This window comes from Polypterus senegalus, chromosome 17, assembly GCF_016835505.1.
Source record: "Polypterus senegalus isolate Bchr_013 chromosome 17, ASM1683550v1, whole genome shotgun sequence".
In the NCBI taxonomy this organism is placed as follows: domain Eukaryota; kingdom Metazoa; phylum Chordata; class Cladistia; order Polypteriformes; family Polypteridae; genus Polypterus; species Polypterus senegalus.
In genome coordinates, this window is record NC_053170.1 from 78,626,729 (window position 1) to 78,769,200 (window position 142,472).

The 142,472-nt window shown below is 38.2% G+C and overlaps 2 protein-coding genes and 1 long non-coding RNA gene across 5 annotated transcripts in view; 2 read left to right on the forward strand and 1 right to left on the reverse strand.

The window, feature by feature from the left end:
• Positions 1 to 12,708: 12,708 nt before the first annotated feature.
• cant1b (calcium activated nucleotidase 1b) lies at positions 12,709 to 79,702 on the forward strand. Of its 3 annotated transcripts, none has more exons than XM_039740855.1 (4): positions 12,709 to 12,879; positions 52,255 to 52,923; positions 70,739 to 70,942; positions 79,249 to 79,702. In XM_039740855.1, the coding sequence occupies exons 2-4, from the start codon at positions 52,326 to 52,328 to the stop codon at positions 79,617 to 79,619; spliced, it is 1,173 nt and encodes a 390-aa protein (XP_039596789.1). In that variant the 5' UTR covers positions 12,709 to 12,879; positions 52,255 to 52,325; the 3' UTR covers positions 79,620 to 79,702. The 3 variants fall into 3 exon arrangements, with proteins under 3 accessions (XP_039596789.1, XP_039596790.1, XP_039596791.1); XM_039740856.1 differs by lacking the exon at positions 12,709 to 12,879 and adding an exon at positions 38,500 to 38,602; XM_039740857.1 differs by lacking the exon at positions 12,709 to 12,879 and adding an exon at positions 38,506 to 38,606.
• An 11,460-nt stretch (positions 79,703 to 91,162) lies between these two features.
• On the reverse strand, positions 91,163 to 101,343 carry LOC120518203. Its single transcript, XR_005631198.1, has 3 exons — positions 101,268 to 101,343; positions 99,920 to 100,058; positions 91,163 to 91,425 (listed from the first exon to the last, which is right to left on the reverse strand). It is a non-coding gene; the product is annotated as an uncharacterized LOC120518203 (long non-coding RNA).
• Positions 101,344 to 103,985: 2,642 nt separating this feature from the next.
• The window catches only part of mrpl58 (mitochondrial ribosomal protein L58), a 51,148-nt gene continuing 12,661 nt past the window's right edge, over positions 103,986 to 142,472 (forward strand). Inside the window, exons 1-4 of the mRNA XM_039740423.1 lie at positions 103,986 to 104,269; positions 114,865 to 114,901; positions 130,582 to 130,641; positions 137,658 to 137,740. Of these exons, the coding sequence (XP_039596357.1) occupies positions 104,069 to 104,269; positions 114,865 to 114,901; positions 130,582 to 130,641; positions 137,658 to 137,740 (381 nt within the window). The 5' untranslated portion in view covers positions 103,986 to 104,068. The remainder of the gene's footprint in view (positions 104,270 to 114,864; positions 114,902 to 130,581; positions 130,642 to 137,657; positions 137,741 to 142,472) is intronic.

Here is a 142,472-nt window from a genome sequence, read left to right on the forward strand (position 1 = left end):
GAATCAGGATAAGGGCTGCCTGTGACACTGTTTGATCTTATGCATGGAAAATGTAGGTATAAACTGAAAAGCCTGTTGGAGGTGCCCCAAGCACCTAGGGACGTGGGTTGTCCTGGTCGACACAGGGACTCCATGGTCACAACATCACATGTGACAGTTCTTTTACTTTGCAAACGTTGGGAGAGAACTCTTAAAGAGGAAGCTGACAATGTCAGGAACAATAAGAAAAACAAGCCGGAACTTCCACCTCAGCTGATGAGTACAAAGAACAGGCCTGTCATTTCCAGTAAGTTTCTATTTACTGTACAGCTGACATATCCCTGTTAGTTATATGAGAAGCTGGACACATAGGAAGGAGAAAAGCACTTGTACTGATTGGACAGACAGGAGACAAAAAGGGGAAGGACATGTTGCAGGTCAGGGTGATAAAGGATGCAGATGGAAATTTGCTGATTAACAGGGAGAGTGTGTTGAAAAGGTGGAAGGAGTACTTTGAAGGACTAATAAATATAGAAAATGAGAGCACAGGTTGGATGAAGTGGAGATAGTAAATTAAGAAGTACTGGGGAGCAGAAAGGTTGAAGTGAGGGAAGCTGTGAAGAGGATGAAAAGTGGAAAAGCAATTGGACCAGACAATATACCAGCGAAGGCAACAGAGATGTTTAGGTGAGATGGCAACAGAGTTTCTAAATAGATTATTTAACAAACTCTTGAAGATAAATGAATCCTGAGGAGTGGAGAAGTACATCAGTAACAATTTTCAAGAATAGTTTAGATGTGCACAGCTGCAGTAATGTCAGGGGTATAAAGTTGATCAGCCACATCCTGAAGATATGGAAAAGAGTGATTGATGCTAGGCTGAGAGGAGAGGTAGCGATCTGCAAGCAGCAATATGATTTCATGCCAGGAAAGAATACTATTGATGCAATGTTTGCTTTTAGAGTGTTGATGGAAAAGTACAGAGAAGGTCAGAAGGAATTGCATTGTGTGTTTGTGGACTTAGAGAAAGTGTTTGACAAGATGCCAAGTGAGGAGTTATGATATTGCATGAGGAAGTCCAGAGTAGCATAAAAGTATGTGTGGGTAGTACAGAATATGTATGAGGACACCGTAACTGCTGTGGGTTATGCAGTTAGAATGACAGCCTGGTTCAAGGTGAGAGCGGGATTACATCAATGATCGGCTCTAAGACCTTTCCTGCTTGCAATAATTATAGACAGGTTGACAGATTAGGTCAGGAAGGAGTCTCCATGGACTATGATGTGTGCAGATGACATTATGATCTGTAGTTAGAGTAGACAGCAGGTTCAGACGAACCTAAAGAAGTGGTGGTATGCACTAGAGAGAAGGGGAATGAGAGTCAGTAGGAGTAAAGTGGAGTACATGTGTATAAATGAGAGGGATGGTGAAGATAGACAAATTTAAATACTTGGGTTCAACTGTCCAAAACAACGGAGAGTGCAGCAGAGAGGTGAAGAAGAGAGTGCAGGCAGGATGGACAGGGTGGAGAAGAGTGACTGGAGTGATTCGGGATAGAAAAATAATTGAAAGAGTGAAAGGGAAGGTATATAAAACAGTAATGAGGCCAGCTATACTGTATGGTTTGGAGGTGGTGAAACTGATAAAAAGACAGGAGGCAGATCTGGAAGTGGCAAAGTTGAAGATGCTATGATTTTCACTCAGAATAACAAGGGTAGAAAGGATTAGAAATAAAAATTTTAGAGGGACAACACAGGTACAGCAGTTTGGTGTACATGTGAGAGAGGCTAGATTGAAATGGTTTGGACAGAGGAGGGATGAGGGGTACACTGGGAAAAAAATGTTGAAGATGGAACCGCCAGAGGAAGGCTAAATATTAGGTTTATGGATGTGGTGAAAGGGGACATGAAGGCAGTCAGTGTGGCAGAAAATTATGTAAAAGACAGGGATAGATGGAGATGGATGATCTGCTGTGGCAACCCCTAAATGGAAGAATTTGAAAAATGAAGAAGAAGAAGAAGAAGAACTGCAGTCCAAAAAATAAATTGTTTGTCCAAACAATTTATGTTGATGTTTGTGATGATTGGGCTAAAAGTGGTTTTCAATGCAACCACTCTTTAGAGGAATACTCCACCAAAAAATATTTTTTTTATATATGCAACTTATTCCATGTTGTTTGTAGTGGTGGGTGAGAAAAAAAATTTAAGATCATGTTTTCATGCAGAATGGAGAGAAAAGAGTGTAGCTATACTAATAAAAGGCAAAGCCCTCACTGACTCACTGACTCACTCACCACTAATTCTTCAACTTCCCATGTAGGTAGAAGGCTGAAATTTGGCAGGCTCATTCCTTACAGCTTACTTACAGAAGTTAAGCAGGTTTCATTTCGAAATTCTACGCGTATCGGTCATAAGGGTTGACAACGTCCGCCATGTTAAAATTTCTTATTAATGGCCCCATCTTCACGAAATTTGGTAGGCGGCTTCCCTGCGCTAACCGAAACCAATGTACCTACTTATTTTGGAGGTATGACGCCACTGTCGGCCGCTATATTGATCTTTCCAACAGTCTTTGTTACTTATGGGCCTATCTTCAAGAAATTTGGTACACGGGTTCACAACGCTAACTGAAACATACTTACGTACATATATACGTCCATAGCCTGCAGCTCGGTCGCCGTGTGAGGTGGCGTTGGGTCCCCCATCCCCATGCCTCCCACGTTGTTGGCTGCCTGCCTGTATAAAGCCGTCCGTCGCTCCGGTCATTGTGTCTTATGTATTGAATGACTGGGACAGGTTCAAGGTGTGGACTGATGATAATACAGGAGATAATTATTCTACACAGAAGCACTATAAGAGTGAAATGCTTAAGCCCTTCACCTATGGTTCTGCATGTCAGTTGATGGCTGCCTCTGAATTGTTTGGTTGTCGCTTTCAAGTGTACCGAAATGGCCAAATATTTTACACCTTTGGACACCCGCCAATGCCTCATAAACATCTTAGATTCACAGGTGATGATTTGAGTAGTGGACACTTTGATGTTTATGAATGTTTAAACTCTCAAAAGCTGGATGCGAAGTTATCGATGAAACCAGTTGTATGCTTACAACGCTTGACAGATGCCGAATGTCACTTCAACACAACAAGTCCTGCAAATACTAATGTAATTGAAACAAACCATGAAACTCGAACTGATTATGACAGCAGCAATCCAAGATGTGAGATTTGAGGCAAGATTGCTTTTCACATGGCCAACTGTACGTTGCATGCTCAAGAGTAAGCTCAGCGCACAGCTTGGTCATATTACAACCGGAGGGCCGAACTGACAACGTGGTATACAAAGAGATCCTTAACAAATAATTATTGGTATTTTTTCCCTCAGTTTAAAAAGGTTTACTTTTCTTCTTAATAAAAATTTTAAGGCAGTACTTCGCCGCTGCGAAGCACAGGTATTTTGCTAGTGATATAATAAAAGCCAAATAGTGTCCAATGTTGTACAATGGCAAGCATGAAAAATGTCCATGGAAAAAAGAAAAAAAAACTCACATTACTCATGTTGCATAATCCACATGTCAGTTATCTAGTCATATGCTCAACATGTGCAAAATGCTACATTTTTGCTAAAACAATGTTAAATATGTACTTCCATTACATCATAAACAGGAAACTAAATTCTCATAGGAATGACTTATTGAACTGAAGAGAGGACTCATGACCAATGAGTGAGGGGGGAGGCATTAAATGTATGTGACAGTAAAGATCTAATCTAATCTAATCTAATCTAATATAATATAATATAATATAATATAATATAATATAATATAATATAATATAATGAAGAAGACACTTTAAGTAGCAATAGATTTGTCTTCAGTTAAACTTTATAAAGCCAGGCATTCTTTTTTTAAAATTCTATAAAATGTCTTTATTTTTAAAGACTCAGTATTATTTATATCTCTGGAGTTACATCTCTGGAGTTAGAAGAAAAGAGAGACTTTTGGATAACACTTGTATCTCATGATTTGAAAGAGCCCTCCCCATTAGAAATGTTAATTACTGAAACCTTGCCCATCTGGACATTCTTGGAAGTATTGGGGAGGTTTGATTTTGGATGCAAAACAATTTGGAAGATGTTGCTGCTGAAGTTGAAACAACTGATTCTGAGGAAGATGTTTTAGAATAAGAAGAGACGCGATAGCTATGATACTGTATTTGTTATGCAGTAATCTAAATTCTTATCATGGCGAGGTCTTAGTCAAATAGGATTGTAACCTAAACAGTTGTTATTGTACAGTATTCACTGGTTTAATCCCTTTGATATCTCAAGTACTTTTTCATTTAAACATAGACCATTTTTGTTCAACTTCACTAATTTGGGTCTTTCCTTCTTTTATGTTTTATATAAGTATACTATTAGCAATTTTTCTGTATCCTCTTCTATCGAGTATAATTCTTGTAATAAATTATCTATATTTGCTTTCCAGTTTCAATAATCAGAAGCATTAATTTCAAAGAGTACTTATTTAAAACCATTTTAAAACAGTCTTAATTATTTTTAAATAAACAAGGGAGTTTTGATATAAAAGCCTCCAGGTATGCATTGTTGTTTACAATAAGAGGCTTAACATGAAAATCTAATCTCATTCTTTAAATATTCAAATCATTAAATTATTTAGAGAATGTATTAATCTCACTGGACAACCTTTGGTTGTAGGATCCAAGAAGTCTTTTAATTTTTTCATAGGAATAACTGAAAATATTATTTCAATTAAAAGCCATAACTTATGTGGAAACAACAAGAATACTGAATACACAATTTATATTAGAGAAAGGTTCAGGCAGTCATGGAGCATTACCATTTTTAACTTGTCAAAACAACTCAGTTTCAAACATCTTTAAATCGCCAAACAGTACACATGGTGCCAACCACTAAGGACACATTTTAAAAAAATGTCATTGGAGGCTGGAGCTGTCACATATACCGCTGCAACACCATGTAATCACTTGTTACATTACTGGGTTCAGTCTAATACTGATGAACATGGGACTTAAAGCTTGCTTGGATTGACTCCAACTTGAGCTTTCAGAGAAGATGGGAGTCTTCCATTGTATAAAGATTCATGGGACCCAGTAAAACAGAAAGTATGTTGCTGTGCCACAAATGAGTTCCAACAGTTGTAAAAGTGTCAGGGCCTATATTTTACAAGACTGGTAATGGCTGGATCATTCAAAGAACAGCTAAACAGAGAACAGAGACCAGCTTAAGAAGGCACATAAAGGACACTATCCAACATAAAACGGAGAATAACCTGGAAATGTCTAAGGAGTACAATACTTCACAGCTACAGTATTTATGCAACAACAAGTTGACACAGATGATCTTATGACACCTAAATAAACTTATGACGAGCCCCTGATCATCATAGTTACAGTATATCTAATGAGGGGTTAGTTGGATTTAAAGTTTGCTATTTAAGCTAGACATATGTAGAGAGCAAGCTCAAATGGAGAGTGGAAAAGGGGGAGAGGAGTCAGTTGGCCTAGGTCAACATAGTCAATTTGCCTGCTATAAACAACCAGGGACTACCCCATCATAGGTTTGTTATTTTCTAGGAATGCTGTACATTGGAATATACGTTTTCTTCTATATTTAAATTAGCATACATGTTTTTATATTTCTTCTTTCTTGTTTCTTACATCGATCTGCATGTTTATATGTACTGTGGATTCAGAAAGTATTCAGAGCACTCAGTTTTTTTTCAGAATTTTGCTGTGGCAGACTTGTCCTAAAATCATTTAAATTAATTTTTGCCTACTTCAACCAACACTCAATACCCCAGAATGCCAAAGCAATAACAGGATTTCAAAGGTTTTCACAAATATATTAAGAATGAAAAACTGAAATATCATATTGGCACAAGTATTCAGACCCTTTGCTATGACACATGAAATTTTGCTCATCATTGATCTGTTTCTACACCTTGTTTGAAGTCACCCTATAGTTAATTCAATTGATTGGACATAATTAGAAAAGTCTATATAAGGTCCCATAGTTGACTATGTGATTCAGAGCAAACATAATCCACAAAGTCAAAGAAATTGCCTGCAGAGCTTAGAGATAGGATGTGTCAAGGCACAGATCTGGGGAAGGCTACAGAAAATATTCTGCAGCATTAAACATTTGCAAGAGCACAAAACCCTTAATAATTCATAAATAGAATACATCTGGAACAACCATGACTCTTCCTAGAGGTGGCAAACCCTCCAAATTGAACAAATGTGAAAGAAGGGCTATGGTAGGAGAGGTGACTGAGAACTAAATAGTCACCCTGGCTGAGCTCCAGATAATCTGCGTAGAGGTGGAAAAACCTCCAGAAGGACAAACACTACTGCAACACTCCACTAATCTGAGCTCAATGGCAGAGTGGCAAGATGACACATGAAAACCCACCTCGACTTTGTTGAAAAGAACTTACAGGACTTTCAGACTCTGAAAAACAATATCTTTATTCTGAAGAATCAAAGATTGAACTGTATGGCTTCAATTTTATATGTGATATCTGTATCAAACCAGGTATCTCTCATCACCTGCACAATACCAGTCCAGTGGTGATACATGGTGGTGGCAACATCCTGCTATGGGGTTGTGTGTCAATTGGACAGGGTCTGGCAGACTAGACAGGGTTGAGGGAAAGCAGAATGGAGAAAAGTAGAGAGGTATCCTTAGAGAAAATCTGCTCCAGAATGCCCAGAACCTCAGCTTGGGCCAAAGGTTCACCTTCCAACAGGACAATGGCCCTAAGCACAAAGCAAAGACAACACAGCAATGGCATTGGGTCAACTCTACAAATGTTCTATAGTGGCCAAGCCATAGCCTAAACTTGAACTTAATTAAATATCTCTGGGGAGATCTGAAAATAGCTGTCCAGTGACAGTCTCCACATTACAGATCTTGAAAGGATCTGCAGAGAAGAATACCATAACATTTTCAAAACCAGGTGTGCAAAGCTTGTCATGGTAAACCCAAGAAGACTCCATGCAGTAACTGTTGCCAAAGGTGCTTCAACAAGGTACTGAGTAAAGGAGCTGAATACTTGTGAAAATGTGATATTTCAGTTTTTCTTATGTTTGATTAATTTGCTGTGAACGGTACCCGGGCACAGACAGGCGGACATGTTGTTATGACACCACCACACGTTTATTTACAAATTATTTACAATATTGGGTCACCAAGACCCCCAAACAATGGTCACAAAGACCCAGTCACGTGCACAAACCCCAAACACTCAAAAGTCCTGGCCACAATGCCTTTCTTCGGGCCGCCTCCACTCTCCACTGCTTCGTCCTCCTTCCACCCGACTCCAGCCCTGAATGGCGGAGGCGGCCCCTTTGATGGAGGAGCCGGATGAGCCCCAGGTGTTCCCGGCAATCTTCTGGCCACGCCCCAGCGTGGCGGAAGTGTCGGCTGTCCTCCCGGCTGCTCCCCGGGCACCGTCCCAAGTCTTCCCCCCAGCACTTCCTGGTGTGGCAGGAGTGCTGGGGAAACAAATCCCAAGGCATTGGGGGCCTCCTGGCGGTGGCCACGGGCCCCTACAGGGAAGAGCTTCCAAGCCCTTGACCCGTGGCTCCCAAAACAACCGGAAGGCACACCCCGTGATCCAGGCGGGCTCTGACCCTCTTCCGGTCCCTCCTGGCGTCCCGGCGGGTCATAGCCCCTGGCATCCCTGACAGTGCCCCACAGCCAGCGAAGACCACACGTGGCTAAGAGCGACCCGTCCCGCGAGGGCAGCAGAGCTCCGAAACGGGCCCCACTCGAGGACAGCCGGGGTCCGGCCCGCACTCCTAGCAGGGACAGGGCGGAGACACAATCCAGACACCAACCCATGGTGCATCCCTGTGCCTCGCACAGGTTGTGCTCCCCTTTACCGGCACCCGGGGCCTCCCTGGTGGGCACCCCTCCGGGACCTCCACGCCCCTTTGTTCTGAGCCACTCGTTCCCCGTTGGCTCCTCCAGCTGCTGGCGCACCTGCGCACCGACAGAGATCCTTCTGCAGGCGGCCCGACATCAGAGGGCTGTTCCGCCCGAAGGGTTCCTTCAACTTCGCCGGGGTCCGTCCCTACAAAGAGAACACAGGGGCAGAACCGCTGCCAAAGCACCCAGCTCGTGCCGCACGGGCAGCGTTCCCCTCCAACGGCACCCGGCACTTGCCTGATCGGCACCCTCTCCGCGGCTTCCGTGTCCCTCTCGGCGATGGAGTCGTCGGCACCGCCCGCTCTCTCTCCGCCCGGCCTCAGGGATTCCCTCTGCTCTCCCAGAGGGCAGCCAGCCACTGCGCGTGCACCCAGCAGCGCGTCTCACCTTATCGGAGGAATCGGCACCCAGCCCTTTATTCCTCCCTTCACTCTGGGGCGCCCTGGCGGTTTGAGACTCCTTATGGAATAAAAGGCGCCTCTGTCCCGTCTGCGTCCCTATAGTCGGCGCAAGACCGCAGCCAACTTCGGGCGGAGGCGCTAGGACCGGGCACTTAGCAGCCCGTGTCCCTTCAGCGTCCTCACGGACTCCCCTCGCCAGCGCATGCAGTCAGCGGCGCCGCACCTCCTGTCGGAGGGCTGCTTACTCGGAACTGATCATTGTCTTCACAGCCTTTTTCAGCAGACCCTCCCATATGCTTTACGGAGTCGGCTGTACTCACCGTCTCCGCTGTACCTCTCCGGCTGGAGATTCCAGCGTCGCGCCGTCCCGTTGTCGATAGTACCGTTCTCAGCGCCCCGCGCCTTCTTCTCCAGTACCAGCACCTCAGCCGGAGGGCACATAGCACCTGTAACACCGCTGCCCGGCGGGCTGAAGGGCGCCTCCAGCTCCGCCAAAGCAGCCGGCAAAGACAGGAAGTTAACCGGCCGCGAGCCTACCTGACTGTCGGCCTCCGGCGCCGCCACTTCCTGTGGGCCTTCTCCTCCGGCCCAATCGGGTCTCCCCTGCTCGTGATGGACATTCCCTGGTCCGCCTCTCTACAGTCATCGGCGGGCACGCAAGACACACCGTCCAATGGCGTGCCTGTCAGGGGAGGACTTCGGTCGCGGCCATCTTGGCTCCCTTTCTGCGGCGGCGGCGTGCTTGCCGGCAGCCTTGCTGTTGCCAGCGCCTCTCGAGCTGCAGCGTCTCCTCGCCGCAGCCCTCGCGGCTGCGCTGTGCTGCGGAGCCCGCAAACCAGCATCGCCCGCCACTGGCGCGGATCCTGGAGGTCCCTGCCTGGAAAACAAAACACGCCCGGCCCCAAGGGCGGCTGCCGATAGGCAGGGAACTCACCTCCCAGGTCCCGTCATACCGAGGAAACGTCCTCGGTGTGGCCTCTCCGGACGCCATGCCGTCCCGGGCGCCTCCAGCAACGGCGCGCTCGTCGGAGACCGCTGCACTCTTCAATGCACGCCGCCCGCCCGCTTCAGGGAATAACGGCCCTCCTGCGGACCCCTGGCGGTCCGTGGGGTTCCTTTACCCCGCGGGGCTGTGTGCACGCAGCACCAGCGATGCGTGGGTGGGGTCCCCTGCTGCACGGGGCCGTCCACAACAATATTTTTTTGTACAGGTCTCCGCCTTGTAACAGGCGGAGCATCCTGCCGACTTCGCCAGATGTGAGCGGTACCGGGCACAGACAAGCGGACATGTTGTTATGACACCACCACACGTTTATTTACAAATTATTTACAATATTGGGTCACCAAGACCCCCAAACAATGGTCACAAAGACCCAGCCACGTGCACAAACCCCAAACACTCAAAAGTCCTGGCCACAATGCCTTTCTTCGGCCGCCTCCACTCTCCACTGCTTCGTCCTCCTTCCACCCGACTCCAGCCCTGAATGGCGGAGCGGCCCTTTATGGAGGACCGGATGAGCCCAGGTGTTCCGGCAATCTTCTGGCCACGCCCCAGCGTGGCGGAAGTGTCGGCTGTCCTCCCGGCTGCTCCCCGGGCACCGTCCCAAGTCTTCCCCCCAGCACTTCCTGGTGTGGCAGGAGTGCTGGGGAAGCAAATCCCAAGGCATTGGGCCTCCTGGCGGTGGCCACGGGCCCCTACAGGGAAGAGCTTCCAAGCCCTTGACCCGTGGCTCCCAAAACAACCCGGAAGGCACACCCCGTGATCAGGCGGGCTCTGACCCTCTTCCGGTCCCTCCTGGCGTCCCGGCCGGGTCATAGCCCCTGGCATCCCTGACATTGCATAAACTAATAAAATCCTGTTACTGCTTTGTCATTCTGGGGTACTGACTGTTGTTTGATGAGGGAAAAGATTAATTAAAATGATTTTAGCATAAAGCTGAAACATAACAACATGTGTAAAAAGTGAAAGGATCTGAATACTTTCTGAAGGCACTGTGCAAACATAAGTTTTTGTACTTTACTGTTACTGTAATAATACATATGTATTGGGCACTCTGAGCCTGTACAGAGTAGTGAGCACTATACAAGATGGATTGAATTAAATGGGTTTCGAGTTTAAAGAAAGGTTTTGATCATAGGCTCACTAATGGGAAGAAGAAACACAGGAAGGTAAGAGGATGACAGGAACTGAGAGAGACAGACAGACAGAGAGAGAGAGAGAGAAAGAGGGAGGTAATAATATAGTTAGAAAGCATAATAAAGAAAACACAGATCAGTTGGAAAATACCCAATGAGTACATCAAATAAGCTGATTTGTGCAGATGAAGTTGATGGCTTTTACTAAGATCCAGGACACCCAGTGATTTTCAATGCAGTTAGGCCAAGGCCACACCTGCACTCCAGCATTCATTCCTGAGGACAGATGTGACCATAGCAACTGCCTGTGGTCTGACATTGTCCTGCTGTTGGATCAGATCAAGATCAGCTAAATGAAGATTGTCTCTCACTGCCCTGTCACTGATTTAGGCTTTGAGTCTACTAGCTCTTTCAGCAGCAGTACAGATAGATGCTCTGAAATGATCTTTCAGATGGCCCAATATGATGTGCTCCATTGTGGACATTATAGGTGACCAGATCTTGTACAGCTATTTGTCCTGCTGGTCTATCAAAACCTTACTTGCAATTAGGACACAGTAGATTGTCTTAATTCACAGTATCTGACAACACACATTTGACATACCTGCCTAAAGCATGCCAGTGGCCCTTTCTTTTGCATCTGGTGATATTCAGGGAATTATGTAATGCACCAAAAATTAAATGTAGTCTTTTTCTTGCTGTGACCTAAGCTTTGAATGTATGCCTTTTTAAAAGGCAGATCCATTTATTCTCAGATAAATGGTGTAATAACAACATTCTATTGATTTTCCAGTTAATTGACAAGAATCATTATATGATTGCCTATTCTGATTTTTGCTCAAATCTGAAAGTTATCTTTTCAGTAAGATAATACAAAATTACATGTGACACCCCGATTTTTTTTAAATTAGAAGCAGTCACAGCACTGCAAATACTTTTTGATTAGACAGATTTTTTAAATCTCAATCTTTAAATGGAGTTACCTGTGATAGACTGGAACACTGTCCAGGTGTTGTTCCTGCCTTGTGTCCAATGATTGCAGAGATGGACTCCGGCTCTCCTGCCATCTTGCCCTGGATAAACAATTGAGAAAATGAATAGATGTATGGACTGAGTAAAAATATTTGATAAGAGAAGTAATAGTAATTCTATAAGACATTTATTAATTCATAAAACTAAAAGTACAATTACATGTAAATGGTAAACCCAACAAAGGAGAAACTGTCATTCAGACCTTTTCTTATAGGTTTTTATCAATAACAAAATCAGAGAATTGCTAAAATACTACTCTCAGATACTGCCAATTTGTTAACACAATACGTAAGTTCTTTGAGCAATGGCTGTACATTCTGTAAAAAGGCTACATAATTTATTTTTTCACTGTATTATTTGTCAATTCTTTTTGGTTTGATCTTCTCTTAGACTTTAAGAAAAGAACTGATGGGGATGGAGAGATCCTGAAAGTCGCTGTATACTGATAAATTTTAAAAATGCCACCTCAGATTAAAGCTATATTTACTTAGTTTTATATTCTTAAGATGATGTTCCCTAGAGGGATACAATCATTTATACTGTAGAGTCGGGTGAATTTCACATCCCATGTTGCTAAGCGGTGCTGCATTAAAAAAACGTTTTTATGTTTTATGTTCAGTTAGAACTGCTTGTAGTGCCTGTTTTATCTCTTTTTTTGTTTCAGTGATTCTTTGGGCTAGATGCATATTGATTGCTACAGTTAAAAAGAAAATAATTAAATATGCATTTCTTGATAAGGGCGGTTAGCCTACTTTGTCACAGTATCGTTTGTACGCATTTACTTATTAAATTATGTACCAATACGTTTTCGATCTTAGCAAAACAAAAACAAATAATAAAGCTATTGCTTTATTAAGGATTTTCAACATAATTTAATGAAAATATTTTTGTACTCAATATTCTGTCTTTATATCGTTCTATGTTTTTCTGCATATGAAATTGCAATAACCTTAGACCTTGGGTGATATGTTATACTGTACACAGCACTAAATAAACATTATAAACATAGGTGAGCGCACATCACACGAAGTATATACCACAGCGAGTCCATAGTAAAAAAATAACACGGAACATTGAACTTAACTGAGAGCGAGCAATAAAAAAAGTCCCGTTCTACGCATGCTCTAAATTTGGTGGGTGTCTAAATTCCGGGTGGTGTCGATATTAATTCAGTACTTTAAACTGCGGTCAGTCCTGACGCTACGCACTGTGGTGTGACGCACGTTAAAGATTACGCAGCGCAAAAGTGGGCGTGGCCGAATGGCTCTTTTTCTCCGGAAGAAGTGCCTCGGAAAAGTGAATGGTCTTATGTTTTGACTTTGCAACCTTCGACTCCGTTTTTTGGAGCTCCCCTAATCATGTAAGTAGTTATAGCAAGCGATTCTTTCGATTGTCTACACATTATTCAAGCGACGGGGGTGGTGAAGCGAAGTCATATATGAGAGGTTGATTGCCATGGGTATTGAGGCAATTGACAGTACAGACACTGAAAAATGTGAAGGGTAGAAGTAAAAATGGTGTTTAGTTTGGCTGGAGCAGGTCACTGCAAGGAATCGAATATTTATGTAAGTGTACAGTGTATATATTTGCTAATAAATGCCAGGAGGTATTTTTGTTGGCATGTTACAATGAAGGACACAATTTCCTTGAAGATTAGCGCAGTTATTTTAACTGCCAATGAAATTTATTTCTTAGTATGTACACATGTATTCGTGTTTCTCTAGTGCTTAATTTTTCAATAAGCCTAGATAGTGGAATGAGTATTTCTGCTGCAGATGTATTGGTTTACACAGTTGCCTACTGGCGGCTTGTGAAAGACAGTGTCACAAAAATTGACAACCTGATTACTGACCGACTTTGTTGTTTTACATTCTCGCATCTCACGTATTATTTGTAGTCTGTCACTGGGTTTATTTTCAAAGTATTAACGTTCAGTAATGTATGTAGGGCATGTTTCTGCTCTCATATTTATATTTATGTATTTCCACTGCAAAAAGTGAAATGGTGATTAATCCCATGCAGGTGTGTGTGTGAGAGTGAATGAGTGAATGAATGAATGAGCCCTATACCCTGCAGTGGAATGGCAAACCTGAAAGCACGATTTTTGCATTAGACGTTATGTTACCGGGATAGTATAAAGTATCAGAACGTGATGTTTTGCATTAACTCATCTGAGAAGGGTTTAATGAAATCTTTACACTAACTACTCAAATTCTGTATGCTATGCATTATTAAGTCGGAAGTCATAGTAGAGCAGGGCATACATATTTTTTTGTGCTGAACAGCTTCATAAAAAATGTTATTTCCCATTTTTTTTTTGTTTTGTTCTTTGAAAACAGGTATGGGGAAGATGTAGTTATTTCACTTCACTGGAAATCCAAAAATGTTATAAACTGTAATTTTCTAACCCATTTTGTCCTGAACAGGGTTGCAAGGTCTGCTGGGGCCTATCCCAGCTAGCATACAGTGCAAGGCAGGGAACAAACCCTGGACAGAGTGCCAGTCCATTGCAGGGCACACACTAGAGTTGCCAGTTCACCTAACCTGCATGTTTTTGGACTGTGGAAGGAAACCCATGCAGACACAGGTAGAACATGCAAACTCCATGTACGGAGGACCCGGGACGCAAACCCTGGTCTCCTTACTGTGAGGCGACAGCACTACCACCACTCTACTGTGCCACACAGTGTTATAAAAAAATTTGTTTGTATATTTATAGCCCACCAAGTTAATTTTAACATGTCCGCATATTACATTTATTTGATGAATTTACAGTAATTGAAATTTAACCAGTAGTTACAAAATAATAATCCAAAAATTATACAGCATGAACCAATAACAACATAGATTATTCAGGATGCTTTAATTTACATTTTATTTACAATAGCTTTAAACCTGCCTTTGTAACAAAACCTTTCAAATAAATTTTGTCCACAAGTAATTTTTAAGGTATCTGATATTTACTACTTAGAGATTATTTGTTTGTTTCTGTAAACGTTTACGGGCAGTGGGGGTAAAATGCCAGAGGATTACTGTTAGGCAAAATAAATGCTGGAAAATGCAGGCACAATGGTCTAGGCAGGAAAACAGTCAGGGACAGTCAAAGCTCAATGTCAGAAAGTAAATAACTGATGCATCAGTTATCTTTAACAGTTTGAGCAGTAAAGAGATGAAAACTACAGCAAAATTAATGCCGTCTAAATTCTTTAAAGTAAAGGGATTTAGGCCTGTCTTGTTTGGGTCTTTGATCCGCCAAGGGATATCTGATTGAGCCACGTGCATCCAGTAAAGGTGAATGGTCTGCCGATTTCAGATTGTCATGGGGGAGAGGAGTGTTCAATTACTCATGTCATCTTCTTTCTGTAAGACTCCCTTTGAAAGAATACCTGCTTGAGGTGTGACATTTCTGTTGGAAAACAAGAGGCAATTGGGCTATATTAGCTGGAGACAGTTAACCATATGTTTATTACGTCCATCACTTCCTTTTCTTTCCATTGGCATTCTGATTCAGTACTGTCATTCATCTCAATTTTCAAGGCACAGATACACTGGGTTGCCAGAATTTTACCGTAAAAAAAAAAAAAAAAAAATAGTGACAATATATTTAAGTCTATAAAAATGTTATTTTTACGATGAAAAACTGACAGCTGGGTTGCCAGAAGTTTACCATAATGAATAAGGTGACAGTATTTTTAGGTCTACGGTATAACATTGTAGTAAATTGTTTTTTCTTTATAACACATTCCAGCAGAAAGGAATGTTTAACCAATACTCCATGCACTGTAATAAATATGCCAATCAATAAACCATTAAAAAGTATTGTGAGGATCAAACCCCAGTATGCAGTTTGTGTCAGTAACGTAACAACAATCGATAGCAAATATGTATCATTTAATTATACACATTGAAAACAATTTAATGTTTAAGGAAGTTAGGGCACATGTCTGGTGGAGAAGTGGACTTTGCTTTTGTGGTGTTTGGTGTGCTAGAGGTGTGCCAGCTTATCAAATACAACCCACCATTAATCAGCTTCCATAACCTCAAAAAAATCTTCAGCATGCAGGAAAAAAATAAGTCTGCTAAAAGTTTTTTTTTTCCTTTCTGTTCAAAAGTATGTGGTTCATCAGGAACAATATGGTAAAAGGTGGCGTTTCCTTATGCAAATATCATAACTTCAGTGTTACTGAAAGAGCACTTTACTGATTTACATTTTACTGTTGTTTACTTTCGCTATTTAACAGTTTTACACTATGAAATGAACAGAGATTTCTTTCAGATGTAACAAAGGCGCTATATAGGCGCCTGACCCGACACAGATGGACACGGAGGCACGTATAAAAATAAACAAACTTTTATTTTTCTTAACCCGTGGGCGCACGTCTTCCCTGTGACCCACAGGCAATACTCAGTCCCCAAAGCACAACTGCAATTCAACACACTCTTTTTCTCTCCTCTACCACCACTCCTTCTGAAGCTTAGTCCTCCTCCTCCCGACTCTGGCCATTGAGTGGTGGTGGCTGGCCCTTTTTAAAGCCCACCCAGAAGCGTTTCAGGTGCTTGACCACCTGGTCCTAATTGCACTTCCGGGTGGGGCTGAAGATTCGTCCAGCCGTCCTGCTGATTCCATGCAGCTCCCCCTAGTGGCCATCCGAGCCCCCAACCAGGCTGTGGAGGACTCCATCTCCTATGGAGCCATGCGGCAGGCTGGGGGATGACCGTCCACCAGGGAGGCTGCCACCAAGCGCCCCGAGGGAGGTATTGAGCTGCCCACGGTTGCTCCCCTGGAACAAATGAAGCAGGGGCGTCCCTGCCGGGCGTGGGACCTGGCTGTCCACCATACAGTGTAATTGTAATGTATCAGTAAATGGTATGTAGCATATTTTGAAGGTAGAAAAATATTGATTTTAAAGAACTTGGCTGTAAAAAAAATAATGAAATGTATTGTTTAAGATATACAGATAATTTTCAGTAGAACATAAGGTAACTTTTCTTTTTTTCAGAAAAGGTATTTTACTTCAACTATTTACAGTATTTTTACTGTTAAATATACTGACATTTTTTACAGTTACAACAAAAGTCACATGAACAATAAAGTAAAATTTTGTAATGCTGTCTAAATCCATTGTGAGAACTTCTAATTTCATGTGTTGTTTTATGAGTGAAAAAAATGCACTGTTTACACTGAGCTACCTGAACATAGCATACATATATCCGATTACTGAACAAATTTTATCAGTTTCAGAGGTACTGGTGGAAGCATTTGGAACCATCTAGCCATTAAACCAGAGTGAAATCAGTAGTCCACAAAAGGGAACACACATACACAACAACATTTATTTATATAGCACATTTTCATACAAATAATGTAGCTCAAAACACTTTACATGATGAAGTAAAAGAGAAAAAAAGACAAAGTAAGAATTAAAATAAGAGAACACTCATTAACATAGAATAGAAGAAACATAGAAGGTCTGATGGCCAGGGAGGACAGAAAAAACAAAAACTCCAGACGGCTGGAGAAAAAATAAAATCTGCAGGGGTTCCAGGCCATGAGACCGCCCAGCCCCCTCTAGGCATCCTACCTAACATACATGATCAGTCCTCATTGCATTCAGGGTTTTCATGGAAGGACTTGATGATGACGGTCACATGGACTTCTGGCCTTTAATCCATCAATGTAGGGACATCATGGTGCTTTGATTAGGTGGTGGTGGAGCAGGTCGCCACCACAGAAAACCGGAAAAAGAACAGAAGAGAAAGTAAGGGTTAGTATGGATTTTGGAGCAAACACCATGAATAGTAATAATAATTAATTGAATATGCAGAGCATCAGGATTAAATTAAAATGAAGTTATGAGAAAGCCATGTTAAAGTAATGTGTTTTTAGCAGTTTTTTTTAAAGTGCTCCACTGTATCAGCCTGGCGAATTCCTATTGGCAGGCTATTCCAGATTTTAGGTGCATAACAGCAGAAGGCCGCTTCACCAGTTCTTTTAAGTTTAGCTCTTGGAATTCTAAGCAGACACTCATTTGAAGATCTAAGGTTACGATTTGGAATATAAGATGTCAGACATTCCGATATATAAGATGGGGCGAGATTATTTAAGGCTTTGTAAACCATAAGCAGAATTTTAAAGTCAATCATGAATGACACAGGTAACCAGTGTAGTGACATCAAAACTGGAGAGATGTGCTCAGATTTTCTTTTCCTAGTTAGAATTCTAGCAGCTGGATTCTGCACTGGTTGCAATCGATTTATGTCTTTTTTGGGTAGTCCTGAGAGGAGTGTGTTACAGTAATCTAGTCGACTGAAAACAAAAGCGTGAACTCATTTCTCAGCATCTTCCAATGTTATAAGAGATCTACCTTTTGCTATATTTCTTAAGTGAAAAAATGCTGTCCTAGTGATGTGATTAATATGCGATTTAAAATTCAGGTCACAGTCAACAGTTACCCCTAAATTCTTTACGTCCGTCTTGACTTTTAATCCTAATGCATCAAGTTTATTTCTAATAACCTCATTATATCCATTATTGCCAATCACTAAAATTTCAGTTTTCTCTTTATTTAGCTTGAGAAAATTACTACTCATCCAATCAGAAACACAAGTAAGACATTGTGTTAGTGAAACAACAGAGTCGGGGTCATCAGGTGCTATTGATAAATACAGCTGTGTGTCATCAGCATAGCTGTGGTAGCTCACGTTTGCCCAGATAATCTGACCTAACGGAAGCATGTAGATCAAAAGAGCAGTGGACCCAGGATAGAGCCTTGTGGAACACCATATAAATATCATGTGTCTTTGAGTATAATTACCACAACTAACAAAGAATTTTCTATCTGCCAGGTAGGATTCAAACCAGTTTAAGACACTGCCAGAGAGGCCCACCCATTGACTAAGGCGATTTCTAAGAATATTGTGATCAATGGTATCAAATGCGGCATTCAGATCTAAGAGGATGAGAACAGATAAATGGTCTCTGTCTGCATTTACCCACAAGTCATTTACTACTTTAACAAGTGCAGTTTCTGTGCTGTGATTTGTTCTAAAACCCGACTGAAACTTATCAAGAATAGCATGTTTATTGAGGTGGTCATTAAGCCACATAATGACTGCCTTCTCTAGAATTTTACTTAAGAAAGGCAGGTTAGAAATAGGTCTAAAATTTTCAAAAGCAGAGGAGTCGAGATTACTTTTCTTGAGCAGGGGTTTAACTACAGCAGTCTTAAGACAGTCTGGGAAGAACCCCTTATCTAATGACGAATTTACTATGTCAAGAATACTATCAGTTAGCATGCCCGATACTTCTTTGAAAAAATTTGTTGGTATTGGGTCAAGGACGCAGGTGGAGGGTCTCAGTTGAGAAATTATTTTATATAAATCAGGTAAATCTATCTTGGTGAAATAATTCAATTTGTTTATAATGGAGTACTGGGGCTTAAGAGGATGTGCAGTGTTGGGGAGATATACTATATTATTTCTAATATCATTAATTTTTGATTGAAAAATACAGCAATAGCCTCACAAGTTTTACTGGAAGTATTCTGGAGGCATTCCATTGAGTTACCTGGGTTTAGCAGACGATCAGTTGTAGAGAATAAGACTCTGGGATTACTAGTATTGTTATTTATAATTCTAGAGAAATAGCAGCACCTCTCAAAATGGACTGTGTTATTACATTTGGTTATTTTAACCTTCAAAATCTCATAATGGATAGTTAGTTTAGTTTTTCTCCATTTACGCTGAGCTCTCCGGCATGTTCTCTTTAAATCAGACACTCTTTGGGTCTTCCATGGTATAACAATGCTAGAAGATTTTTTAACTGTCTTTTCAGGTGCGACTATGTCAGCAGCAGCTCTCACGTTTAGTATTAAATTCTACTACCTTACTATTTACATTATCCTCGCTATTGTAGTTAGCACTACAAACGGACTGGTTGCTTAGAATGTTTGTAAATTTTGAAGCTGCTGATGAATCAAAGAAGCATTTTTTTAACAATATGCTTCTCGTGAATGATTTCTATCATTATTTCTATATTACATAGTAGAAGTAAATGGTCTGATAGACCAGTATCAGTGATCTGCTTCACATCAACTTTCAGTCCTTTAATAATTACTAAGTCTAACGTATGACTTGCTTTATGTGTAGGCTGATTAACGAGCTGTCTCAAATCAAGAGTCCAGGAGTTTCATGAATTCTTTTACTTTTGGGTCACACTGTTTATCGATATGAAAATTAAAGTCAACAACTATTAGGAGCGTGTCATAGTTCGTAATTTTAAGTGACACCAAGTTTGAAAATTCCTGAAAGAAAGATGCATTGTATTTAGGAGGTCTATACACGGATAATACTAGAACTTACACTTGTACTAACTGATCATGAGAGGCAGAATATTACTTTAAATAGAGATTTCTGACAATAGTGTTTTGACTCTTTTTTTTAAATATGGATGTGCTATGTAATTTTTTTAAGTGAAATTCAAACAAATTGCTTTGTTTCTAGGATGATAAGGGCTTAAAGGGGCAGTGCTGAACACGTTTTTTAAATAAGAAAAGTATGTAGCAAACCTGAGAATTGAGCAGCTTTATCAAACTTCAGTTGTCTGGAAAATTTGTCTAAAGACAAACTTCTTTAGTTTTACATTTGCCAAGCCTCCACTTTCAATCAGCACTATTTATTGACTGGATGTATGAACTGAACTGAAGTGTTAAATTAGAACATTAGAACAATCTGTACAAAAACAGGCCATTTAGCACAACAAAGCTTGCCAGTTTTAGCTACTTAATTTTTCCAAAATTCTGGACATCCCTACGAGTCTAATGTCTACTACTGTACTTAGTAACTTATTCCATGTGTCTGTGGTTCTCTGTTTAAACAAAAACTTCCTAAAGTTTGTGTGAAACTTATCCCAACAAGTTTCCAACTGTTTTCCTGTGTTCTTGCTGAACTCATTTTAAAGTAACGATCTTGATCAACTGTATTAATTTCCTTCATGATTTTTAACACTTCAGTCATGTCTCCTCCTCTTAGTCTCCTTTTTGTTAAAATGAAAAGGCACATCTGTTTTATTCTTTCTTCATAACTCATTCGCTGCAGTCCTGGAATCAGTCTAGGTGTTTATCTCTGGACTTTTTCTTGTACTGCTTTGTTATATATGTAGCCTGGAGACTACTGTACACAGTACTCCAGATGAGTTCTAACTATTGCATTATAACATTTTAGCGTAACCTCTCTTGAGGTTTACTCCACACATCAGGGTGCTATACAATCTAACATTCTGTTAGCCTTCTCAATGGTGTCTGAACACTGTCTGGAAGTTGATAGTGGCAAGTCTTATATGACTACTAAATCCTTCTCATAAGGTGTACTTTCAATTTTCATAACTCCCATTGTGTATTCAAACCTCTCATTTTTACTTCCTATGTGTATTACTTTACATTTACTCACCTTAAATTTCATCTGCCACAAATCTGCCCAAGCCTTTATGCTGTCCAAGTCCTTCTAATATTGTGCAATAAAAATGTTCCGCTTGTCTCTTTCTTTGGCATTGATTTAAATACACAACGCAAAAAAATGAAGTGAACAGTTAAATCACACATTGGATCTCAATGAACAAAATATTCAAGTGGAAAATCTTTACTGAGTAAAATACTGTGTAATTCTTTGAGAACCAAGTGATGTAAGTCAAAAATTGAAATCACAGCCTGATTCAACTTTCATGAAATTTAATCACGGCAACTCATAATGTAACTCAGGAGTGTGCATGGTCTCCATGTATGCACTCTTGACAATGCCTGGGCATACTTCTGATGAGACGGTGGATGGTTGCCTGGGGGATCTTCTCCCAGACTTGGATCAGGGCATCAGTGAGCTACTGGACACTCTGTGGCGCTACTTGGCAGCATCGGATGTAGCGATATATACGGCAGTGTGTCAGAGGTTCTCATTTGGATTAAGATCTGAGGAACATGCGGGCCAGTCAGTGGCATTAATGCCTTTTTTATCCACTACCATCCATGGTATGGTATTTATCCAATACCATACCACTTCTTCCACATGAGACCGGGCATTGTCCTGCACCAGGAGGATCTAAGGGCCCATTGCACCAGTGTATGCTCTGGCAGTGGCTCTGAGGATTTCATCCCAGTACCTAACAGCAATTGGGGTACTGTTGTCTAGCACATGGAGGTCTGTGTGACCCTCCAAAGTATTCCTTCCCAGACCATCCCTGAAATACTGCCAAACCGATCATGCTGGGTGATGTTGCAGGCTATATAATGTTCACCACGATGTCTCCAGACTCTTTCACGGCTGTCACATGTGCTCAGTGTGTATCTGTTCTCATCTGTGAAGAGAACGAGGAGTCAATAGTGGAACTAGCAATTGTGTATGCTCTGGCGAATTCCAGTCCCATTAGAGAATGTCAAACTGTCATGCCGCCCGCATGGAATTTGTTTGTGATAGTTTGTTCAGAAGCATGCACACCAGTAGCCAGCTGGTGGTCATTTTGTAGAGCTTTGGCAGTGTTCCTCCTGTTCGTCTTTGCACAAAGGAGCAGATACTGGTCCTGCTGCTTGGCTGATGCCCTTCTCCTGGTATCTCCTCCATGCTGTTAAGACAGTGCTGGGAGATACAGGAAACCTTGTTACCTGTGCAACCTGAATGGGCTGCAGGTACTGCCTCATGCAACCAGTAGTGAGAAGGACACTAGAAAAATGTAAAACTTGAGAAGAATCAGTCAGTGAGGATAAGGAGAGAGAAATTGGCTTTGGCCACCACCTGTAAAACCATTCCCATTTTGGGTATTGTCTTGCTGTTGCCACTTCAGCACTCCTGTTGTCGCTTTCATTTGTACCCAAGCAGGTAATGTTGATTTACAATTGCTTATGCTTCCTAACTAGACAGATTCATATCCCTGAAGTTTAATTGACTTGGTATTAGAATGTGATGATTAAGTGTTCCCTTAATGTTTGAGCAGTATATATTTGACTAGCCATGTGCGCCCAACTACGTTGCGCGTGTTAAAGTTGTCTGTGAAGGGCTCCCTGTTTAAACGCGGCTGCCAGTCGTGAACTGGGCCCTTTGTCGCACAGCATTATGATTTTTTATAAGGGAAACAAAATTACAAAAGAAAACCCTTGGACATTGATTCGATAGGAACGGCCTACTCGGAATCACTGTCCGAATAGTAATTATGTGGTGGTGTAGGAGCATTTCTGCTTCTGTCCGTTCACAGTCCATTTCGTTTTCACGACGCTATAGTTTCCTCTCACGATGTCTTCTCAACCTTTCTCCAATCTCGCAAGTTGCTTTGTGGCAATCCAAAGAGTAAGGCAATATACACGGAGCAATGGTTGTAAAAGGGGGACACATGGGTATCCAGGGTCTTTTAAAGCATAAATAGGGATCACTTCACTGACATGTGATCAAGCCACGGTACAATTGTGAGACGCGCAGCACTCGCCAGCTACAACGTAACAATAATAATTTCCGGAACGTGCTGCTATGTTGTCATTCATTTTACCCACTGTCTTTCTTTCATTCATATGTTACGTAGGCACGTACCTTTTATCTTTCGCAATCTCAGTCTCTAAGCAGGCCTCAGGAGCTAACCAGTGTAACACTGTCCACCACCTCTTTCGTTATTCTGGCACATTGTTGACATCCGTGAGTAACAACGACGGACTAAACTGGAAGGTGGTCTACGCATGCGTGGAATTCGCGGACAAACAAAGATCAAGATCTAAATGAAGATCTCTTTAGTTAATTTAAAGCACAACAATTTGCTTAGTTTGAATGTCAGTGTTTTGAGGTGTGACTGGAGAACCACAGTCTTCAGTAGTATAAGCCTGGAGGAGATTCTTAATGCAATGCCTATGTTTTAGCTGTCTCTCTACTGCCATCTAGTGCTTCTTCTTCTAATTCATTCGCGGACAAACAAAGATCAAGATCCAAATGAAGATTATATATAGAGATTATTGTAATGCTATACTCTGATCATCTCCTTTTGTTGCTTCTTCATAGGATTTCAGTATGTTGGTAAAACATGACTTCCCTTATCAGAACCCATGCTGACTGTTCGGTAAAACTCCTATTATTATTATTAGCATCTCATCCTTAATAACCCCTTCCATTTATTTAAATGTGATGCACATTAAGCTTACTGGCCTGTTGTTGCTTGGATCTGCCCAGTCACACTTTTTTAAATAATGGGATGATATTTTCCATTTTCTAGTCCTTAGGAATTTCCTCAGTGCACTGTAAGCTGATAAAAATATATGTAAAGGGTTAATGTACAGTATATACTCATTCACTCAAGGGTAAATATTATCTGGTTCTGGTAAATTTTTCCATTACAGACTATTTAATCTAAGCAGTACTTCTCACTCCACAATTTCAAAATCACTCAGTACATCCTTAGTAGTTAATTTTACTACTGAGCAGTTAATCCACTTACTCGCATGTAAAGACCTTGGAAAAATGCAAGTTTAGAGCATCTGCTCTTTCACTGTCTGTATTTTTAATTATGCTTTACTATTCCTGATACACTTCACCTCGCCCTTGACTGTTCTTTTTCTTCTAAAATACTTTAAGGATCTCTTTGGGTCATCTTTCACCTTACCTGCAATATTCCTCTCAAATTGTCTTTTAGCTTCCCTAATATCCTTCTTAATGTTTGCTCTCATTTGGCCCTATAATTAGCATTAGAGTTATTAGTCTCATATGCCTTGGTTTATACAACTGTTTTTTCTTTTGCAGCTTCTTTTTTATCTCCTTACTTACCCACTGCTGAGTATGTTATAATTTCCTACTATTTCCAATTATTAGGATTTTGTGGTTTTCCATTAATATATGTATAATGTTTTTAAACCAGTTCCTCGGTAACTGTCTCTACACTCAAAAGCGTATCCCAGTTTAACTCTTTGAGATTTGGCCAAATCTGTCCAAAGTATACCCTGTCATAGTTAAACTTAACAGTTTTAGTCTTTGCTCTTTCAAACCTCTGAGAATTTGTATTATATTATGGGCATTTGACCCTAGTGGTTCACCCCACCCAGTTGCAACCCTGAAATAGCCATATTTGGACTATACTAATAGTAATAATAAATATGCAGTCATGATGCTGCAAACCTTTATTGACTAAGAGAGAAGCCTCCCACCTGATGCATCCAGCCACACTCAAATGTAGTCCTATGGCGGACTCTACATGGCAATGTAGAACCTACTCTTATCATTCAGTAGTCAAGGAAAGGTGTAATGTGCCAGCGTCTGAGAGGATAGTCACTATCACCTGGCACGTGGTATGACATCTTATAATCCATCCATCCATTTTCTAACCCGCTGAATCCGAATAGGGTCACGGGGGTCTGCTGGAGCCAATCCCAGCCAACACAGGGCACAAGGCAGGAACCAATCCTGGGCAGGGTGCCAACCCACCGCAGGACACACACAAACACACCCACACACCAAGCACACACTAGGGCCAATTTAGAATCGCCAATCCACCTAACCTGCATGTCTTTGGATTGTGGGAGGAAACCGGAGCGCCCGGAGGAAACCCACGCAGACACGGGGAGAACATGCAAACTCCACGCAGGGAGGACCCGGGAAGTGAACCCGGGTCTCCCAACTGCGAGGCAGCAGCGCTACCACTGCGCCACCGTGCCACCCTACATCTTATAATGAATAGCATAAATAAACTGTAGCACCTTGCCAGTCGCATATGGCGTCAAATACAGTAGTCATGATAGATCTGAAGCTTGGCTGAGATGTTGCTTTCTTGTCGGTTAGTTCCCTGTAGTTGGTGTCTGTTGCTAGAAAATCAACCATTGTTAAAACCTGGATATGATCTTTTAGAGCCCTATTCAGGCAGTCTATCATTCTGATGTCGTGTCCTGTCCAGCACAAAGTTCCAAGAGAATGGCTCTTGAAAGTCTAAATGAACTCATAATGGGCAAAAAATCCAACCAGTCGATAAAAGCTCCTTCTTTTCGTATATGATGTCTTGCATTTGTTAAGCAGTGCCAAGTATATTTTGTCAAAGCATTAGGCTATGAATAGGCTATATTATAGCTCACACCTGTGTTTTTATTGTGGTGTAGTTTCTAATCCTTTGGATTGCCAACAGGTAGTTTATATAAACTGATGAAAAAACAAAAAAGTTCTGTAGTGTAAATGTGCAGCATATGCTTTCCTAAAGGGGAACCGAAAAAGCATCTGTACATCATATTCATCACATTTGAGGTTTAATGTATTTGTCACATTTGTCACTGCATGGTGATATGAATTGTTATATGTGAGAATTTATCTGGTTTAGCTGCATTTTCCTACTTGTTCAAGGGTGTTGCCATTATTTACTTTCTCCAAAATGTTGCATATGGATAGTTCAGAGTTGCTGTAAATATGTGCAGATTTTCATGTCAAGCTTTCCTTTATAATTTTTGCCTTTAGTGAGGAAAGCTGTAAACACACAAAAGAAGCTCAAATTGTCCTTTATAAATCTGACCCCAGATCTTAATCTGCAAAAAGAGAAAAAAGGTTAATTCCATACTGAAAAGGAAAGTCAGGGCAGATGAAAGGAGAAAAGGTGAGTGTAGGTGTGAAACAGCTACCATTAGTAAAGTTGAAGGGAAAGATTAAAAATGTTATTCTGTCATTAAGACTTAGAGAAATATGTGATCCCAGGCTGATAATTATCTTAGTGTCTTCTGGTTTTTATTAGAAAATCTGTCTTTGAAACCGTGTGAAACAACACAGAAGGATCTGTTTGGCTATGATCAAAGTGTGAAGTGTTCTACAATAGGCTTTGTAAGATCTTTGATTTTAACGGATTCATAGTGCTTGCTGAAGCAAGTTTTACCAATGTGGATGGCTGGACACCTTTGGCTGTAGAAGACAATCTTAATCTAATCAATAATGTATGTGAAATCTGGCACAATGTTTAAAATTACATTCAATACCCGAGTAAAAGAGGCTTTAATTAATTAATATTTTACTTTACTGTTCACGTTGTGTTCATCCTACAGAAAACCTAAAACCTAACTAGTTAATATTTGTGTTTTTACCTTCTTTGTCCTTACTTGTATACATACTTCACATTTGTAATAAGAACAGTGATTAAAGATTAGAAGCTGTTTGATAAGATCTGTCCTGTACCCATGTACAATATGTGTTATACCTTCATGTGAATTTTTTAAATGTATTTATTTTTCATCTTATGGTATGTCTAAATTTTTATTTCCTTTATATTCCTTTTTATACTGATTCCAAAAATGTTTTTTTTAACTTCAGTTTTGTTTTGAGGTAATTTTTTTATTGCTATGAGCCATTTTATTTTTAATGGGCTCCAACATTTTAAGACATGTTGTTAATATTGTCCTCTGTTGATATCATGTGACACCTAGAAATCAACTGGTTGTGCTGTAATTATTGTATCAGTAGAAATCAGGTTGATTTGGTTTTGTTATTAACACAGAGTAAAGGTTGGCATAGTGTACTTCTAAGTTTTCCAAAATTGTGGGTATGAAACAAACATTCTGTGTGCTTTTAGGTTTGCATAAAAGATTTAAAGAACTTTTTGCAAGGCCATTGACTGTGAGTTTTGTTAATTGTTTTGTTTAGGTTTCTGAGTTTATTATGGAGATTATTTTACTTTACCTGTCATTTTTTGCCTTTGGGCTATGCCAAAATGTATACTTACTATTGGCAGAACAGTAATGGATCTATTTTTTATATAGTTCTTTCACAGGGGTGCATTATAAAGGCACTTTACAAAACAAACAAAAGTCCAGTACAGTACGTTAGGTGAAAACTAAATTACCCTAAATGCCCCTGATTTTTTTTTTTATTATTAATAAGAACAAGTAAAACTATCCGTATAAGTGATATTATGGTAATGTGTCTGGAAAATAAACTGTTTAATGACTTCTTTCTGAAAGTTTATTGCATGTAGTTATTCCATCTAGTCTATAGTGTGTTTGTGTTGTGTTTGTTCACAAAGTAATTTATTTTTTAGTCTTCATCATGAGGTATGATATAAATAAAAACTGTGCGAAAGGACAGAACAAATAAGTGTGTATTGTTGTTTGTGTGTGCATTCCGTTCTAATAATGAAATAAAATAAGGTTTTCTTCTTGTCACTGGATTGTAACCATAGAAACATTAACACATTGTTAATAACTGCTGGTATTAGATTTTTAAGTTATGCAGTGAAACATTCTGTTAAAATAGAAAAATAACCATTCCGTAATTCAATAACACATTTATAACATTGCATCTAAAGCCTAGATATCACATTTTTAAAGAAAGAAATGTATAAAACGTCATTGCATGTTAGGTAAAAGTGTTTTCCTCATTTATAGTCATGACTACTCATGTTACTTTTTAATCCTTTCAGTGTGTAATTGTGCTCTTTTTATGTTTTGACCCTACTGTTCTGCAGTCTGCGCGTTTCGGTTTTACATTGTCTTCTCCAGCTACATGGTTATTTGTGCATAATAAAATAATGCATTGGGAAAACATAATTTTTGCGCTTTGAATCAAAAGAGTAAAAATTCTTGGCAGCTTGTGGAAGGTAATGGCCAATCCCAGGATACATATAAAAAATAGAAAACAAAAAGGTACAGTAAAAATATTCTTTTCTTTATAGTGTGTATAGTCTGTGTAAATAGTTTAGAGAATATATTTAAGAGGAAAATTGTCTGTATACTTTCTGAGTAGAATTTTTTTAAAACTAATTTTTGGTAGTATTCAAGATACGATTACCCTGTTAGACTACACTATAAAAGAATTTGTGCAGATCTGTTTCTTGCCATTATTGCCATTGTACTATTTCCAGTATAGTTATATTGAACATAGAATGAAATTATAAAAGATCACTATATACTATTTGGTGATCGTGAGACAAAGTTGAGTTTAATGTGGAAACTGCGTGATTTCTGTTATTGAATACATGAGGGAGTTAACTTTTTGTACAGAATTTTCTCTATCTATTGCTTTGCTGCTGATGTTAGAATTGTACCCCTTCCAGTTGGGACAGTAGGTATGGTAATGTAACTATACATAAACCAATATGTCTCTCTTAACAGTACTGGGTAAAGTACTGAAACATAACTGTTAACAAATACTGTCATAGTGTTTAAAATTAGTTACCATTATAATTTGCTAGCAGGGCTTAAACAATAGCATTGCCATTAATTGTGATTTTTGTGTTCCACTGCATAGCTTACAGTAATGCTTATGTAATCAATTTTACGTAGAGCTTATGCAAATTATCAAAGCATAATATTATTTATTTAATTTATATACATGTCTTTGTGGACCTGGAGAAAGCATATGAGGAGCTGTGGTATTGTATGAAGAAGTCGGGAGTGGCAGAGAAGTACGGAAGAGTTTTACAGGATATGTACGAGGGAAGTGTGACAGTGGTGAGGTCTGCGGTAGGTGTGATGGATGAATTCAAGGTGGAGGTGGGATTACATCAGAGATCAGCTCTGAGCCCTTTCTTATTTGCAATGGTGATAAACAGTTTGACAGACGAGATTAGACAGGAGTCCCCATGGACTATGATGTTTATTGATGACATTGTGATCTGTAGCGATAGTACGGAGCAGGTTGAGGAGACCCTGGAGAGTTGGAGATATGCTCTAGAGAGGAGAGGAATGAAGGTCAGTAGGAACAAGACAGAATACATGTGTGTAAATGAGAGGGAGGTCAGTGGAATGATGAGGATGCAAGGAATAGAGTTGGCAAAGGCAGATGAGTTTAAATACTTGGGATCAACAGTACAGAGTAATGAGGATTGTAGAAGAGAGGTGAAAATGAGAGTGCAGGCAGGGTGGAATAGCTGGAGAAGAGTGACAGGAGTAATTTGTGACAGACAGGTATGAGCAAGAGTGAAAGGGAAGGTCTACAGGACGGTAGTGAGACCAGCAATGTTATATGGGTTGGAGATGGTGGCACTGACCAGAAAGCAAGAGACAGAGCTGGAGGTAGCAGAGTTAAAGATGCTAAGATTTGCATTGGGTGTGACAAGGATGGATATTATTAGAAATGAGTACATTAGATGGTCAGCTCAAGTTGGATGGTTGTGAGACAAAGTCAGAGAGGCAAGATTGCGTTGGTTTGGACATGTGCAGAGGAGAGATGCTGAGTATATTTGGAGAAGGATGTTAAAGATAGAGCTGCCAGGGAAGAGGAAAAGAGGAAGACCTAAGAGAAGGTTTATGGATGTGGTGAGAGAGGACATGTAGGTGATGGGTATAACAGAACAAAATGCAGAGGACAGAAAGATATGGAAGAAGATGATCCGCTGTGGCAACCCCTAACGGGAGCAGCCGAAAGAAGAAGAAGAAGATACATGTGTGTGGACACAAAAAAAAAAACAACAATTGTTTCTGAAATAGCTTGTAACTGGCACCCGTCATTATTTTTATTTTATTTAACAAAAATCAGACTTTGCTTTAGAGTTTGGATTCAACAGAATATTTTAAAAAATAACACAAATGAAAATAGCATAGAGAAAAATGATATGACACGTAACCTAATATTTTGTTGAAAAATCTTTAGAGGAAATCACTGCCGGCAAGGTATTGCTGTAGCTCTTGATGAGACTTTTGCACCGGTCAAGAGATAATATGGCCTACCTTTCCTGAGGTGGTATGAAGGGTGCCTTCTCCAGACTGCATGTTTCAGTTCTTTCCATAAACATTCAACAGGATTCATATCAGGGCTCATTGAAGGACACTTTAGAATAGTCCAATGTTTTGTTCTTATCCATTCTTGGGTGGTTTTAGCTATTTGTTTTGGGTCATTATCCTGCTTGAAGACCCATGACCTGCGACTGAGACAGAGCTTTTTGACACTGAACAGTATGTTTGGCTCCAAAATGTCTTGACATTCTTGTGATTTCATTGTTCCTGGCACAAACTGTTCGCAACCTGTGCCAGACACAGTCAGCAAAGCAGAACCAAAACATAAGCAATCCTTCTCCATGTTTCACAGTAGGTATGGTGTTCTTTTCTTTGAAATATTAATTTTTTCATCTCTGGACATAGAGCTGTTGTGCCTTGTCAGTATGCATTTTAGCTTTTTTTTTTTCTTACAATATTGGAGTCCCGTTAGGTCTTCTTCCATTAAGCTCACTGTCACTCATGATGGATGGTGAGATCGGACATATTTGTTCTGTTTTGTCGCTTTACAACCTGGAATTAAAATGGATTTTTGGAGGGTTAGCAGCATTTGATATACTCAACATGACTACCACTTGTAAGGTGGAAAATATTTTTTATTATGATAAAACAATAATTAAGTGTTAATTGAGTGTGCATAGGTATTCACTCCCCAAAGTCAACACTTTACAGAGCCATTTTTTCTGTAATTACAACTGCAAGTCTCTCTGGGAATGTCTTTATTAGCTTAGTACTTCTAGCCCCTGGGGGTTTTCATCCATTCCTCAAGGCAAAATTGCCCCAACTCCTTCAAGTTAGATGGGTTGTGTTGGTATACAGCAATCTTCACATCGTGCCACAGATTCTCAATTGGATTGAGGTCTGGGCTTTGATGAGGCCTTTCCAAGACATTCAAATGTTTCCCTTTAAACCACTGCAGTGAAGCTTTAGCAATATGTTTAGGGTGATTGTCCTGCTGGAAGATGAACCTTCATCGCAGCCTCAGATCTCTGGCAGACTCAAGAACTGCCCTGCATTTTAGAGCGGTCCATTTCCCCTCAATCCTGACCAGTTTTGCTGTCCCTGCCAATGAAAAACATCCCCACTGCACGCTGCTGCCACCACCACAATGCTTCACTGTGGGAATGGTGTTCTCTGAGTAATGGGAATTGTTTTCAGGACATATGGGGTTTCCCATTATGGCCATAAGTTCAATTTGAATCTCATCTGACTGGAGAACCTTCTATTTTTATATTGTATTATTGTAATATTTTATTAATATATGTGTGTGTGTGTGTGTATATATATATATATATATATATATATATATATATATATATATATATATATATATATATATATATATATATATATATATATATATATATTAATAAAATATAGATATATATATCGATATATAGAGAGAGAGATAGATATATACAGTGGGATGCAAAAGTTTGGGCAACCTTGTTAATAGTCATTATTTTCCTGTATAAATCGTTGGTTGTTACAATAAAAAATGTCAGTTAAATATATCATATAGGAGACACACACAGTGATATTTGAAAAGTGAAATTAAGTTTATTTTTTTTCAGAAAGTGTGCAATAATTGTTCAAACAAAATCAGGCAGGTGCATAAATTTGGGCACCACAAAAAAGAAATGAAATCAATATTTAGTAGATCCGCCTTTTGCAGAAATTACAGCCTCTAAACGCTTCCTGTAGATTCCAATGAGAGTCTGGATTGTGGTTGAAGGTATTTTGGACCATTCCTCTTTACAAAACATCTCTAGTTCATTCAGGTTTGATGGCTTCCGAGCATGGACAGCTCTCTTTAACTCACACCACAGATTTTCCATTATATTCAGGTCTGGGGACTGAGATGTCCATTCCAGAAAGTTGTACTTGTTCCTCTGCATGAATGCCTTAGTGGATTTTGAGCAGTGTTTTGGGTCGTTGTCTTGTTGAAAGATCCAGCCCCGGCGCAGCTTCAGCTTTGTCACGGATTCCTGGACATTGGTCTCCAGAATCTGCTGATACTGAGTGGAATCCATGCGTCCCTCAACTTTGACAAGATTCCCAGTCCCTGCACTGGCCACACAGCCCACAGCATGATGGAACCACCACCATATTTTACTGTAGGTAGCAGGTGTTTTTCTTGGAATGCTGTGTTCTTTTTCCTCCATGCATAACGCCCCTTGTTATGCCCAAATAACTCAATTTTAGTTTCATCAGTCCACAGCACCTTATTCCAAAATGAAGCTGACTTGTCCAAATGTGCTTGAGCATACCTCAAGCGGCTCTGTTTGTGCTGTCGGTGGAGAAAAGGCATCCTCTGCATCACTCTCGCATACAGCATCTCCTTGTGTAAAGTGCGTCGAATGGTTGAACGATGCACAGTGACTCCATTTGCTGCAAGATGATGTTGTAGGTCTTTGGTGCTGGTCTGTGGGTTGACTCTGACTGTTCTCGCCATTCGTCGCTTCTGTCTATCCAAAATCTTTTTTGGTCTGCCACTTCGATCCTTAACTTGAACTGAGCCTGTGGTCTTCCATTTTCCTCAATGTGTTCCTAACTGTGGAAACAGACAGCTTAAATCTCTGGGACAGCTTTCTGTATCCTTCCCCTAAACCATGATGGTGAACAATCTTCAGGTCATTTGAGAGTTGTTTTGTGACCCCCATGTTGCTACTCTTCAGAGAAAATTAAAGGTGGAGGGAAACTTACAATTGACCCCCTTAAATACTTTCTCATTATAGGATTCACCTGTGTATGTAGGTCAGGGGGCACTGAGCTTACCAAGCCAATTTGAGTTCCAATAATTAGTTCTAAAAGTTTTGGAATCAATAAAATGACAACGGTGCCCAAATTTATGCACCTGCCTGATTTTGTTTGAACAATTATTGCACACTTTCTGTAAATCCAATAAACTTCATTTCACTTCTCAAATATCACTGTGTGTGTCTCCTATATGATATATTTAACTGACATTTTTTATCGTAACAACCAACGATTTATACAGGAAAATAATGACTATTAACAAGGTTGCCCAAACTTTTGCATCCCAATGTATATACACATACACACAGCTTCTGTGGCGTAGCGGTAACATTTGCTAAGTTGTAATCATTAGTCCCTGGTTCGATCCCGACTGCCACCTATATTTACCATTTTCAGTAGTGAGCTGCTCTTACACATATACAGTAAACACATCAATTTGGTGTGCATCTGTAACAGTCGGTGTACATTTATAGTACTTGTAAAAGTTACTGTTTTTTTTTTCCCACTTTTATTCTCTCAGTCACGATCACGATACATACTACGGCCCCCCCACCCAGGGATCTGATGCTGTTACTTTTCATCTGAATCTGGGAATAACCGTAGATATGAGTGGTGTTTCGAGGCCATAGAATTGGACATTCTCCGATCTGGAGGGATGAAAGCTGACACACAAACGCTGGTGAATCTGCAGCCTTCATATCTCACCGTCACTTGATTTTTTTTTTTTATTCAGTTTTATTGAGTATTCCTGCTCACGCTGAATTAGTATGCACCTTACATGCCGCACTGACAAAAAAAAAACGAAAAACAGAGACATAGGTATATATGATATTTGGAATTATTCATTTTATGACCTATGTAGTACATTTTGGAAAACATTGTGGCACGGATGCAACATTATTCGTATTCATTTGCATTACATCTTGCGGTTGTAATCAGTGACCGCAGGCTTTTTTTTTTTTCCCCGATCTTGCCAGTCTCCACGTTGCTGTATGGTGCTGTTTCTTTTGTACTCCAGGACATGCAGAGGAAAGATTAGTACAGAGAGGTCAGTTCAGCGCTATATGCAATCATCAAATTCAAATGTTAACAGTTCACACACACGCTAGGACCGACCTTCTTACATTTACGACATGTGTACCTGTTGCAATGTACAAGTTTTGCAGATTATTTACAGTCATTAAAATGGCTTCTACTCATCCACATTTGGCTGGCTCTCTGATCCTTTGTTTTACAGTCTGCAGTATTAAATACTACATAATACTTTTTTCTTTCTTTTTGATGGAATAAATCTAACCAATCTATAATTTTAAAAAACAGAAAAGCATACAACGGTAAAGAAATAAATAACTTTTTTTTTCTGGAGGCTTATCATTCTTTTCCATTTTTTAAGCATGATGGGGAGGTTTTTCTTAACGAACAAGAGCATCTCTGCCTTGTCGCAGGAAATTCTGTTTCTCTTTTCATTGATCACATTAGAAGCCAAACTGAATAATCTCTTTCTGTCCATGCTAGTACATGGGGCTGACAGGAACTTGCGTGCTACTTTGGCAATGGTAGGAAACCATCTCCAGTTGTTCCAGCATTTCAGTGGATTTTCATTCCTCAGGATTGGTGCTTCAGAAAGAAATCCCTGCACCTTCGAGTAGTATGCATACATCTACAGCATTATATTCTGTGTAATCTTTCATATATAAAAGATAGATCTGCATTTTGGCTTTTACCAGGGCTGTCAGATTAAGGTTAGAATCCTTACAATAAAAATAAGTACAGTGTAACCTCGGTTTAAGAACATCTCTGAACATGTACAAATCGGGTTACGACCAAAAAGTTTGCCAAACGTTTGCATCTGTTCACGACCACACACTCGGTTGACTAACAAGCCAGTTTCCCCTTCCGGTTTGTACGTGCCGATGATTTCCACGTGTTGCATTGTTCTCGGTCAGACGTGCGTGCTTTCGCTGTGAACTCTTTGTGTGCTATTTTGTTTCCCTTCCGGTTCGTATGTGCCGATGATTTCCACACGTGTTCAGTCTCTCCCTGTAGTACATTGTTCTCGGTCAGACGTGCATCGCGCAGAGGGACTCTACCTCAAAACTGTAACCTCCTCTCCACCGAGCTTCCTGCTCACTTCCTTCATGCCAGAACTCAACTCATGCAAGGTTAGTTTTCTTGGTTGTTTATTAAAAAAAGTGTTTACATCGAGCGGTTCGTAAGGCTGTAGCGTGAACTCCTGCAATGTTAGTTTTCTCTGTTTAAGGTTTTCTCAGTGTTATTCAATGTTTTTACATTTAGTTTACTATTACAATGTGCATTCTATGGTATAATTAACTATTTTTGTGCTTAAAAATCTTTAAAAAAAATATATTTACAAACGGTTCGTACAGTCCAGAACGGATTAATTGTATTTACATACACTCCTATGGGGGAAATTACTTCGGGTCACGACCAAATTGGGTTGTGACCAAAGTTTTGGAATGAATTACGGTTGTGACCCGAGGTTCCACAGTATATGGCATTTGAATTGAATGCATGTCTGTATTGTATTTGCTGTTTCTTAAAACATTTTATTAATATTTTTGCTTTTCACTGAAGAGCATGATCTACTTACAAGTTGCTCATTATTGCTTAAGAGACTCGGGTGAAAACAGTGGCTTCCATTAATGTGATTGGCTCTCCCACAAAAAGCAATGCAAAGAGAAATAAGACATGCACCGCATTGGCACTTTCTAATGACAATGTTCAAAAGAAAACAAACAAAATTGCCAGTCATTGCTCAAACAAAGTAAATGCAGTCATTTTTTTTTTCTTTTTTTCCTAGAGGCCAGAGGACCTTATATTCCTGTGTCTATTTTTTACAGTAAATAAACTGAAGCATTGTGACCCTTTACATGTTTTCCAAATGAAACAAGTGTATTCAGTGTTACTTTGTGGTGGTCTTTTAAGTATCTTGTGTATTATAATCAATTATTTAGCAGACAGCATTTTTCAAAGTAACAAAAAAAATGTAAAATGAGTTTAAGTGTTTATTTACAAAACTATTTAGTTAACATGCACAGAACAAAAATATGAAGCAAAGAAGCATAGGCTATAAGCCAGTGCTTCAGACTGGCAAATTTCTTTTGTCAGTTGTTGAAATGGAGCAAGGAGTGTGATTATGTTCTCGATCAAACCCCACTGATTAGGCTTTGGAGTTGCAGGTAACTCAAAATCGGAGGCATAAGCCCCAAGAGCTCCTTTCTGCTCCAGCAAGCTTTGCAGCATATAGAATGTGCTGTTCCATCTAGTCGAAACGTCTTGTTGAAGTATTTTTGCTGCATACCAATGTCAGTTTGTATAATTTTGAGACGCGAGTTGGCTAATTATGAATGCTTAAAGTGACCAACTATTTTTCTGCCGATCGCTATTGTATCCGAGATGCTGCACTGGGATTGTACGCCGTCATTCACGCAAAGCTGTACAGTATGAGCCATACATAGCAAACTTGGGATCCCGCATTCCTCCATAGCCTTTGCAACATTGCGTGCGCTGTCTTGTAATACTACATGAACATCCTCTTTGGGTATTTTCCATGTTTGAAACATTCTTGTAAATGCCACAGCACCTGTGTGTGATCCAGAGCATTCTTGGGCTAATTATTTTAGTCATTGTAAGAATGAAGAGTTGTTCTCCAATTTTCTTTTTTCTTAATGATGGAGATGCAGTGGTCTAAAGACAGAAATGCTCTCACTATTGATTTAATTAAGGAGTTAGTGCTCACAAGATTTAATTTCAGTAACATGTTATGTAATGATTTTTATTCATATTTATCTAAAAACCCAGATTTACTGAGAAAAATGGCCTCAGTGGAAAAATATAAAAATATAGATAAATGCAAATAAACTAAATTGGAAAGTGAAGTGAATTTACTATGTGCATCATTTTTGTAGGTTTACAACAGCTATCCAAATGAAATGGAAGGAATGAAATCCTTTAAGAGGCTTGAAATATTTAAAATATTTAATGGGTTATTAGTTTGCCAGTGACAGTGATTGTGGCCATCATATCATAATTATAGTGATAAACTACTGCTAAAGATTTATATCATCTATAATATAAAAGTCAATATATGTATGTGTGTGTGTATGTATGTATGTATGTTCCAGCGATTCGGAAGTGATCTCGGAACGATTTTCATGAAACTTGATACACATGTTTCTCATTGGTCGACTAAAAATACTGTAGGGTGAAATCAACCCTAACCCACCCCCTTCTGTGTAGGGTGGGGGTGATCTTGCAGTCTTGTATGCATGTTATCATCCAGTTGACACTCTGAACTACCACCAGAGGGTGAACTGGAGGTGACTGCCAGCATTCTTTATGTTTGAGCACCACCACGCCCCTGTTGCTTTTGGAATTAAATAGAGTTGGCCGGGTTGGCATCCAAATCTCTTTTTTATATATATATATATATATATATATATATATATATATATATATATATATATATATACTATAGAAACGTTTCTAGCGTCAACTGGATGATTGCCTTTGTATAATTAATAATAAGGGAGTGTGTCTCTTGCAGGGTAGCATTGTGGAGCAGTGGTTACCAGTGCTGCCTTACAGCTCCAGAATTCTAGGTTCAGGCTCCAGCCAGGGTGTTTGCTTTAAACAGCTCCAGTGTTTGAGTGAGAGTTACTCCTCCACGTACAGTGGTTTCCCTTTCATATTTCAAAGACATGTATGCTAGGTTGCTGATTGTAAATTTGATTTGGTATACTGTAAATGAGTGTGGGTATGTACATATTAGTACTCTGAAACTGATTTCCTTCCACTCTTCCACCTGTTGCTTCTGGGATGGACACTGGCTTTTTACAAAGTGGAATATGAAAAGTGTGTTACAAAGTGGGTGGATAGATTCATCTTGCAGTTTCAATAAAGTATAGTCCTTAAGATGTTACAGGAGTTCTAAATCATTTGCTACTGTAAGAGAACAGGATGATTTTTCAGTTGATTCTACATTTAACCAGGAGCTAATGTGGTGATCTAAGAACAGGATCATTTTACTATGCTGTGTTTGTCATTATCGTTGCTGTAGCATTGTGAATTATGTATTTTGTGGAAAGAGAGTGATTTAAGATTAAAGCATTGCCATTTTTTATTTGTATCATAGACTTTAAAAGTGGTCCTATTTTTTTAACATTCCTAAATGGAGTAAAGCAAGTTCAGATAAAAGTAGGTTAATATGATGACAAAAAAACTGAGTCAAAGATGTTCTTTAAATTAAATTAAGAGAATGTATCAGCACTGATATTCATCCCCTGTACTACACCCAAATTTATTGTTTTGAAATTCTACTTTCTAACAAGTCTACAGTTTTTTTTTTTCCATGTTTTTGAACTTACTCTTTGCAGTTTGTGTTTCCAAAAGACACTGTTTGTCACCATTAACTGTATAGCGAAGCACAAAGTCATCTAAGACTTACCTCGCATAGCCCCCATTTGCTCTGAAGGTGTGTACATTTCCTGTTCAGCCTGTTTGACACAACCTTCTTGCAGCATTCACTGGGAAAGTCTCGACCTCTCCCTAACTCCACGTTTGCAAATCTTTCGTAACCTGCACCTGAACAGGAGACAAAAAACTAACAAATAAGTAAGTAAGTATAGGAGCAGCCTTCCTTTATTGTGTTGGATAAAACTGAACTAATTACAGTCATTATTTCACCAGTTGTTTTGTTTTTCTTTTTAAGCTATTAATGTGTTCATAAGGTTGGAATATACAAAATGAATGAGAGATTGTAGTGAAGAGGAAAAGGGAAGGAAAATCCAAAGACTTTTTTATTCAGTCTTGTTGTTTAACTATGTTTTTCCTACTAGACAAAACAAGTTGGGTTTTGAGTCCCCTTGCCAGGTTTTACATTATTTTATAACTATTAGTTTCATATTATGTATGGCTTTGCACTGTCACTTATTCCCTTGGAAAACTAAATTACCTTATTGTATGATGATGCTTTGAAGAATCTGAGAGTAGCAAAGAGAAAAGTCACTTCACTTGTAGGCATTAAAAGTTAGTGCAGTGCTTCCTCTTTGTAGGAACTCAAGAAAAATATTTTTGAAAACTTGAATGAATTATTTATTTAAACTCAGGACAGGCATTAATTTGAAAGATTTGTTTTTGTTAATAGTATATTGTAAAATTATTATCCTATTCAGAGGAATGTTCCGTCTTATTTGTTTCCTTTGGTGTCCGCTTTCCTGTAGTAATAACTGAGATAATGTAAGCTTACTTACTTTAATCAACTTGTGTACAGTACTAGGCAAAAACAAAAGTTGCAGTACGGCCTCTGCTAGCATTATTGAAGTGTGAGCAACCATGTTATGAGCTTGGCTAGCAAAAATAACCAAAAGGTGGTGCTCGTGATGCATCATTTGTTTGTGATAAATTGCTTAATTTAATCTTTCACTGTATGCATTTAAATCTATTTAATAGGAAATTTTACAGCTACTATTTTAGGTCATTTACTATTTGGGAAAACACTCTTAAGTGTATGTTCTGATAATTTAGAATTTAAATACTTTATAGAAAGAATTTTTACACTTTCTCTGAATACTTGTGTTTATTAACTCATTGAAAAGTACTTATTTTTAGAAGCCTCTCAATAGGACGTATAATATGAAACTAGTAATCTAAAAAAATGAATATCTATAATGATATTAATCCACCAGTTTGTTGACAACAGTTCATAACTGGGTGATTTTTATTTCAGAATTTGCTATAGGCAAGTTAGCTTATTACATACTGATTTCTAGGCAGTTCCATTATTTGTGGGGGAAAAATGTAAAATGCGTCCACACACAGTGCACTTAAAGGTCTCTGTATCTGCCACTAAAACAAATTAAATAGTGTGTGCAGTGCTACTTTCTAAGATCTTTTCAAAGCTCTAGTGCTAATAAGCCTACAGATCTAAAGAGAAAGTGTCTTTTCTGGACATAAAGTAAATATGATACGCATGAGTCCATAGTTTATGTTAATAAGAAGGAAAAAAAAACAAAAGCTGTGAAGCGATCAAAGCACATTATCAAAACAATAAGAAACATTTAAAGTAGACACAGGCACAAAGAGAATGTATAAACTCCACACACATTGACTAGACTAGGGATTTGAACACTGATGCCGTCACACTGCTGTTATTTTTACAGAGCGAGTGTTTCTGCAGTTGTAGTCCAATATTTGTGAATTTCACTTTTTCTGGGAGGGAATGACTTTTTATTTTTTACTTCATGGAAAATAATTGTTTCTATTACATTTGTAGATTTCTGCATTAATATGGAAGTAATTTACAAACATGTAAACTGTATTGATGCAAATTAATTTTGCACGGGAGTGCCTTGCTCTATACAAGTGTTTTGGCAACAGCTTCCTCCCTGATGCACAGCAGGAAAATCTTGTCATTTTATTTGTTTGGGGATGGCATCCTGAAGATAATTCTAGTAGTCAAGTGTTATTTAAGCTGCTTAATTTTATTTGTTTTTGCACAGTATTGCATGAAAGCAGGATTACAAAATAGATTTCTAGATGGAACAATATTCATTTAAAATTAATAAAATGAAAAATGTATCCCCAGAAAATTTCAATACAGTTTTAAAAATTAGTCTTGCACTTTAACCTTCAACTGTTAATTTAAGTAATGCTCATAGCTGCCAAAACTTGTTTCAGTAATTGGAACTAGATTTGGACTGGCAAATTTTCATTAAAAAAGAGTTGGAACCAGCCTGGAGAAGCTTGAATTGGTGCAACTCTAAAATGATCTTAACATGATATGTGTCTACACAGAGTTTCTATTACAACTCCAAATCAGAAAAAGTTGGGACAGTGTGGAAAATGTGAATAAAAAAAGAAAAATGCAAGTTATAAATTCTCCTCAAATTTTATTTCATTGCAGACAGTTTGAACACAAAATAATTCGTTTTTTTTTTTGTCAACATCATTTGATTTGTAAATAAATATCCATTCTTGCCATTCAGGCTTGCAACAAATTTCAAAAAAAGTTGGGAAAGTACAGCATTTACCAATTTGTACAGTTCCCCTGTCTTTTATCAACACTTAAAAGATGTTTAGGCATTGAAGAAATCAAGTGACTAAGTGTTGCAGGTATTAGTTTGTCCCATTCTTCCTGCAAACAATGTTTTAGGTGCACAACAGTACGGGGTCTCCGTTGACGCATTTTTCGTTTCAAAGTGCGCCAAACATTCTCTATAGGAGACAAATCAGGGCTGCAGGCAGGCCAGTCAAGCATCCGCACCCTCTTCTTACGCAGCCATGCCTTTGTTATGCGCACAGTATGTGGTTTGGCATTGTCTTGCTGAAATAAGCATGGGCGTCCCTGGAAAAGACGTCGTTTTGAAGGCAGCATTTGTTCCTCCAAAACTGAGATATACTTCTCAGCATTGATGGTGCCATCGCAGAAGTGCAAGTTACCTTTGCCGAAGGCACTGACACAACCCCATACCATGACAAACCCTGGCTTTTGGACTTGTATCTGGTAACAGTCTGGATGGTCCTTTTCCTCTTTGGTCCGCAGCACATGGCGTCCATTTCTTCCAAAAAAGATGTGAAAAACCGATTCGTCTGACCACAATACACGTTTCCACTGCACAATGGACCATCCCAGATGCCTCCGAGCCCAGAGAAGTCGATGGCGCTTCTGGACACTATTTATGTAGGGCTTCCTTTTGGCACAGTACAGTTTTAGCTGGCATTTCCTAATGTAACTACATACTGTAGTGCTTGAGAGTAACTTCCTGAAGTAGTCCTGAACCCACGCAGTTATATCATTTATTGATGAATGACGGTTTTTAATGCAGTGCCGTCTGAGGGCTCGGAGATCATGGCCATTCAGTTTAGGCTTGCGCCCTTGGCCTTTGCGCATGGTAATTTCTCCAGATTCCCTGATTCTTTTCACTATGTTATGCACTGTAGAGGGAGAAATGCCCAAATCTCTTCCTATCTGTCTTTGAGAAACGTTTTTCTCCATCATTTCAAAGATTTTTGCCCGCACTTGGTGGCAAACTGGCGATCCTCTGCCCATCTTTGCTCCTAAAGGAGTAGGCCTTTCCTCGATGCTGCATTTGTACCGAATCATGATTGCAATCACCTGTTAACATCACCAGTTTCAAATCACATCATTATTTAGTTATTATACCTCATTACTACCCCTGAATTGCCCCCATCCCAACTTTTTTTGGAATGTGTTGCAAGCCTGAATGGCAAGAATGGATGTTTATTTACAAATCAAATGATGTTGACCAAAAAAAACATGAATTATCTTGTGTTCATACTGTCTGCAATGAAATAAAAGTTAAGGGAAATTTGTAAATTACTGCTTTATTTTTTTATTCACATTTTCCACACTGTCCCAACTTTTTCTGATTTGGGGTTGTAGAAGTAAAAGTATAATCTAATTTATTTACAGACCAAACCATAAATTTGATTCGTTCAGTTACTACTCTTTCAGTTAGAAGCTGAGCACTACAGTGGTTGAATAGCACAGTGGTGTAATTGGATAGCTTGTGTCCAGAAAGTTAGTTTTCAACCCTAGCATGAGGTAAACATATTTCCCATAACACATATGTATTTTTTAAATCAAAATAGTAAAGAAAAAATATTTTTAAAATAGGAAGGCAAATACTTTGAGTGCTGAATTGATCTGAAGCCTTAAAATCAATAATAAGAAAGTCCATACAATTTAAAAAAAAAAAAAACTAATGAAGCTGAATTATAACAATATTTCTAATATTCAGTAGCAAAATGAGATTATTAATAAAAACTAATAATTTTAGACTGGTTGTATTTTGAAGTTTTGTTTTGTGCAGGTGATAAGTCACAGTTTTCAAAACCTTTGCTCCCTTATTAAAAGTGGAGGTGGAGCAAAAACTACAATGTAAACAATATTCCAACAACAACAATAATCATAACAATCCCTTTACTGGAATAGTATATGAGACACTGTTCAATTTAAATTTTTTAAGTAATCAAATCTCCCCCTCAACGTTCTGAAATTGTCTATCTGCTACTTTACATTAAACCCCTTAAGCTCTTCTCTCTTGTCCTTAGACTCTCAAATAAGTTTTGCTCTTTGGAGTAGATGTGGAGGAGTTCCGTTCACTGCATAGCATTAGTAATAACACTTCACAGTAGGGTAGGGGGCGGGACTGTGCTTGCACCTTTGTTTGGGCTTCACCTGGCTGTAATGTTCAAGTTTAGCTGTAGCCTAGACTTGAATAGCTATTGAGCGTGAGCAGAGAGTGAAAGTATAAGTTATTCAGGACATCATAGCTGAGGTGTGGGGAAAAAGTGAAGATAACGTTAGTGATCGCATCCCTTCTCACCCTGAAGGGGAACCACTTCATTCTCGCACAGAAGAGGATCTCTAGTCATACATGCATCACAGGATCATCTAATAAACCCACAGAAAGCCTGAAAATCAAAATTATAAACATAGTGTCAAATTACAGTGTGAGAAAATATTGTTTCAGAATGCTGAGAGTTTTTCATGGGTGGGGCTGGATGGGACAAAATAAGTGTGTTGCATTAGGCTGTAGAAGACAAGATGTCTGATGGACAGCCAACCTTTAAATAATGGAGTTTTGAGAAAGAGGACATAGACTTTTTGGGAAATGAATAGATCAAAACGTTGGGTAGGCATTAGTGCTGGTTTTTATGGAACATGATTGCAGTGATGATGAACAATTTAATAGAGACTAGCAGAATACCCGCGCTTCGCAGCGGAGAAGTAGTGTGTTAAAAAAGTTATGAAAAAGAAAAGGATAAATTTTAAAAATAACGTAACATGATTGTTAATGTAATTGGTTTGTCATTGATATGAGTGTTGTTCTCATATCTATCTATCTATCTATCTATCTATCTATATATATATATATATATATATATATATATATATATATATATATATATATATATATATATATATATATATATATATATATATATATATATATATTGTGGCAGTAGGGGGCGCTAGTGCTCCCTTGAACCCTTAGGTACCACGCAAGACACGGGATAAAAGTCCAATATTCTTTATTCTTTCTTTGCACAGTGCACCAAGCACCCTCCACACTACTCATATATTTAATTAACCAAATAAACTCAATAATCTCTCCTCCTCGGCCAGACACTTCGCCCTCCTACCTCCCAGCTCAGCTCAGTGTCTGGACTGAGCCATAGTCCTTTTATAGCCCCTGACCCGGAGGTGTTCCTGTCCCATCAGTCCACAGTTCCTTATTCCTTCCGGGTCAGGGCAATCAGTCCTTTACTTCAACCCGGGAGCACGTCGTTCCTTCCCGTCACGTGACCGTGACATTCTCCCGGGTCATAAGGCATAAAAGAGCCCATAAGCCCCCCCACAGCGACTCCTGGTGGCCCCCAAGGTATCCAGCAGGGCTGTGTATAAATACTACAAAGTCCATAAGGCCCTGCATGATCCTGCTGTCGGGAGAGCTCCTCCTGGCGGTCTGGGGGTGAGGACCGGCATGAGAAGCCGGCAGTCCTCGACAGTATATATATCTATATGTATATATATATGTATCTCTCTGTCTCTCTATCTATATATATATATATATATATATATATATATATATATATATATATATATATATATATATATATATATATATATATATATATATCAAAATACCAGCTTGACAGCGGAGAAGTAAAAAGAAAAGGAAACATTATAATAATAACGTAACATGATTGACAATGTAATTGTTTTGTCATTGTCATGAGTGTTGTTGGCATATATATATATATATATATATAATAATATAATAATAATAATATAATAATATAATAATAATAATATATACACATACATACATACTATGGGGTGGTAAACAGGCAAATACATTGATTTTGTGAAAATATAAGGTCAGCGTCAGAAAATATAAAGCACTGACTTTATATATTTAAGTTTTGACTTTATATATTCCAGCGCTTACTTTATATATTCAGAAATATTCCAATGCCGTCTTTATATACTCAGGTTTTGACTTTATATATTTGGGAATAACTTTATATATTCAAGTTTTGACTTTATATATTCCAGCGCTGACTTTATATATTCAAGTTTTGACTTTATATATTCAGAAACAAGTTTTGACTTTATATACTCAGCAAAAAAAGAAACGTCCCTTTTTCAGGACTGTGTATTTCAACAATAATGTTTTAAAAATCCAAATAACTTTACAGATCTTCACTGTAAAGGGTTTAAACAATGTTTTCCATGCATGTTCAATTAACCATAATCAATTAATTAACATGCACCTGTGGAATGGTCGTTAAGACCTTAACAGCTTACAGAAAGTAGGTATTTAAGGTCACAGTTCTAAAAACGCAGGACACTAAAGAAACTTGTCTACCGACTGTGAAAAACACCCAAAGAAAGATGCCCAGGGTCCCTGCTCATCTGCGTGAATGTGCATTAGGCATGCTGCAGGGAGGCATGAGGACTGCTGATGTGGCTAGGGCAATAAATTGCCATGTCCGCACTGTGAGACGCCTAAGACAGCGCTACAGGGAGACAGGAAGGACAGCTGATCATCCTCGCAGTGGAAGACCACGTGTAACAACACCTGCACAGGATCGGTACATCCGAATATCACACCTGCGTGACAGGTACAGGATGGCCACAACAACTGCCCGAGTCACACCAGGAACACACAATCCCTCCATCAGTGCTCAGACTGTCCGCAATAGGCTCAACTCCATTACAGTAAATGGAGAAAAATAGCTTCCAGTTATGACCATTACGTGTAGAATTTCGAAATGAAACCTGCCCAACTTTTGTAAGGAAGTTGTAAGGAATGAGTCTGCCTATTTTCAGCCTTCTACCTACACGGGAACTTGGAGAATTAGTGATGAGTCAGTGAGTGAGTGAGTGAGTGAGTCAGTCAGTGAGGGCTTTGCCTTTTATTAGTATAGATTGCTAATGGTATTTTACTGACAGGAGGCTCAGTTCTGATTTTTAACTTCTATCTGATCTTTTTGTTTGTATGTTCAAATTAATTTAGCAAATGATTCCAGTCTGTTTTCACTGTGTTCTGATATCTACCCTGAATCTGCAAAATTAATTCAAATAATTTCATTGGGTATTAGGAGCCCTAACGGGCCACCTCAAAACCAGTTTGTAGATAGTGGGGGTTTCAGTCATTAGGGGGACTGAAGCACAGGTTTCCTCCAAGAGTTTTGGATAGTATGTTGGCTTCTGGGTACATAGGTGGGAGACCTCCTGGTAAAGTGGAATAGGTTCTTTTCCAACGCAGGGGTGGATCCAGTTGTCATTGTCGAAGTTAAAACAATCACATACATAAGAGTAGGCTGTCAGTTTCTCAATCCACATTTAAAGAGTTAGGTGCCAGGTAGAGGAGCAGAACGGACAAGGTAGTCTTTGAAATTCTGCCTGTTCTATGTTCCAGTCCATGTAAGACTGAGGATATTAGAAGGCTTAATGTATGATCCAGATCTTGATGTAGGATAGAAGGGTATAGGTTTATGGGTGGATTAATGGATTTGGAGTATGGGTGGCTAGATAACATGCTACATGCTGACTTCAAATTGTTTACAGAGAATTCTGTGAATTCATCAGCTCATAAATGGCAAGCCAGTGGAATTAGTAAATATTGCTGCAGATTGGAGACATTATGAGTGTGTCTGTACATAAAAACATGTATACATGATAGAAGATTCATTCTTCAATACTCCTCCTGAAAATACACATACAGTGGTGTGAAAAACTATTTGCCCCCTTCCTGATTTCTTATTCTTTTGCATGTTTGTCACACAAAATGTTTCTGATCATCAAACACATTTAACCATTAGTCAAATATAACACAAGTAAACACAAAATGCAGTTTTTAAATAATGGTTTTTATTATTTAGGGAGAAAAAAAAATCCAAACCTACATGGCCCTGTGTGAAAAAGTAATTGCCCCTTGTTAAAAATAACCTAACTGTGGTGTATCACACCTGAGTTCAATTTCCGTAGCCACCCCCAGGCCTGATTACTGCCACCCCTGTTTCAATCAAGAAATCACTTAAATAGGAGCTGCCTGACACAGAGAAGTAGACCAAAAGCACCTCAAAAGCTAGACATCATGCCAAGATCCAAAGAAATTCAGGAACAAATGAGAACAGAAGTAATTGAGATCTATCAGTCTGGTAAAGGTTATAAAGCCATTTCTAAAGCTTTGGGACTCCAGCGAACCACAGTGAGAGCCATTATCCACAAATGGCAAAAACATGGAACAGTGGTGAACCTTCCCAGGAGTGGCCGGCCGACCAAAATTACCCCAAGAGCGCAGAGATGACTCATCCGAGAGGTCACAAAAGACCCCAGGACAACATCTAAAGAACTGCAGGCCTCGCATGCCTCAATTAAGGTCAGTGTTCAGGACTCCACCATAAGAAAGAGACTGGGCAAAAACGCCTGCATGGCAGATTTCCAAGACGCAAACCACTGTTAAGCAAAAAGAACATTAGGGCTCGTCTCAATTTTGCTAAGAAACATCTCAATGATTGCCAAGACTTTTGGGAAAATACCTTGTGGACTGATGAGACAAAAGTTGAACTTTTGGAAGGCAAATGTCCCGTTACATCTGGCGTAGAAGGAACACAGCATTTCAGAAAAAGAACATAATACCAACAGTAAAATATGGTGGTGGTAGTGTGATGGTCTGGGGTTGCTTGCTGTGATAGATGGAACCATGAATTCTACTGTCTACCAAAAAATCCTGAAGGAGAATGTCCGGCCATCTGTTCGTCAACTCAAGCTGAAGCGATCTTGGGTGCTGTAACAGGACAATGACCCAAAACACACCAGCAAATCCACCGCTGAATGGCTGAGAAAAAACAAAATGAAGACTTTGGAGTGGCCTAGTCAAAGTCCTGACCTGAATCCAATTGAGATGCTATGGCATGACCTTAAAAAGGCGGTTCATGCTAGAAAACCCTCAAATAAAGCTGAATTACAACAATTCTGCAAAGATGAGTGGGCCAAAATTCCTCCAGAGCGCTGTAAAAGACTCACTGCAAGTTATCGCAAACGCTTGATTGCAGTTATTGCTGCTAAGGGTGGCCCAACCAGTTATTAGGTTCAGGGGGCAATTACTTTTTCACACAGGGCCATGTAGGTTTGGATTTTTTTTTCTCCCTAAATAATAAAAACCATCATTTAAAAACTGCATTTTATGTTTACTTGTGTTATATTTGACTAATGGTTAAATGTGTTTGATGATCAGAAACATTTTGTGTGACAAACATGCAAAAGAATAAGAAATCAGGAAGGGGGCAAATAGTTTTTCACACCACTGTATAAAGCACAACATTTCAGAAGACATGTAGCAAATCTGGGTCACAGTAGTGAAAATAAAATTCTGTTGTGTAACAGTATGTGTGGAGTAACTTTCTGTTTAAACTAATAGCATTGTGAAAGTATAATCATAATCTTTCTATATAGCCCCCATAAACTTGTAAATCAATTTAGGTTCCTGGAAAAAAAACTGAATAGCATGATATAGTTACGAAATCATTTGAAATTGAAGTTAATGATTTGTGTTGATCTTTAACCTATGGTTTCTGTTTGACATATCCTTCCAAAGGTTTACAAAGAACTCGCTTACCATTCGATCAATGAACAGTGTCACAGCATACTTTGAATTAAATGAGACTTCAGCAATGCAGTCAAAGCCTATAGCTTCAATCTTTTTGCCATGTTGATCATGTAATTTTTTACCACATCTTTGTCTTCAGTCAGTGTTACACCACTCGAGAGGATAATTGTTATTTTTGTTCTCGCTGTTGTTTTATAATTTATGTTGTTAACCTCAAATTTTCTTGCTTTCCCCACCTCCACCATGTTTATGCCAAGTTGGCTCCCATGGTGTCCTCTGCTGCTGCTTCTTTCTTTTTATGTACGTTTTTGATTCTGTTGTGACAATTGTGAATGTTTTCAACAAGTATGTTTGTTCTTTTAACCAACCCATATGTTTTTTGGAGCCAAGTAAGTCCAGTGCATGCCAAAACGTATTTCTTTATTACTGAGCATAAAGTGCCATTCTGCACTTACACTAGTTTGTTAAAATCTGTATTCAAGCACACAGTGCAACTTTCATTGAAACCACAGTAAAAATTATGAGTTGGAAGAAACTAAACAAACAAAAAAATAATTCTTTTTAGTACTGTATGCATGTCTTTGTAGAATTGAAAGGAAAACTCATTTTATACCGGAGAAAATGCAGACTTTTCACAACAACTGTACTTGGGATTCAAATGCAACAACTCTAATCAGTGTCTTTTTTTTAATTTCCATTTTGTCTGCTGTGTGGATGATTTGAAAGTGTGCATGAGACACAACAAAAAGGAATGTAGTGCATTGATCAGCCTTTGAAGTGCCTAAATGCAATAAGTTATTTTAAAGACAAAGTTCTTAAAAATTAAAAAAAAAAGTCAAATGTTTTCCACATAAACAACTTGCAATATATTTTAGTTACTTAAATACATGATTTTAGATCATTGTAAAGTAAAACTAATCGGAGAATGTCTTTATCATTAAGGGCAAACTGTGTTCTTACTATGTATTAAAAAATGATAGAACAGAAGATTAAAACCTAGCAGGATCTAATTAATAACATATTAGTATAAGTATTTATATTGGGGAAAATTATTCTCTTCTCTCTTTTTTTTTTACTGTTAAAAGTTTTACTCTGGCTGTTGGTCTTCTTCTCTTTCTCATGGGTGGGAGTTGAATTGAATTTAGTTTTAAGTTTGACTTGGTTATATGGAATGTACTTGCTTTTAATAAATTCAATAAAGTAAAAAATATAGAACATTATACAGAAACATTTTGATGCATAAAATATTTATGAAAAAGACCAGTAACGGCGTACTGCACGATTTTGTGCAGTGAATACGCTTCACTTGAGCATTGATAGTTTTCAGGCTCTTTCTCTGTACGTTTAGCATTCATTTGCTCAGAGGTTGATGCGCTTGCTGTTTCCTGACCAGCTCTTCTCTTTTCCACCCTAGCGGCTCACTTCTTCTGTTCTTTCGTTGGCATCCTTTCGCATTAAAACTGATTGTCCATTTTTGTGTTGCAGTTGCTTAGTACGTTTTCCTTAATATTTCACTTAAGCTAGCACTTAAGTCTTCAATCTGCCTCAAGGATGATTCAAGATTGAAGAGTTAGGGGAAGTGACGGCGAAGGTGGTAGGGATGAGAATGGCGTCCATAGGCAAGCACCACACGGCCACCCTGCTGGCCTCTGCCAAGAGATGATTCTACAACACAATAAAAATAAAAAGAGGAATAACCTTGAAGGTCAATCATCACCCCGAAAGCGTATAGTACTGTAGATGTCACGTAGTAGATGTGTACCAAATTTCAGGTCAATAGGTCAAACGATTTGCGAGTTACAGGTGATTTAAAATCCTGGGCAGACAAACTAACAGCCACGGCAACGTATTTTATATATATATATATATATATATATATATATATATATATATATATATATAAAGATGAAATTTGGTTGTATACATTTTCATAGAGTATTTCTACTGTGTTGATGCCATTTTATACTTTTATCTAGTAATGTGGGCAGCACGGTGGCACAGTGGTAGGTAGCGCTGCTGCCTCGCAGTTAGGAGACCTGGGTTTGCTTCCCGGGTCCTCCCTGCGTGGAGTTTGCATGTTTTCCCCGTGTCTGCGTGGGTTTCCTCCCATAGTTCAAAGACATGCAGGTTAGGTGCATTGGTGATTCTAAATTGTCCCTAGTGTGTGCTTGGTGTGTGGGGGTGTGTGTGCCCTGCGGTGGGCTGGCACCCTGCCCAGAGTTTGTTTCCTGCCTTGCGCCCTCCAGCAGACCCCCGTGACCCTGTAGTTAAGATATAGCAGGTTGGATAATTGATGGATCTTGTAATGTGTCCTTGATTGGCTTGAAATCATAATTAAATAAAATCGATTTTTATCATTGTTAGCATTTTCTACAAAAGAAATTGACTTTGAATGTTCTCTGAGAGGATGTTAACTTGAAGTCTAAAGTCCAAATGGTGTTCAACTTAAATTCCATAGTATAAGAAAAGATTATTGCTGAGTTTTCACACAGGATTAAACCGAGGTCTTTACTGGTATAATCCCGTTTCAACCTTTTGCTGCTGTACTTCCTAGATTTTTTGCTGGTAGCATGCCATTTAAACCTTTCGCTGCTCCATCTGGTGGATTTTTGAACTAGCACAACTACATTATTGAAAATTTCTGAAACAGTACACAGTGCGGTACAGCCGGTGTACCACTTCACGTATTCTTCTTGGCTGCATTCTTTTGCTGATTAGTGACACTAAATTGGCCTTTTATGAGTGAGTGAAGGAGAGAGGGTGTTTGAATAAATTGGCTCTTCCACTGTTGGGTCCTACTTTCTGCCCATTGTTGGTTGGTTAGCTTCTCAGGAATTAATAATCCTTGAAAAAAAATGGGCTGTTAACATGGAATGAAGGAAGAAAGAAAGAAGTTTTACATTGTTACTCTTTTGTCCTTTCTTATATTCCCAACCTGATATTCTACCTCGGGGTGGGCAAAGTCAGTCCTGAAGGGCCGCAGTGGCTGCAGGTTTTTATTCCAACCCAGTTGCTTAATTAAAATCCTTGTCAATTGTTTAATTTCATGGCTTGTTAGTGCGTTTTTCCTTTTTAAGGATATCATCCAAATGATTTGAAGTATTATACAGACAAGTAATTCTCAGTGCTTCACTTTTTTCTCTTCACTTTCCTTCCAAGTATTTAATTAAACCAAACAGTGCATGATAAATACATAAAGAAACACGCTAAATGTAGAAATGCTGCTTTCTTTTGTCATTTGCATCTTATTGCTAATAAGGAGCCATTAAAAACCAAGACTACAGCTGTTTAAGACTAAAATAAGAAATAAGGTTCAAAATCTTAACCAGCGAAACAACTAAAATGAAACAGAAGTGTTACTTGAGCAATAAGCACTTCTTATTAAGCAATTGGGTTGGAACAGCCCACCAGCAACAACTTTGCCCACCCCTGTTCTAGCTTATTCATAATATGCTGTGTTTTTTTTGCTTTGGCATTTAAGTATTTTAATTAAGTATTTTAAGTGTCTGACGTAAAATTAATATATGGAATTAACATGCTCAGAAATGAAGGTTTTGATGGAAATACTGTTTTGCTTGTGTTTTTGCATGTTTTTAATTATCATTCTCTCCAATTTAGGTCCCAGCTCTTCCTTGCACATTCCTCCCCTGAAGCCTGGTGCCTCCTATGCACATAAGTGGAATGAGCACATGACCCCCTTGCACATCTCTGTCAGTAGGCTCCCAGTTCTGGCCTCTATGACTAATTCAACGGACCCACGTTTCCGCCTCAAATGGAAGGCAATTGTGGTGCTAGTGGCTTTGATAGCAGTACTAGCAGTGGTGATGTATTTTCATAGCTCTTCTTTCAGTGATCCGAAGAATTTAATAAAGGGAACCCGAAGATTTAAAGCTGGAACAACTTTAAAAGAACTATACAATGAAACTTATCCTCTCAGCCCCCCTGAACGCACACCACATGGAATACGCTATCGGATTGCTGTTATTGCTGACCTTGATACTGCTTCACTCAGCAAGAAGGACCACACATGGTTCAGCTATCTGAAGAGGGGTCATCTGGTTGTGTCAGAGAGTGGTGATACAGTAAATGTGGAATGGGACAAGGAGGATGTTGTTTTGGAGAGCCACTTGTCAGAGAAGGGCAGAGGCATGGAACTCTCTGAGCTTGTTGCATTTGATGGGAAGTTGTACAGCGTGGATGACCGGACAGGAGTGGTGTACCGCATAGAGGGCAATAAGGCCATACCCTGGGTAATCCTCTCAGATGGGGATGGTTCTGTTCCAAAAGGTCAGATGATGTCCTTTGTTAATACTTTGACATAAAAATGCTTATTTGGTAAAAGTGAACAAAAAATTTATAGAAAATTAATTGTTTTCTGTGCACAAATGGCACACACCATAATTATAATACTACAAATGAAAGTGCTCTTTTCCTTTTTTAAATGAGGCAGTACTCATTTTTAAAATTTAATAGCATCAATCTGTCTATGTTCTGAGTAGCTTATTATGAGGAACTGAAAACTATCCATGGATGGATGGATGAAAACTATCCAATAGCATTTGGTACAAACCTGTCATGGGTGGAACATTTTCAAGAGAGTTTTCAGGATTATTGAATATCCTCTTTTTCCTTTACAGATACCAAAATAAAATGAAAGAGAATCTACTGTCATAGAACAAAATTACTAAAATAAATACCTGTGTAGGAAGCTGTAAAAGAAAAGGCAAATAACAGACCAATCAAAAATCCATAAGATGTTTTACAGACAAAAGAAGTTAATTCAGCTCATCAGGCACATTTGCTTGTCTTATAGCTAATTTGTCACAATATGTCATCCACATTTTTTTTTAAATATTGCCGCTCCAACTGCATTACTTAGTAGTGTGTCCCCTGATTTCCATGACTCTAAATACGTTTTTCCTGACTTCAGTTAGAAATGTAGGTTTCCGTATATTCCCACTAAGTGTCCTTGTAGTATGTGGTTCAGTAATTAATTTAAATATTTCTTTTGAATCAGTTTTATCAACACATTTGAGATTTTTGAAGGCAAGGATTAAGCCAACCAATCTTCCCTGCTCAAGAATTAAGAGGTGTAGTTTGTCATGGTAGGACATTCCCTTTAGTGCCAGAATGCATGTGTTTGCTTTATTCAGCACAGAGTTTACAATTGCCTTTTTTGTACCATGATCACCAAGATTCTAAATCCATTGCTTCAGTGTAATAACCCTTGATTTCTATTTAATGTTTTTATAGTCTAACCTAGTTTTTTTTTTTTAATTATCCATTTTCTTGTACTTTGCCTAGAAAATGAGAAGCTTGTATCAACAATTAACCACTAAATGCATTTTATTGTACTATATGCATGTCTTTGTTCCCTGAGCCTTGCTGTTCCACCTGAAATACATTTTAATTAATTAAGCAAAATGTGGTGGCAAGCTATTAATGTGGTAAAATGATCACAATAAAGTGCCCAAAGTGCAATGGTGTTTCGCATGGTTCTACGTCTGTGGTCTATAAGAGTGTGACCTAAACACTTTTACTTTCAAGAAGTAAAAATAGATGAAGTCACCATTTAGGTAGGTTGCAAGTTGAGGTGATTTCTTATTTCTTCAACCGTTCATGTAGAATTACTATGTGGTATTGATGTGATGTTCTACCACTCAGCAGACTCTGGTATTGTAATATTGCATTATCAACTGTAATTTAACACTAGAAGTGCCATTTACCATGCCAATAGGTTTCTGTCTTTACATTTTTTTAATGCTAAAGACCCCCTGTTACTGCTTCAGGGGATGCTATTGAACACTGGTGCCCAGGTGTTACTTGTTGGTTGTCTCTCCTCTGGCCTGCACTTGACCATGTTTACTGCTCTTTTGAACTCCACAATACCCTTCTGATTCTCTTATTGACGTTATTGAATGTTGCAACCCAACTGTGAATTTCTATCTCTGTTCTGCAAACAACTAGCCAATAATCACAGAAAAAAAGTAAACTCGTATCATTCATATTATTTCACCAAATGATGAAAAAAGATTAAATGTGAACACTTTTCAACACTGCAGCTCTTTTAGTTGGATAGAAAATGTCCTGAAATGGCATCATGAAGTTTTTCAAGCAACTTAGAGCATCAAAGGTTGCTGCAAGACTCGGAACAATATCAGAGTTTAAAATGGCTAGAAATCACAACCTTTGGCATTGATTCCTAATGGCAAAATTGCCACACCATATTATTGTCTTGAAGTGTCTACGGACAAGAAACAGTAACAGTTATTAATTACTTTTACTTATTCACACGCTGTTCTTAGTCATTTTGTTTATTTCTTCCATTCTCAACTCTACATGCACTGTAAAGACAATAGGTGATTTGTCTTAGGCACTTCATTCTCTCTTTTCATTTCCTTACTCTATTTCTAATCAAGTGCGGACACACTGGACACAAAGCACGCAATGCTAAATGTTGTTTGGTATTCGGAACTTAATAACCACGTGCAGGTGGTTAATTGGATTGGTTCTTTCAGAAGTCAACTATTTTGATTTGACAAAAAATGTAAAAGTCTAATAAATACAATTCAGATTTTTTGTTATGTCATATATACAGCATAAAATGAAAGTCTTGTTTGTTGCAGCACCTCATCAATCCCCACCCACCCCAGAAGTTGAGTAATAATTGCACAGCCAGCAGCAAAGAGCATGGAGTCAGAATGTTTCCCACATCCCACACAAAGATGAAGACACATATACAAGAACCTGTGAGGGCCGATGCAGTGTGGGAATTCACCAAATATGAACTGATATCATATGGCTGTACAGAGCTAGTGTTCAAAGTATTATAGGTAGTGCTGCAGAGCTACTACCACAAAATTATGAAATTTCTATGGTTTGATGTCAGAGAGATGTAGTGGGATATCTGCTTACTATTTTTTGCTATATCAGGCACTATACACACATTTTTAACAGTACTGCATTATGTTTTATAAGTCAGGCTAACCATTCAGATGAAATGCTGATGCCCTTTGCACTCAGTACATTTCAGACTAACACAATAATTTTGGTATAACATTTTGAATGCTTGTTTTTGCAAATAATAAATATTGTATGTGATAAATGCTGTTTTAACTGGAGCAAAGACTGAGACTGTGGTGTAGCAACTTGTTGTGCCTTTCACAGGCAAAGGTAGAAATGCCACTGTTGACAATATTTTCAAATCACTTTCTCTGGCAAACATACTGATTGCCAAAAAGATAAAAGAAAATTAGATAAATGAGTAAATAAGATGTAGTTGGAAACTTCACTCCACATAAAGACAACAAACTAAGACATGGCAAAGTTGGTGGCCATTGAGAAAGTGCAGACTCGGGGCCAGGTAGGTGGGGAGGCAGATATATACTCACAACACAAAACAAAGGAGAGTTGCATAAAGTGCTGCCATTTTGTTTGTGGAAGCTACTAAAAAAAAAAAAAAAACTAGGAATTTGTGCGGACTCCTAGTATTGATTGTTTTGTGATCAGTCAGCTTGTGGCTTGTTACCTAAATACATATACACTAATAGTGAGTAGAGCTATAAGTTTAAAACTACATTAAAATATTAGTTTCTGCTTAATTTTTGTTATGCATAGCTGATTAAAATGCATTTGTGGAAGATACTTCAGTTACTTTACTATTTTTAAGTAGATTTAGCTGTGGACACTTGACTTTTACTCCACTAGATCTTACAGCAAGTATCTCGACTTTCTACTTCAGTACATATCTACATGGTCATGTGTTACATTTTACAGTCACATTAATGGTTCATTATTTTTGAATCATGGTTTTCAATGAATCTTGGCAGTCGAAACACAAGCAAATCGATTCAGTAAAGTTCCACAGGAGTGCTAAAGTGCATGTGTTCACATCAAGCTACTTTCATTTAGAGTAATGTTTCTTAAACTGTGGGTTGCAGACATGTCTGTGAATGATCACCACATAATCATGTGGTAAAATTAACCAAGTTTGTCCAAGTGCAAATTTTGTATTGAGTGATAAGCAGCCCACTATCTATCATACGGTTTGCAGCAGAGCAGTATTTGAAACAATGCAGTTGACACATCATGGAGAGGATTTGCTTCTGTGGCACTAAAATATAATAATCGTTCCCACCTTCCATCTTACAACCAGTGAAAAAATCGAGTTAAGAAGGCTGAAAGCAAAGGTATGTATAAGAAAGGGGGAGAGAAGAGGGCAAGACAGAAAGATGAGCTAATGAGGTGAAGGAAATGCAGCACAAGTTTGAAATGTTGAAATGAAAGTAGCAGATGCGTTTCAAGGATGTGACAGTTTTGGGGTTTTGTGAAGGATGAGTCGTAAGTGGCAATGTTTTATGCTAAATGAAATTTCAGGGATCAAAGATAACTTGAGTCTAAATCTGTAACTTAGGTATAACGAAGACTTTGTATTAAATTTACCATGCCCTTGTACTTGGAATTCCTTCTTGTCACTCTATTTTAAAGCAGTTCGATAATTATCAGTCTACTGGTAGCATGATAGACATGTTTTCTTGACATCTGTTAATTGCAGAAACACCAGAAAATATCAAAAGGGTGAAACAAGCTATATACTGTACATTCAACATGATATTAGTATAGTCATACATTTCAAACTTGACTTTTCATTTAATTATTCAGCAAGGTTTATCATCCACAGTCTGTGATATATCTCAGGAATCTGTTTCGGTTTTGGGTGATAATAGTTGTTTCAGGTTCAAGCTCCAGGTGCTCTCTGCATGGAGTTGGCATGTTTTCTCCGTGTCCATTTTGGTTTCCTTCTGGTGCTAAGGTTTCCTCCTACAGTCCAAAGGCTTGAAGATCAGGTGGATTGGTGGCCCTACTGTGTGTGCATGTGTAATAGGTGTGTTTGTGTATGTTCACATTATGTGTGCTCATTCAGGTAAAACATATGGAACTGGTGATACTGTGCATGTGTTATAAATCATTTATTCTTGCACTTCCTTAATAAGTTTTGGCTGAGCTTTCAATTTGTTAATGTTTTGCTGTGTCATCGTGGGAGAGGCAGGGTCACATATACTGTTGTCTTTTGTGGTGAAGCTGTGTGCATGACTTATTCTAGTGAAAGGAGTGTAAGATAAAGCATGTAGCTGTCAGTGTTTTTTCGCACCTGCATTCTGTGTCCCACAGTCGACATGCATGTCTTTGCTGTGTGGAATATGCTTCACTGGTAGCTGTGGTCATGAGAGTAGTTAGTCTTGAACTTGAGGTACATTGCTGTGTGTTTCCTGATGTTTCTTGTTAAGTGTTTTTCCCAGAATTGTTTCTATGCCTGCTTTAAAAGGATAAAGGAGCAGAGGAGCCCACAGAAATAGTTGGGATACCAACTGGGCTACTCTGTTTTAATGTCAAAGTCCAAAAAAACAGAACTGAAACAAGCACAGAAAGACCCTAATCAGCGGCCATATGCTCTTCCTTGTCATAGTATGCCCATTTGGAGTTGACTGTTAAAAAAGGAGCCCAGAGATGCACCCACTCTTGCTGCAGCAGGTGCTGATGGGTCATGGTGTGCTTGAATATCAAGAGATAGGTCTTTACACAATCACCGGGTCACAATGGAACAAGTAATTGTGCTGAGTGTCTCAATCAGTTATTTCCCGGTATGTAAAATGGTTGTGGCCTTAAAGTCAAGAGGAAAATCAATGGGACTTTCTTAAGGCCAGAATAGTCATAGTAGGACCTTTGTTTATGGTCTTTGTTGTTGATTATCAGAGTTGTAAGAAGAGAGTTAATGCTTGAGTAGTATCCATGCCAGTTGTGACAGAACCTGGTTGGTACTACTGGTGTTTTAATTGTGAGCACACCAGTAAATATAGAATCTAAGTGGCACAGTTGATGGGGTAGCTGTGTACACAACAACAACAATTTATTACTTTCATAGCCCAAAATCATGCAAGGAGTGTCGCAGTTGGCTTTAACTGGCCCTGTTTTTTGACAGCCCCCTGACCTTGACTCCCTAAGAAGACAAGTAAAAAAACAGAAAATACTGTTTTAGAGAAAAAAAATTGAAGAAATCTTGGGAAAAGCAGATCAGAGAGAGATCTCTTTCCAGGTATGTTTGGCATGCAGTGTGTGTCAAAAATACACAACACAATACACAAAGCAGAACATCAACAGTCCTCTTCACAGAGCTAGATGGCCAGTCTATCATTCCTACCTCAGGAATACAATACAATAGTACTGTAGAGTTGTATAACAGTAATAGTACAAAATACAAGGCAAAATGCTAGAATGGATTATATCAATCACTAAATACAGAACTATCTCATATGATGATACAGATATGTTTAGAGTCCCGAAGACCTCAACCAACAAGCTACCTCCTCCCTACTGGCCATTCCACAGCTGAGTCAGTGACGGGCTGGCCAGAATGATGAAAGGACCCTTCTACCTGATTTATTCCAGAGCTCCTTTATCAGAGATGACTTTTCCATAGGAATGCAAACAACTTGGCGATAGAGCAGTGGTACCAAGTGCTACATGTAAGTACTGAGAAGCGAAACAGAGTAGGCAAAGATTAGTAACAGTTTATAAATATCAACTTATTTGTATTTTAGTATTAATGACTAACAACAGTATGTACAGCTAATCAGCTGCTCTACTAAACTGCTAAACTGAAGTAGTGTCTTCTGTCAGAGCTTAAATGCTGAGACAGAAGGGGCACCTCTTATAGTAGCAGACGGACTATTCCACAGCTTCAGGGCCCTGTAATTGCAAGCTCGACCCCCACTGTTATTTTATTAATCCTTGGAATCATAACCAGACTGGCATCTTGATATCTTAATGTGTGCTGTGGTTTGTAATGAATTAAAAGTTCAGATAATTAAGCAGGATCTTGGCCATTTAACACTTTGATGGCTAATTTTTTTCTTTTTTCGTTTTGGCACAAGGCTGAACATTTTTTCCAAAAATTAGTTTTCTGAAATGCCCACAAAGCAATGGTTTCACACATAAATCAATATAAAATATTGATTTATGATGTCACCGTCATTTATGTTTCATGAGCCGCTATGGTTTCTAATTCACATAAATATTCTATGGCATAATCCTAAAAGGTAATGTTCGAAGCATTCAATGACATTCATTGCCACATTTCTGGAAAAAACAGATTGGATAACCAATGACATGAACACTTCAAAGTGTCCAGTAGCACGCCACATCATTTGGTGAAGTCTGGTAGTTTGCTTGCCTCCCACAGTTCTATGTCTGGGTAGTGCACCCAGGTGAACGTCGCAGTAGGCGCAACAAATAGACAAATATGTTCAGCACTATGACCAGATGGAGCCCAATAAACTGATGCTGATGATGCACTTTCATTTTTGATTTCAACATCACTTGCATCAAAATCAGAGTCCAATTCAGCAATAATATGCAAAATGTCAGGCACTGACACTTTCAATTAAGGTCAACAGCGGTGAGACGTCATTCAACCTAAAAGAAAGGTATAACTGGGTGTTATCTGAATACGAGTCAAAATTAACATTATGCTTTCTAATAATAGATCCCAGTGGAAGCATGTAAAGTGAAAACCATAAAGGTCCCAGTTGATCCCTGCGGGACACCATATCTCACTTCTATGTATAATGAACGAGTACTGTCAGCACATTTCTATATACAGTAGACCCCCTGCGAAGTCGTGGTTCAGAGTTCGCGGCCTCAGTCATTCACAGATTTTTCTTTAGAACCTAACTAATAATTGTTAGCGGAAAGCGCAAATATCGTCCACAATTTTTATGGCTTTTTTTGTGGCAATACTGTAGTGTAGAGAGAAGAGGAAGCAGCTGTAGAGAAAACCGCAACTTGGGATGGTGAAAGTAGCCAATAGAATTTGAAACTGCAACTCCCAGCAGTCCCTGCAGTGGCTCTGATTGGTCTTACTGCTGAGGGTGCTGGGCCTGTTGAGGTCAAAGGATGTCAGCGCGGCTTTTAAAAAGGGGGCCGGTGACCAAAAGCAAAAAAAAAAAAGTTTTTGTAATTTGTGTTTCAAGTTCCTGTCTGTCTGCATTCTGTTGGGTTACCTGTACTTATTCATTTTGTCCTGGATCATTTCGTGCGCCTGGATTGTCTGCCGTCTGCCTGTGTACATGAGGATTGTAAGAAGTGGATTCATGGCCATCCTGCAAAGAAAGGAGCACTCCTGAACCCGTCCACCTGTCTTCACCATTTCAGGAACTACCGGTAGGACTATCAGTACATTCACATTCAACGTGCGGATCTCTGGACTACCTATTTTCATCATTACATTTCATCCGTTGCTGTTTTCCATGAACTTTTTCATGATTTACTGTGTGTGTTTTGTTTGTGCTTTGTTGTATTTAATGTGTAATTGCCGTAAGGGGAACAGGGGTGGTATCATTGCTTTCTTATTTTATTTGTTTTCATTACATTCTTTATTTGCTGTTTGATTAACGGTTTGCTTTGTTTTTGTCTCTGTGAGTGCGCGCTGGTTAGGTTAAGGCTGGGTGTGTCCCTGGAATCTCTACCATAAAAATAAATAAATCACTGTGTTCTTGATTTCGGCTTCTCACATGACACTACACTTACTTAAAAACCTGAAAAGTACCTGCCCTTTTTGGCTGATTGCTTTGTTTCTCTCTTCTCCCCCAGACATTCTCTGCTTCTGTTGGGGGTTGTGCTCCCCTATGATATTTGTCAATTGTTTAATCGATAACTAACTGCATACTGGGCTCCTTTTACTTCTGAAAGAGACATGTTTGTTTGAAGTGTTTGAATAAAGTTCCTGTCTCTACAATCTCCTGTGTTTCTGTGCAATTCTGTGACCCAAGCGTGACACCCTGCAGCATTGCAGCCTCACCCTGGGATTGAACCGCTGCATTAAGACTAGCCTACAAGCATCAACGCTTACCTCTGTGTGCTTGCGTGCAGCCAGTTCAAGCGCAGTTGGCTCAGTGATTTTACTGAGTTTCGTCCATGGCGTCAGTTGCACTTTGCACATATTGTTCCATTAGCAGTGTGTAAAATGATCAGTGTTGCAGTAATTGTGAAGCTCTTTGCATGAAAAAAAATGTGTTCCATTAAAATTTCACTTTTTCCCATTTGTTAAATAGCCACTGTTCTAAACAGTACGCAAGGATTATTATTGTTATCTATTATTTTAGAATAGTAGTCTGAACAGGCTTTAATGTGAGCTTTTTTTATATGTATATTTAACACTCTCTGTCCATGCAATTCAAAAGACCTTCAGCTTTGTTGTTCTCCATCTAGGCTGAGCCACTGAGTCCAAAGCATCTCTCAAGATCATATTATAATTTGATGTTAGCTGATCTAAATTGTTTTACATGGTTACACCTGATTTACTCAAAGTATCAATACATTTTGAAGCAGAGTTGCAATATAGACGTTGTACTGTCTTTGTTTTAATCTGTGGATGTATTTGTAAGGGCAGAAACAAATCAAAAATTAAGTAGTTGTCAGGAACAATTTAATGGAATAATATTTAAATTTAGAATTTCAACTCTTCAGTTATAATTAAATCAAAAATATGGTTATGATTATGTTGGACCTTTTGACTATCTGACAAAATCCTACTTAATTTAACAAATAAGTAAAACATTTACTATAAGTGCTAGTTTCGAAATAAATGTGCACATTAAAATCTCCATTAACACTACATAATCATAAGCTATAGCCAAATCAAGTAAAATGTTGCCAGATTCAGTCATGAACAAAGAATATGGCCCTGGTGGTCTGTAGACTAGCACTACAATTGTGCTGGAATATGTTTTAAAATTTAAAATGAGTGTCTTAAAGGATATAAATTTGTCTGAATATTTAGAAGCAATTTGCATTTTGTCACAATGAATTATTGCAAGACCACCTCCTCGACTAATATGTCTAGATTTGCGAAGGAATGTGTATTCAATTGGTGACACTTTAGCTAAGGGAACAGTGTCAGTTACTGTAAGTACATATTATTAGTGCCAGCATGCTGTAATAAGGTAGATACTTCATTGTCGGCCAGAAAATCCAATGTAGACTCTGTGTCAGATATCTTTGCCCCTGGGAGGCATTAACTTTAACTGCTGGTTTAACATAGTTTGGAATTCTAATATTCCGCACTATGGAATTACCAGTTATGATCACTTTATTGTTCTCTGGATCCACAGGCACAGTGCAGAGTGCTGTGCATCAATCTGTTCTGGGTCCAAATTAGTGACCTGGGTGCAGAGGGATTATATTTTGACTTCTTAGATCCCTTTCTCATTGTTACCCATTTATCCTGATGTTTAATTGGTGCTGCTGATTTTGGCTGCATACCGACGACATTGGGATCTGGAGAGACTGAAGCCAAATCAAAAAGAGTCAAATTGTCTGAACAAACTGAGTTGATCCAATTTTCATTTTGCCTAATGCAATCTTCCAATTTTCAAAATATCCCAATCAACTCAAAATTAGCTATGAATTTTTATCTGGTGAAGCTGTTGGTATTATTGGCCGGAAAACATGAACTGTACATGCTGCAGGACACACAACATATAAACATGCCCTTGACAGGTAGAAAACAGCTGCAACTTATGTTCAGCGCCAACTTCATCTTTATCCCTTTCTGCAGTAGCTTCGATGCTTTCTTCATTCAGCTGAATCTCCAGAAGACCGTCAGCTTTAAGCTTTATCACCCAATGGGCTATCGACTTTGCACTGTTCTGGGCTATTTACTTTGCTGTGTTAGTTATATCTTCTCGCCAGATGTCGGCTTTACTCCACTTGAACTTTACTGATGGATTTAATTAGTTCTGGGGCATTCTTTTCTGTTTCTTGTAAAACACTATATGTGGATGTGAGACGCGACTCTTGTGCTATCCTGTGCTTCCACTTCGTCCGTAACTGTAGGAAGGCTGGGTGTTGCAGTGCATGGCTTTTACCGTGATTTTACAATGTGCTTGGAGTCCTTGTTTTAGTGTGGTGGATGTCACAAAGCCATATTATTTTTTTTTTTTTAGTGTTTGAGGTTGTTGTATTTCCCCAGGGCTATTAGCTATTAAAAGAATAAGAGCCTCTATTGTTTTTCTAGTTTATTTTTGATTTTTGTCTTTTTGCCTTGGAACTGTCACTTTTTTTTCCATTTGAACTGTAAGTAAACATTAATTTTTCCTTGTTTACATCTGCCATCTTTCTTTTTCTTTGGTCAGCCATTCCTAGCCTTGGCCCTGATCAGTCCCAAACTACTAACAAGGCATCTGCTTCTGCCGGTGCCTTGTGACACATGCGCCGTCCACCTAGAAATCATGGGTTGCATTGCAGCATAATCAATTGACACCAAGGTCTAACTTCTAAGGCCAGGGGTGCTTGAGTGTTTGCATAACAGACAACCCTTACAATTGACCATCTATAGAAAGTAAATCTAGACAGGCTTCCCCGCCATGTTGGTGCTTTAACATACCCGTGTCACTGATTCTTTTGCTCTGCTATTTCCAGGGTTAGTCCAGTTATTATTTGGATAATTAAAATCCCCCATTACTATAATATATCCATAAAATCTTGCTTTTTTAATTTTATTAAAAACATGCATATTTAAGTTACTGTCTGCATTGGCCGATCTGTAGCACACACCTTAAATAAGGCCACTGTTCCTATTGCTTTCTAGTCGTATCCAGATTCCCTCACTATGGTGTGGCTTATCATCCAATTTAAGAAGACATGCATTTAAATTCTGTTTTACATATATGGCACTCCCACACCCCACCCCCATTTTTTTTTTCTCTATCCTTCCTAAAACATGTGTGGTAATTTATGCTATATGCTTATTTAGCAATATTTCTGTTATTGCTATAATGTCATAATTTTGCTTAGCAACAAACAACTTCATCTCACTTGTTTCATTTTTAATACTTCATGTATTAAGGCAAGACGTTTTCTTGTGTTACTTATTTTACTTTAGCACTTGAATTTTGAGGTAGAAATTAAGTTACTCTGCATATTTGTATTTACATTATTTTTCTTTCCTTTTGTACAGTACTAAATTTGTCCTGTTTTAAAAACCCTGCTACCCCATTCCCTCAACATGTTGGTGCCCTACTGGTTTAAATGTAACCCGTCACGGCGGTTAACTTTCAATCTTACACAAAAGATTTAAGCCATCTTTTCGATCTGTCCTTTTATATGTAATTTGTTCCAACATGGATAATGACAACTAGATCCAACCCCACACTGGTTAAGAGCCTATCCACCCTTCCAGGGAGATATTACACCTATGTACCCAGAAGGCAACACCCTGATTGAGCCCCCATGATCACCCCTCTCTCATTCTGGGAATTTGTTTTTGAGGTATCTTGACATTAAAGTGTTTCTCGCGGAACGTCAAATTGTCTTTCGAGAAGATCACGTCTCATCTCTGTGGTCGCCCTCCCAGGATTTTTTTAATAATAGAGAGATAAACACATTGCTTTTACAATCTTTCCTGTTATTCACCTCACTGTCCTTTAGTGAGGATGGACTCTGTTAAGCACCAGTATCCAGCTCCATTGTAAACTATGTTTCACTGTCATGGTCCAGCTCTAGATCCCTCTATGACGTAGAAGAGTCTAATGGATGTAAGTTGTATGGTGGACTAAGCTATTGCAGAGAGAAGGGAGCTTGGACCCAATGTATATAACTTGCTGTATTCAGTAATGTGTGTAAGCCATTTCATATGCAAAAGTTGAGAATTATTAAATTCAGCTTTGACATGAAAATCAGCTTATCAAGTTTCGACGACACATAAGGCCTATACAGACTTTTTGGTGTTGGCATTTTAGTGACATCAAGTGGCAGGACAGTGAAGTGAACAGAAAATCTTGTTTCAAAGCACATTTCAAAGAGGCATCATTCACATGCTGATGTTCTTGAACTAATTATTTCACAATTAATTGAAATGTGCTGTCAATGTGCTAATGCATACGTAATTGGCTATAAAATTTTCGTCTATAAAATTTTGTCTTTAAAAATGGTGTGCTGTGTGTTGTACACCATAACTTGCAATGTTAGTGTTAACATTTTTGGAGGATATTGCCAATGGAATGCTATGCAAAGCCCATGATAATAACTATCTTATAATTGTGAATTGGCTGACTGGTCAGCCGTTTGTATGGGATGGTATAATTAAGATGCTACTCAGATACATCTAATTTCCTTATGGTCAGGGTGAGGTCAAAAGGCCATTTGTAGAGATTGCTGATTTTCCCAGTGTAACCAGACTCACCATAAAAAAATTGCATTTTTAGAGTCTCAGCTGTACTGCTACATATTTGTGTCATATATAGCCAATACAGTGGAACCTCGGTTCACGACCATAATTCGTTCCAAAACTCTGGTCGTAAACCGATTTGGTCGTGAACCGAAGCAATTTCCCCCATAGGATTGTATGTAAGTACAATTAATCCGTTCCAGACCGTACGAACTGTATGTAAATATATATTTTTTTAAAGATTTTTAAGTGCAAATATTGTTAATTACACCATAGAATGCACATCGTAATAGTAAACTAAATGTAAAAACATTGAATAACACTGAGAAAACCTTGAACAACAGGGAAAACTACTATTGCAAGTTCACGCTATAACCTTACAACCCGATTGCTGTAAACACTTTTTTTAAAATGAGTTTTAAGCACAGGGGCAAAAAAAGGAACATTAGAACAAATACGAACTTTATTTATAAACCAACCACAAGCAACCAAGAAAGTAACATTGCAGGAGTTCACGCTAATAGTCTTACGACCCGATCGCTGTAAACACTTTTTTTTTTTTTAATGAGTTTTTAGCACAGGGAAAAAAAGGAACATTGAAAAATCTGTAATATAATAAACCACCAAGAAAAGTAACATTTCAACAAATCACGCTACGAACGAATCGCTGTAAACGTTTTTTTTAATGAGTTTTAAGCACGGGAAAAAATGAACATTTGAAAAAAGAGAAAGTAACATTGCAATGATTCATGCTACGAACCAAAAAGTGAACATTTGAAAAATCCGTAATACAAAAACTAACCATAAACCACCAAGAAAACTAACCTTGCATTAGTTGAGTTCTGGCATGAAGTGAGGAGGAACTGGGTGGAGAGGAGGTTACATTTTTAAGGGAGAGTCTGGCTCCGCGATGGAGGGATGTTTTCCTTCAGGTGTTTTCTCTGTTGTGATTTCTTGGGTTTCTGGTTTTTTTTAGCTGTTTAGCTGGTGGATCAGACTTGAAGGGTGTGCCGGTGCATTGTCCATTAGAAGAAGGCATTTTTTAGGCAGGTTATTCTCTTCGAGATATCGCTTCACGGCGGGAGCAACAGCCTCATGCAGCCATTCCAAAAACAAGGTCCTTGTGACCCAACCCTTTGTGTTTGCCCTCCACATCACTGGCAGTCTGGCTTTGTTTACATTGTGCTGCTTGAAAGCACGAGGGTTCTCAAATTGGTAAATGAGTAGCGGCTTGATTTTTACGCCACCACTAGCGTTAGCACACAGCAAAACGGTTAACCTGACATCATTGGTTTATGGCCAGGCATAGCCTTCTCTTCCTGGGTAATGTAGGTCCTCTTCAGCATCCTCTTCCAGAACAATCCGATCTCGTCGCAGTTGAAGACTTGTTGTGCGATGTATCCTTTGTCCTCCACTAATTTTGTGAAAATTTTCACAAATTCTTTTGCAGCTTCAGCGTCGGAACTAGCAGCCTCTCCATGCCTTACCACACTATGAATGCCACTTTTCTTGCGAAACTTTTCAAACCATCCTCTACTGGCTTTAAATTCCTCACTTTTGCCACTCGTAGAAGGATAGTTTTGCAGCAAATTGCCATGAATCTTCCTGGCTTTCTCGCAGACCATCACCTTGCTTGCGCTATTCCCTGCAAGTTGCTTATCCTTCAGCCACACTAGCAACAGTTTTTCCACCCCTGCCAGCACTTAAGGCCTCTGCCTGGTTAACACTGTAACTCCTTTTGCAACATCAGCTGCTTTAAAAGATTCTTTCTGCTTTAGAATAGTCGCTTGTACTCGGCGGCAAGATCAGTAACACGAACGCCACGCTCATACTTTTCAATAATTTCTTTCTTTGATTTCAATTTTCTTCAAAACCTTCTTCTCACCACTCTTCACTTGCTTAGATGCCATGGTTGACTGCAAAAGCACACAAATACTGTAGAGCACAAAGAGTTCACAGGTAAATCACGCACGTCTGACTGAGAACAATGAACAGGGAGTGGCTGAACACGTGCATAAATACAGTAATCGGCGCATACGAACCGGAAGGGAAATGAAATGAAACAGAGCACAAAGAGTTCACAGCGAAAGCATGCATGCACGTGCAAGCATGCACGTCTGACTGAGAACATTGCAACACGTGCGGAAATCATCAGCGTGCACAAACCAAAAGGGAAACTGGCTTGTTCGTATACCGAGTATGTGGTCGTGAACCGAGGCAAAAGTTTGCCGAATTTTTTGGTCGTAAGCCGATTTGTACTTGTACCGAGACGTTTGTGAACCGAGGTTCCACTGTATTTTCAGTTGTTTGCAATATAAATTTGCAATATGAAGTAATTTTTACATTGTCACTTTGAAATTACAAAAAAGTACTATTACTAATAATAATATTTAAATGAAAGACAAAACTGCTTTTTTTAATAGCAAAATAAGCACATTCTTATTTTAACAGTTTAAAGAATGAACACATAACATTGGGTGAGACGTAATTAATTGATTTGAAAGTTGAATTGTTTCCTGTTATTTATTTGTTTCATCAAAAAGACATCACATTTTTGGTTTTACATTATTTTGTCATTTATTGTATGTGTGATGTGATGGAGATTTGCTCAGATAACTATGCTTGTTAAGGTAAGCATAAGGCGTGGTGGCTGCGCACACTATAGTTTCCACACTACCAACAAGACTAGCTATTGGTTATGTAAAAATGGAAGATACTAAATATAAAATCTACAAGTTGAAATAACCCCTTCTCAATCTAAATCTGTAGTACTAGGGTGTTGTACCGCGTTAGCCATTATGAACGTAGAGAAAAGCCAAGCAAAATGACACCTTTTATTGGCTAACTAAAAGGATTACCATATACAAGCTTTCGAGGCAACTCAGACCCCTTCTTCAGGCGAGATATAATACAGAAACTGGAGTTCCCTGTGTTTATATACACTCTAGGGAAAAAAACATTGGTAAATCTTTAAATGAGAAATCTTAAATGTAAAAAATTAATAGATTCATTAAGGCTAGGGTTAATTTAATAAGAGAGAGAAGAACAATGTATGGTCAAGATCTTCAAGATCTTTGGATAAAGACTTTTTTGGACAGTTATCTTATCCAAAGATCTAGCCCTAGCCTTAATGAATCTATTAAATATTTACATTTAAGATTTCTCATTTAAAGATTTACCAATGTTGTTTCTTGTCCTAGAGTGTATATAAACACAGGGAACTCCAGTTTCTGTATTACATCTTGCCTGAAGAAGGGACCTGAGTTACCTCGAAAGCTTGCATATTGTAATCATTTTGCTTGGCTTTTCTGTGTAATTGTGTAATTGAAATTGTAAATAGTATTTATGTAACTGTTTTAAGGGTAAGGATGAGAATTGCTTTGGTCAGGGTGGATTCTAATATTTGTTGCACTACCCATCCTCTAAACCCGCTTATACAGGGCAGGGGGCAGGTGAAAGCAAGCAACGGAAGCAGGCAAGAATATGGTGCAAGTCCATCAAAAGGTGAAAACACACATACATACACACACACACACACATTATGGAACAATTTAGAATTGGCAGTTCATTTAACTTGCATGTCTTTGGACTGTGGGAGGAAGCTGGCGCAAACCTACAGTAATCACAACCAGGACGTAACCCCTAGACTCCCTACTATGAAGAAGTTGCATTACTGCTGTGTCACCATAAACCTAACTCATTGATTCTTATTGTAGTAACATAGAGTGTGTCATGGGAGTTTGGGCTGGCCCACCCTTAAACTCCACGAAATGTCAGTAATATCACAATTTTACATTCACTTCAGTATAATTTTCTGCGTTCGTTCTCCCATGGATTGTAGTAAACATGTTTCTCAAGAATATAGCCAATGTTGTATCGTGATTAAACAATGACTATTTAAAAAAGGCTTTTTTTTAAGCCATGTTCTGTTACTGACAGTAGGTAATGGGGAGTGGCTAAGCATGTGCATGAGTGTATAGTTTCAAGTTGATATATGATTTTATAAAGAAACTTCACATGGTATGTGGTGTACTTACAATTTTATAAAGTCAGATTTTTGTGTATGTGTGTCATTTTTCCCTTTCGAGCTTAAACAAAATGTTAGTATGAAATCTAAGCAATGTTTTATATATGGGGACCTTAAAGCTGACACTGAGTTATAAAGAATAAAGGGAACATATTAACATTGGATTCTTGGATGCATATTGACCCAACCTTTTTTGATATTTGGTTTGCAGGTTTGTCCACCACTTATAGGCTAAAGACGCTTAATGTCTGTTATAGGTATGCAAGAGCGTCATTCAACTGTGACTGATACTACCATATTAGATAGGAAGATGTTAAATTTCATAGGGCCTGCACCTCAGATCTGTTGTAGAGATGGAGTTCAATGTGTCATGGCAATAAAGAATAAAATACCACTTTGTCATAAAATGAACTATCTATCAGAGTGTGAGAAAAGTTACATAGGTGTCAGCATTTAAATCAAAACTTGAAGACTCATTATTTTACACTAGCATACTCTGTGTTAAAGGTACTACATTTTTTTTGTTTTCTCAGCGAGCAGGTTAGCATTTGGTCTACCCTGGAGTTGATGCTTTATCACAAATGATGGACTTACAGTAACATGTTTTCTACTCTACTGAAACTCTCTTTGAATGCCTGAAAAGTGAACAGTTTCAGAATGCATCTGACAGATTTGAATGTATATGTGTATCTCTTGTTTTTTGTTTTTTTTTATATTTCTGTGTTTATATTTTAGCATTATGTTTTACATTTATGTTGTGTATCTATTAACCATTATTGTGTAGACAATTGGAAGTGCTTTTAATAATAATAAATTTAATAAAATTGAATAAATCTTTTTTTAATGCCTAGGTTTTAAGGCAGAATGGATGGCAGTAAAAGATGAGCACCTATATGTAGGTGGTCTTGGGAAAGAGTGGACTACAACCACAGGAGAAGTAATGAACGAGAATCCTGAATGGATCAAAGTAATAGGAACAAGGGGCGATGTGAACCATGAGAACTGGGTGGCCCAGTACAACGCCCTGCGAAGAGCTACTGGCATCCAACCCCCAGGTGTTGTTGCTTTTTCAGTTTGTTTAATTTGTTTACACCTTGGTAGAATTTTAGCTGTACGAGAATCAAGGTTATTATAGTTAACGAAAACTGAAATCAAAACTGAAACTATTATTAAAAAAACATTTCCGTAAAATGAAATAAAATAATTAATAGAATCGAAATCTAAAACTAAACAAAACTATTAAAGTAGCTGGAAAGACTAACTGAAATAAATTAATAATGTACTAAAAATTTTTATAGTTTTTGTTTTTAAATTAATATTCTTGCCGTTCGTCTTTAACCCTTGTAACTTTTAACTCTAAAACAGAAAGCCATCCCTGACGTGCTGCCTGCATATATTCATCCAGTGAATGGCAGCTGGTGAAGGAAGGCGGGTGTTCACACAGCATTTGCGGTGACAGAGCAAGCTGAATACGGCCGTGTAAAGCATGTGAAATAGAAAGCAATATGTTGTGTGCTGTAGACATTTTGAGTAAAAACCCTCAAACCTTAAATTTCATTACAAATTGGCCCATTCTGGGCAATAACAGGAAAAGATAAAAAATGCCAACATTCAGCACAGATTTGTTCAGCACAAATGACCTAGAAAATATTTTTAAAATTATATAATTGTGTAAAATTGTTCATATTCAGTATCTGGTTTTGATTATGCTTGCTTTTATCACACAAAAACAAAACCAGGTAGTAAACCATGCAGTGTAGTAAGCTTTCACTAACATTAAACTCTTATCCAAACCCTTTAAGTGTACAGTTCTATCTGATTACGACACTGAATTCCGTAGTAGCTCTTGTACCAGACTATAATTACTAAAACTAAAACTGAAACTAATGTATATAAAAATAAAATAGAAATGTCTCTGTGAAATAAAAACTAAATTCAAACTAAAAATATGCGATGAAGGAGAACTTAACTAAACTGAATTTCCAAGTAAGGTCAGAAAAAAACTAATATAAAAAGGCAAAACTATAATAACCTTGATGAGAATGTATAATTACAAATTTTTTGACTTTAACTTTATATTAGTACAGATCATGAAAATATATGTTTTAAAATTAACAGAGATAAAAATGGTAAGATGCTTCCTTTTGTTTAATGTTGTGATTTTAGTCTTTGGTTATATGTTCATTTCTTACAGTGTATTAAAAGGGCGAATTTGTATATTTGTGCTAGTAGCTTTATCTGCTGTTGTACGTTGCAGGAACCTTAACATAACAGAGCCTACTCTTAAAGATTTTGTTGTGTGCTCGTCTCAGTTCTGCTTGGCTTTTCTGCTTTTCCATAATTGAAATTGTTGTCCTGGTGTGGAAGATCGTTAAAGCTTAGTATTATAGCCCAGTCAACTTGCCTTGAACCCATTAGCTCAAGTGGCATAAGGGTAATAATATTTTTCTATATTCCAGCACAATGGCTATGACAGCTCCATAGAAGTGTAAAATAAATGAGTTAAAAGATAAAACCATATTAGACTATAACATTTAAACTTATTACACTCTAAACACTAAAATGTCAACTGTGCTTCAGTTGCAATAAGAAGTGTTGAGATTTACATGAATCACATACATTTTTTTGCTCCTTAATGTAACTGTATAACAGTGCATAAATCAGGTTTTCTGCATATCCCACCTAAACTGGAATATCTCATCATTAAAGCCTATACCTTTTGATTCCTTGGAAATGTTCCTTTACTATGATAACATCAAATATAGTACTTACAACTGACAATTTAAAGCCTGACCTGCTCTAAATGAACTTTTAAAGAGTTATTAGTAATATGGTTTTATACTACTTTTATTTTATTGCATTGTGAGGCAAGGGTTTAAAAAAACTCTCATCTCTATTTTTTTATCCACGTGGCCTTGATAATAAACCTGATGTCAGTACAAGCCAGTCTTTTACAATCCCTTATTTTTTTCTTCATTAGATGTTATTGATTTTCAGGGTTTCATTGCAAGATATTGAAATAATTGAGGACAACATTAATAAATGCCTGCCACATTCTAAAAAAACTTCTCTAATGTTACTCTTAAAGTGATTTAAGAAATATTTGAAAAGCTGAGCCATTTCAGTTTAAGCAAAAGAAGATTAAGAGGAGACATAAATGAAGTATTTAAAATTATGAAGGGAATTAGTACAGCAGATCAAGACAGTTTCTTTAAAATGAGTGTAACCACGGAAATGTAGGGCGAGTTCAAGCACGGGTTAAACACGTGCCAAAAGAAATCTCACAGTCCAAAAGTTAATTTTAAAATATTTAGTAAAAACTCAAAGCAATCAATGCAGACAAGAATAAAGAAAAAAGTTGCTACACACGTAGAATAAAAGGCAAAAAACAAATAGAAAAATGTATTTTCTCTAAACTTAGCTTTTCTTATAAAACTGTAGTTGTTTCTTTACTTAAAGCAGTGAAAGGCAACCTTTTTCGAGTTGCGGCACACTAAGTCCAAAAATTTTCTTTTGCGGCGCACCCGAGGGACTGCCCATAAATAAAGTCGTGACTATGGACAATCGCCAATAAAAACAGTTAATTTTACAAGTTTGAAAGACATTTTATTAATAAAGAAATCAAAGGATAAATCTTAAATTTAATTAATGTTAACGTTGAGATTGTTTTTCAGCACATATGAGATTGATGCGAGGATCAATTTTCAAAAGACAGACGCACATTTCCTTGTCAATCATTTGAAGTCTCTTGCGTTTCTTAGACTTAATTTCTGTAAGTGTTCCGGTAATCTGTTTTTCCAGCATAAAATATATTTTTTAAACATTATCTTTTTAATCAACAAAAAGTTCAGAAACACTAGCAATTTTAAATATTTTACAAAAGTTTTCACAGCGCCCCTAGAAAATTCAGCGCATCAGTTGCCCAACAATGACTTAAAGACTCTTTACTTCTTTTTCTGTATGATTTAAATGTACGGCGCAGCACATACAATTAAGTGTTTTGTCTTTCATGTTACTTGGTACACAAAACATGCACACAAGGCACGCAAGGCATAGTTTAAAACCATGTGCCCTCTACGCCTTACACATGGCAAGGCTGATCACTAACTGAGAATAATGTTTAGTCAGAGAAGCTAGAAACAGTTAAAGTATACCAATTCAATTCAACTTATGGGGGTTATAGGAACCTCACATAGATTATGCACTAATATTTAGTAAAACATTTATATAACTTAAGTAACTAGCAAATGGTTTTTACGATGAGTGCATCAAGAACAAAGGGACAAGGGGAAAACTTGGTAAATTTCGCACATGGAACAAATTACCAAGTAATGTGGTTGACAGTAGAAGTTTAGGGACCTTCAGAACTAGACTTGATATTGTTTTGAAAGAATTGAGTGGATAGAACTGGACTGGTGAGCTCTATTGGGCGGAATGGGTTCTTGTCTAGATTGTTCTAACGATTGTTGTAATGAAACATGGCTAGTACAAACAACAGTTTATTTGAGAGAAAGAAGAAGGAAAGTGGGAAAGTAAAATTTGCAACAAATTAGAAGTGAAATACAGTGAACCCTCGTTTATCACGGTTAATCTGTTCCAGACTCTACCGTGATAAATGAATTTTCGCGAAGTAGGATTCTTTATTTATAGATCGAATATTTTCGCAGTTAGAGTATAGAAAACGTGTTTACGACCTTCTAAATACGTTTTTTAACATTATTAGAGCCCTCTACACATGAAATAACACCCTTTAGTCACCATTACACTCGTATTACCCAATATATTAGACAAAAAAAGAGTAAATAAGACATATTAGACGTTACAAATATCATATTATTACTAGGCTCACCCGCCTTTTAAGGCGACCGACTTTTATCCTCAATTTGTATGCGCTCCATGTGTACATCAGGCATGTAAGTGTAGGGAATGAGAAAATCAAAGTGCCCATTCATAACATCTCCCGAAAACCTACGTTTTTTTTGTCCCCTCAAGTGCCTGTCCAAAGTCGTACAATGTCAGCCCGAATCTGTACCGCTAAAGACGGAGTTTCATGCACTAAATAAGCTATAGATGAGAATAAGCAAGCACCATCTCCCTTGATATTTACTACACGGTGAGGCATTTGTACTCCATCAACATTAATTATTTCCAGAGACATCATTTTGTCTATTTTTCCAGCGCATCGCGCACAAAAGCAAGGGAACGATGCTCACATCGCGTCACTTTGTACCGCAAGCCGCAAGTAGTAAGTCTGTGATAAGCGGAATACCGCTACGCTTTGCACTCACGGGACGGAAGGACAATCCCGACCACTTTTATATAGTAGATTATTGTATTGTACATTTAATTACACACACACACAGTTCTTACACACAACCACTAACCTATGAAGGCACAACCTCAGTAAGAGAGTCTTCAGGTGGTGCAGTATCTTCAGCAGGTGCATCGTTGTCTACTTCTGCTGAAGGAGTACTAGGAGTAGGCAGTGGGTGCATGGCTGAAGAACATCTTGATAGGCAGTTGCTGGCGCTGTCTTTTCATATGCGTGAGGAGGCTTTTGTAGGGTATTGCCATCTTTGATCATATCCAAGAGTTTCACCTTCTCCTGGATAGTAAGCATCTTCCTCCGGCACTTAGTTTTATTGTCAGAAGGCTTAGAAAAAGCAGCACATTTAGCAGCCATCGTGGGGCTTAGATAAAAGTTCTCAGAAAGCGCATGTGTAGTGACGTAAGCGTGTATGAGAAAAAATCGTGATATAGTCAAGCAGCGAAAGTCGAAGCGTGATATAGTGAGGGATCACTGTGAACTAAAATCCATTTACAAGATGGAAGACTATGGAAATTCATATAGAAAGCACAGCAAACTGCAAATCTTAACTTACATTATGAACGTATGTGTCACACAATGGCAGCAAGCGAACTGAACCAAACCCGGCTTGAGATGTAGGATTTTACTTCCTACAAGTGCATCACCTGTGGTATGTTCATCTGTGATGTGGATTTATGTTGTACTATATTATTGTAATATTATGATGATGATGAGATGTTTTTGATTTTCAAGTTTTTACAGCGTTTACTCATGCATTTGTTTTCATGTTTTTATCAGTTATATGTTTAATTTTTTTAAAATGCCTTTACCCCAAAAGCCTTATCCAGAGAATAAAGTTCTAACACTGAATCGTGTTTTACTTTAACTTACTATAAACAGCAATAAGATTTGCAGGCTGTAGATTTTCATTGCCCATGGAATGAATTGAGTGTTTTTAATTTTGCATTGTTTTGTCCCTATAAACGTGTTGTTATGAACTCTTCAAAGCATGTATACTCACAGTTATAGTGGCTGGTATCTGGAGCTCAAGCTTTATAACACTTGTTAAACACATCTTACTAGAGGTCTGCCGAACTTTCCTCCTGCTCACTCCCCATGGTCCAAGCCAAATATCATGCTGTGTGTTTTTCCTCTTTCACTTAACCATCCACCATATTGATGAGTGCCGCTCTTTCTGTGCCCCTCCTGTTCTTTCTGTCACACATCATGCTGTGTGTTTTTCCTTCTTCACTTATTCATCCACCATATTGATGAATGACACTCTTTGTGTGCTCCTCCTGTTCTTTCTGCTGGCCCCCTTCATTTGCATCACCCACCCACAAGCATATGATTGGCACCATTTGCATCACCCAGAAACCTACAAGCATATGATTGGCACTGTGTCTGTCCAGGCTTTGTTTCAGTTTCGTACTTACATCTTCTTTTGGCTGTATCCATTAGGGGTCACCACAGCTGATCATCTTTTTTCATATCCTCCTCTCCTCTGTATCTTGCTCTATTACATCCACCACCCGCATGTCTTCTCTCACTACATCCATAAATCTCCTCTTAGGCCTTTTCTCTTTTCCTCTTGCCTGGCAGCTCCATCTTTAGCATCATTTTCACAATATATCCAGCATCTCTCCTCTGCACATTTACAAACCAACGCAATCTCGCCTCTCTGACTTTGTCTCCAAACCATCCAACCTGAGCTGACCCTCTAATGCACTCATTTCTAATCCCATCCACCCTTGTCACACCCAGTGCAAATCTTAACATTTTTCAACTCCACCACCAATAGCTCTGTTTCATGTCTTTTGGTCAGTGCCACCGTCACCAACCCATATAACATAGCTGGTCTCAGTACTGTCCTGTAGACCTTCCTTTTCATTCTTGTCTGTCATAAATCACTCCTGACACTCTTCTCCACCCACTCTACCTTGCCTTCACTCTATTTTTCACCTCTCTTCCATATTCCCTGTTACTCTTTACTGTTGATCCCACAGCAGACCTTATCACTATCACACTTCCCTCGTACATATCCCGTACAACTCTTGCATACTTCTTTGCCACTCCCGACTTCCTCATACAATACCACATCTCCTCTCGAGGCACCTTGTCATATGCTTTCTCCAGGACCAAAAAGACACAATGCAACTCCTTCTTGCCTTCTCTATACTTCTCCGTCAAAACCCTCAAAGCAAACATTGCATCTGTGGTGCTGTTTCCTGGCATGAAACCATATTGCAGCTCGCTAATTATCACCTGCCTTCTTAAACTAGCTTCCATTACTCTTTCCAATAACTTCATAGTGTGGCTCATCAATTTTATCCCCCTGTAGTTACTACAGTCCTGCACATCCCCCTTATTCTTAAATATCTGCACCAGTACACTTCTTCTCCACTCCTCAGGCATCCTCTCACTTTCCAAGATTCCATTAAACAATCTGGTTAAAAACTCCACTGCTATCTCTCCTAAACACCTCCATGCTTCCACGGGTATGTCATCTGGACCAACAGCCTTACCATTTTTCATCCTCTTAATAGCTGTTCTTATTTCCTCCTTGCACTTCCTGGTTGAATAGCTCCACATCTTCCAAGCTTCTCTTTCTCATTCTCTTTATTCATCAGCCTCTCAAAGTACTCTATCTGCTCAAAAAATTCTCCTCATTTTTTTTCCCAGAAAAAAAATATCCGAGTAAATGTTTAAGAGCAAGGCTGCACATATGGCGTGAAAGTGGATTAGTAAATTTATTTTAAAATGTCTTTGTAAAAGTAATGAATCATTAATTATAATTATTACTATTATTATTTTTACTAAATCATTTGCCATGTTTCTTTGTTGATGAGTTCCAGTTGAATTTATTGATAACGGAACATATTGTGTGCACACCAAAATGACTGAAGTAACAGCTAACAAAGTGGCATTTTTAATACTATTTCAACAAAGTTTGCTGTCCAGCGTTAATCACAGAGCAGCCCAGGAAAACGACAGTAATACACCTGCAACCTTAAAACGTAGACTTCATCACATCGCTGTGTATGACAGAACAGCGGCCAGGCGACTGCTCATACATGTTTACTGTGAGACAGGCTGGCATTTTGCATGGCGTGTGTGTTAAATCAAAACAGAAACGGCATGCAAAGATGCGCAAACACAAGGAGATGGGTGACAGTCACACCTTAGTGTACCTGTGCAAAATCAGAAGGGACAACTGAATTCCATGGGGCAAAGATATCTTCAAAACAGGGGACTTATATGATGGGCAGAGGAATTTCAAATATTCTGCATGACTACCTTTTGTTTTGATGACCGGTTGCATCATATTCAGCCTTTCGTTTATTATTCCGGCAAAAGCATCACCAGCCTCTTGTTGAAGTTCATGGCCGTTACTTTAGCAGCTGTGTGTACTTAGAAATATTTTGCCACGCGCATCTTCATCTCTGATGTCATTTTTGCCAGGCCTCCCTTGCACCCAGTGCGAGATATAAACCAGCCTTTATGCGGCTCAGGGATATGCAAGGAGAGTCGGTACCAACATGTATGTTAACGGCAGATATGCTCAACAAAAAAAATGGCCTTTTGCATCTGTTGCAATATAGTACTTTAAAGTTTCAATGATTTCATTCGCCACTGGCAAACTAAGTAGAAATGAAAATCACCAAACCTATTTTTGGTCGCATTTGCAATCATTTTAGCTGGGACCACAGGCTGGGCCACTCGAAGGTTGCTTCTGGGCTGCATGTCGGCCCACAATTTGAATAGGCCTAATGTAAAGGATATATTGGAAACCCAAGTCCAGAAAGAAACATTTTTTATTGCTGGTGAAAAATATTTAGAACCTAAAAAATTTCTTATTTTGTTGTTAATTATGTAAACCTTATGGGCATTAAAAGCTAAAAAGTATGAGAACCTTGAATCTTGGTCTTTGGTATTTAACCATTTAGCTAACATGCAGGAAATAAGATAATGTCAAGAAAACAGGATAAACACCAATGAAAGTGAGTTCTTATTTTCAATTGTGCCATATTTTCACGTTATTTATTTCCACAGGCTACCTCATCCATGAGTCTGCTGTCTGGAGTGAGACCCTTCAACGGTGGTTTTTTCTACCTCGCCGTGCAAGCAACGAACGCTATGAGGAGACAGCCGATGAGCGAAGGGGTTCAAATCTTGTTTTGCGTTGCACTGCAGATTTCCAAGATATCGCTGTAAGCCATGTTGGTGAACTCATTCCAACACATGGATTCTCTTCCTTCAGATTCATTCCTGATACAGATGACCAAATTATTCTTGCTCTGAAATCAGAGGAAGATGCTGGTAAAATAGCTACTTACATCACCGCTTTTACACTGGATGGACGCGTTCTTTTACCTGAGATGAAGATTGGAGATGTTAAATATGAAGGACTTGAATTTGTTTAAGTAATATTTATTCAAGCTGTTTAAGTAGTACTTTGCACTTCATTTTTAAATGTTAAAAATTAAACAAAATTCTTCTCCTAACACTTCTTTGTAATCCTGGTGGCCCTTTGAGACTTTTGAGGAGTTTTTGTTTCTGTTGTAAACATTTTTCATTTCAGCCAAGGATTTTTTCTCATTTATTTTACAATTTGCCTATTTAAGAAAAAGTGAAGAAAAGCAATTTTGTTTTTTTTTTGGGTTTTTTTTGGTTCTTTTTTGTTCATTTTGTTTCCTCTGATATGGATGATTTGTCAATAGAATAAGATTTTTTTTTTTTTTAGCATACACTGATGACATCTTTTCTAGCACTTAAGTTGTTTCCCCATTTTCCATCAGAACTGTCTCAAAGTAGTACTGTTTTCCTCTTTGAAATCATGTAGTCATACTCTATTTGCCATACATCTGGCATTTACAGACCAACGTTTTCTGAATTGACATTTGCTGTTTTAATCCACAATGATTTTACTAAATATTCATTCCCTGAATTATGACTCTTCATTGAAATCAAAAAGAATTAATTTGATGCCCTGCTAGGTATGTAAAATGAAGTTGCGCACAAAGAGCGTAACATATCTTATCTGGAGGCTTAATTAAGAAGACATGTCTATCTACCCTCTCAGTTTTTTGGGAGAGAATGGCTTGTACTCAATACTCAATTTTGACTGTTGTCTACAAAAAAAAATACCCCAAGGGCTATCACTTTATATTTCAGTTATTGATTTACAAACACATATACAAACTTACTTTAAAACATACATAACATGCTCCAACGGCTTTATCATGTTCTGAATTGTGTGGGTCTGGAGCATATCCCTGCAGCATTTGATGAAATGCAGGAAATTTACCTGAGCAGGGCACCAGTCACTAGGCCCATTTATAGTGTATATGCACCCACAGTCATACTCATTTATTAGTCAATTTGGAATTACTAGTTTTACCTGCAAAAAGATATGGGTGGAAAACTGGAGTATGCCGATGAAAACCCATATACAGTTAGGTCCATAAATATTTGGACAGAGACAACTTTTTTCTAATTTTGGTTCTGTACATTACCACAATGGATTTTAAATGAAACAACTCAGGTGCAGTTGAAGTGCAGACTATCAGCTTTAATTCAATGGGTTGAACAAAAAGATTGCATAAAAATGTGAGGCAACTAAAGCATTTTTTTAACACAATCCCTTTATTTCAGGGGCTCAAAAGTAATTGGACAAGTTAAATAACTGGAAATAAATACTAATACTTGGTTGAAAACCCTTTGCTGGCAATGACAGCCTGAAGTCTTGGACATCACCAGATGCTGGGGTTCCTCATTTTTAATGCTCTGCCAGGCCTTTAGTGCAGCAGCTTTCAGTTGCTGTTTGTTTGTGGGCCTTTCTGTCCGAAGTTTAGTCTTCAACAAGTGAAATACATGCTCAATTGGGTTAAGATCAGGTGACTGACTTGGCCATTCAAGAATTTTCCACTTCTTTGCTTTAATAAACTCCTGGGTTGCTTTGGCTGTATGTTTTGGGTCATTGTCCATCTGTATCATGAAAATGCCGCCCAATCAATTTGACTGCATTTAGATGGATTTGAGCAGACAATATGTCTCTGAACACCTCAGAATTCATTTGGCTGCTTCTGTCCTGTGTCACATCATCAATAAACACTAGTGTCTCAGTGCCACTGGCAGCCATGCATGCCCAAGACATCACACTGCTTGCCTCCACCGTGTTTTACAGATGATGTGGTATGCTTTGGATAATGAGCTGTTCCACGCCTTCTCCATACTTTTTTCTTGTCATCATTCTGGTAGAGGTTGATCTTGGTTTCATCTGTCCAAAGAGTGTTTTTCCAGGACTGTGCTGGCTTTTTTAGATGTTCTTTAGCAAAGTCCAGTCTAGCCTTTCTATTCTTGTGGCTTATGAGTGGCTTGCACCTTGCAGTGCACCCTCTGTCTTTACTTTCATGCAGTCTTCTCTTTATGGTAGACTTGGATATCGATACACCGACCCCCTGGAGAGTGTTGTTCACTTGTTGGCTGTTGTGAAGGGGTTTCTCTTCACCATGGAAATGATTCTGTGATCGTCCACCACTGTTGTCTTCCATGGACGTCCAGGTCTTTTTGCGTTGCTGAGTTCACCAGTGCTTGCTTTCTTTCTCAGGATGTACCAAACTGTAGATTTTGCCACTTGTAATATTGTAGCAATTTTTCGGATTTTTATTAATGCTTTTGCAGCATAAGGATGACTTCTTTCACCTGCATGGAGAGCTCCTTTGACCGCATGTTGTCTGTTCACAGCAAAATCTTCCGCATGCAAGCACCAGACCTCAAATCAACTCCAGGCCTTTTTATCTGCTTAATTGATAAGACATAACGACGGACTTGAACACACCTGCCCATGAAATACCCATTGAGTCAATTGTCCAATTACTTTTGAGCCCCTGAAGTGAAGGGATTGTTTTTAAAAAAATCCTTTATTTGCCTCCCATTTTTATGCAATCTTTTTGTTCAAACCAATGAATTAAAGCCGAAAGTCTGCACTTCAACAGCATCTGAGTTGTTTCATGTAAAATCATTTTTTTTTTAAATTAATTTTATTGTAAGCATTCCATACAAATCAATCAATTTTTCCAAAAAGTATAACTGAGAACAAATCGACCAGCTTTTAATAACCATTGCTGCACTGTTCCCCATACTTACAAATATAGTATAGTTAGAACATTAAAGACCATGCAAAAAAAAAAATTACAAATTATACAGAAATATAGTACACACTGTGTATCTCAATAGGCTTATCTCATCTAATTCCGTATCTTCTATGCTTTTCCTAGTGAGGGTTGTGGTGGTAAAAGGTCAGCCCAAACCTCTCTGTCCCCAGCAACAGATTCAAGCTGTTCTTGGGTAATTCCCAGAAGTTCCCAAACCAGCCCTGAGATATAATCCCTCCAGCATGTCTTGGGTCTGGCACAGGGTCTCCACCTAGTGGGACACACCGAGAAAAGCTTTAGGTGGTGCCATCCAGGTGGCCTCCTTATGACATGCCCAAACCACCTCAACTAGCATCCTATCTATCTTACTAGAGTCATCCCAAATTGCAGAGTTTCTCATCCTATCATATGTGTGCCCAGCGGTCCTGTGAAGAAACTTCATTTCTGCCACTTGTACTCACAATCTCATTCTTTCAGTCATTATGTACAGTTCATATGCATGGCTGAATACTGACCAGTGAACAGATGAGCTGGGCCTTTAAACTCACTGCCTTAGACCAATACAGCATCTGTGGAACAGCTGCTGCTCCTATCTGCTTGTCATTTTCACATTCCCTTCTTCCATCACTCACGAACAAGATCCAGAGATCTCCTCTACTGCTCGCCAGACTTGGAGGTACTGATTGTCAACTCTGCTGTTTTACACTCTGTAGTGAATCACCCAAGTGTGTGGCAAAGGTCACAGTCAGATGAGACAACAGAACAACATTATCTGCATAAAGTGCAATGCCACCCTTAGCTCTTCCAACTGAACACCCTCACATTCTTGATGTCCATTTCATGAAAACCACAAACAGAGGAAGTGACACCCACAGTAAATTAATTTGACTTAACGGAAAGAATTTTGACACAGCTCGTCCTGTATTCATACAGGGAACACAGAGGGATCTGGTCATATTCTTTTTAAAAATTCACAAAACACTAAAGTTATTATAGTTAACGAAAACTATAATCAAAACTGAAACGATTAATAAAAAAACATTTTTGTAAACTGAAATAAAATAATTAACAAAACTGAAATGAAAAACTAAAACTAAACAAAAATATTAAATTAACTGAAAAGACTAACTGAAATAAAATAACTATAAAAAATATTTTTAGTTTTTATAACAACTGGACTTATGCAAAGTCTAACCTTAGCTACAGGGGTCCCAAAATTAGTCAAAATATATTTATTCAAACTCAGTTTTTGAATATTCCTGGTGCTTTAACCCTTGTAACTCATCCATCCATCCATTATCCAACCCGCTATATCCTAACTACAGGGTCACGGGGGTCTGCTGGAGCCAATCCCAGCCAACACAGGGCAAACAAACCCCGGGCAGGGCGCCAGCCCACCACAGAACCCTTGTAACTTTTAACTCTAAAACAAAGTCATTCACCACAAGCCACCCACATATATTCATGCAGTGAATGGTGGCTGGTGACGGAGGGTGGGTGTTGACACAGCATTTGTGGTGACAGTGCAAGCTAAATATGGGCGCATAAAGCGAGCGACAAAGAAAGTGATTCTTCAGGAGCTGATAGTGACAGCATGATAGATTCTGGTCCGAGTGTTAGTGAAGCATACCAAGGTGATGATTTTGTTTTGAATGTGTTTGGTAACTTTCAAATCTGCTGTTCACTGCATCTCCAGGGCTCAAGAAAAATCTTAGATACAGATAATCCCTTACAGAATCTCAGTTTGTTCGTTAATGACAGAGTGTTAGCCGTAATTCTGACTGAGTCCAAGATAAAGTATGCACGCAGCAATTAATTCAGCAGCACACACTGAATTCCAGGCTGCACGAGTTGGTTGTTGTTATGATGAGGTGCCACATTTCTTTTCACTTCTTGTATATGAAGATGTAATTCAAACACCTGTGCTGCTGAACAAAAAAAAACTTTACCATATTGACAGAAAAATTACGAGTGAGTAACGTTTCAGTTTATTTCATAATAATAATAACTAGCCAACCCGCGGCGTAGCATATGCTGCATAGTTATGTATTGATGGGTTAACACCTCCTGAAAGACACAGTTGTCCAAATGGGGTTGGTTTTGAGGATACAACTGTAGGTGAATGAAAAGATGTAACTCTGGAGAGGGCAACATACAATACAGCGTTTTACACGCCGCATACAGCGATTCACATTCGCGACAAATTGTTTTACACGCCGCATACAGCGATTCACATTCGCGACAAAGATGATTCTTCTTAGATGGTGCTGTCACGTCCACCCACACTCTCGAAGCATACACAGTGCCTGGTAATGTACCCGCTCGCAAGAGCAACCAACAGAGACCCATCCACCAACTGTAAGACCATGGGACACCTCTCGCAAATTGTTCTACACGCCACATACAGCGATTCACATCTGGGAGAAACAAACTTTTACACACTGCATACAGCGATTCACATCCGCGACATGATTTTTCCTAGATGGTCCTGTCGCGTCCACCCTCGCACTCGAAGCATACACACTGCCTGCTCATGTGCCTGCTCGCAAGAGAAACTCACGGAGAGCCGCCCACCAGCTGCCTGTGTGTGTGCCTCTGTCTGTCTCTTGCGCTGCCTCTGTGTGAACCGGTCAGGCACAGAGAAGGTCAGCTGCTGAGAGAGCGTCTCGACTGCTGCAGGGTCTGCATTGGTGAAGCAGGTGAGACGGTAATGAAACAGAGGCACAGGGCTTATTGGTTTTTAAAGACTGATTCCTTCATTGTGCTTTAACCTCAGTTTTAAAGGATTGTTTTAAGGATCCCATGGGATACCCCTCGCAAACTGTTTTACACGCTGCATATAGCGATTCACTTCCGCAAGAAACATGCCTCTATGAACAGTCAACGTGGCTCAGAGGTGCATGTGAACTCTACGACAGACGAACATAAATGACGGCGGTTTTCCTATATCATCGCGTCCCAGTTGGTGGGCGTGGTTCTGCGAGTTGTCGTCGTATCCAATGGTCTTAGAGTTGGTGGGCGTGGCTCCTTCCTGCGTGCGCCATGGGCATCTTACTTGTTGGTGGCTTAGTGAATCCACACCCCTTCCGGTGTGCTTTCCATAGGTGTCTTGCCTTAGTGAATTACATATATAGATAATAATATCACTTCATACAGGAGAAATACTTTTTTAAAATAAAATGGCACTAATTGAGAGACTGCCTAATTCAACATAAAAGATCAGCATATTGTTGCTAAAAAATCACTTTTGCTTTAAAAAGGTCGTTTAACAACAAAGCATTACAAACGTTGTAAAAGTGAAGAGAGTCTGCCAACTGGTGAAAAACTAAACCTCCTAATGTGTTTTTGTATTTATTCTGTATTTATTAATGTAACTTTTTTACTTTTACATTCACAGCTCAAAATACCTGATATTGTGAACATAATCCAGTGGCAGAAGTATGTTTTCAAATATTGTCTCCTTCTTTTTAATCTGTCTCTCTCAAAATAGATAGTTGAAATTTCATATTCTTTTTGTTCATAACTTCAATCATGTCATATATATTGCTTATATTGCATAATTATAGTATTGCTGCAATAGGCTGGCACCCTGTCCAGGGATTTTTTACTGTTTTGCATCCAAAGCTGCTGGGATAGGCTCCATGTTTCCCGTGATCCTGCTCTGGATAAATGAATTTTAAAAAAACGTATATACTGCCCCTAATCTCTGATGTTGTTTCTGTTGTTTCCTAGCTGTTCATACTCCTATTACCTGCTCTTACTCAAGTCTCACTACCCCTAAACTTGACACTACATACTTGTTTTTCTTTTTTTCCCTCAATAGAGCTAGGTAGGGTCGCACACTGATTCAAGCCTAAGCCCCCATGATTTTCATGATCACACCTGTCAGAACACAGTAGAACTTGTCACAGTAGATCTTTTCAGGCCTGCAGGTGGCAAAATTCTGTCTATAAATTGTATGTGCCTGAGAAGGAATCAGAAATCAGTATGGCTGTTAGAAAATAAATAAGAACAGTATGGGAGATTTTTAATACAGTATTGAAGACATTAATTGTAAGCACATGGTCTCAGAGCAGGATATGTTGTGTTCTGTTGACGTTTAGGGTAAAAACCACTCAAACCTTAAAATTCACCTAAATTTCATCACAAATTGGCCCATTCTGGGCAAGAAAAGGAAAAGGTGAAACATGCCAACAGTCAAAGCACATTTATTCAGCAAAAATTACATTGAAAATATTTTAAAAATTATAAAATAGTTCATATGCAGTATCTGGTTTTGATTATGCTTGTTTTTATCCGCCTAAAACAGTACCAGTTAGTAAACCATGTAGTGTTGTAAGCTTCCAGTAACACTAAACTCATATTATATTCAAACCCATTAAGTGTACAGTTCTGTCAGATTGTGACGCAAAACTAAACTCCATAGTTGCTCTTTAACCATACTATAATTACTAAAACTAAACCTGAAACTAAATGTATATAAAAATGAAATGGAAATGTCTTTGTGAAATAAAAACTAAATTAAAACTAAAAATACTCGATAAATTAAAGCTAAACTGAATTCCCAAGTAAGATCAGAAATTATGTAGAAATAAAAACAAATATAAAAAGGCAAAACTGTAATAACCTTGACACATCCAGACTTTGGCTAGCATACTCTCATGCACCCTCCAGCAACTGTGCCAGGGAAAAGATCTGGTCCACTGTTCCACAGCAAGACAGAATTTCATTTCTTCCTCCTGTATTTTTGGCTCAACCATCAGATGAAGTCTTCTCTCCAGTGCCCTGGCATAGGCCTTTCTTGAAACCTGAAGAGTTTGATCTCTCTGTAGTTAAAAAACACCTTCTGGTCCCATTTCCTAAAGATGTGGACCACCACACCAGTCAGCAACTCCAAGGGTGCTTGACCCGCATTTTATGTGACAATAAATAGACACATTAACCAAGTTATCCCAACAACATCCAGTGCTTTTAGTAACTACAGTTGATCTCCTCCGTCAAACATAGTCAAACAGTGACTATGGCACCAGTGGTGAGAAATATGTCCAATGCAAGATTTTTATCCAGTTCTTATTTCAGCTATATATTGATAATTAAATGAATGTATGAATCGGAAAACATTTTCATTCTCTGCCACCTAAGAAGCATCCATCCATTCATCCGTTTTCTACACCTGCTTTATCCTGAATAAGTTTGCAGGAAAGCTGAGGCCTATCCCAGCAAGCATAAGGTGCAAATCTGAAACAATCTCTAGCCTGCATATCTTTGGACATGTGGGATTATTAATGGAAAGATAAGTGTTATCCGTAACTCAAACATTAAAATGCAGTATGAATACCATTACTGAAAGCTCTGTTGAAAATATTTTGTGCTAAAAAAATCAATCATTAGCATTGATATACAGTAGATGTTGCAATTAACGTCGCCTCCAATATTAGCAGGGAGACCATTCCAAATATTAAGTGACAAATGCTTCTCTAGTAATAGGATACATATTATTTATTTGTCCACTGTTTCATCCATCTAAATTGATAACACAACTGAAGAACTACACATTTGGTTTTATTCTTAAGTGTGGCAAAGATGTATCAGTATATGAATGAAAATTATTTTTTATTGTCTCTAAATTTCATCTCCTAAAAACAGATCTTAAACAGATTTAGACATGTAAATTACAAACATACATAACCATGAAACATTAATATTCCTATGCTCCATTTTCTATTGTTTCTGTAAAACCTTGGTAGCAGAGTATCAGACTAATTGGTAATGTAGAAGGAAAAAATAATTTAATAGCATTCCTAGTTTACTTAAAGTGTTGTGGGGTCCACAAGTTTTTGAAATTAACAAATTCTAGATTAGGCTCTTCTTGGACAACTTGCTACTCTATACCTTCTTATACCCTGAATCAGTAGTTTTTAAAAGATTTCAGACTGAGGACCACTTTAACTTTGATGTAGTGGGGAACCTATAGCCATCTGAAATTCCATGTTACCTTATGGCATATTGTATGTGTTTATGTTCCCTCAAGGAGCCTGAATATCCTGGGCTTCTGCACCCAATTGTTGTCCTTGTGGAGGTTCCATGTTCTCCATGTGTCTACAAAAAAATGACACCCCTGGATGTGAAGTCCCATCCAAATCCTAAAGACGTGTATATTAAGTTAATTAGCAGTTGTGAGTGTAGTTTTCTGTGTGAGTGTGCTGTGCTGTAGACTTGTTTCCTGTTGCTTCTTGCTTTGTGCCTAATGCTGCACCTCACCAAAATCCTGAAATGGATTAGCAGCTTTAAAAATATTATGTAGTGTGTTTATGTAAGCAATACAGCAATTTTTAAATTCAGGTTGCTAGACTTGATGTTCAGCATACTGGATTTCTGCCAGCAATCCATCATAACCCTTCAGGTTTAGAGTTATTATAATGGCAAGGAAACTGACAGAATTGTTGTGGCAGGCATCAACAGTCACATGAAATTAAAGGATTGTCTCTGCCAAGGGCCAACCCTCCAGTCTTCTGGCAGTGATGGAGACTGATTAGACTGTGAGTCTGAAGATGTGTCAAGAGAAAGGGAGAACCTGGTGGACTTCACCATTGGGAAACAGACTCCATTAGTATAACATTTACTGTGACAATGCTACAGAAGTTTAACGCCAACAAAGGGGTATAAAACTTCATGACAGTCGACAGACTTGTAAAAGTGGACCATGTGCCTGCAGTTGTACTATGCTAGCCTTCTGAAGTGAGTTATTCCAGGGTTCAGGAACCCTGTGCTAATGCCAAGACAGACATGAACAAGAGAGAGATGGAGAAAGCACTCAAGTACAATTGCCATAGGTTGATAGGAGAAGAGTAGAAGATGAAAAAGCTGACAGGAGTTAAAAATACAGACCTGCAGTAGTGCCTGTATTTAGTGTTTCACCATACTTTCCTGTATCAGGAAATATCAGGGAATGTGCAAACAGACTTCCAAGGCTTTTTAATAATTCAATAAATATACCCAAAATTCAAATGGTTAAACTGAGTCCTTGTAAGAGCCATTTGCCAGTTATTTAGGTCATGTTACGTTGATGGAAGTATTTTCTTAGTTATTTGCCTATAAATTAGTGCATAGTATATGGAAGGTTCTTATAACCCCCACAAGCTGAATTGAAATGGAATATTTCTTGTCCCTCTGATTACAGATTATTCTCAGTTAGTGACCTGCATTGCCGTGAGTAAGGCATGGAGGGCAAATGGTTTCAAACTGTGCCTTAATGTGCTCAGTTGTATGTGCAGAGCTGTATGTTTAGAATGTACTAAATATGAAGTAAGAGTATAGAGAAATAACTTCTCTAATTGTAGAAACAATTGAAGTTTAACAAAAAGAAACGTTTTTCTTTTTTTGCCTTTTATTTTATGTGTGTAACAACTTTTCTCTATTCTTGTGTGGACTGTTTGCTTTGAAATTGCACTAAACCTTTTTAAAACACATTTTTTTGGACTGAGAGATTTCCTTTGGTACGCACATGCTGGATCCTACCTTACCAGCAGCTACAGTCCTGTATGATTCCTAGTTTTCCTTTACAGTATTGTACTGTGACATAAGCAGTATATTGACATAAAATAGGAAACTGGCTTTTAAAGTTAAAAAAAGAGCTCCACAAATACAGCTGTACCCTACAAGGGAGACTGATAAAACCTTGAAAACACTATGGCTCATAAAGACAATGCCAAATGGTACAATTTGAAATAAAAAAATGCTCAAAATAGCAAAAAGGATGTTCTTGAAAAGGCAATCCAAGGGAGAAAAAAATTACCAATGCAAAATCCACAAGAAGAATCCAAAAAACTGAAGCAAAAGTCCAGAACCAGGAAACAATACTTGCAGAACTTTAACGACTAATAGTGATCCACTGACTGGGTCTCTTACGCTGGCCTCCAGCTCTTCATCTGTTATAAACTTGAGAGTTCTGAAACACATCTCTCTATTATATACGAAAATCCTTTGACGTGACAAGACTTTTTTGGAGGAAAAATTTTTTCCAGTCCCGCAAGACAAGACTTTTGCCTTGAGATTTTTTCAAGTCACACCCTCCTCTCAAACATTTTCTTACAAGATCTCAACTCTCCTTCGTGTGAATGCTTTTGTCAGACACACTTCCTGCGTTCTCAGCTCTTATACGTTTTAACATTTTCCTCACTTTAAGCTCCCAATCAAAGAAAATGTATTATGTTCAAATTTTATTGAAGAATTTCATCACGAAGGGTTATCAACATAAAAAAATGAGTACATGCGCAATCCTAGCACGGAGAAATGAGGAAGTCAAACAAATTAATACCAAAAATGGTGATTGATTATACTACAAATTGGTTAAATGTATCCAAAAATGTTAAATGTGTTTCAATAGACTATGCTGAAACAGTTGGTGGTGATTGTGCAGAAGATGAAAACAACAACTTACAATTTCCCAAAGAATATCTACAACCGTTAACAAAATCCGGTCTTCCACCACACAAATTACTGTAGAAAGAAGGATGTATCCAAGAAAGGTAATGTAGTACATCTACCACAGATAACATTAGACAACAAAGGAGATCTTGATATGCCATTCGTATTAAAACGTTAACAGTTTCCGGTTAGAATAGCTTATGCAAAGACAATTAAATCACAGAGCCAAACATCTGAAAAGTCGTTTTATTTAATAGAGAGGAAGAAACTAAATTCCTTGGCAGTGATCCTATGGGACAAATCTCATAAGGATATCTACAATAATATACAGTTACAAAGAAAACTGAAAGAATTATAAAAATAAATAACAAGAATATGGATGGGTCCTGGTCCTTTGTAATAAATATGTTGCATGGTCAAATGGCTAGGGAGAAAGTCAAATTTGCAGCCATCAAGGATGCTCTGGGGGATCCCAGGACAAAGCCTGCTCAGCTCCCTAACAATCCCGGCGTACACATAAATGTGGCTGTCTCAGTCCAAGCACAATTCCATTTCAGGATATCATATAAACTTTTCTTCTTCCCAGCATTAGGCAGTTGGAATTGACTTAATAGATGGCAGAGACGCAGGGCACCACTGCAATAAACTAGAAAAAGAAAACGGAGAAAAAACAGCAGAGGTTACTGCCCAGTTCAAATTTAATAAATTGTATGCAATGCCACTTAGAAACTATTACAACTGATGCAAATAATTACAAAAAAGCCAAACTAGAAAAGTGAGCTTAAGGTGTTTTGAAATTCCTGATATTTGTAGCCTGGCACTTCTCAATTGGCAAAGCATTCCAGATTTTTGTTGCATGAGCACAGAAAGCAGCCAGTTTTTATGTATGATCTTGCAATAACAAGCAAGACAATGTTTGAGAAGAGAAATGTAGGGAGTAAACACTCTAAAATGCAGGCAGGGTCTACAATGCTCAAAGCCCTATATATAATTAATAGGACTTTGACATCAACCGTACATGCTACGGGAAGTCAGTGCAATGAGAATTTTCAGAAGTTGGGGAAAAAAAAGACAGACAGACAGATACCTCTTGATCATTTTGCAAAGGCAATGTAGATCCGGACGAGAGATTTAGATGGAAGATTTTGTAACTGCTGGGTAAAAGGGCCACCCACTACTTCAACATGGCAGACATCTGTCTTTCATTCTTTTTTAAATGCTGCCCTATAATGTGACTAGATTCTTCCATCTTATTCCATCTCATAACAATTAGAAAGATAAATGATACTTTGGTCTCGTCCGTTGCGGGAGACCCATTAGCAGCGGTGTTATTTTTTTTCTTATTTTTTTTATCATCCCGAGGTATCCTGTATTTAATCAACCCGAGGGGGTTCAATTACAGTATATGCAGGTATATACAGTGCATCCGGAAAGTATTCACAGCTATTCTCTAAAATAATTGGGAGTACTTCAAAATGGACACTGAGATAGCAGCTGCTTACCGCATAAGGGGATCAAACACCTCTAAACCTAGGACTCTTATCGTGCTTTCGAAAAATTACAGTCTAAACTACATATAATGTTACTTCTCAGATAGAAGCAAGAGATTATATTGGAAAATAACCACATTCGTATTTTCCCTGATTTCTCACCCTCAACAGCTGCTAAACGTGCCGCTTTTTAAAACATTAAACTGCTTATGGAAAGCCAAGATCAGATACAGCCTCTTGAATCCTACCAGACTGAAACTAGACATTCAAGGCAAGCTCCACATTTTTTCTTCTATGGAGGAAGCAGAAAAAAAGCTAAGAAAACTGATCCCAACATGTTTTTGAAAAACGATCATGAGTCGCATCCTGTCCTGGCATGGCAAAGAGGTTTTACCAGCTGTTTGATCCGCTTGCAATGATACTGGTACCGTAATTATACATTCTTTTCCCCTCTTGGACACTTTTCGTTTATGCTTTAATTATAATTATATGCATATATGTATGTACAGTGCATCCAGAAAGTATTCACAGCGCATCACTTTTTCCACATTTTGTTATGTTACAGCCTTATTCCAAAAGGGATTAAATTCATTTTTTCCTCAGAATTCTACACACAACACCCCATAATGACAACGTGAAAAAAGTTTACTTGAGATTTTTGCAAATTTATTGAAAATAAAAAAATTGGGAAAGCACATGTACAGTACATAAGTTTTCATAGCCTTTGCCATGAAGCTCAAAATTGAGGTCAGGTGCATTCTGTTTCCCCTGATCATCCTTGAGATGTTTCTGCAGCTTAATTGGAGTCCACCTGTGGTAAATTCAGTTGATTGAACGTGATTTGGAAAGGCACACACCTGTCTATATAAAGTCCCACAGTTGACAGTTCATGTCAGAGCACAAACCAAGCATGAAGTCAAAGGAATTGTCTGTAGACGTCCGAAACAGGATTGTCTCGAGGCACAAATCTGGGGAAGGTTACAGAAAAATTTCTTCTGCTTTGAAGGTCCCAATGAGCACAGTGGTCACCATCATCTGTAAGTTCGAAACCACCAGGACTCTTCCTAGAGCTGGCCGCCCATCTAAACTGAGCGATCGGGGGAGAAGGGCCTTAGTCAGGGAAGTGACAAAGAACCCGATGGTCACTCTGTCAGAGCTCCAGAGGTCCTCTATGGAGAGAGGAGAACCTTCCAGAAGGACAACCATCTCTGCAGCAATCCACCAATCAGGACTGTATAATAGACTGGCCAGACGGAAGCCACACCTTAGTAAAAGGCACATGGCAGCCTGCCTGGAGTTTGCCAAAAGGCACCTGAAGGACTCTCAGTCCATGAGAAACAAAATTCTCTGGTCTGATGAGACAAAGATTGAACTCTTTGGTGTGAATGCCAGGAGTGACGTTTGGAGGAAACCAGGCACCACTCATCACCAGGCCAATACCATCCCTATGGTGAAGCATGGTGGTGGCAGCATCATGCTATGGGAATGTTTTTCAGCGGCAGGAACTGGGAGACTAGTCAGGATAAAGGGAAAGATGACTGCAGCAATGTACAGAGACACCCTGGATGAAAACCTGCTCCAGAGCGCTCTTGACCTCAGACTGGGGCGACGGTTCATCTTTCAGCAGGACAAAGACCCTAAGCACACAGTCAAGATATCAAAGAAATGGCTTCAAGACAACTTTGTGAATGTCCTTGAGTAGCCCAGCCAGAGCCCAGACTTGAATCCGATTGAACATCTCTGGAGAGATCTTAAAATGGCTGTGCACCAACGCTTCCCATCCAACCTGATGGAGCTTGAGAGGTGCTGCAAAGAGGAATGGGGGAAACTGGCCAAAGATAGGTGTGCCAAGCTTGTGGCATCATATTCAAAAAGACTTGAGGCTGTAATTGCTGCCAAAGGTAAATCCATAAAGTATTGAGCAAAGGCTGTGAATACTTATGTACATGTGACTTCTCAGTTTTTTTTATTTTTAATAAATTTGCAAAAACCTCAAGTAAACTTTTTTAACGTTGTCATTATGGGGTGTTGTGTGTAGAATTCTGAGGAAAAAAATTAATTTAATCCATTTTGGAATAAGGCTGTAACATAACAAAATGTGGAAAAAGTGATGCGCTATAAATACTTTCCGGATGCACTGTATGTATTAAATTCTTTTTGGTTTTTTTAAGGAAACTATTTAACATCATACCCTTGGTTTATTGTATTAGGGCTTACTATGCTAATCCAGGACTACTAATCAACATCATTCCCTGAGTTTATTCTCTCAAGACTGTTTAAGACTATATTTTATGGTTATAGAATTTGGGCTGTATTGTCAATAGGTATCTATATTTTAATCCTTATACGTCGCTGCTGGGGTACTTGTTTTGTTTTGGACTTGCTCTGTCTCTAGGCATGTCAGAGGACTGTGACATTGTGAAGTGTGGTCCAGCCTTACTTGGGGAGGCAAATGGGGGTTAGAGAGAGAAAGAGAGCAAGCTATCTCTAATCTAATCCATATAATTATAAGTGCCAACGCAACAATAGGCTTCATTGCGATAAATCCTGGGAAAATTGAAAATTAAGGTCAAAGCTGTCTTATCTTAAGACTTCAAAATCACAACAACAGTTCAGAAGGAGTGTCTCCATGACTGAACAGTTAAGTTTGTGAGCTGGAATGTTAAAACGTCTGAATCACGAATTAAAGAGAAAGAAAGTATTCTCACACCTAACCGGTCTAAACGCTAAAATAGTATTTTTATAGGAGACCTGCTTACATGGCTGCACAGAGACCGAACTGGCCAAATATTCCATTCCAGCTATACAAAGAAAACTAGTGGTGTGGGAATTCTTATACATAGAACAATCTCATTTGTAGTATCAGATGTAGTATATGATCCTAAAGGGAGATATGTAATCGTCATTGATAATTAATTTAACTGTAAAGTGATTTTGATAAATATCTATGTATCCAATGTTGGAGATAGGGACTTATACAAAATGAATTTGCATCCATTCCCAATGTGAACACTCATAAAATTATAATAGCTGGGGGCTTTAACTGTGTTTTAAATCCAGACCTAGATAGTTCTCCTGCCACAGGGGCGATGACATCTAACACTGCAAAGACAATTATACAGTTTGTAACTGATCACACAACTTATCAGACCCCTGGAGATTTCTAAATCCAAACTCAAGAGCATATTCCTTCTACTCAAGAATTGGTTAATTCTTTATGGATAACAATTTCTTGCCTACGATTAAATCTTGTAAGTATGACGCTATTGTTATCTCTGACAAAACACCCTTTGATCATGGAGCTAAAATCACTATGCCCTACATACTCATCTCACGGCTGGTGTCTTAACCCACTTTTATTAGCAGACGAGAACGGTACAGAATTTAAATCCAAGCAAATCAAACCCTGAAGGCTTTCTTCAGAGGACAGATTATCTCCTATCTTTCTCACAGAAGTAAATTGGAAGCCATGAAGGTATCGGAGCTAATCAGTGAAATTACTAGAATAGATCAAGAACATGCCAGGCATCCAAATGAGGCACTTCATAGGAAAAAGGCTCTGCATTCAGAACTCAACCTATTGACAACTAAAGAAACAGAACAACTCATTTTTAAATCAAGGACATCATTACTATGGAGAGAAAACTAATAAGATCTCAGCTCAACAAATCCACAAGCAGGAAGTTCGGATTGCAGTCCCAGCAATCACCAACACAGAAGGAGACAAAATAATTGACCATAAAAATATAATGCACACATTTAGAGACTACTACAAGTCCTAATATACTACTGAGTTTAAAGAAGACAAGACACAATCTAATACATTTATGGATGCATTACAGATACCACAAATAGATACTCTTGGTGCAGAGGAATTGGATAAACCTCTGACACTATCAGAATTACTAGATGCTACAAATTCACTTCAGAGTGGGAAAGCACCAGGCCCTGACGCTACCCTGATGAATTTTATAAAAAATTCTCAATTAAGCTAGCTCCCCTTTTATTATAAACATTTACAGAAGCTAGAGACAATAAAATTCTACCTCAAACTTTTCGCCAAGCATTAATTATCATCTTTCCTAAGCAAAATAAAGACTTATTACAATGTGCATCATACAGACCAATTTCACTTCTGAATAATGATGTTAAAAATACTCTCCAAAGTACTAGCTACTAGGACTGAGAAAGTACTACCTTTGGTAATATCACAAGACCAAACTGGATTTATTAAAGGCAGACACTCAGCTTCCAATCTTCGATGCCTATTTAATTTAATATATTCACCTACAAAGTCTAACACCCTGGAGATATTATTATCGTTGGATTCTGAAAAAGTATTTGATATGGTTGAATGTAACTACCTTTTCACTACATTGAAGAAACTTGGGTTTGGCCCAAACATTTGTGCATGGATTAAGCTACTGTATACCAGTCCGGAAGCTTCAGTTTGTATTAACAATATTAATTCAGAGTACTTCAAACTAGAACGTGGTACTAGACAAGGATGCCCCTTATCACCACTGATTTTTGGAATCACCATTGAGCTGCTGGCAGTTCAATGTCAAAAATGCTTATGAGATAAAGGGGCTTATCAGAGAAGGTCTCAAACAGAAAATTTCACTATATGGAGATGATATGGTACTGTGTATATCCGATCCACAAAATACTGTGCTTGCAGTCCTAACAGCACTAGCAGAATTTCAAAAGATTTCTAGTCTTTGAATAAATCTAAATAAAAGTGTGCTCTTTCAAGTGAATTCACAAGCACATGATATTAGGTTGGACACCTTCCCGTTTATCATTGCAGATCAGTTTAAATACCATGGGGTAAACATCACAAGTAAACTCGAAGCTCTTCATCAACAAAATTTTGCCATCTGTATTGAAAAAAGTAAGCAAAACTTGCATAGATGGTCTACCTCCATCTCACTTTAGCTGAAAAAATGTACATTGTCAAGATGAATATCCTTCCTAAGCTTCTTTTTTTATTTGAAAACATTCCAATATACATGAATAAATATTTTTTTAAGAAATTAGACTTAACCATAACCTCATTCATTTGGAATTCAAAACATCCACATAGCAACCCTACAAAGACCTAAGGCGGAAGGTGGCATGGCTCTACCTAACTTTCAATTTTATTCCTGGGCGGCTAATATACAAGCTATAAAAACCTGGATACTGACACAAATAGATGAACAGACACAGGCTTGGTCTGCAAAATAAATAAAATCCTGCAGTACTTCTTTATATTCTTGCTTTGTACCCCAAGAAGTACAAGTCATCACCAATATACTAACAACCCAATTGAGCTTCACTCACTCAGAATATGGAACCAATGCAGAAAGTATTTTAAGATAGAAAAGCTTTTATCTGTGACACCTCTGCACGAGAACCACCTTTTTCCACCCTCTCAAACATACGCAGTTTTTAACGTCTGGAAAACATTAGGGACTAAATCACTTAGAGATCTGTACATAGACAACGTCTTTGCATCCTATGAACAATTACACTCCAAATTTAACTTTCCAGCAACACGTTTCTTTCACTACCTTCAAATTGGAAACGTTCTTAAACAGTACCTGCCCAATTTTCCTCACCTCCCACCTACCTCTATGCCAGAAAATAATATTGATCAGTCTTGAGGACTCAGATAGCATCTTCATAATAAATAAAAACATTTTACAGTCCCTCCCTTTCAAAGGTCCAAGAGTACAGTGGGAAAAGGATCTCTCACTCAAAATCTCAGAAAACGAGTGGAAGGTAGCAATGCACAGAATTCATTTGAGCTCCATATGCGCAAAGCATTCAGTTATTCAACTTAAAATTATATATTGAGCACATCCTCGTTTAAAATTGTCCAAAATGTTTCCAGGGCAAGATCCAACCTACGTAAGTTGCCATCAAGTTCCAGCCTCATTGGGCCATATGTTTTGGGCATGCGCCAAATTAACATCGTTTTAGACCAAAATCTTTAAATATCTTTCAGACAGCCTTAATATCACAATCCCTCCTAATCCACTAACAGCTGTGTTTGGTGTATTTCTAGATGGGCTTAAAGTAGAGAAGGACAAACAAACTGTGATTGCCTTTACTACGCTATTGGCATGTAGACTTATTTTACTCAACTGGAAGAAACCTAACTCACCTATTTTAAGTCAGTGGGTAACTGATGTTATAAAATACAGTACATATTCACGTATAAGTCGGGTCTTGAAACCCGAAAAATCGGTCATAAAATCAGATCCCAACTTATACGCCTGTTCAAAAATACAACACTTAATTTTTTTTTTTAATCTTCTTGCTTCCTCCAATCTTGCACCAGTTTCTCAGACACATCAAATTTTGTTGCAGCAGTTCATTTATCAATTTCTTCAATGAGTTTTAATTTAAAACCAGCTTCATAATTTCTTCTGATCAAACGTTTCATCGTAGATAAGGGATGCTCTTACGATAAAGATGTATGAGGGTGTGAGATACAAAAAACACAAAACAGTGCAAACGTTGCTTCGGAATAGTTTGGGTATTACCGTATGGTCACCTAGGCACAATACATAGAAAAAAAAAAAAAAGGCAGCGTGCTCTGTAGTTACTCTCTCAGGTGGGCGTTAGCATATCGTAATCTCTTGGATCAATAGCGTCCGTTTTCCGCATTCACCCTGCCCGGGATTTGTTCCTGCCTTGCGCCCCGTGTTGGCTGGGATTGGCTCCCGTGACCCTGTGTTAGGACATAGCAGGTTGTATAATGGATGGATGGATGGGCTTATACAACTGACATTATAAAATACTGGGAATTATAAGGTAAAATCAAGCCCCGACTTATCCGCGGGAGAACTTAAACACGAGTATATACAGAATTTGAAATTGGAAAAAAACCCATCAAATTCTCACTTCAAGGATCTGTACAAAGCTTTTTCAAAACCTGGAAGGATCTGATCAATAATATCTTAGAATAAGCATTTAAAAATGAGGAAGCAGATTCTCTCCCTTTTTTCAAATTCATTTATTTACTTTTTTTTTTCCTAGTTTAAAGTTTTATTCTGCTGGCCTAGCTGTCTTTCTTATGGGTGGGGGTTGATTAGAGTAGAGTTGAACTAATAATATTATTTTTCTTAAGCTACTGTGGTTCATTGGTGGATTTTGAAAGAACTCGGACTTGACTGTCATTATTTGTAGCATCACTTTTTTCTTTTACATTACATATACAGTAGACATTATGTTACAATCTCTATATATCTGAACTTCTAATATGATGTGCTCAAGTGCCGTTACTTACACTCAGACATCTTTGTTTTCTCTCCTGACTTAGTTTTGCGTTAGGCTAAAATGAAGTCTTGGTTCTTTGAAAATCCGACAACATAGCACAATAACTTAAGGAAATAAGTTATTTTGTAACATGGAACAATATTCCTGTTTTGTGACTGTTGGTCCTGATGTGCCTCGGTCACTGTGTTTATGAGGATTCACACACCGAGGCTTTCCTATCTAAAATTAAAAACCCATTTTTAGTTACTGGACAGAATAAGCAAACATAGATGACAGTATTCAAGCCAGCAAAATATTACAAACCAAGTAATAAATATGGGAAGTCTTATAAGGAATTGCACATAAAATTACTTATAAATCTGAAAGCCACAGGAGTCTTACCTCTAGAAATAGCTAGACTACACATTATCTTGATTTGGGAATCATAAAAGAAGAAGAAAATGACATCCAGTTGTGTCACAGAGTTCGGGTACACAGGCACCTATTTAGCCACTTGGAAGGCTGATAAACACCGAGTATCCTGTAGTATTAAAAAAAAATAAGCAATAAGAAGTATATCATTATTAATGAGCAACCCCCATCTTAATTCAGTTAAATGTATATGTATATACTCCTCCCTAAATCAACATCTTAAATGATAAGCTAAAGACATGTCATAGCAGCAGGTGCCCAGCCCTGTCACTGTGTTGCATTAAATGCACACCACACTTTACTGATGGCTATGGATATAAATTTGATAATTGTCTGGAATGTGGCATATAAGTTCTTTCTACCAAACAAGGTTAAAGAAAAACATTTAAAAATTATAAATAAATATTAGGCAACTAATAAATTCATAAGTATGAAATATATCCCCAAAATGTTATTTTTGTAAAATTGACAATGAATCCCTCACACATTACTTTTACTATTTTAAAATGTATTGGGTCAATTTATTTCTGTTTAGTAATATAAATATAAACATATATAAATATATATATATATTAATATGACAGAAATAGCTTTAAAAAATATATAAACACTAAAGAAATTAAAACGTGCAAGATTCTGAGCTGTTTTATTAGCAATTTGAAGTGTTATTCTCTGCATCGCTCTTTTGTGTAATAATTTAGCTGTTGTTACTCTTGCATGTAATTTAGCCTTCACCATAATATATTTAACTATATTATGGATAAACTGCTGTATTGATGTAATCCGATATCAACATAATAAAAAAAAATACTAATGGAATTGGAAGGCGCACTTTACACCAGTCTAGTGTCAAACGTGCACTGTTATTTCTGTTCCTAATTCGACCCCTAGATTACATTGTTTTTTCTTAATTATTAGCATACAGTTCGCTCTTTAGGATCAAAAAATGTGGAAAAAGGTTTAAAAAATACCAGCAAATGCTAATATGGGATTACGAAAAAATGACACGTATCCATTAATCGGTTAACCCTAAAACTGAAAATACTGTGACTTTTACCTTTAAGACACGGGATTACGAAGGTCGTATTGTAACTGAAAATCTTTATTGCCTTTTTCATCAATATAATGTACTTAAAACAGCCTATACGCATGTCATAAAGTAAAAAAAAATGACATTATAAAGTTCATATACATAAATTGCATTTATTTTCGCTTCCTCATTGTTTGACTGGAGTTAAACTTTTCAGGTTGCAAATATTCTTTTAAGATATTATAAAATTCAAGAGTTCCCATCTTTTCCAGTAAGAATCCCACTTACATACGGAGATAAACGGCAATATAAAAATGCCTCGAAAATACAATTCAAATCTAACGAGTGACGCGTGTCGTAAAACATTAGACAGGCGCAGTACACATCGGGGAGTGTCGTAAAAGTAATTTTTAGAAGGCCGAGCGCGCACCATAGACATTATATAGATAGACGCCGCATTTACTGTGTTGCCCAGTCGACGCGATACGTCAGCGCATCCGCCACATTGCGAGTGGCAAAAGTTCCATTTAAACTAATATAGGTAGACGTGGAAACGGGGTTTTCTGATGAAAAAACAATAACGTTTAAAACGGTATCGTTTACATACAACAGATTTTGGCGAATCGTTTAAATGCAATTATTTATATCCATTTATACACTAATAATGACAATTATTAAATAATAATAATAATAATTATTATTATTATTAAATAATTCCTCCTATATAAGTTACGTTTCTCGGACTGCCTTCTTCAATCTCCGAAACATTTCTAGACTTCGTCCTGTTCTTACGCAATACAGTACTGAAGTATTGCTTAATGCCCGAGTCACCTCATGTATAGATTACTGTAATGCTATTCTATCTGGAATCCCACAAAAACGTATCCATCGCTTACAACTTCTTCAAAATTCTGCTGCCAGGATAATACCCTGCTGTTCTAAATCCACTGAACATATCGCCCTATTCTCTCTCAACTTCACTGGCTCCCTGTTCACTACTGAATACAATACTGAATACCGCTCTTAACATTTAAAGCTCTCCACAGTCTTGCTCCCCCCTACCTCACTGATCTCCTACAGACTTACACTCCCTCTCGCTCACTCAGATCCTGCAATTTGAGAATATTCAGTCTGCCAATATGGTGCAGCCTTAGTTTGTGGAAGACAGACACAACTAAAGACATGAGCATAAAATGATGGTTGTCAGTTTTAAACTGTGTTTCCTCAATGTGCTCCTTGAGAAAAAACACATCATCTGAACCAGTCTCAGCCCAAACAAACTGATTGATCAGATACACTGACAGCTTGCCCTAATGTCGACTGTCGGATAACACACTCAGCTACTTTGACCACATTGACTGTACCCTCTGAAGGAATCGTCAAACCTCCTTTGTTTTTTAATGTGAGCAAGACGTAGCTTTTATTATATGATGCCGGTACAGCATGTTAGGCCTTGTTCACACGGGCGTTAAAATCGAGCGTTTTTTTTGCGTTCGTAGCGTCCGGTGAGCGTGGATCAAGCGCCGAGTGTTTTCTACACGTAGGAGTCAATGAGAGTGTTCACACGGGCTTTGGTGACGTGCGTTTGTCCGGCAGCGCGTTTATACGGCATCAAAAAAACGTTGCATGCAGCTTTTTCTTGGCGTTCAAAACCCAACGAACGCAAGGAAACCGCTTCTAGTTCGTTTTCTGCGCGTTTATTTTACGCTTCGGAGGACCGGATATATCCCATGATATTAATATTTTTATGTTTTCATATACAACATATATATTTTCATATATGCTTATTTTATTTTATTGTCTCATGTAATTTGTAAACCATGAACCTATTAATTTATGTTCTAATATAATATTTGATAACGATCATGTAGGGGGGCAATCCATGGCGGGGGGGCATTTCAGTGCATAACACCGGTGTAAGCGCACACTCGACTACTGTTTCCTTACCTCAAAGTGACAAGTAGTCTCTCTTCGGGGCTAACACCAAGTCGCATATTAGTTGATCGGCGTACAATGTGGCATTGCACCAGCTGCAGCAGACAATCAAAAGTGGAAACCGACATCCGACAGTAATTAAAAAACTTGCGCGGAAATTTTCGCATTTCTTCATAAAGCACAAAAACTTCCTTTAACCCGACGTTGTGCAGTCAGAGGATGAACCCAGTAGCGGCGGCGATTTTTTCTCTCCCTACGTCGCCGTATTACGAGTATTTTAAAACAAGAAGATTAATATCTAACATAGCAAAATGGTCCATATTGAAAGGAGGCACCTCAAATAAAACGACAAGGGCTTTCATATCCAGTTCCCGACACTGCCTCCACAGGTTAACACACAAACTACAATTTGGGCTGCAGGCTGGCGTTAGACAGAGACAAACGAACGCCGGTGTAGAAGTCAATCGATCACCACCACAAAATGCAACATAAACGTCTAGGACGTTCAGAGCAAGTTCGTTTATCCAAAAACTTAACGCCCGTGTGGACAAGGCCTTACCAAACTAGCACGGCACACATCACAGGACAGCTTTCTTAAAATCCCGTCTAAGGGCTACCTCCCACTGCTTCCTGAGGTGGATTTCTTTGGGAAACCTTCAAAGTTTGAGAAATGTTAACAGCTAACAAAAAGCTACATAGTTAGTGACTAAATACGTTTTAGCTAAAACGCTGTTTGGAGGCTAACGAGCACATAAATGCATTGCTTTGCTAGCTTAGCCTGTCGTAGCTAAAGTTAAGATTATAAAACGGGATTTTCTAATGGCCAAATATAACCAAAACAATTGTTCAGCTTTAGCTATGAAATGTAATCTCTCGGGATCTGGTTTGGAGCGTACAGCGGTTTGTACAATCCCAAGTAGAACATGCGTTAGGCATCTTAATCCATTACTTCACTCCACTGTAGTGCCACTCGTAATATGGCGGCGACGTTGACGTACGATGCTGCTGGTCATGCGGCGTCTAGTAATTCTATGTCTATGGTGACAATGACATCACACACGCCGTAAATTGTTCACGCATACGTAAAACAGATTGGTCGGCACTGTAAAGTGTTCGAGGAAGTAGGCGGTTAATAGTAATACGTCGGTACATGAATGATGCGAGTACTGCTAAGAGCACCCGGTATTTATTTAAGCTCACTTTCATTTTTTGTTTCAAGAATCCATTCACCTACTCTCCCCACTATAACTGGAAATTATGACGAACGCATTGTGCCGAACTGTCGAAGCTATTGCGTCTTTAAGAAGATTTATTCAGTTATGTCTTTCTGTGACATAAGAAGAAAGACTTCTGGGGTAACTTTTACATCGTCTTTAGTTTCTTTATAATGATAATTACTTGTTATTAAAGTACTGTATTTTGTAAGGTTATTTTGATCACTTTGTAACATTTTTTGTTTATTAATGGTAATAAATAAATATTTCTGGTTATATATATATATATTTATTGATTTTAATTTGGAGCAAATAACATTCCATACAATCAGGTCAGATTTAACAAACTAAAATTAAAACCCTACCCAGAAGAAAGAGAGGAGAGCCAACGACCAGAGCAAATCTTTAAAAGCAGCAAGGAAGAAAGAGTATTCTTTTCCCAGATATAGAAGCTTATTCTAAAATGTTATTAATTAGATCCTGCCATATTTTAAAGTTTTCAACAGATCCTCTCAATAACCAGGTTTCCATCCAAGGAATTTTTGCGAAAAACTATTTAGCGCATCAAATTTTTTTGCCGATATAGCTGACGGAAATGCTAATTATCGATAAAATGTTGTATATGTCGACATAATATTTTTCCGTTTAACTTTAGCGCATAAATTCCATATCGATACTTTAGATGTCGCAAAAACTACATTGGAAACACTTTTTGTCGGAAAAAAGGGCTTTAACGCAAATAAATGTGTCACATGATACAGCCAATGCAGTAGCGGATAGGCTGGGTCTCCTGCTACTAAAAGGGGTACCTGAACTCCCTCCACATCAACTGTAGCCTGGGGGTGTCTCTCAGGATGTCTAAATAATACAAAAACCGCAAAGGTAATTTACTGTGCCAGTCAAAATATTTAATAAACCGTGTGTTTCATTATCTAAACATTTTTTTCTTATTATTAAATGGCAGATGTTTTAGCATATATGAGAAATTCTCTCATTAATATTAACTTTAGTTTTTTTTTGATTAAACGTCATTATTTTGTATTAATTCAAATTTCAGTTTTAATTAAAAACCTTAAGGGAAGCAGGTTACAGTACTAATTCAGTTGTTATCGCACTGAGAAGGGATGTTGAAAGGTAGGCTCACCTGTACAGATCTGATGCTGCAAACACAGCTGCATCATGGGCACACCATTTTATCGATAAAAAGCCAGTTGGATGGAAACAGGCTGGAGACAGCAAATTTCGCACATTTTTTTTACGTATATTCTGTTTGTCGATAACAAAACATCGCAAAAAACTAGATGGAAACTTGGCTAATGAGAATTTGATTTTTTTCTACTTTCAAAATGTATAGAACATAAGTTATCCACTGACTTAAAAGAGGTGGGATGGGATTCATCCAGTTGAGCAAGACTAGTCTATGTATTAGTAGTGAAGTAAAGGGAATTATAGTTTGTTTGCCTTCTCATCTTTAAGCCCATCTAAGAGTACATCAAACACAGCTGTTAATGTGTTAGGAGTGATTGTGACACCAAGGCTGTCTGATAGGCATTCAGAGATTTTTGTCCAAAATGATATTAATTTGGTGCACACCCAAAACATGTGGCCCATGTACTGGAGCTAGATTGCAACATTCGCATGTTGTGTCTTGCCCTGGACACATTTTTTGACAATTTTAAACGCGATAAATCTGTTTGATAAAAGATTTTAATTTGGATGATTAAATGCTTTCTGCATATGGGACTGGACTGTATCCTATGCAGAGCTACCTTCTACTCCTTTCTGAAATATTAAGTGAAAGGTGTTTTCTTCTCCGTACCCTGGGATCTTTTAAAGGAAGGGACTTTAAAATATTTTTATATACTGCTCAAAAGAATTAAAGGAACACTTTTTAATCAGAGTATAGCATAAAGTCAATGAAACTTATGGGATATTAATCTGGTCAGTTAAGTAGCAGAGGGGGTTGTTAATCAGTTTCAGCTGCTGTGGTGTTAATGAAATTAACAACAGATGCACTAGAGGGGCAACAATGAGATGACCCCCAAAACAGGAATGGTTTAACAGGTGGAGGCCACTGACATTTTTCCCTCCTCATCTTTTCTGACTGTTTCTTCACTAGTTTTGCATTTGGCTACAGTCAGTGTCACTACTGGTAGCATGAGGCGATACCTGGACCCTACAGAGGTTGCACAGGTAGTTCAACTTCTCCAGGATGGCACATCAATACGTGTCATTGCCAGAAGGTTTGCTGTGTCTCCCTGCACAGTCTCAAGGGCATGGAGGAGATTCTAGGAGACAAGCAGTTACTCTAGGAGAGCTGGAGAGGGCCATAGAAGGTCCATAACCCATCAGCAGGACCAGTATCTGCTCCTTTGGGCAAGGAGGAACAGGATGAGCACTGCCAGAGCCCTACAAAATGACCTCCAGCAGGCCACTGGTGTGAATGTCTCTGACCAAACAACCAGAAAGACTTCATGAGGGTGACCCAAGGGCCCCATGTCCTCTAATGGGCCCTGAGCTCACTGCCCAGCAGCATGCAGCTCGATTGGCATTCGCTATAGAATACCAGAATTGGCAGATGCACCACTGGTGCCCTATGCTTTTTACAGATGAGAGCAGGTTCACCCTGAGCATGTGACAGAAGTGAAAGGGTCTGGAGAAGCCATGGAGAACATTATGCTGCCTGTAACATCATTCAGCATGAGCAGTTTGGTGGTGGGGAGGCATATCCATGGAGGGTCACACAGACCGCTACAGGCTTGACAAAGGCACCTTGGCTGCCATTAGGTTTTAGGATGAAATCCTTGGACCCATTGTCAGACCCTATGCTGGTACAGTGGCTCCTGGTGCACAACAATTCCTGGCCTCATGTGGTGAGAGTATGCAGGCAGTTCCTGGAGGATGAAGGAATTGATACCATTGACTGGCCACCACACTTTCCTGACCTAAATCCAATAGAACACCTCTGGGACATTATGTTTTGGTCCATCCAATGCCACCAGGTTGCACCTCAGACTGTCCAGGAGCTCAGTGATGCCCTGGTCCAGATCTGGGAGGAGATCCCCCACAACACCATCTGTCATCTCATGAGAAGCATGCACCGATGTTGTCAGGCATGTATACAAGAACACAGGGGCCATACAAAGTGCTGCGTACAATTTTGAGTTGCTGCAATTAAATTTTGGCAAAATGGACTAGCCTGCCACATAATTTTTCACTCTGATTTTTGGGGCGTCTTTGAATTCAGGGCTCTGGAGGTTGATCATTTTCATTTCCATCAAACGATGTGGCATCCTTTCGTTCCTAACACATTACCCAGTCTATATCAGTATAGATATCCAGGAGGATTTCTTTTTCCCATTGAGATCTGATGTGTTTTCAAAGTGTTCCTTTAATTTTTTTGAGCAGTTTATATTGCAGAGATGCTATCTGAGACTTCAAGACTGATCAGTATTTCTTCTGGAATAGAAATAGGTGGGAGGTAAGGAAAATTGGGCAGGTTCCATTAATCAGTTTTTAATTTGAAATTAGTGTAAAAATTGTTTTGATGAGAACTTAAATTTGAAGCTTTGTTTGTATGGTGCAAAACATTATCTTTAGTACAAATCTCTCTGTGTTTTAGTCCTGGACATTTTCCAGACATTAAATACTGTGTATGTTTGAGAGTGTGAAAAAAGGTGCTTGTCATGTAAAGGTGCAACAGATAAAAGCTTCTCCGTCTTAAAGTAGTTCATTGGTGGCACATTGTTTCCATATTCTGAGTGAATGAAGAGCAATTAGATTATTAGTGAATTGACAATAATTTGTATTTACTGGGGCCCTGAGCTGGGAACGTAAAGAAGTACTGCAAGATTTTAATTCTATTGCAGACCAGATGTGTACGGTATATTAATCGATTTGTTTCAATGTCCAGGGGCCTCATGTATAAACGTTGCGTACGCACAAAAATGTTGTGTACGAATGTTTCCACGCACAAATCGCGATGTATAAACCTAATTTTCACATTTTCATGATAGCTAAATGCTTGATGTACGCAAGTTCCCCGCTCGGTTTTGCAAACTGGTGGCACCCAGCGTTAAAGCAGTGCTACTGTTCCAGTGTAGTTACCCTTTCTTTTTTAGATCCACATCTCTGATGCAGCTTTATCATATACACTGAAACTAACTGCATATTGTTTATTAGTTTAAGGCATCTGATTGTAATTCACCTGTAACAATCCAGGGTGGTCCAGATCTAATTATGCAATTTTCATTACGCTCTAACTTATTAAGTTTATTACATAGAGAATTCGCAACTGAATGGAGGACAAGTGGGACATTACATGGAAAATCAGTTAATTAATTCAATGTAAGTCCACATTACATGGAAAATCAGTTAATTAATTCAATGTAAGTCCATTTTTGGTTATTACAAGATATTTCAAACAGTTCTTTTATCTTGCATTGTTTTTCTGCATTGCATTAAAAGTTGCATAATTAGATCTGGACCACCCTATATAATGGTCCAGGGAATAGCCAAAGTATTCCAAGTACCATAGCTGCTTTAGCGTTGTTACTTTCACTGCACCTTCTTCTTCTCCTTTCAGCTGCTTCCGTTAGGGGTTGCCACAGTAGATCATCTTTTTCCATATTACTCTAACTGCACCACTCAGAGTACAATATCACTGTATCTGAGTGTGGAGTCACAGATCTACAGCAGCTGATCAGAAAGAAAATTATCAGTATACAGCATCAAGCACATGCTGTCTCAGCCATGCTGCCTATTTGAACTGCTCTCAAACAGCAAACGCTTCAGAGCCTTTTCTGTACTGACCTCACAGATTAGAAACAGTTTCATCCCAAGAACTATAAACGCAATCAATCAGTCCATCAAGTGCTCCTTGTAAATTTGTAATACAGCTATAATATTGCACAACCTGCGCCACTTTATAAAGCGCATATTTATATATGATGGTGATATAATTTTTAAGGTGAAATGCAGCAAAATATGTTTATTATGTAATACAGATGAAACTTTTAACTTCATTTAAATAATCTGTATTGTTAATAATTAAACATGTGAGGACACGGTGTTACTGCGCTAGCAAGGAGCTGTCGCTCTGTTCACGGATTGTTCATGTATCACGCTGTATGCTTGCTGGGGCTGGTGCGGCACTGGAAGAATAGAATGATTAAACATGTACTACGAAGATATTTCAATGTTCCTTAAAAGTTTTGAAGAATCGGCGTTCTAAGCTTAAAGATGGCTTAACGTCTATTACAGAGCTGATTGTGTGGCGATTGGGTATTTGGAGAAAGAAAAGTAAGGACAGGAATTGGGGGTTAGTACGTTTGAAAGAGACAGTACTGCTGCAATAAATTATTTCATCAAAGGTCACGTACGGCACAGCAAGCATCTTGCGTGAGGCAGGAACAATCACTGTGCCACCATGTTCCCATGTTTAATAATATGCTTTAACTCCTATCATCATGAAAATGATATCAAGTGTACATCTCAGTATTTTAATTATTCAGAGAGCTGTAATGTCACAAATGTAATGGATTCTGTGTCCTGTCGGAGGAAGAGAAAGCCCATTTAAGAAGCACATAGTGATTCACACACATAGAGCACATAGAAGATCAAATACAAAACAAAGCATTTAACGTGCTACTTTAGTCACGATGGGATTTGAGAAACTAGTAAATTAAATGCTTTTAAGATGAAGTTTATGATGTTCTACTTTATTGACAAAATAAACTATGCGATTAAAGTGGAAATTTCGAGATTAAAGTTGACATTTCGTGCTTTTTTCCCCACTGTGTGCCTATTTTTTTTTCTCTGTACCCTAATAAGCTTTTATATGACAGTCAGACGGTGGGCTATGACTCGCCTTTTCACAGCGACTTTGATATCTGACAACTTCTTTTTTATTTCGGGCACTGTGTGACTTTGTCAACTTGAGCTTTTGAGTTACTCCAACACTCTATGTCACTCGATCAGCTTCCTTTTGTTGTTTATACCACTGTTTAAACCAACAAATAGTATGTTTTTCCTTGCCTCCACTTGGTATTTGCTGAAATTCTTCTATTTCCCTTCGTGCTTTTGCCATTGCCTTTTCACAGAACTCTAAGAACTTTAAGGGCTATTTATATTAATTTGCATATTCAAAGAGGCATAATTCTGGGAGAAGACGGGGGGAGGGGGGGCAGCAGGCATGTGCACAAGCGTTAACTTTTCACACTGACCGGGATTTATGTAGCAGAAGAACATGGAAGCTGACATTTGCACAGATTTATGCATCTGGATTTTTTTGTGCGTACGAACATTTCCACTTTTGTCCGTACGTCATGTTTTAGTGTGAATTCTATGCGCGGCGTTATGCATGAGGCCCCAGGTCTTTATGGCCTTTATTTGTGCCACCCAGTAATAAAATTGAAAGCAAGTGCCATGTCCCCTTCTGTTTTAGGTTGTTGTAGTGTCACCCTTTGGATGCATGGATGTTTCAAATTACAAATAAATGAGATTATAGTGTAAGTCTAATTTATTAAAGAACAATGTGTTTATATATATTGTTCTGAAATAGACAAGTAATCTTGGGAAGGATGTTCATCTTGACAATATTCATTCTCCCTGTTAATGTGAGATGGAGTGTAGACTGTTCACATCTATCTATCTATCTTTTTTTCATGCAGTCAGCAAAATTCTGTTAAAAAGTTGTTTATGTTTACTGACCTGCAAAGATAAATGAGAAGGTGTCCAATCTAATATTGTGTGCACTTGAGAGTTCACTGGGAAAAGCACACTTGTATTCAAATTGATTTTGAGTCCAGATATCTTTTGAAAATCTGCTAGTGCTTTTTAGGACTGCCGGCACGGAATTTTGTGGGTCTGATGTATACCCTACCATATCTTCTGCATATAGTGATATTTCCTGTTCAAGTTCTTTTCTGAAAATCACCTTTATCTCTGATGCATTTCAATTGTAAACAGCCAGTTGCTCAATGGTGCTTGCAAAGCGCAATGGTGATAGGGACATCCTTGTTGAGTACCATGTTCTAGTTTGAAGTGCTGTGAAATAATGTTGTTAATACAAACTGAGGCTTCTTAACTACTATAGAGTGATTTGATCCATACACATGTGTTTGGGCCAAACCCACATTTGTGTAATATAGTGAATAAGTAGTCCAGTTCAACCACATGAAATGCTATTTCTGCATGCAAAGTAAATAAGATCTCTGGGGTGTTAGATTTAATGGGTGACTATATTACATTAAACAAACAAACTTTGCTTCTAATATATTACATTAGAAGCAAAGTGCCTGCCTTTATTAAATCTGGTTTGGTCTTTTTATATTATGAAAGGAACATCTTTCTCAATCCTTCTGGCTAGAACTTTGGAGAGTATCTTAACGTCATTATTCAGGAGTGAGATTGGACTGTATGATGCACTTTGTAGTAACTCCTTAGTTTTCTTAGCAAAGATGATAATTAAAGCTTGGCGAAAAGTTTGAGGTAGAATTTTGTTGTCTCTGCCTTCCATAAACGTTGCTTATAATAGTGGAGCTAGCTTATTTGACATTTATTTTATACATTTCCACTGGGTAGCCATCACTATGAAGAAGTAATCCATTCTTGAGTAGCAATGATGTACTACTGGTGAGAAGAAGGAATATGCTCTTAGGCTTGGATTTAAAAATTTCCATGGGTCTGATAAGTCATGATCCATTGCAAACTTTGCAATTATTTTTGCAATATTAGATGTTATTGCCACTGTAGATGTAGGCCTATCCAGGTCTGAATTTAAAGCACAATTAAAGTCTCTAGCCATTATAATTTTACGAGTGTTCACATTAGAAATAGATGCAAATACATTTTGGATGAAATATCTATCATCCACGTTAGCTGCATAGATATTATCAAAATCACTTTAGTATCAAATAAATTGCCCATCACCATGTCATATCACCCTTCATTATCAGATATTACGTCTGACACTAACAAATGGATTTGTTCTGTGTATTAACACTAGAATCCCTGAAGCCTACAAAAATATTTGTATTGCAGAACCAACTTAAATTACCTTGCACCTCCTCATCAGCGCCTTTGTTTTGCAAATGTGTCTATCAGCGCTGGCAGTAGGTGGCCTGCTCTACCAGCCCCCACCAAGTCAGCTGAAGTCATGCGCAAAGCTCTAACAGCTGAAGTTAGGTGTCTGGAATTTTATAGGGTAAATAATATATTGTTATTTGGAATACATTCATTTCATGCGTGTTCCATGTCTACGACTATCTGTGTAAATGTAGGATGACAGGAAATGCGAGGCACGAAATGTTGAACACATAAACTAAAATAGAAGCTTTTCTCATGTTATAGTAGTAATAAAATATTGACGTGAAGTGTATAATGTGTGAAGACCGAAATCCAAATATCAAATATACACTTTCACAAAAGGTATAACAAAACAAATGCGCTTTTATTCAAGAACATAAAAGAAATTGTTCAGTTTACATTTTGCTGTCAATTTGTAAAAATTTTCATGAATAACCATCACAGATCACAGTGGCAAACTTTGCCTACAGACATGCTGTGTCTCTTGGCATGTCAAAGGAGTGGGACTTTATAAAGTGTGGTCTAGCCTTACTTGGGGAGGCAACATTCGGGGGGTGGGGGTGTGGGGTGGGAGAGAAAGATATGTTTAGGTCCTTTATTTCTTTCTTTATTTTCCTTATATCCTACTTTATATCACTCTTTATATAATGTATGTCCTGCCTGAGTGTAGCAATCATTAACTTCAGCTCTGACAGGCCGTTTTGGTTTCCTCCGCACTCTGTAGGTGGAGTTAAGTCCAGTTGGAGTTGATGCAGTTGACTGTAGTTGACAGCGTGGATGAAAAGGCCATGCTCAGTTCCAATAATTGTCCTGGAATCAACAAGTTCTCTTTTTCTGCTTTGCTTGCAGTTTTGCTGCCACATATTTTTAATCTCTAAGATCATAGAAGACTAAGCATGGATACAGTGAATATGGCTCTTCATTTTAAATAATTGAAGTAATAACACGGATCTAACATTTGAAGCTAAGGTCTGTTTTTATAGTTTTTTGTAGTTTATTTTATACCTCCTTTCCTGTTTAACATGAAATTCTAAGAAAAACTTACATACATTATAAATGAATGGTGTACTATCTTGGGAGTATCTTTCCTCATCAGAAAATCACTCCAAATGCAGCAAGAGAGGTACCATTTAGTTGAATAGTTGAGTGGTATCAAAATCAGAGAAATGCCAGTCATCAGATATTCTTAAAAAGAATTTGACAGATGCATACATGGTTGTGAAACATCATCATTAGACTAAGGCAGAAAAATAACCAAAGAACTTTTTCCACTCAATTGGAGTTCCATAGTCCAAACACTACACCTACTTTTGCTCTTGGGTATATGTTTCTTTTCATTCCTCTATACAAACTTGTGAGAAACTCAGGTGCAACCTCAAAAGGTTCATTTCCACCCTATACAGTCCTTTGAATTTTATGCCAGTACCTGAACATACTCAAGCTTCCCACTGGAGTATGCTTTACTGACAGAGCTGCGCAGCCATTTTCATTTGCTAAAATGAAGGAATGGGTACTGTATGTACTCGTGCATAAGTTCTCTTGCGGATAAGTGAGGACTTGATTGTTAAGTATAACTTCTGGTATTTTATAATGTCGGTTGTATAAGTCGAATGTGGAAAACTCACGCTATTGCTCCAAGGGATTATGATATGCTAACACTCACCTAAGGGAGTAACCACGGAGCACACTGCCTTTTTTTCTATGTAGGTGCAGGAATGTGCTGTATCAGAACATGCTCCTAACCTCTCTCTCACTATTGTGCCTACGTGACCACACGGTAATATCATACTATTTCGAAGCAATGTTTGCACTGATTTGAGTTTTTTGTATCTCACACCCTCATATCGTAAGAGCATCCCTTATCTACGATGGAGCGTTCAATCAGCAGAAAATATGAAGCAGTTTTTAAATTAAACGTCGTTGAAGTAGCGAAAGAAATTGGTAAGTGCGCTGCTAAAACAAAATTTGATGCATCTGAGAAACTGATGCGAGACTGGAGGAGGCAAGAAGATGAAAAAAATTAAAATGTGTCTGATTTTATGATAAATTTTTCTGGTTTCAAGACCGACTTATACATGAGCATATACAGTAAGTTAGTTAAACACATTAATACAAGGTGTTTTTCTAAACCAAACTGCATTTTGAAATAGTTAAATGTTCCGTTAGATTAGTTAATATGCAGGGTGTGGACGTGGAACATTTGAACTGACTGTACAAAGCACAACCAAGTTATAAGAATTGTACAATATAATTCCCTTTGCAGTATATACAGTATATGCAAAATAACTGATTGTGTCTCATGTTATTACAATTTTACCATTCAGCACAGTGTATTAATCTGTGGTTAACCTGTAGAACATTATATCTATATGTCAATAATGCCATCCTATAGTGGCTCTTTCTTTGCCATTAATGTGGTGCAAATCCAGTGAAACTCAATAGAATTGTCCACTTATATTTTTCTTCCTGAATACACTTTCCCATACAAAAACTGTATTTTTGCCATGGATGAGGATTCATATAATGAAGAAGAACACCTATCTGCTAACTATGAGGACCAGAAATCTGAAAATTTTTACATGTTTTTTTTCTTAAAGAAATGTACTTAAACATTTACTAATTTGTTCTTATTATTCATTGTTTTACAGAATGAACAAAAACAAAATGCTGTTGATGTACCACTTGGTATGTTTTTTATTGATTACAGTTTACAGTTTTATAGTTTTAATGATGTGGTAAAATTATATGTAGCATTTTAATTTTAGTTTTCAAATAATTTTACAATGTAGGACTTCTCATTCCTTCTGATATAATACAGCAAAAAAATTTTCCCTCAGAGTTCATGTTTAAATGGTATGGTTTTGATTCTGTTACTTGTGGCTTTGTCAGCTTATTGTGCGCTGTCAGTCATTCTTACCTGTAGTTGGAAATTTTATGTAGCTGGCTCAAGGTCTACACTACATTCTATTCTTTTTTTTGTTATAATTTTGAAAAGTTCTTCTTGCTAACTGTTATGCATATATCTTGATTTGTAAATGTCAAGGGGTATCCTGTTATTTCTTATATGGTAAAGGGCATGGTTGTATGCGCATGTGTAATACAGTCATATGAAAAAGTTTGGGAACCCCCCTGCATAATAATTTACTCTACTTTCAACAACAAAAAATAACAGTGGTATGTCTTTCATTTCCTAGGAACATCTGAGTACTGGGGTGTTTTCCGAACAAAGATTTTTAGTGAAGCAGTATTTAGTTGTATGAAATTAAATCAAATGTGAAAAACTGGCTGTGCACAAATTTGGGTACCCTTGTAATTTTGCTAATTTGAATGCATGTAACTGCTCAATACTGATTACTTGCAACATCAAATTGGTTGGATTAGCTCATTAAGCCTTGAACTTCATAGATAGGTGAGTCCAATCATGAGAAAAGGTATTTAAGGTGGTCAATTGCAAGTTGTGCTCCTTTGAAGAGTGACAGCATGGGATCAATGATAAACAAAAACCCAAAGAATTATGAGGGGTTCCCAAACTTTTTCATATGACTGCATTTGTACAGTATATTAGGATCATGCTGCATGGCATGGCTGATGAAGTCAGGCCAGGTCTGAATAGTTGTCACATTTTATCCTCCCTCCAGATCTTCATCTCTTCCATTTCCAGACAAATTTATTAACTTTTATCCTTGCTCTGAATATTCACCCTTTCGCCCTACATTTTCAGATGAGCAGCTCTTACAATGGGGCATAATGGGATTCCTTATTTGGCGGTGATCACAGTGCTACCAGGTGAACATGGAAATATTTAACATATCCCACTTTACATTCCTTAGAGTTTCTTTTATTCTCAAATGTTTTAAACATAGGCAGCCACCAGATCTTCTACACTTACTGTGTGACAGTTCCTAAGTTCACAGCTTGTCTGAGATTCAGTTGAAGTGGGCTGGAGCAGGGGTCTGTTCTGACAGCAGCATCTCTTCAGTTTAGTTTCAAAAATTAATTCAAAAATGTATTGTAACAGACCAGAGGCCAAATCTTAACATTACTAAATAATAATATTAATAAATTACATTATCAACACAGTCAATAAATAAATTATTTTTTCCAGTGTAGTGAAACGTAATGGTAAGCAAACATTTTTGTTTTTTCAGGAGCTGCTGAAAATTAATTGTAGTCAATTATCTAAAAATATATAGCCTGAGAGAAGTCTTGTGGTTCCACTTGCAAAACACAATAAACTTGAGAGAACAACATAAAATGCATAGAAACTAAAGAGTAAAAAAAAACAACATTATTAATAATCAATACATAATTACAAGAAATCTATGAAAAATAATCATTTTAAATCAACAAAGAAGGCTCAAAAAATGATCATAAACATAAGCCAAAGAAAATACCCTGGTTGCAACATAACAAAGGTTATGCTTAAGTTATATACCTCACTAGTACAATACAGTACAATACAGTTTATTTTTGTATAGCCCAAAACCACGCAAGAAGTGCCGCAATGGGCTTTAACAGGCTCTGCCTCTTGACAGCCCCCAAGCCTTGACTCTCTAAGAAGACAAGGAAAAACTCCCAAAAAACCCCTTGTAGGGGAAAAAATGGAAGAAACCTTGGGAAAGGCAGTTCAAAAAGAGACCCCTTTCCAGGTAGGTTGGGCATGCAGTGGGTGTCAAAAAGAAGGGGGTCAATATAATACAATACAATATACAGACCAGAACAAATCCTCGATATAGTATAAAAAATAAAATTTTACAAGTACGGAGCAGAATTTAACAGTAGATGACATAATATCACATAATATTATTTGGATTTGTTCAGAGTCCTGGTGACATCAGCCATCAAGCTGCCTCCCCCTATTGGCCATTCCACAGATGAAACACCTCTACCCCACGATTCCTGTGATCCTCCATCAGGGATGACTTTACCTTAGGCAGGCAAAACAACTTGGCAGGTGGGCTGTGGCACCAAGTGCCACATTTGAGTACCGAGAAGAGAAACAGAATAGGTGAGGGTTAGTAACAAATTGTAACTATCATGTTACTTATGTTTTAGTGCTAATGACTAACAACAGAGATGCAGTCTGCAAGTTCAGACAAGTAAGCCGGACCTTGGCCATTTAATGCTTTATATGTTAAAAGGTGGATTTTGAAATCTGCTGTAAACTTAACCGGGAGCCAGTGTAAGGATTTAAGAACTGGAGTTATGTGTTCGTATTTTCTTGTTCTTGTAATAATTCTTGCAGCAGCATTTTGGATTAACTGGAGTCTGTATAAGAACAGTTTGAACAGCCAGTGAACGCATTGCAGTAGTCAATCCTACTAGAGATAAATGCATGAATTAATTTCTCAGAATCCTGTTTATTTAGAAAGTGCCTTAATTTCCTAACATTTTTAAGATGGAAGAAACATGTTTTGGACAACTTTGTAATATGTGCTTTAAATGACATGCTAGAGTCAAAGATAACTCCTAGATTGCGGGCTGATTCAGTAAAATTAATTGGTGATTCCAACTGAGTTAAATGATGACAAAATATTGCTGTGATCAGCGTCATTCCCTCCAACAATTAACATCTCTGTTTTATCTGTATTTAAAGACAAGTAGTTCTCATCCATCCATTCCTTTAATTCACTAACACAACTAATTAAAGACAACATTGGAGAAACTTCATTTGATTTAAATGAAAGGTATAACTGGGTGTCATCTGCATACAAGTGAAAATTAACATTATGTTTCCTAATGAGAGATCCCAGTGGAAGCATGTAAAGTGAAAACAGTAAAGGTCCCAGTACTGAGCCCTGCGGGACACCATATTGAACTTCTGTGTATAATGATGGAGTACTGTCAGCACATTTCTGTACATATTGGAATCGATTTGATAAATAAGAACTAAACCAAGCATGCACGGGCCTGTAAGCCCAACATCATTTTCTAGCCTGTGCAGTAAAATAGAATGGTCAATGGTGTCAAATGCTGCACTTAAGTCCAACAACATAATTACAGTGGAGTTTCCTTCATCAGAGGATATCAGAATGTCATTTACAACCCGTGTTAGTGCCGTTTCTGTACTATGACCAGTGCGGAAACCAGACTGGAATTTCTCAAATAAATTGTAATGCGTAAGGTGTGACTGAAGCTGACTGGCGACTACTTTTTCTAGTATTTTAGAGAGAAATGGTAAATTTGAAACAGGCCTATAATTATTTAGTATGTGTGGGTCTAGGTCTGACTTTTTAAGTAAAGGTTTAATGACTGACACTTTTAGTGCATCAGGTACTGTGCCATGCAATAATGAACTATTGATAATGTTTAGAATAGGTGCTGCAAGAACATCCATTGCACTTTTTACTAGTTTTGTTGGCACTGGATCTAGGGAACAAGTAGTGGGCTTCATTTTAGAAATTAAAGTTAAGACTTCCTGCTCAGTTACAGGATTAAAATTACTAAAGTGCTGAATGCAATGTGAGACAGGGTCTGCTAAGCTAGTATTTGGTTTGTACTGTGATGCTGAGATCTGGGATCTTATATTTTTAATTTTCTCATTGAAGAAGTTCATAAAGTCTGTACTGCTAATATCTGTTGGTATTTTGCACTGTTGATCTGAATTCCATTTGTTAATTTAGCCACTGTTCTAAAAGTACCCGAGGATTTTTATTATTGCTATCTATTAATGTAGAATAGTATTCTGAGCGAGCTTTAAAGAGGGCTTTTTATATTTTTAACACTCTCTGTCCATGCAATTTGAAAGACATGTAGCTTTGTTGTTCTCCATCTGCCTCCAGTTTTGACACTCTAATTTAAGAGCTCGAGTGTTTTCATTAAACCAGGGAGAGTTTCTATGTGCTTTGATCACTTTTGTTTTAGGGAGCCACTGTGTCCAGAGCATCTCTCAAGGTCACATTATAATGTGATGTTAGCTGATCTAAATTGTTTTCCACGTTTACATTTGATGTTAACTGATCTAAATGGTTTTCCACAATTACACTCGACTTACTCAAGGTATCTATAAATTTTGAAGCAGAATTACAATCTAGATGTGCACTGTCTTTGTTTTAATCTGTGAGTGTGTTGGCAAGGGCAGAACTAAATCAAATGTAATTAAGTAATGATCGGAAATAACATTTAATGGAGTAATATTTAAATTTTGAATTTCAACTTTGTAAGTTATAATTAAATCTAATGTGTGGTTATGATTATGAGTTGGACCTTTGACAATCTGACAAAATCCTACTGAATTTAACAAATAAGTAAAACATTTGCTAAAAGTGTCAGTTTCCACATCAATGTGTACATTAAAATCCCCATCAGAACTACGTGATCATAATTTATAGCCAAATCAGATAGAAGGTTGCTAAATTCAGTCATGAACAATGAATATGGCCCTGGTGGTCTGTAGACTAGCACTATAATTGTGTTGGAATCTGTTTTAATATTTAAAATGAATGCCTCAAAGGATGTAAAGTTCGCCTAGATATTTAGACGTGATTTGCGTTTTGTTACAATGAATTATTCCAAGGCTTCCTCTTCGACCAGAATCTCTAGACTTATGAAGGAACGAGTATCCATCTGGTGACGTCTCAGCTAGTGGAACAGTATCACATTTACTAAGCCAAGTTTCAGTGAGAAGACACAGATCAGATTTAGTACTTAATATAATATCATTTACCAAAACAGCTTTAGTGCCAAGAGAGCAATGTTCAATAAACAGCATTTAAAACTGCATGGTTCTTTCTGAACTGTGATATATTTTTGTTTTAATTTGAAGTATATTTCTAGTACAGATGCCCCTAGTGGAGGGTCTGATTTTATCCCTTGGTCTAATTATACACCTTATTTTTGGTTATCAAATAATTTAAGGTTTGCATCAAGACTAAATTTACTGGATGCCACACAACAGGGATTATGGGTAACAGCTTCAGGAGAGTAACAGGTGGGATAAACAACAGCCTGTGATTTAAGATCACATGACTGCAGCCTGGCTGGTGCTCTAATCAGTCAACCAGGCAGTTTTGCTGCCATATTTTGGGATAAGACATAAGATCCCTTCCAGTTAGGATGAAGACCATATCTTTTGAAAAATCCAGGCCTTTCCCAAAAATCATCCCAATTGTTCATAAACACTATGCTTTTATTTGCACACCAGGGGCCTCATGCATAACGCCATGCAAAGAATTCACACTATAACATGGCGTTCGGACAAAAGTGGAAATTTGTGTATGCACAAAAAATCCAGATGCATAAACCTGTGCGAACGCCTACTTCCATGTTCTTCCGCTACATAAATCCCAGTCAGCATGAAAAGTAACGGACGTGCATGCACCTGCTGACCCGCCCCATCTCCTCCCAGAATTACACCTCTTTGAATATGCAAATCAATATAAATAGCCCTTAAGCTCAACCTTCTGTGTAAAGGCAATGGCAAAAGCAAAAGGGAAAATATGTCAGCGAATACCAAGTGGAGGCAAGGAAAAACATACAGTTTGTTGGTTTAAACAGTGGTACAAACAACAAAAGGAAGTTGATTGAGTGACATAGAGTGTCGGAGTAACTCGAAAGCTCAAGTTCACAAAGTCATACAATGCCCGAAAATAAAAAAGAAGTTGTCAGATATCAAAGTCGCCATAAAAAGGCAAGTCATAGCCCACCGTCTGAGTGTCATATGAAAGCTTATTAGGGTATAGAGAAAAAAAAAATAGACACACAGTGGGGAAAAAAGCACAAAATTTCAACTTTAATCTCTAAGTTTCCACTTTAATCATGTAGTTTATTTTGTCATTAAAGTAGAACATCATAAACTTCATTTTAAAATTGTTTCATTTACTAGTTTCTCAAATCCCATTGTGACTAAAGTAGCATGTTAAATGCTTTGTTTTGTATTTGATCATCTGTGTGCTTTATATGTGTGAATCACTACATGCTTCTTAAACGGGCTTTCTCTTCCTCCGGCAGGACACAGAGTCCATTACATTTGTGATATTACAGCTCTCTGAATAATTAAAATACTGAGATGTACACTTGATATCATTTTCATGATGATAGGAGTTAAAGCATTTTATTAAACATGGGAACACGGTGGCACAATGATTGTCCATGCCTTACGCAAGATGCTTGCTGCACCTTGCGTGACCTTTGATGAAATAATTTATTGTAGCAGTACTGTCTCTTTCAAACATACTAACCTCCAATTCCTGTCCTTCCTTTTCTTTCTCCAAGTAACCAATCGCCACACAATCAGCTCTGTAATATACATTAAGACATCTGTAAGCTTTGAACGCCGATTCTTCAAAACTTTTAAGGAACATTGAAATATCTTCATAGTACATGTTTAATTATTCCAACCATCTATCCTTCCCTTGTTTCGCCAGCCCCAGTAAGAATACAGCGCGAGGCAGGAACATTCCATGAATGGAGTACCAGGTCCTCGCTTGCGCTGTGGCACCGTGTCCTCACATTTTTAATTATCAACAATATAGATTATTTAAATGAAGTTAAAGTTTTATCTTTTTAAAGTGGTTCAGGTTGTGCAATATTATAACTGTATCTCAAGTTTACAGTGAGGTAATTGTATTTATAAGTATAAAGCGTTCTACAAGGAGCAATTGATTGACTGATTGAGTGCATTTATAGTTCTTAGGATGAAACTGTTTCTGAACTGCGAGGAAAGGCTCTGAAGTGTTTGCCGTGTGAGAGCAGTTCAATAGACAGCATGGCTGAGGCAGCGTGTGCTTGATGCTGTATACCGATATTCGCTTTCCAGATAGCTGTGATTCCCCACTCAGATACAGTGATATAAATACTCCGAGTGGTGCAGTGAGAGAAATATGGAAAAAGATGATCCACTGTGGCAACCCCTAACGGGAGCAGCTGAAAGAAAAAGAGAAAATGTGCCGTGAGAGTAACAACGCTAAAGCAGCTATGGTATTTAGAATAGTTTGACCATTCTGTGGACCATTATATTGTTACAGGTTAATTAGAATCAGATGCATTAAACTAATAAACAGTATGTAGTTAATTTCAGTGTATTTATAAAGCCGCGTCAGGGATGTGGATCTAAAAAAGAAAGGGAAACCACACTGGAACAGTAGCACTGCTTTGACGATGGGTCCCTCCAGTTTGCAAAACCAAGTGGAGAACTTGCGTACGCCAGGGCTGGAGCTACCGTGAAAATGTGCGTGGCTTTACTCTAAGTTTAGGTTTTATACATACATTTATACATTGCATGGAAACGTTCGTACACAACCTTTTTGTGCATACGCACTGTTTATACTTGAGGCCCCAGGTTTCTAGTGAAGGGAACGCAATCTGTTCATCGGAGCAACGTTTCAGCCGTGGCATGGCCAAATGGGGAGGCAGCTAGATGGATGAGGTCTCCAGGACTCTAAAAATATCCAAACCTAATTATGTCATATCATCTACTGTTAAACCGTACTTCTAAAATTTTTATTATTATGCTGTCTTAAGGAATTGTTCTGTTGTGTATATTGTATTGTATTGACCCCCTACTTTTGACACCCACTGCACGCCCAACCTACCTGGAAAGGGGTCTCTCTTTGAACTGCCTTTCCCGAGGTTTCTTCCATTTTTCCCTACAAGGTTTTTATTGGGAGTTTTTCCTTGTCTTCTCAGAGAGTCAAGGCTGGGGGGCTGTCAAAAGGCAGGGCCTGTTAAAGCCCATTGCGGCACTTCCTGTGTGATTTTGGGCTATACAAAAATAAACTGTATTGTATTGTAAACTGTATAAATCACATCCCCTCTATATAACCTTGGTAAGGGGCCAGATACAACTAAATTCTGACATTTTATTTTAGCTTTGGTGCATAGAGAGATGAAGTTTCTTTTTAATACCTCAGATTGCTGTAAATAAATATCATTAATGCCGACATGCTGCAATAAGGTAGATACTTCATTGTCTGCGACACGGTCCAATGTGGCCTCTATGTCAGTAATCTTGGCTCCTAGTGAGGCCTCATCTGAATTACCATGTACAGTTTTGATCTTCATATTATAAAAGAGACATAGCAGTTCTAGAGGAAATCAAGAGAACAGTTAGATTATTAATGAAGTCCTGTGTTAAGATCATTTAAAAATTTGCTTGTTAGCAGCAGAATCATATTTTCAGTTCCACAAGACACATGGAGCAAGTGAAGTGAAGGTGGAATCTAATTGCGTTATGTTCTAACTATTATTGGTCTGAGTCTGGACTCTTAGAGAGTTTAAAGAAGCTAGAGGTGACATAGTTCATTTGAAGGGACACCTGCCAACAGAGAGTTACTTTAGTCAATGTAGGTTGTGACAAAAGCATGAACAAACATCTCACTATCAGAAAAGGGCTATAATGAGCGAACATGGGACGTAATATGGAGGTGGACTTAAAAACTTTCAGAACAAAAATGTCACCAAGATTAAGATTTTCTTAAAATGGGCTTACATGCTACTTAGCTTCACTTATATTTTTGTTTCAGTTTAATTTTAAGGAGCTGTGCCATACTCAGTATTTTATTTCTTCTTCTTACATGGTAGTAAGTAGAAGCAGTGGTGAACCTTTTTTAAAAAGCCAAAACATATTGCACTTCCTTTCACCCACTTTGGCTCTCTAGTCACTCCAAGAAATTTAAACCTGCCCATCTTTTCAGCAGCATCTCCTCAGACTTGCTTGTGCTTCAGTGAGCTGGTAGACCTCTTTTCTGTAATATGTCTATTGTTAGTGATCAGGCATATGATGATGGATGGTTGGATCAAAAAGTGGATGCTTGTAGTTAACATTCAAAACTCAAAACTCCAAACTCAGTTCACAATAAAAATGTCAACTTGAAAACAGAAATGCACAGGAGAGCCCCCTTTCACACATGGCCTGGTGTTACCAAGTAAACTGCCTTTTAAAGACTTGTGATCTGAGTTGAAGTTAATGATACAGTTAAAATGAAATTGTAAATATGTGCACTGTTTCTGTTAGCTCATAGTTCATTGCCTTTTCATAAGGCAACAAAGAAATAGAGGTGACAGTTGTCTTATGCTGTGACAATTGCTGATGCACATCTTTAGGAAATTAATTAAACAGGGAATCTAGATGAAAAACTGTGCAGTTACAAGGATAATCAATCTTAAAACAAAACCTATCCTGGGCATGGCCTTGTCACTGTCCCCGGGGTGGGCTTCTGGATTTGATTGGTTTGAACTCCATCCTGGCAGTTTTGGTGAGATCTATCAAGTCATGCAAAATCCATCTCCCTCCTGGTACTGACCTTGATGATGTTGTCAGTTCATCCATGAATGTCCTGTTTGGAACTTGTTGGATGCTGTTTACAATACTGCAAAAAAGCTACTTTGTGACCAAGCTGCAGGGATGGTTGAAATCTGACCGAAAATGCCAAAAGCACTGGATATTTACAGGGGTGAGGGGGTTTGGGTAATTCACCTATTCATTATTGCATGGTGGCAGGAACTGGCAAACTAAGATAGTGGATCATGGATCTCATTGTTAAATGGAGGATGACATCAGGGTGCATTCCAATTGCAGAGGGATTACACTTCTCAGTCTCCTTGGAATGTATAACCTGAGGTGGTGTAATGGGGAGTAAAAACCTCAGTTTTCCAGTTTATTAAATAAGACTCATAATATTTAATCTGAGTGTTTTTTTTTTGGATAATACTGTCTTGGTGGTGGGAGGGGCAAATGCCAAGGAATTAACACAAATATTTGAAGTGTTAGTAAGAAAGGAAACAGAGTACACATTAGATTTTGAGATCATTGTCATAAAGGAGTCCATTAGATCTGTTCTTTTTTTGAGTCTTCATCTAAACAAATTGAAGAGTATAAATAATATGTGTAACTGTGTTGAATTCTGAGATATGCAAATGAGACAAGAATACTAGGAAGGATATCTAAATGTAAAGCAAATTTTAGGAAAAAGTGTTATTTATTAGAATGTTATTTGTTTAAGCTCAGATAAACTAACCAGTATGTATATGATTATAAGAATTTGTGAAATGGGGGCTTTTGGGAGCTGTGTTATTCATGTTGTAACTTATCTTAAAATAACTTCAGGTTGATGGAAGAGTAAGGCCAATGGTAAATTAGCAGTAATTATATTTTTACTATTGTCACATATTAGAATCGCCTTCAAGACCTGAGGCACCCTTGGTAACCACCAGTTTTCATGAATAAAAGTATGGTTTATATGTAATATAGTAAGTTAGACAAATACTGAAAAAAATATCACAACAGTTTCTTGATGGTAGAAAATTCAAGAAGTTCACCATTTTCACACACCCTTAGATTATAGAAGGGGCAAAGGAAGAGACTTTAGTTCAGAATAGTAGGGACATTTGGGTTCTTGCCTTAAGTAAATCTGGATATGAACTGTTCATTTTACAAGAGCAGCAACCTCAGTGTCCACTATTTGGAGGTGAATAACAACTGTAAATAACTTTGGGTTGGTTGATCAGGACTCAGGAAGGTCATAAGGGAGACCCTAAAAAATCAAACATAGAAATGTAGAAGTTATAGTTAAATTATTCAGTTATTTTGTAGATTGTCACACAGATTTCTTATAGCAACAGATACCCCATTACTGTGTATTATGTGTTCACTACATATATAAGATGCCTCTCTAATCGTGCAGGTAAACTGCCAGTTAGATGTGGTAAGTACATATTGGAGGATTTACTTAACTCATAATGTGGTATTTTAAAATCAAATTAAACCAGTAAGCAGACAACAGTCTTTGTTCTCTTTACATCCTAGTCGATGAAACTTCCTTTAAAAAATACTTTGAAGAATTTCTGCAACCTGTGTATTAAAAATTCCATAGAATATATTATGGACCTCTGTGACCCTGTAGTTAGGATATAATGGGTTGGATAATGGATGGATGAATGGATGGATATTACTCTATGATATTATTTATCTTGATTTTCAGAAAGTATTTGTAAAAGTCCCATGTGAGAGGTTGGGCATCTAACTAAAAGAAATGAGAGTTCAGGGTGTCATGTTGTAGTTCATTCATTTTCCACCGCTTACCTGAAACCAGGTTGCATGGGCAACAGTCTTAGCAGTGAGACCCAAACACCCTTTTCCCCAACCACACATGCCACCTTGTACTGTGCGATCCCAAAGTCTTCCCAGGCCATAAAACATAGGAAATGGAACATTATAGTGTGAATAACCTGATCAGAATTAGTAGGTGTTAAGAATAGTGTTCTTCAGGGGTCAGTGTTGGGATGGCTGCTGTTTTTTTAAATACTGTATATAAATGTTCTAGGAAGGAATATAGCGGTGATTGCAGCCATTCCCCAAATCTCTGTGAATGGTACTCATGGCCATTGATCAATAGACAATTTGCATATCATTGATCACACGGCCCATTGTTAGTCAATGGTGCTAGTTTGGTCATTAGGCCAAGGTACTGTTTATAAGGTTGGAGAAACCAGCAATCATCTGAGACTGAGGAAGTCACTTGGATGAGTGATGAAACGTATCGGGAAAAAAACTATGTCCAGATGAACAGAATCAACTTTCTAGAATTTCCTTACCTGGATTATTGAGCATGCATCGAGACATTTTGACTCACTTTGGGAAGAACTGCCTAAAGCTTGTACGTGAGTATGAGCAAATAGCGCGTAAAATGGCAGATTCCAGGAACCACCTGAGATTCAGCCTCAGATGTAGACAGAGCAGAATTACACCTAAAAGTCTACAGATGAAATTGTCAGTGAAGGGTCTCCGAGCTACAAAAATCCTACAGAAGGCACAGAGCCAGCTGCTAAACGAACGGGTGAGACAAACTAACTTTACTATTGATGTTTTGAAATCTAAAGAGGAGCAGATCTGACAAAGGCTTTCATCGCTTTTAGATGAGAAAACACTTCAACGGGTGATTGAATTCACTGAGAAGGCTTGTCTAGCACAGCACGAAAAGTGAAAGACCAGACAACAGAGGAAGTTTGATCTACTTGTGGTGTGCCAGAAACATCAGCATACGATAGGGAGTGTCCTCTACAGCCAACAGAGAGAAGGATGCCAGACACAAACCGAGGATTTGGACAAGTGGGTGAAGAATCTGTCTGACAGACAACTCACCCAAGCAGAAAAAAAAGTCCTTGCTAAAGGGTTAAACTTTGCTGTCACACCGAAACAAATCCCGCTAGTGGAACTGATCACAGCCACAGAGTCAGCAATCAGAAATAACAAAATTGCAGAGGTGGAAGCGGAGCAACTGCAGATAAAAGTTTCAGCATGTCTCAGCAATGCTAAGCCCCCTGCACCCAATATTAGTATTGAGGAGAGGAAGACTCTCATGGCACTCAGTAAGGACGACAACATTGTCATCCTTCCGGCAGACAAGGGGAGGTGCACAGTGGTGCTAAACCAGACGGACTATCATGAGAAAATTTTGTCTGTGCTTAGTGACAAAAACACTTATGAACTCCTAAAACGAGATCCAGGTAGTGGTTACAGGAAAAAGGTGATAGATTGTCTCAAGCAGTTAGTGCATGACAACACTATTGACCAGACCTCATACCACAGATTATACCCAAGGAAAGCTACACTAAGTCTGTATGATTTACCAAAGATACATAAACAGGATGCACTGTTAAGACCCATTGTCTGCATGATCAATTCGGTTACATATAACATTTCAAAGTTCCTGGCTGCTGTCCTCAACCCGTTGGTAGGCAGCTCAAAACACCATATTCAGAACACTTTGGATTTTGTGGAGAAGATGAGAGATGTCATTATGGAGGCAGAGGACACTATGCTCTCATATGATGTTACATCTCTATTCACTTGCGTTCCATTTACGGAAGCAGAGGAGGTGGTCCGTAAGAGATTACAGGATGTCCCCACACTCAGAAAAAGGACCATTCTCAGCACCGACCAAGTGTGTCTTGTCTTGGAACTGTGTCTTCAATCCACATATTTCTTATACAAAGGCCAGTACTACAGGCAGAAACATGGGTCCGCCATGGGTTCCTCAGTTTCACCTATTGTGGCCAATCTGTATATGGAAGAAGTGGAAAATGGGGCGCTATTATTCTATCCTGGAACACCCCTGAGCCATTGGTTCAGGTATGTGGACGACACATGGGTGAAAATCAAATCTCAGGAGGTACCACAATTCACTGACCACATCAACTCAGTGAACAAACACATCCAGTTCACCAGGGAGGACATGGAACGTGACAGGCTAGTTTTCTTAGATTGTGAAATTTCCATCAGCTATGGGGGACATTTGAAAGTTGATGTGTACCATAAACCAACGCATATGGATCAGTATTTAATGTTTGACTCTCACCATCCGCTAGAACACAAAATAGGTGTCATCAGGACTGTGCAACACAGAGCAAACACCATACCCATGGTCACAGCGGCCAGGGAAGCAGAAGAACATCTTATCAAAAAGGCCCTGAATAAATGTGGTTATCCCAGCTGGACATTTATCAAAGCAAGCAAGTCACCTAAAGAATGCTCTAAGCCAAGAGTTCCCAAACTTTTTTCAGCCACAGACCCCTTTACCAAAAACTTTTAAAACCGTCGACCCCCTAGTCATTTACTTTCCTTACTCAAATTAATACATTTGTACAGTACTCGATATTAAATATTTCACTAGATATCAAACTTTTCATTTTAATCACTTTTAATTAATGACTGAAAAAGATAAAAGGAGTACGGAATATGGCATTATCTTGTGCAACATTTAATATCAAAACCTGCACTAACGAAAATTAAAGCAAAAAAATACGAGTAGAGTTTTTTTTACATTTTTGACATTTATGAAATAAATATGTAAATTCGAAATTAGTACAAATAGTCCAAGCTGTACTGTCTCCATTTCTTTTTTGGTTCAGTCATATTATTATCTGAAGAAATAAAAACTTTTATTAACAAACAATTTCGACAGCCCCTGTGATAAAAACAAAAAACAATAAAGTATGTACTTACTTGAAACAGATTTTTTTCAAACTCGAATAAATAAACTGTGTCTTCTTATTTTTTTTTTCATAGTACTGCTCCTCAGTAAATAATTATTTTCAAAGTTCAAATCACAAGTACATGTCACATCAAACGAACCAATTTATAGTGTTTTATGAAAGCATAACTGTACAAGACTGATAGATTCTGCTAATATCGAATATCCGTCATCCCGTTCCACCACGAGCAAGTGCAGACATGTAACGGTTTTTCATGTCCGCACTTGCTTTGATACGTTTGATAAGACAATGCACAGACATGTTTGTGCTACATGTATTTTCATGCATTCTTACATGTGACTCTTTTAATGACACATTTTACCTTTTCATTCGCAAGTTTGGTATGTAATATGTTTTTATCAAAAAAGTGTTTTTTTGAATTATTTTACTTCTTAATTAGGTACCAATTGGAATCGTAGATATTTTGAAGTAACCAGCAAATAGCAGTAGTAAGGGGGTCTATTTTTGCTGTCGTCGACCCCCAATTTTTTTTATTGAAACTATGGACCTCTAGAAAGTTCAAATCGACCCCAAGCGGTCGATATCGACCACTTTGGGAACACTTCCTCTAAGCAATCCAGGAGAGAGGAAGGACAACCGCTGCCTAAGCGAAAACCTTTGGTAATCCCTTATGTGTCAGGAGTATCAGAACAACTGAGATGCATTTTTTCAAAACACCAGGTCTCGGTGGCTTTCAAACCCCAAAACACGATACGGCAAAAATTGGTTCACCCCAAGGATCTGGTGCCCCGGCACAGACAGAGTAATATAGTTTACACAGTTAAGTGCCAGGAGGATTGCCGTGTATCATACATCGGCACAACACAGAAGAGCTACCTCGTCAGGCCAGGACTCCACAGTCTATTTACATCTAAAGGACAGTGGTCACTCTTTCAGTGATGAAGATGTGCACATCCTGGACAGGGAGGAACGCTGGTTTGAGCGAGGAGTCAAAGAGGCCATTTGCGTGAAAAAGGAACAACCATCTCTGAACCGAGGAGGTTCTTACAATGCGGTGATTGCAGCCATTCCCCAACTCTCGGTGAATGGTACTCATGGTCATTGAACATTTTTCTAATGTGCTAATGATTTTCCTTTTTCATACTCTCTTAATCTGCTTTTGGATCACAAATATAATATGATCTTTTAAGTATTATCAAAATATATAGTTAAGTGAAAATACTGTATTTTTTCAAACGTTTTAAACCTTTTGTAAATTTGTGTATTCTTTAATGAATAATTCAGAATAATAATAGTTTATTTCTTGTGGAAACTTTGACAATAATAAGCACCTGTTAAAATAAATGATGATAAATGCATGTATATTTCACAAAGTTTATTTGTTGGGTGCATTACTGGTAGCACATTTTTATAAAATATTTTTTTTTGTTTAGATCGGCTCACAGTTACTTATACCAGAAGCAGTGGACCTGGTGGCCAGCATGTCAATAAAGGTACTGTACTGGCTGTTTAACCCATACCATTAAGAATATACCTTCTGTTTTCTTTTTTTACTTTTGTTCGAAAATTATTGATTTTTTTTGACTGTTTTTTAAATAAAATTCCTCTCTCAAACCTACATAATCCAATTCAGGATCTCCTGTGAGCCTAACATATCTTGGGTACACTAGGGGCAGGTTGGAAGTCCATTGCAGTACAGTTGTTGTACGCAATTATTTTTTTTGATTGAAATTAGAGGGTCACATTACAAACTGCAAGAGATAAGGTTATGATGTATTTGACTGTCTATTATAATGTAAGCATAATATATTTAAATTCAATTAATTAATTTAGACTTTATTAATGATTTTCAGTACATACATATCATCATAATAATAGATATATAGATCTTTTTAAAAATCTTATTAAAAAAATAAAAAATGAATTGGACAAGGGGTGGCATGGTGGCGTAGTGGTAGCGCTGCTGCCTCGCAGTAAGGAGACCTGGGTTCACTTCCTGGGTCCTCCCTGCGTGGATTTTGCATGTTCTCCCCATGTCTGTAATGGCTTCCTTCCACAGTCCAAAGACATACAGGTTTGGTGCATTGGCGATCCTAAATTGTCCCTGGTGTGTGTGTGTGTGCCCTGTGGTAGGCTGGTGCCCTGCCCAAGGTTTGTTTCTGCCTTGCGCCCTGTGTTGGCTGGGATTGGTTCCAGCAGACCCCCGTGACCCTGTGTTAGGATATAGCAGGTTGGAAAATGACTGACTGACTGAATTGGACAGTTACTGAGAGTTAATAAATTTGGCCAATACTAGAGAAGCCCTAACAGAAAATGCATGTACTGAATCAAATTAGAGTCATCAGAGAACTATGTTTATATACATACAAAAACTAAACTGTATCAGTATAATGAAGTTATATTGCATGGTTGAAAAGAGAAAAGATCATGTGTAAACACTGATTAACATTAGAACATTAGAAAGGGACAAGAACAGGCCATTCATCGCAACAAAGCTTGACAGTCTTATCCACTTAAGCCCTTCAAAATAACAACAAATAGAGTTTTGAAGGTCCATAAAAATGGCCTATTGTCTACTACACTACTTAGCAATTTATTCCATGTGTCAATGGTTCTCTGTGTGAAGAAATATGTTTTAGTGTTTGTGTGAAATTTACCCTTAACAAGTTTCCAACTGGTCCCTGTGCTCATTTTGAACTCATTTTAAAGTAACAGTCTCATCCACTGTCCTACATCCTTTCGAAAGTTTGAACACTTGAGCAATGTCACCTCTTAATCTCCTTTTGCTTAAACTGAAAAAGCTCACTTCTTTTAGATAGATAGAAAGATAGATATATACTTTATTAATCCCAAGGGGAAATTCACATAGTCCAGCAGCAGCATACTGATAAAGAACAATATTAAATTAAAGAGTGATAACAATGCAGGTATAACAGACAGACAATAACTTTGTAAATGTTAACGTTTACCCACACATCCCCCCCCCAAGTGGAATTGAAGAGTCGCATAGTGTGGGGGAGGAACGATCTCCTCAGTCTGTCAGTGGAGCAGGACGGTGACAGCAGTCTGTCACTGAAGCTGCTCCCCTGTCTGGAGATGATACTGTTCAGTGGATGCAGTGGATTCTCCATGATTGACTGGAGCCTGCTCAGTGCCCATTGCTCTGCTACGGATGTCAAACTGTCCAGCTCCGTGCCTATAACAGAGCCTGACTTCCTCACCAGTTTGCCCAGGTATGAGGCATCCCTCTTCTTTATGCTGCCTCCCCAGCACACCTCCGCGTAGAAGAGGGCGCTCGCCACAACCATCTGATAGAACATCTGCAGCATCTTATTGCAGATATTGAAGGACGCCAGCCTCCTAAGGAAGTAGTTTAATCTTTCATTATAACTCAACCCCCTGTATTCCAGATGAGGATAACAGTGCATTATAAAGCTTCAACATAACCTACTTTGGTTTGTGCTTTACACATTGTTCTGTAAAACTGACCATTCTGTTAGCCTTGATAATAGCTTCTGACAACTGTCTGGAAGTTGATAGTGTTGACTGTTGAGTCTACTATGTCTCGTAAATCCTTCTCATAAGGTGCACTTTCAGTTTTCAGACCTCCCATTGTGTATTCAAACCTAACATTTTTACTTCCTGCATATAATACTTTACATTTACGTACATTATATTTAATCCGCCACAAATCTGAACAAACCTGTTTGTTGCCCAGGTCCCTCTGTAATAATTCAATGGATTCTAGATTGTGACTCGTGAATCCCCATCTTGCACCCCAAAGCAAGAGGCTGAGTCTCTGTACTTTAGCAAAACCAGCTTTATTCAATTTGAAACAGAAACAGCATGTTTATTTATTATAGTGGGATCTACCACTCTTCTATACACAGACACAGCAATCAGACAGGGTTGTGACCAGGTTAATGGCCAAGTAATACTGTTCCCTGCATTTACAATATTCCTTGCATCACCCATCGATGGCAGGTGCTATCATAGTACGACCACAATCTTTTAGGATTTGTTTTCGCGGCGAGCTGCTACAGCGCTGGGAGCCTGTGGTTGCCCTGGCGACCAATATGCTGTCTTCCACAGATGCTGCGATCGCGCTTCGGAACGCTCTTCGATGTGTCTCACGTTGGGTGAGCCCCAAAAGAATTTATAAACCTTACAAGACTAAGTGCCAATCCTCCTATCTTGGTCTCATCTGCAAATTTAACCAGCTTGTTATCTATATTCCCATGTAAATTATTTATATAAATTAATAATAGTAGTAGCCCTAGCACTGACTACGTTGAAACACCACTCTTAACCACTTAAATATAAGGTAGCCTACCAGTGGGATACCACCATATTTTCAAGTTGTTTGTACATGATGCACGATGCATTCTAATGCTCTGAACCTCAGTTAACGCTCAAACTTTATAATGCACTTGGAGTCCTCACTTGGAGTACCGTGTACAGTTGTGGTCTCCAGGCTACAAAAGGACATAGCAGCACTGGAAAAAGTCCAGAGAAGAGCGACTAGACTGATTCCAGGGCTACGGGGAATAAATTACAAGGAAAGATTAAAAGAGCTGAGCTTTTTCAGTTAAGGAAAACAAGATTAAGAGGAGACATGAATGAAATGTTTAAAATTAAGAAGAGAATTGGTACAGTGGATTGAGACTATTATTTTTAAAATGAGTTCATCAAGAACACGGGGACAAAGTTGGAAACTTGCTAAAGGTAAATTTCGCACAAACATTAGGAGGTTTTTCTTTATGCAGAGAACCGTAGAAACTTGGAATAAGATGACAAATACAGTAGTGTGGTAGACAGTAGAATTTTAGGGACTTTCAAAACTAGATTTGATGGTGTTTTAGAAGAATTAAATGGATAGGACTGGCAGAGCTTTGTAGTGCTGAATGACCCATTCTTGTCTAGATTGTTCTAATATTCTAATATAGTTGTCTCTGATAGGTCATTTGTACTACAAGTCACACCTATGTGTAAACAACAACAATGCTTATGCTACAGCTCATTTTTATTTACTTTTGCGCATCATTACGTATCAAGCTCGAGTCAGATTCTGTGCAAAACATGACTATTAAAAATGATGTGTTTGATGAAGGGCTTAAGGCTACACTTGATTTGTAAGTACTGCTTAATATGGCTTTGAAACATAGTTGCATGCAGTTTTACAGTTCAAGCATCATGGGCTCAATCACCTTGCCCAGAGGTTTTATATTGCTTGGTCTCCCTGTGTTAGTTTTATGAGCAGTGCTCTTTGAAGTTCAACTTAGAGTACAGAAAATGTTTCTTAGCGTATTGATGAGTAATTGTTATGCTGTAATTGTGATTCTTGAACATTCACGTGGGGAACTCCCTCTCCCCCAGCCAGATCAAATGTCACTGTATCAAGTAATTCGTCTCACTGTTTCACCAGAATATGAGCAAAAAAAAAAGTTTCATATAGTGAATTGTTCACAGTATAATCCTACATTTGAAGAGATAGATAGTGCTGTGAAATATTTTATATCCTCTTTCTAATCGTGCACACTTCATCCTAGGTTTCCCCACCCCCTCAAGAAGTGGGGAACGAACATGATTAGGCAACACAAGGCAGGTGAAAACAGATGAACTGCAGCACAAAAATCTCAATCTAGTATACAAAATGTAAGCTTCATCTGTGTCTACTGGTAAATGAAATTGTTTCAAGGACTGGCATGAAAAATAATTTTGGAAGTAAAGGTTTGGATGTGTACATAATTATACATATAAAACTCTAAATTGTTTACTTCTTGTTCCAGAGTAATATAAAGTGTTTTCTAAAAACAGAAAATATATAACTGTAATTACAATGTTTGTTTTGATTGATTGTTTATGTGTAAGAGACTACATCTTTCCAAAAATGGGTACACTTGGTACGAAACAATATAACTTTGCAGTACTATGGGATATGCAGTCTAAACCTGTTACAATGATAGTTGGCAGACTGGGGCACAAATGAAACTTTATTACAGGGTTTTGCATTCTACAATCATTTGTTATACTGTATACTGTAAAATCAGGTTTTTGGAGAGAAATTCATAAACCATTTTTTTGTGTTTAATTTAGTTGATAGTGGTGTGAACAAAGTTTTTTAATCATAATAAATTAAAAAGTTGAAGTGTTGTACTCACTGTTCTTTAGCAATTTGCAGTTCTTTTATTACAATAAAGTAATAATAACCATATATTTTTGGGTACGTAATTAGGGCTGGGCGATAGGGTAAAAAAATTATCACAATAATTTGTTTGATATTAGTCAATATTGATATATATCATGTGTCACAAAAACCAGACTTAAGAGTCATAAAAAGGTTTGGGGCAGCCACCGGTATATTGGTATCCTGGCTGCAAAGTTGCAAAATGTATAACAGCACTGATGTGTACAAAATCAAGTCCAAAACAGAAGTGATGGAATAGGGAAAAGGTGGAGGCTTTTTAAAGGGGAAAACAGGAAGTGAGATCAAAGGGGTCAGGCTCATAGGGATCTTCAGCCATAGGCTCGAGCCCCGAAGTGACGTCAAGAGGGCCAGGTGGAATCTCCCGTGAATGGTCTGCAGGAAAGGGAGAAAAAGAGTCAGTGCACTCTTCTACATCCCGGTCTGATTTGGAATTGCCCTTACGCAAGCCCTTTAGCTGCCTCCCGTGCATACGTGTGTGACACATGATATAAATCATATCACTATTTCTGTCAAGCTTAAAGTTTCCTTTTTACTCCAGAGTGAGATGTAAAGATAAACCATAGGTTTATTTTGCATTAAATATTATTTATTTCCTGTCAGAAGATGACAAATGTACTGTAGAACATTATTATTATTATTATTCAGGTAAATAAAATAGGTATATATAATAAACTAAAATCTTAATTCTGACCAGTCAAATGCTTCAAGTGTTACAGGAGAACACAAACAAAATGCACAACAGAATTCTTTGGTCAGATCCCAATAAATAAAATAGATAATACAAAATGAAAAAGTCTCAATTCTCACCAGTCAAAAGCTTTCAGGTTTTACAGGAGAACACACTAAATTTGTTGGTCAAGTCCAAGTAAATAAAATAAAATCTTAATTCTAAAATCTTAAATATAAAACTAAAATCTTAAATCTTTTAAGTTTTACAGGAGAACAGAAGTAAATTCTTTGGTCAGTTACAAATAAAGTAGGTATTAATACAAAACAAAGTCTCAAAAAAAACTACCTGTATACTGTATCTTTCCCTTGTATATATTCTTACTGTCTTAAATGGTTGGGAAACAAACCCACAAATTAACAGATAAAAAACATTCTCTATATATCCTCAGCACAAATTCAAGCAGCTTTCAAATGTAAATGAAGGAGAACATAAACAAAATTGACATGTTCACTCAATTGGTCAGCTTAAGTTTGAAGGCAAAAAAAGAAAGAAATCCCCATTAGTGCAGCACTTGCTTGGATCTAGTACTGTAAAGTCTTGCATTGTGATTTCTTCTAAAGGATAGTACTGCTTCAGATGGTACAGAAGATTAGTGGTGTTACCTGTCTTTGTGGGAACATGCTTTTGACACAGTTTGATGTACACGCTACTTTAAATAGCCAAAATATCTCCACATGACCAAATTACTCAAACCCTTTGTCACAATAAGAGACACCAGACATCATAAGAAGGCAGCCACCCGTATATTGTAGTCAAGGCTGCAAAAGGTTAGTTTATGCCAAAATAGCATAGGGTAGTTTACACTACTGAATCCAAAACAGAACTCATGACCAGAGGAAGGAGAGTGGCTTTTATGGAGAGTTGAACGGAAGTGATGTTGCCCTTGGGCCGGGGACCAGAAGTGATGTCATCCTTGGGCCCGGGGCCGGAAGTGATGTTGTCCTCCGGGCTTTGGCACCTGGCAGGATTTTCCAGGTACTGTCTGTAGAGAACTGAGAAAGAGAGTCAGTGCACCCCTTCGCCCCCTGGTCGGACAAGTTGTTGCGATTAAATAAGCCCTTCAGCTGCCTCCCACTCGCACATGTGTAACAAGGCTCCCTCCCTTAGCCCAGACCCATCGGGTCGGGCGACCTGCACGAAGAGGTCGTGTGCCCGATAGAGGGCATCAGCATTGGCATGGAGAGAAACTTTATGATGAACGACTGAAATAATGTACTGTTGTAGGTCAAGAAACCACCTCCTGACCTGCAGGTTCAACTCCTTGTGAAGGGCCATCCACTGTAACGGGGCATGATCCGTCACCAGAGTGAACTCGCACCCCAAGAGGTAGTGCCTCAACTGTGTAATCGCCCATTTGATCGCCAAGGCCTCCCTCTCCACCACTGCATACCTTGTCTCTCGGTCCAGCTGTTTTCGGCAGTGCACTGGCGCCTGCTTTGCACTCAGTGGTGTTGAGATAGGCTTTGGTGCCTGCAACACTAAATAGGATCAAGTGGCCTTGAAAATGCTGTTATGTTATGTTGTATGAAAAAATTAAACGGTAATAAGAGATCATATCTAATTTTTTCTAGTGAATTCAAAAACAGAAATTCGATTCCATGTTGAAACAGCTGACTGGATCCCAGATGATGTAAAACAAAGGATAATTGAAAAGGTAAAAAATTAAATAAAAAATGTATTTTCCCATTTTATTTTTGATTAGGTTTTGTGGAGTCTGCCTTTTTGTTTTCTTTTTTTTACCAGCCTCTACATTAGTTCTTAAGAAAAGATTTGAAGAGAACAAGCATTTTAGCCCAACAGTACTTGGTAGTGAAACAGAGTTATGTGATGAGTTCTATGTAGTTTATCCACAGATCTCTGATTGGCGCAACAGCTGATAAGATTTGCTGATTTTTTTTTCTTAAAACAGTTTCTATCAGTTTTGCTCCTTGACTGGTGTTTCAGCATAACAGCTGGTGTCTAGCTTATTCCTGTTATAATTAGCCATGTCTTGTCTTCTAGTAATATCAGTTTGCTTAGGATAAAAAATGTCAAACATGGTAAAAATGGACAAAGAACTCCGGAAAACAGTGGGCCATTATCTTAACTGGCTAGCCCAGAAATGGCTCACTCAGTCTAGCTTACTCCCAACAATAACATTATGTGTCAGCCCGGCAAGGCCCCAGTATTTGGAAGCTTGTTAGCAAAGTTCAAAAACTACTTAATATTCCAAAATGCCTCACAATAGAGAGAGCCTGAGCAAAAACTCCAGCTTGTGACAGAAAAGGCAACAGAGAATATTTAGAAATTAAGGATAAGTATTTAAGAAAAAAAAGCAATGACAAAAAGAATGCTCAAAGACCAAAAAGGATTTGCCAAAAAGGCTGTCATATAACAAAACAAGTCCCAATACCCTCACCGAAAGTTGGTAATATGAAAACCTAATGACAGAAAGGTTAGCAAGCTGGTAAACTTAATTTTAAAAGTAGTCTAAAATTACTTTCTGTAAAAATATTTTATCCAAAAATGCCAGTCTGAAAAATCTGACCCTAAGTGGGCTACAGTTTGCATACTATTTGTTTAATCTGCGAGATAATTAATTCTATATATATATTCAAAGTAATACAGCAGATTAACTGCAGTTAATAATAATAATAATAATAGCAGTTCAAGCCATACGTATTGGTTTTCCCAAATATTGTAGTAACCTCCAGCATTATTTGGTGGTTGTTGAACGTTGTTTCTGTTACATAAAATTGTTCAATAAACTAACAGAAATAATTTAATATGCATAGGCAAGTGATTATTAAAACTGTTATGTACTAGAAATTAATCACTGAGTTATTTCTGCTTTATAGAAAATATTAATATGCCTGAAGGAAATATGATAAATCGTGATTATTATGCAGTTAATTTTGATTAGAAGTTTTATTTGTGCAATTAATTGTGATTATTAGTTTTAATTGAAAAGCAGCCCTAATTTAAGTATAGTTGACTGACAACTGATTCACTTACTCACTTGTTTGGTCTTTAGCAAAAATACTATTTCCAGATTGTTACAAATGCTTACATTTGGCAGGATAGTACATCTAGGGCAATAGATATCCACTAAAAAAGGACATTTTGATTTGTCAATATTTAGGAGGAAAAATCTCCCACAGTACAAAAACTAAATACTCCAAAGTCTCAAAAATGTTTTAACTGATTTGATTACATTTTTGTGACATTGTAGATGACAGAAAATTAACCAGCTTGTGTTCTTTGTCTATGTTGTTATTAATACTCTCATGAGTGGGACATTGTAATGCTCTGTGTCCCCTTTTCACCTCTGCTTTGACAAGTGAAAAGAGTACTAATATTCAGCGAAGTTAAGAGAAGACATCTTTAACAAGCATGTTGTATACCTCAAGCGTGTGGCAGGCTTTCTTGCTGTGAGCATAGCTGTAAAGGAGAGAGAGAAGTAGAGGATAAAGTGATGGCCATGTGTACTGTATAAGCAGTGCTTGAAGCTGAATGGAATACCTTACAATAATGCCTGTACTCCCAATAGTCCCTGTTCTGTAGGCTTCTTGTTACTCATTGCTATGTGGTATATTTTACATACAAGTTCAGGGGGTGGGGGTTGGCCAGTCAATCTTGTGCGATTGATTCAGTAATAGAGATTTTTCATATATGTACACTCCTCCCCCTTCACCTTATCTGGAACCTTGTGGCAATGCCAATGTGGGGACTGCAAATCACATCAGCCAGTGCACTACGCCAGAACATTTCATCAGCTCTCAGTAAGTTTAAATAAGAGCATCAGCAAAATCAGTATGTCATCAAAGGTAGCAATTGCTGCACTTTTTTTTTCCTCAACCACTCTAGCACAACAATTTCATTGTCTCACTGGATTACAACTTTTATCTTAAAGTGTTTTCTTTTTTATAGAGTTCAGGGTGTAGAGATGATTGCACCACTAGAGATAAGTTACAAATTATACAGTTCAGTGTTTTGGCTGAGTTTAAATGTCTCTTTGTCTGTTTCTCTTCTGTGTACTCTAGTTTGATTAAATGGTCCCAGTGACTGTGAGTGGACCCTGTAATGGACTGGCACCCTGTCCAGGCCCTTTTCGTACATTATGCCCAGTACTTCCAGGATATGCTCTTGCTCCCTGCTCCTCTGAATTGGAGTGGGTTCAGGAAAAACTGTGACTGATGTAGGAAAGAGATTGCTTTATCTTCTCCACCTTAGAGACAGAAAATTAATATAAGTACTGGAGTGTATGATCTCTGTTTCACCTTCCAACTGGGATGAATATGAAAGAAATGTACAATTTCTAAAAAAAGTTGATAAATCGACGGACGTCTGCATTAACGCTATTACTGTCTCTGTTGTGGTGAAAAACATGGCCAGAGACTTATTTTCTTAAATAACCCGGACAAGCTTGTTAAAATAAACAAAATAATGCAATTTATTTATAACGTAGGGATAATAGATAATGGATATATGCAAGTATATATATATCTATACAAATAAAAGGCAAAGCCCTCACTGACTCACTCACTCATCACTAATTCTACAACTTCCCGTGGAGGTAGAAGGCTGAAATATGGCAGGCTCATTCCTTACAGCTTACTTACAAAAGTTAAGCAGGTTTCATTTCAAAATTCTACGCGTAACGGTCATAACGGTCGACAACGTCCACCATGTTGAACTTTCTTATTAATGGCCCCATCTTCACGAAATTTGGTAGGTGGCTTCTCTGTGCTAACCGAAACCGATATACGTACTTATTTTGGTGGTATGATGCCACTGTCGGCCGTCATATTGAACTTTCCAACGTCACTAATTCTCCAACTTCCCGTGTGGGTAGAAGGCTGAAATTTGGCAGGCTCATTCCTTACACCTTACTTACAAAAGTTAAGCAGGTTTCATTTCGAAATTCTACACGTAACGGTCATAATGGTCGACAACGTCTGTCATGTTGAACTTTCTTATTTATGGCCCCATCTTTACGAAATTTGGTTTGCGGCTTCCCTGCGCTAACCGAAACCGATGTATGTACTTATTTCGGTGGTGTGACGCCACTGTCGACCACCATATTGAACTTTCCAACGGTCTTTGTTACTTATAGGCCCATCTTCAAGAAATTTGGTACGCGGGTTCCCAACGCTAACTGAATCCTACTTACGTACATATATACGTCCATAGCCTGCAGCTCGGTCGTCGTGTGAGACGGCGTTGGGTCCCCCATCCCAATGCCTCCCACGTTGTTGGCTGCCTGCCTATATAAGGCCGTCCATCGCTCCGGTCTCTTCATTCCCTTCCTTGCTTCGCCACGGGATTCACGTCTCCCTGCTGATAACTGCTGCCTTTTTATTTAATCCACGGCTTCTCCACTGTTTTATTGTTCGTTTATTACGATTACAGTTATTGTGTAGGTATTTTAGACTTACTTTACATTGTTCAGGTACCCATTTCCTTTATCGTTCCAACCGTACCCACATTAACATGTCTATCGAGGTTGATCACCATCGATCAAAGAACTGTCACTTACCGAGTGGTTTCCATGCCCGGAGATGGCACCTGCCTTTTCCATTCTCTGTGTTACATATTGCACGGCCATATCAGGCTCACTCTTGATATCTGGAGAAACATTGTGTCTTATGTATTGAATGACTGGGACAGGTTCAAGGTGTGGACTGATGACGGTACAGGAGATAATTATACTACACAGGAGCACTATAAGAGTGAAATGCTTAAGCCCTTCACCTATGCATCTGCATGTGAGTTGATGGCTGCCTCTGAATTGTTTGGTTGTCGCTTTCAAGTGTACCGAAATGGCCAAATATTTTACACCTTTGGACAAACCGCCAATGCCTCTTAAACATCTTAGATTCACAGGTGACGATTTCAATAGTGGACACTTTGATGTTTATGAATGTTTAAACTCTCAAAAGCTGTATGTGAAGTTATCGATGAAACTGGTTGTATACTTACAACGCTTGACAGATGCCGAATGCCACTTCAACACAAGTCCTACAAATACTGTCATAATTGAAACAAATCATGAAACTCAAACCGATTATGACAGCAGCAATCCAAGCTGTGAGATTTGAAACAAGATTACTGTTCACATGGCCAACTGTACGTTGCATGCTTAAGAGTAAGCTCAGCGCACAACTTGGTCATATTACAACCGGAGGGCCAAACTCACAATGTGTTATACAAAGAGATCCTTAACAAATAATTATTGGTATATTTTCCCTTAGTTTAAAAAGGTTTAATTTTCTTCTTATTAAAACTTTTAAGGCAGTATCGCTGCAAAGCATAGGTATTTTGCTATATATATATATATATATATATATATATATATAGATATATATAGATATATATATATATATATAGTGGTAGATTAAGGGTTT

Coding starts and splice junctions, on each gene's coding strand:
- cant1b (XM_039740855.1), top strand. CDS start 52,326: ATGACCCCCTTGCACATCTCTGTCAGTAGGCTCCCAGTTCTGGCCTCT. Junction 52,924..70,738: donor GGATGGTTCTGTTCCAAAAG/GTCAGATGATGT, acceptor TTTAATGCCTAG/GTTTTAAGGCAGAATGGATG. Junction 70,943..79,248: donor TACTGGCATCCAACCCCCAG/GTGTTGTTGCTT, acceptor TTATTTCCACAG/GCTACCTCATCCATGAGTCT.